Source organism: Sinohyriopsis cumingii, unplaced genomic scaffold (genome assembly GCF_028554795.1).
Source record: "Sinohyriopsis cumingii isolate HCF-2022 unplaced genomic scaffold, ASM2855479v2 utg002228l, whole genome shotgun sequence".
Lineage (NCBI taxonomy): Eukaryota > Metazoa > Mollusca > Bivalvia > Unionida > Unionidae > Sinohyriopsis > Sinohyriopsis cumingii.
This window is the reverse complement of record NW_028316164.1, coordinates 868,186-1,012,364: the sequence shown is the minus strand read 5'-3', so window position 1 is coordinate 1,012,364 and position 144,179 is coordinate 868,186. Positions and strand designations below refer to the sequence as shown.

The window sequence follows — 144,179 nt, the reverse complement described above, 5'->3', positions numbered from 1 at the left end:
AAAAACCTAAATCTTATTTGATAATGTCTGTCAAAATAAAATTTATGATCCATTTTAAAAATTACTGTGAATAATTGATTCCCAATAATGCCTAAAAATCATTAGGCAGTTCAATAGAAATCTGAAGTACATTTTTATGGTTTAGGCAGAAATTGCTTTAAAAAAGAAACGTCTGAAATCCGCCTTGACATTTTCATTATTGGATGGGGTTTTTGCAGGTAGTTCCATCTAATTACTCAGAAGTAAAGATTCCGCCTAGTAACAGTAATTTGCATATTTCGAGCTATATTCCACCCTGAATCTGCATAAAAGTGATAATAAGGGGAATCTAGGCTAAATAAGCGGAATAAACAGATTCCGCCTAGTAGACGGAATAAACAAATTCCACCTAGTAGGCGGAATAAACTAATTCCGCCTAGTAATAGACGGACTAATTTGCATATTTCGGGCTGTATTCCACCCTGAACCCACCTAAAATTTATAATAAGTGGAATCTAGGCTTTAAGTGAAATCCGCTTTAAAATTCCACCTGGAATCTGGTTAAAGTCAGGGCGGAAGTTTTCGTACAGGGAAAAATAGCTCCATACTTTATAGCACAGTAAAAAAGAGCGCAGTCTACAGCCAAGATGGTTAATGATCAAAAAGGCTAAGAGAGAGAGAGAGAGAGATACTGAAACAACATCCTATCACGAGCAGTGATTTGAGCAAGAAGCAACCAGGTGATGCTGACATACCCGGAATTCGAGTTTGATTCGTCACTAGGTTATATGATGAAATTTGTTATATCGATTTAACAGAACGGCTAACTGAATTTCGCATAAATTTTTAAACTCTATTTCTAAGGGAAAGACAATCATTCAAATGTCATCTTCGATTTAGTTTTGTTTATGTAATTGATTAAATTCTTTCTTCTTTTTACATAAGGGTGCTCGTTTTGTCCTATTCTATATTTATTCTCAGATCTCTGTTGTTCCATTCGTTAATTTCACATTTCATTTTATTGTTTATCGATCCGGATAATAACACCGGTACCGTGGTCAATCATCTCCTAGATAACGATAAGCAAACACCATTAGAAGTGAGAGATCGCACACCTGTCTTCCTACCTGATACCACGCAGAGACATGAATGTTAGGTGCTGAAAGAGTGCATTACGGTTGAACCAGAGCGTATGGAGATTTTGTGAAAGAGAATGTCATTGGATGCAATGAACATTCACTGATGCCTTCATTGTGGAGGTAGCATGCCAATTTTTATACGAACAGTGAAGATGATATGCCAATTAAATGTACCTAATATCAATTATATGCCTCATGAAGAAAAATACAGTCAGTGACCATGGCTGTAGGGAAGTTAATTGAGACTATGGTCATCAATCTGAGCAAAAACTACATGGAAGTGGAACCCACGCCAGACGTTTTTCACCAGGTGATTCTTCATTCCAGACGATGCTTGCCAACTCGTACTGTTCCCAGTTTCCAATACAAATTCATACGAGTCTATGCTCTTTAAATAAGTAACAGAAAAGAGTGAAAGGCAACATCCTTTGTAAAATTCAAAAAGTAATTTATTTCCCTAGAATACAAAGCAAAATGGAGAAAAAAGAACTTACGGTATTGCGAATTGAATCCCAAAATAATCCAATAATTACAAACACAAGTCCTAATAATTTAAAGTCCTGAATAAAATTCAGTAAAAGTCCAGAATACCAAAACTGATGACAATGATGTGACTTTGGTAGCTTGTAGAGTGTGGAAGTGCCAACAGTCTCCTGTGTAATCACAGTAAAATATTTTCAGGTTTGAATTAACGTTAAATTCCAGTTAATGTCTCTATCCAAGAATGTTATCAGAGCACTTTTGTATTTCCAGATAAAACAATCACTTGAATTCAATAATTTGAGGAAAATAGATTTCCAGTCCAAAAATGAAATACTGGAGACAACATAAAATAGATTCACTGATTGATAAATGTATGCACAAACATTTAAATACGTACCTAATGGGTAAATCCCTTCTACCAATTCTCAATCATTAGATTCGTTCTTTACAATAGACATTACCAGTTTGGGGTCATTAATAAAGTTATGCTAGATATAAGGCTGTCGTTGTTGTTGCTGTTGTTGTAGGACTTAACGCCATTTTTCAGCACAAGATAGGCTATACATGGCGGCCAGTATTAATGGTGGAGGAAGAACCCGGAAAAAAACACCGACCCACGAGAAGCTACTGGCAAGCTTTCTCACATAACCACATTAGCCGAATCCTAGACTCGAACCGACGCAGACAGATGTGAGATGGCAGTGATCCGTAACGGTGAACGCTTTAGACCACTCGGCCACTCGGGGGCCTTAGGCTGTCGTAAGTCTTTGTTATTATGCCTAAGTTATATTTTGATTCTTTATTCCTCTTAAATATTTGAATAATACGCAAGTTAAGAAATATCAAATAAACATCAAATAACATGTCATATTACACTGGTCAACAGTGAAATCATTACTGACTTGAAAAGGCCCTAATCTGTAGTATTTTGGTGTGCCGAACACGAATATAACCGTGAAAAATTTGTATTGGCTCTCGTTTTGAAGATATTCATATACCTCATTTTCTATGTTTCACTGTGTAAATTTCTCCAGTAGGACTGCAGCAACATCCGGAATAATGATGTAACATTGCATAATACCATCATGCTCACATCATCCACAGTTGATTGCATCATTTTCTGATGCAATGCAATACTAATGCCATGCGGCTGCTGAAGTAAGTTGACGTCAGCAGTGTACTATACATGTGTAGGCCTATTATACTAATGCCAGGCGGCTGCTGAAGCTGACGTAAGCAGTGTACTATATAAAGCCCAATCAGATAGGTTCAGCATTTAAAATATTTTAGACGTTGTGCGAGACAGTTCAAGCTACTGTTACATAAAACTTATTATTTTATCCATTTACGTACAATAAAGAACAGTAATGCCTCGAAAGTGTGTTAATACCGCGGACAATTTTTGCTATATTTGTGGGGAAGTGACATTTGCCAACCAGAAGAAAAGTATCAATTCTCAAGTGAAGAAGGCATATCATCTTTACTTCGGATGCAAGGTTGGTGACCAAGACAAGCCTTGGGCTCCGCATATATGCTGTGCTACATGTACAACACAGCTTTCACAGTGGTTGAATTGCAAAAGGTCATCAATGCTGTTTGCAGTCCCAATGGTGTGGAGAGAGCCAAGCAACCACCTAAATGACTGTTACTTCTGCTTGGTTCCTCCTCTTTCCGGCGGAATAACGAAGCGAAAGAAGTCGAGAATAGTCTACCCAAACATTCCGTCTGCATTGAGACCAGTTCCACATGGTGAGGGACTTCCTATTCCAGAACCTCCAGCAGAATATTCTCTTGATTCATCTGACGAAGACAAAGGTGAGTCGACCTGTTCTTCTCCTGGTCCATCAGCATGCAGTGATCCAGATTTTCACTGTGGTGCATCATCAACCCCACACAGAATAACACAGGAAGAACTAAATGACCTGATTCGTGATTTGGACTTATCAAAGAACAAGGCAGAATTGCTAGGATCAAGACTCCAACAATGGAATCTTCTAGAAGAAGATGTCACAATTACTGCATATCGAAAGCGCCACCAGCAATTGGAGCCTTTCTTCAGAAAGGAAAGTAATCTGATATTCTGTTCCGATATTGAGGGCCTCATGAATGCTTTAAAAATCACTCATGACCCACAAGAATGGAGACTATTTGTGGACTCTTCGAAACTGAGTCTCAAGGCTGTGCTTTTGCACAATGGAAACATTCTTCCATCTATTCCAGTAGCGTATGCTGTCCACATGAAAGAGACATACGATAACTTAAGGCAGCTACTGAATTCCATTGAGTATAACAAGTACAGCTGGCACCTCTGTGGTGATTTGAAGGTAGTTGCCCTTTTAATGGGACTGCAGCAAGGATATACAAAATACATGTGTTTCTTATGCGAGTGGGATAGCCGAGCAAGGGAAATGCACTACATGAGGAAGGAATGGACTCACAGGCAGAATGTAGCCATTGGAGAGAAGAATATCCAACACCCAGCTCTGGTTGAGGCTCAGAAAATCTTGCTACCACCCCTTCACATCAAACTAGGTTTGATGAAGAACTTCGTGAAAGCCATTGACCGGACTTTGCCAGCATTCCGATACCTGCATGAAAAATTCCCTCGACTCAGCGAAGCAAAGATTAAAGAGGGAGTTTTTGTGGGTCCTCAGATTCGAGAGCTTTTCAAAGATGACCGGTTCAACAACTTGCTGGAAGGTGACGCGAAACAAGCATGGAATGCTTTTCGCCTAGTTTCTACAAACTTCCTCGGAAATGTTAGGGCAGAAAACTATAAGGAACTAGTAGAAGACATGTTGATGAAGTATAAGAAACTTGGCTGCAATATGTCTCTAAAGATTCACTTCCTTCATTCCCATTTGGATTTCTTTCCTAGCAACTGTGGTATTGTTAGTGATGAACACGGCGAACGTTTTCATCAAGATATCGCAACAATGGAACAAAGATACCAGGGAAAATGGTCCACTACAATGCTGGCTGACTACTGCTGGACACTCCTCAGAGATGCTCCCGAACAGCTGTACAAGAGACAGGCGAAGAAATCTAAGATGTAGTCAATGACTTGATTTTTTATAGGTAGGCTATTACAGTTGACCTTTTACTATTGGAATGCATTTCGTTATGTAAACATTAATTTCTTGCAGATTACAAAAAAACTAGAGCCAATTTTGCAATTTGACTGTCATATTCGTGTTCAGCACATAAAAATTGATAAGAATTGACTAATTTTATTTCAGTAACATGACTTTTGTAAAAATTTGTTGTCCAGTGTTATCTAAGGCTTGTTATAAACAAAAATAAATGATACCCTGGGAAGACATCTTTTAAAACACGAATGCCAGGGTGCTCTGATTGCTCACAGATAATGATCACAAATGAAAAATTATATTTATGGGTGGCTATACATTGAAGGTGAACTACCATGAGTCTCAAGTACGTTTAACAGGTATGGCCATATCATGAACTTTATGCTTTGTGAAATCTTTTTAAAAATATTTATATGAATATTGAGAGTGGGAAATATGTGCACATGTCTGCATGGTGGCAGGAAATATACTGTTAAAACTACACTTGCAAACTAATACTGTGTTAAATGAGCATTAACAAACCATATGCTGACAATATCCAGCTCTTACTCAGTTCACTAAATAGTTGACATATTAGATAATACATTTGTCTGTGGTTATGTCCTTGGATGGGACAATGAGGTCAATAAATAAATGCACATTTTCAATATGACCTTACAGTGTTATGTTTCACCTTATACCACTCCAATTCTTGGATTATACACTTGAGAGGTGTCATTAGAAAAAAAAGAATTTGAATTTTTCTTGTTAATCTTTGGAAGCAATCAAATGTTTCGCTATTTAGAAAAAATAGTAAAATCACTATATAATTCTCTTTATTTTGGTGTCATTTCAACCATTGGACCATGTCGCTGGTTGGGACTTTGGATAATGGGGTTATGCTGTGTAGACTGTAACCTTGCTTGGTGCCATAGGTAATGAAGTTATGCCACCTTGACTATGAGAATGTCTGGGGCGATGGTTAATGGGATTATGTCACTTGGACTCTGTGACTGTCATTCTATAATTAGAAATATCCTTGTACTGTTGTGTATGGCTGTAAGGCCACATCAATTACATTATGACATGGACCTACATCCACCCTGTGTTCATCATGCACTGTCCTTATGATATTGTGTATGGTTGTAAGGTGTATTGTGTCTTAAGGCCAACCAAACTTACATTATGGCATGGACCTACATCCACAATGTATTCATCGTGCATTGTCCTTATGCTATTGTGTATGGTTGTAAGGTGTATTGTGTATTAAGGCCAACCAAAATTACATTATGGCATGGACCTACATCCACCATGTGTCAGCATGCATTGTCCTTATGCTGTTGTGTTTGGCTGTAAGATGCTGTTGTGTATGGCTGTAAGGTGTATTGTGTATTAAAGCCAAATAAAATTACATTATGGCATCGTCCGCCTACATCCTTCATGTGTTCATCATGTAGTGTCCTTGTGCTATTGTGTATGGCTGTAAGGTGTATTGTGTATTAAGGCCAAATAAAATTACAATATGGCATGGACATACATCCACCATATGTCTGCATGCATTGCCCTTGCTCTTTTGTGTATGGCTCTAATTGGCTCACGTACAATGTTTATTGTTCTGAATTAAGGCCCAGCTATACAGTGATGAGTTGGACTGAGGCATTTATCTTTACCTGCTAATGATGAGTTATGCATTTACCGTATATAAACATCTTCATCACTTATATATAACATAAACTTCGTTGCCTGTAGCCAACATTTGTAAGCAGCATAAAGTACACAATCACCAATCGCAGGTACAATCAATATTTGTTCGTATTTTATCTGATCATGATAAGGATGGTAGAAGCTACTGAGTTGTTGAATTCTGTGTTTTCTTATGTTTTACATCATCATTAAGTGCGTGAGCAGAAGTTAAAGCATGTCGAGAAAAGTATATTCAAGGTAGTTTATGTATTGAGTCACCAACCTCTGTTCTCTCTGTCTTTCTTTCGAGCAGTCAAGTGCCTTTGATCTGTTTTCGTTGTGTTCAGCAGATGTTCTCTGGAACTCCTTGACTTGTCCAATTCTCTCTTTATAAATACACGTGGGGACAAACAACTCTAACATATACTTGTTACTTGTAAATGCCGTTGCTCCTCCAATTAGAACTTCTTCTGTCCCGACTTAATGGTTTGTTTGCAGCACAAGTAAATCTATGTTCTGGCAAAATTTATAAACTTTTCTTTTATATGCTAAAGTAAAATTATTTATTGGGTCCTATTTTTAATTTCATGCAATTTACTAAACAATTGTTAACTTTGAGATAGCATGCAGGTGTTTATTTTACATAATAAATTCTATTCTTCTGATTCTTTTGAAGCGGTCCTTAAAGGATCATAGTATTTAGTCCTCATTTTCTTAAAAGTTATTGCAAAGAATATATTGTAACTTTTAATCAGCAGAACGCGAATTTTGATTGTTGAGCCAGTGGCTGCTATACGATGCATGTGATGAAGTTTCAGCTTCAACAATATCCAACAACCGTTTTAATTTATATCAAATTCATTTTCTTGTTTAATTATTGCAATATCGCCTTCATGATATTCTATGCCAATAGTTCTGTATGGGTACTCATGACATGGAGAAATGCACAAATAACAATACAAAATACATCCTGGAACAAGTGAATTTTTCTTCTCGGCTTTTTTTTTTTTTTTTTTTGTATTTACTCTTTCAATGTTCTTGCTATAAGAAACATCAAAATATTATTTCTACCTGTTTCAATGTTTAAATACTTTTAATGTGACTGTATTTGCTCTTCTTGGTTTTAATTACGTGGGAGCCACAACTTAATGCAAGTCTTTTTTCTTTTCTTAGGTTTTCAGTTGAAATTTATCTGTTGCAAACCCTTTATTTCACAAAATCACTTAAACTGTAGATGTGAATGTTTCTGGTCCAGATTATTCATAATTTCTAAATTCCAAAAACTGGTCATTACAAAGTCACTACAGTCTGATTGCATTCCTTAGCTTAAATCCTCACTGTGTGGGACAGTTACAACTGGTCACTCTAAAGTCACTACAGTATGATTGCATTCCTTCGCTTAAATCCTCACTGTGGGACAGTTACAACTGGTCACCATAAAGTCACTAGAGTATGATTGCATTCCTTAGCTTAAATCCTCACTGTGTGGGACAGTTACAACTGCTCACTCCAAAGTCACTACAGTATGATTGCATACCATTGCCTAAATCCTCACTGTGTGGGACAGTTACAACTAAATTGCTGCATGATTGACCTGGCTATCTCTATCAACATATTTATATGGCAAAGTTGTTTGAGTTTTCACCTTCCAGGAGTATTGATGATAAAATTTAAATCACTTACTTTCCTTTCAACTATGTAAGGACTATTGTACTCAGCCTGAGGAGGATTTTGTGGTATGAGCAAGAGAGCCAAAACTCTATCACCAGGCGGAAAACCCCTTTCCTTTGCAATTTTGTCATAGCCTAATTTCAATTTTTACTAAGTAGGGCAGATTAGTTCTTGTAACACCACAACCCATTGAAAACGTGCATTTAAAATTGGAAACATAATCAAAAAGATTAATTTCTGTATCTTCATTTCAGAGAAGTTTCTCTTTTAACACTTTCATTGGCCTACACACAGTATGTCCCAAAACTAGTTCAACTGAATCCTAAAGATTATTGAACTGGTTCCTTAACTGCAAGCAACAGTAAATGAACACATTCGTCCCAATATTTTTCCAGTATAAAACAAATATGACCGAAAATATTTTTCAAGGTTTAATTAAATCTTTCTAAAGCTCCATGGCTTTCATAATGATAGGCCAAAGACTTGAATTGTTGGATGCCTAATTCATGCATAATTGCTGGAAAATTCTATACATAAAATAAGACCCTTGGTCAGATTGGGCATATTTGGGAAGGCTAAACTGAGTGAAAAACTTTATCAAAGCTTTTACTATTGTTTTAGTTTTAATATTCCTCAAAGGAATTGCCTCTGGGAACGTTGTAGATGCACACGTTATGGTCAACAAGTTTTGGTTGCCTGACTTGGTCTTAGGTAAGGGGCCGACACAATCTACCATTATTCTGCTAAATGGTTTGTCAAAATGCAGGAATAGGCTGCATATGAGCCGTAGGTATAATCTGATTGGGTTTTCCTACCATTAACAAGCTTGAGACTATGCTAGGATATTGCATGTAATGTGGTCACCTCATCTTGTTTTTCTTGTTTACCATTTTCTTCCCTGACAACGAAAATGTTGGGTGTACCTATTTCATATGATTTTGTTCGTCAATACAACTTAAACTGTTGCAAATATTTTATTACTTAAGATGCTCGTGTACTAAAATCTTAAAGTTTCCAAGCTACCAAATACTGATAGCTTTTATAGCGTCATATATTTTAATGGAATGATATTTTATGCTTGGTATCCATCTGTTACACAGTTCATCTTATCCTTTCCATTACACTAGTACATAGGTTATACTATACATTCTTTTCTTCAAACTTCATATTTGTCATCTTGTTTGCGTCAGATATGCCCTTTTATAGGCTCTATCTTCAAGAGCACCCTTTTGTAAAGCAACCCCATCACCCGATATTACTTCCTTATTTTAAAATATTTACCTGGTAAAGGTAGGAATGTATCATATTCCAAATATTGTTTTATATTTCTTAAGTCAGACTGTTTCGACAAATCTTTTGATCGTTCTCTATCATTGCTTGCTTTAACCGGAAATTTGTCTACTGATTAGCTATGGTATTATCAGTTGAATTGGGTTAATTTGTGAGCAGAGGCCAAAGAGGATCAATGGTCAGCATGCTGTATTCATGAACAATATGTGTAGGATTACAACCTACCTCGGATTAGCCCGAGTCGGCCAGCATACTGCATTCAGGGGAAAAACACTTTGTTTCAATTGATTTCGCACTAAATAGTCTGCTTGTATTTTTTTTGTTCTGTAAAAAAACAACCCAAACCATTCGCTTTGAGTTAAATACTTTTATAATCAAGTCTTTAGCATTCTGTCAAACCTTTCCATGACGTGTGCATCTTTTGGTCAGAGTAAGTTGAATGATACTTAGATTTGTTCGATTTGCACTAAATCTTTAAATTGTATCATTTTTTTTTTTATTTTCCTCCTTCAAAGATTTATATATTGGTATCACATACGTTAACACATATTTTAGTGTACACTTTTTCAGTGCAAGCGAATGTTGAGAAGATATCTTTACCTGTCGAGGTGTAGTTGCATCAACTGTTATATAGTTGTTCGTATAACTGTATGTCTTGTAAACGATGTCTGGTTGCAGTCGAATATTCACAAGACTATTAGACGCCTGTGTGGATATCTTTATCTTATTTGTTTGTTTGATGTTTATGTAGACTCTTTATTTGACCATTCTTTCAATTATTTTATTGTGCTAAATTTGTTTCCACAAATGACTGATATTGAGTAAGAAATTTTACTCTTAAAATCATAGCTCATGATCATAATCAGGATCTGCTCATCATGAGTATGCTCTACTCATCAGGATTAGGATCTGTCCATCAGGATCAGGATCTACTCATCTGGATTAGGATCTACTCAATAGGCCTGGATTTACTCAGGATCAGAGTCTTCTATCAGAATTGGGATCTACTAATCATTATTTAGCTTCTCGAGGGTAGGTGGTTCTTTCTGGGGATTTCCCCGCTTCTTCCTCTATCATTAATACTGGCCACCATGTATAGCCTATCGTGTGCTGAAAAATGGCAGTAAACCCTATAACAACAACAACAACAACCAGTAATCATTATTGGGATCTACTCACAATGATCAGGATCTACTCAGCAGGATTAGGATCTGCTTATTTGGATTAGGAACTACTTGTCTGGTTTAGAATCTGCTTGTCAGGATTAGCATCTATTCACCAGGATCAGGATGTTCTAACCAGGATTATGATCAACTCATGAAGACCAGGATTTATTCATCAGGATTAAGTTCTATTCATTGGGATTAGGATCCATTCATCAGGATCAGTTCTACCAATCAGAATCAGGATCTACTCATCTTGATTAGGATCTACTCATTAGGATTTAAAACTTTAAAACTTTGACACACACACACACACACACACACACACACGATGATAAAATGAAATGATTTCTATTAATTACAATACTTTACACCCTGCACCAAATTTTTTAAAAGTAAGGCAGGTTTTGTTCTGAGGTTTTGTCAATATAAAGCTTTTTAAGAGTCAAGTCAGTTTAGAGTATATAATCCAGGCTTATCTGATAGTAAACCCTGTGTTAAAAGTCTTATATCTAACACGTTTGTGCAAACCAATTGTTTTCCTCATTCAGTCACAATGACCTTGACCTATGGCCTTTTGACCACTGAATCAATAGGTATCTACCTTACCCCAAGTGCAAGCCATCCCCAAAAACTAAATTTGGTATTTGGTGTAGAAGCCATTATTATGCTTTAGTCACAGTGACCTTGATTTTTGACCAACTGAAAAACTGAATAGTGAGTCTACATACTGGAAGTAGAATGAATGTGTGGAAACTCTTTCATTAACTTTAAAATCAACAGGATTCTTCCTTAACCCACGTGCCAGCCATCCAAAATATCTGCTAACCATAGATGATGGAGAAATTAAATTATTGTGTGGAAACCATTTTTCTATGCTCTGTCATAGTTACCATGACCGCTAACCTTTGTTTTCTTCAGTAATTGTCAGGCTTCATGAAAATCCCTAGTGCAAGCCATTTACAAAGTCTGGTCGTGAACTCGAGTTATTGTACAGAAACCATTTCTTTCAGTCACAATGACCTTTACCCTTGACTCCAAAATCAACAGGATCTTTCCATTCCTCAGAAACAAGCCATCTGTAAAATTTGGTAACTATGGATGGTATAAAGAACATGAATAATTCTATGTAAACAAATATTTTTTCAGTTGCTGTGACTCTCACCATTGAGAATTTGATCCAGAAATCAAGCTGGTTATTCCATGTGCAAGCCATCCAATAAATCCTGGAAACAGTAGATGGTGGACAACTCCATTTACTCTGGAGAAATGAAATTGGTAACAGAATGATAGAAATATCAGAACAGGGTATTCTTCGCTTTTGGGCAGGCATATAAAGAAACATTTAGGATTTCAATATTTACAAAATTTCAGAACAAATTGGCTATTAGATCATTTTTATAACATTTATGGAGATGAATAACAACTAAAAACAAAAAATGGTTATACAAATCATTCAGAACTATCATAAAGGTTAATAAGCTGACTCAAGTCCTGAGCTCAAGTATAAATTATCCGCAAATTTTGACAACTATAGATCAAAGAGAACGAATTTTAGTGCAGAAAATAGTGTTTCTTCTTTAAGGAAATGTGACCTTGATCTTTGACTCATTATTTATACATGTATATACAAGTGTATGTGATTTCTTTGGTAAGTGAATGACAAAAACCCTGATACACTAGGTCAATAATGTATTCACCAAGAATCAGCAAATATATCCAGTGTATTCAATTATTAAAACATAGTAAACAACAAATCTCATGAATGTTTTAGTGAATACCAAAAAAATATGACACACTAGGTCTATACTATTTATAATTCTTCATTATTAATACACAAATAAAAAGACAATACACATATAGTTTATTGTCATTATATATAACAAATATGCTCAGCTATTTAAGAAATAATTATGAAAACATGTAAATTCTCAAATGTTAATTTTGGTAAGACAGATCCCAACAAATTCCTTATTGCTAAGTAAAAATTACAAAGACTGAGTTTGCCAATCATACAAAACTAACCCAATAACATGGACAAAATTCACTAATTGTCTCAAAATCTTGTTGATCTTAACCCACATCAAGCATTTCATTATTCAGTGACAGAATCTACAGGATCTACAATGAAAAGCAAGTAATAGTCCACGAAAGACATTAAAAATTGCAGATTTCATTGGCAATCTTGCTTATATGAAATCCAATCAAAGTTTTCTCACAATAATTTCATCAATAAATTCTCTATAAAATGAATGTGCCAGTCAACCATGGCACAGGTTAATTTACTGATTTGTCTGCATTCTGGAGAACTGTTGTCACATCCTAATTTTTCCCTGATATTGTAATCTCCACAATATACAATAAGAAGTGCTTTAAGCCTCATTCTACACTATTACACTTCAAATCTGTCTATATGACATGCAAAGATATATGTCCTAGATACATAATCTGACAGGTTACTTTCTGAGTAGCCATGCAACATAACCTGGTAACATATTACTAAATGTCCATGTAACATCTAAACTGGTAACATGGTACTTACATAGTGGCCATGTAACATCTAACATGGTTACATGTTACTTAATGGCCAGACCACTCTGGTGGCCTAAGTAAGTAGAGAGCATCCACCTTAGATGCAGGTCACAGGTTCGAAACCCGCCGAATCATATCAAGACTTATAAAAATGGTATTAGCAGCTGCCTCACTTGGCACTCAACATTATGAGGTTAGTGTTAGGACTGATCGGCCTGGTGTCAGGATAATGTGACTGGGTGGGACATCATGTTATATGTCTGCAGCACGATGCCCCAGTGCTAGACATCACTATAAACTGCCACACTGCAGACACCATAGCAATATGACTAAAATTGTTAAATCTGACAAGTGGATAATTAACTAAATCCAATAAAACATAAATAGGTTATCATGATAAATGAATGTGAATCTATCTTAAAAATGGATCTATAACTAAATCCAATAATGAGTAGATTTAGTTGTGTGGAAATGAAACTGTGTGTCATCAATCAGGTTATGCAACTCTGCTGAATTATCTTATACAGTACTGACAATCAAACTCCACTGAATTATGATATACAGTACTGACAATCAAACTCCACTGAATTATGATATACAGTACTGACAATCAAACTCCACTGAATTATGATATACAGTTCTGACAAACTCCACTGAATTATGATATACAGTACTGACAATCAAACTCCACTGAATTATCTTATATAGTACATGTACTGACAATCAAACTCCACTGAATTATCTTATACAGTACTGACAATCAAACTCCACTGAATTATGATATACAGTACTGACAATCAAACTCCACTGAATTATGATATACAGTTCTGACAAACTCCACTGAATTATGATATACAGTACTGACAATCAAACTCCACTGAATTATCTTATATAGTACTGACAATCAAACTCCACTGAATTATGATATACAGTACTAACAATCAAACTCCACTGAATTATGATATACAGTTCTGACAAACTCCACTGAATTATGATATACAGTACTGACAATCAAACTCCACTGAATTATCTTATATAGTACTGACAATCAAACTCCACTGAATTATGATACACAGTACTGACAATCAAACTCCACTGAATTATGATATACAGTACTGACAATCAAACTCCACTGAATTATGATACACAGTACTGACAATCAAACTCCACTGAATTATGATACACAGTACTGACAATCAAACTCCACTGAATTATGATACACAGTACTGACAATCAAACTCCACTGAATTATGATACACAGTACTGACAATCAAACTCCACTGAATTATGATACACAGTACTGACAATCAAACTCCACTGAATTATGATATATAGTACTGACAATCAAACTCCACTGAATTTTGATGTACAGTACTGACAATCAAACTCCACTGAATTATGATATATAGTACTGACAATCAAACTCCACTGAATTATGATATACAGTACTGACAATCAAACTCCACTGAATTATGATACACAGTACTGACAATCAAACTCCACTGAATTATGATATACAGTACTGACAATCAAACTCCACTGAATTATCTTATACAGTACTGACAATCAAACTCCACTGAATTATGATATACAGTACTGACAATCAAACTCCACTGAAGTGTCATGTGTATACAGTGCTGACAATCAAACTTCACTGAAGTGTCATGTATATACATTACTGACAATCAAACTCCACTGAAGTGTCATGTATATACATTACTGACAATCAAACTCCACTGAAGTGTCATGTATATACATTACTGACAATCAAACTCCACTGAAGTGTCATGTATATACATTACTGACAATCAAACTCCACTGAATTATGATATACAGTACTGACAATCAAACTCCACTGAAGTGTCATGTATATACATTACTGACAATCAAACTCCACTGAAGTGTCATGTATATACATTACTGACAATCAAACTCCACTGAAGTGTCATGTATATACATTACTGACAATCAAACTCCACTGAAGTGTCATGTATATACGGTACCATTTGCTGGAAATGCCAAACATGATATAATATTTTGATAGTGCAACAAAGAAATGGCATTGAATTTTAAACAAAAAATTGCACAAGCATAAAATTCTGATACATTTTTCCAGGTGGCTTCCTTAGGCACATCAAAATAAAAATCATTTTAACTCTAGGTAAAAGAGAACCTAAGATATTAAAGGGCATAACAAACAAACAGGCAAAACACCATTCCACATTCATTTTCAATGCAATGATGGAGTTATTCTTGGAAACAGAATAAGCTGGGTCTGTCGATCATAGGATATAACGATGCTAAATAATGATGATGAGCAATACCGACAACTGAACTCATCCAAAATCTCATCAGTGTCAAGTACATAGGATATAACGATGCTAAATAATGATGATGAGCAATACCGACAACTGAACTCATCCAAAATCTCATCAGTGTCAAGTACATAGGATATAACGATGCTAAATAATGATGATGAGCAATACCGACAACTGAACTCATCCAAAATCTCATCAGTGTCAAGTACATAGGATATAACTATAATAAACAATGATGCAAAACAATGACAATCAAACTCATCTAAAATCTCACCAGAATCAAGCAGCATCCACACACAAAAAATGAAGAAGCTATCCAGAGCCTGTATATCGAGACTGCTACCATGATTTTGGTAAACTGACTCTGAAAACATCAAAGACATATCTATCACAACAAAATAACAAGACTCTGTTGCCAGGTGTACTTTAAGAACTGATAACATAAAACTTATGCTGCAAAACAGAATTTGTGATTACTATGCCTCACTATTCCAAAATTCACAGTATATAAGACAAATATAATTAGCTTATTATTTTAAATCAATCAACTAATTAACCATAACAGTATTAAAGTCCATTTCTGCAAATATACTCTCAATGTAAAAATCAGTAACAGGTAATAACTTCAAGCCAAACTAAACTAATTGCTACACTATGAAGAAGTAAATGAGTGGCAATAAAATAACAATAATTCCTACCCTATGTACAATTCAATGAGTGGGAATAAAATAACAATAATTCCTACCCTATGTACAATTCAATGAGTGGGAATAAAATAACAATAATTCCTACCCTATGTACAATTCAATGAGTGGGAATAAAATAACAATAATTCCTACCCTATGTACAATTCAATGAGTGGGAATAAAATAACAATAATTCCTACCCTATGTACAATTCAATGAGTGGGAATAAAATAACAATAATTCCTACCCTATGTACAATTCAATGAGTGGGAATAAAATAACAATAATTCCTACCCTATGTACAATTCAATAAGTGGGAATAAAATAACAATAATTCCTACCCTATGTACAATTCAATAAGTGGGAATAGAAAAATAATTCCTACGCTATGAACAAGTCAATGAGTGGCAATAAAATCACAATAATTCCTACACTATGTACAAGTCAATGAGTGGCAATAACTCTGATATATGATATATATGGTACATTATAGGCAATCAACAATAATTAAAACACTATATACAAGTCATTGACATAAAATAAAAACACCAATCATTTCCCACAGGTCAGGACAATAACTTGGACATGCTATAGGCAATCAACAATAATTTCTACACTATATGCAAGTTAGTAAAGGGAAATAAATCTGACATATTGTGTGAAAACAATAAATTTCTACACATGAAGGGCAATAATTCTGAATAAAAAATTCCTACAGTATGTACAAGTCATTGAAGGGCAGTACATCTGACAAATTATAAGAAAAGAAAAAAATAAGTTCCCACAAGTCAGGGTAATAACTCTGATATATTATAGGCAATCATAAAATAATTCCTACACTATGTACAACTCAAAAATGAGCAATACATCTGACAAATTATGGTAGGAAAGCAACAACAAATTCCTACACTATGTACAGGTCATCAAGGGGCAATAACTCTGATATATTATAGCCAAACAATAGAATAGTACCATGCACATATTACAATATTATTATCTACAGATTTTAAAAACTTTACAATACAAATGTAGGAGAGAAATTATGCACAAAATAAACAAATGAAAAATCTATTCTCATTCAACCATAGTTTACTGTGATTTTGATAGAGCAACACCATGTGAGAGTCTGATAAAGGTACCTACAATTATTACCAACAGGTTTTGTCAATTTCTTTATTTTTTTCATTATGTCTAAAAATTACACAGACTATACTGTAAAACCCATCAGCACTGTTGTGCATATGTAGTAAATGTAATAATAATTTTAATGTATTGGTGCAATAGTGGGTAATAGGTACCCACTTTCATACACTGAGTTAATGTACTGAATTAGTGTCACACATACCTTTCATATACAGTGACCTACTTTTGTAATGAGGATGTAGTACTCATCAAATCAGTAATCAGATTTCGTGCATAAGCCTTAGATGCATTCACAAAATAGTTAAAAAATAGTCCCAAGTGTCATCCATAGCTAGACTTATCAAAGTTATTGATGATAAAGATTATAGAGTAAAGTAAGAATCTGATTAGAAATGGAATATTTAGATAATGAGACGTGGCTCAAAAACTCATCCAAGTTCTTAGTGTATTAAGTTTGTGCAACATGTGAGCAGAAATTGTAATCAAAATACTGCATGTAGCTTGCAAATCAACACAGCTAAATGTTAAGTCAGACTGGCTAATTAACATGCATAGATATCATGTATACATGTCAGACTGGCTAATTAACATGCATACATATCATGTATACATGTCAGACTGGCTAATTAACATGCACAGATATCATGTATACATGTCAGACTGGCTAATTAACATGCACAGATATCATGTTTGCATGTCAGAATGGTTCATTAACATGCATATACTGTAGATCACTTATGCATGTCAGACTGGCTCATTAACATGCACATCTATTACATACATGTCAGACTGGTTCATTAGCATGCATATCTATTACATACATGTCAGACTGGTTCATTAGCATGCACATCTATTACATACATGTCAGACTGGTTCATTAACATGCACATCTATTACATACATGTCAGACTGGCTCATTAACATGCAAATCTGTTACATACATGTCAGACTGGTTCATTAACATGCACATTACATACATGTCAGACTGGCTCATTAACATGCACAGCTATTACATACATGTCAGACTGGTTCATTAACATGCAAATCTCTTACATACATGTCAGACTTGTTCATTAACATGCACATTACATACATGTCAGACTGGCTCATTAACATGCACAGCTATTACATACATGTCAGACTGGTTCATTAACATGCACATTACATACATGTCAGACTGGTTCATTGACATGCACATTACATACATGTCAGACTGGCTCATTAACATGCACATCTATTACATACATGTCAGACTGGTTCATTAACATGCACATTACATACATGTCAGACTGGTTCATTAACATGCACATTACATACATGTCAGACTGGCTCATTAACATGCACATCTATTACATACATGTCAGACTGGCTCATTAACATGCACATCTATTATATACATATCAGACTGGCTCATTAACATGCACAGATATAAGGCTTCTTATTGATACTTTTCCTAAGATGCTGAATAATTTGTTGATGCTATGTATATGTGCAGCAAGTATTTAATTTTTTCTTTCTCATTTCTGAATAAATTTCTGGGAACATATATTACAAATGGATATTTTTCTAAGTATAATACTTATAGGGTAAATCAGCAACTGCTAGCTGCATTTATGTTTGACAGGTCTATTTCTTATTTGTTATATTACAATAATAATCATTCAAAGAAAAGAATATTTTCTAACTTAAAATTTCAGATTGAAGATTTTGTCATCCCTGCTACTAGACTAAACTAAAAGTTTTCAGGTAAAAAAAATTGGTTATTATAGATGAGCAATAAAAAGCAATGGATACTTTTATCAATGAAACTTGGTTGATTCCCACTGTTTAGTATTTTACAACATCACTTGGTGGAGTTCATGCCCATTATTGTCAGACCCACCTAAATATTTGTTTCACATATTAACTCCCTAATTATTATTCAAAATTCAGAAGGCAGTTTAATATCAATGATGCCAAAGTTGACTGTCATTGTCAATTTTCAAGATCATATGTCTGTAGAGTTATAGCCTTGCATTTTTAGACCCATTGAGTTTCGTATCCACATAATCTTGCCATTAGTTCCACTCTGGGGTTATGGAGCAATGCCAGTTTCATGTCCACATAATAATGTCTTTAATTCCACTCTGGGGTTATGGAGCAATGCTAGTTTCATATCAACACAATAATGCCTTTAGTTCCACTCTGGGGTTAAGAAACAATTCTGAAAGATGGTGCAGATACAGGGAAAGCTTGTTTGCTATTCAACTGTCATTTTGTAGATAATATTAATATACAGTATTATTACATGTCTTTCACCTACTTGGATTGATATCAACATCATCATCAAAAACTAATCTCCTTGTAACATTCATAATACAGATATCAGATATATATTTCTTGCAACTTATCATAGCACATTTCCCACAACTATCAGCAGCCTTCTCTTTCATCATCTGGCCTATGTGTGCATAAGAGTAATCATAGCAAAGCTAAAGATGTTGCCACGATGACTTGGCTGTATTCACCAGGCGTTGTCACACAGGTTGTCCAACATGGGTATTGCTTACTCAGTTGTAAGTGTTTAAGTTTAGTACATTTGGACATGCTGTTACTCAGCATCATATATCCATCTTTACACATGGTCACATTAGTAACCTCAAAAACATAAAGTTCCTTCATCTTGTCCAAGATGAGTAGTGCATTCTCCAGATCCAGATTCTTTAGTGATAATGTCCTTAGTCCTTTACACAGAGACAGGCTGGTACAGAGTCTAACATTTCCATATTTACACATGGTCACACTATCAATGATGAGAAAATACAGTTCCTCCATGTTGTCCAACCTGAGTAGTCCATCACCCAGATCCAGATTCTTCAGTGATAATGTTGTTAGTCCTTTACACTGAGACAGACTGTTACACAACAACTCCATACTGTCTTTGCACATAGTTATATTATCAAGGGTGAGTTCTTCAAGCTGATTCAGGCTTTCAAGGTTGATTAATCCATCACCAAGATCAAGATTCTTCAGTGATAATTTCTCTAGTTGTGTACACCAGGACAGGCTGTTACACAACATATTCATGCTATATTTGTGCATAGTTACATTATCAAAGGTGAGTTCAACAAGCACATTCAGGCTTTTAAAGCTAAGTCGTCCATCACCCAGATCCAGATTCTTCAGTGATAATGTCCTTAGTCCTTTACACCAAGACAGTCTGTTACACAAAAGCTCCATACTGTCTGTGCTTATAATTATATTATCAAGGGTGACTACAACAAGCTGATTCATGATCAAGCTATTAAGGTTGATTAGTCCATCACCCAGATCCATATTCTTCATTGATAATTTCTGTAGCTGTGTACACTGGGACAGACTGTTACACATCAATACTTTACTGATCTTACACATTTCTACATTATCAAGGGTGATACAAGTCAGTCTGTCCATGTTGCGCAATTCAAGCCGTCCAATACCCAGATCCATATTCTTCATTGATAATTTCTGTAGTTGTGTACACTGGGACAGACTGTTACACATCAATACCTTATTGATCTTACACATTTCTACATTATCAAGGGTGATAAAAGTCAGTCTGTCCATATTGTGCAAATCAAGCCATCCCATATCCAGATCCATATTCTTTAATGATAATTTCTGTAGTTGTGTACACTGGGTCAGACTGTTACACATCAATACCTTATTGATCTTATACATTTCTACATTATCGTGGATGATACAAATCAGTCTGTCCATGCTATAAAGTTCATGCAGTTCATCAGTCTAATCCAATACAGTACATTAGTCAGAATAATAATCCAGAATAGGACAATTGAGATGAATATACTTTGACAGCAATGGCTTACATGTCATGGTTTCTTCTTCAAGACTTACCTCAGTCAGACTGGTACACTCTGACAAATCCAATGTAGCATCATCTAACTTACACCTAACCAGTTTTAGACAACTGAGCTGAGTACACTTTGATAGCAATAGTTTACCTTTCATGGTCACGTCTATAAGACTGAGATTAGTCAGACTGGTACACTCTGACAAATCCAATGTTGCATCATCAAAATTACTACCATTCAGATTCAGATGATGGAGCTGAGTACACTTTGATAACAATAATTTACCTTTCATGGTCACATCTCTAAGAATGAGCTCAGTCAGACTGGTACACTCTGACAAATCCAATGTTGCATCATCAAAGTTACCGTATTTTCTGGCATATAAGTCGATACTTTTTGACTTGAAAGTTTGGTCTTCGTCTTATACTCCGAATCGACTTATATATGGATTGTGTCATTGAAATTGCATCGACCTATATATGGATTACGGTATCCGGTATGCTATTGACATTGCTCTATAATCGGCATAATCGAAAACAGGTCACATAGAAGTACAAATTCATGTTAAATTACTATGTCAATAAATTGTCATAAACTAATATGACTGCGTTTATATTTGTAAGTTTTGTCATTATTTATTTTGCATTCTGCGTGTGTTTTTTCTTATTTCTCAAACATAAAATAAAAGAAAACAATTTACCGTACCGGTAAAAACTTCACCGGGCCGCATAGCACACTTGCGGTCTATACTCTATAGTGTACTGTACTAATTCAAAGCATATTGTTTGTTCCTAAACAAAAAGATATGAAATAACTGGTCCATTAATATTTGATTTTCCAGTATAATGTTGGACACACGTGAGCCTCACTGAGTTTATCTCATCTGTTGAATCTTGCACTCAAGACTGGTTTCAACTGGAAGGAATAATCATAGCATGCACAGCGACGTGGCTCTTGTTGCAATGGATATCATAATTAAAACAAACATGGTTTAAACTAAACTAAAATCAGATATATTGTGAGCGCGCACGTGCTTGTGTGTGTGCGCACGAGAGAGAGAGTGAGAGATGATAAAGATTGTCCGTGTACAATATCGTTCTTTTATTCAGGGCGGTTTTTATTTGTAGCTTTTGCAAAGAGAAAAAAGACGGTATTTTGAGTTACCTGATGATTGTGATAATCCTCATGTATTACGAGCCTACTATATTCTATTATCAATAAACACCTCTAAATCAACAATCCATTCTTGTTTTAATTACGATGTACATTGTCACAACAACCACATGACTATGCAGTGTTATTTACATGGTAATTAAACACGCTTAGCGCTTTGGCTATAATTGAAACCAGATTGAGGGCAAGAATCGACAGAATAGGTCAAATCAGCGAGGCTGCCAGTAGGGAAATGAGTTTTTTTTTAGGGAAATGAAAATCTGTCAACATTTTATTGAAGTCATTGTCCATACAAAATTTGTTATAAGGACAAGAGATCATACCCATTACTTTGTATTCGAACTAGCCGATAAATAGTGGGGTATATCACTGAATAGATTAGTAATAAAATGTTAATTATATCCAAGTCCAAACAGAACAAACACTTGAAAAATAGTATATATAAAAATGCAATTTCACGATTGCCGGTAATATGGAATATCATACAACGATACCATCAATATTCATGCAACCGGAAGTTACTAGTATAAAATACAAAGCCAAGTTATTGACCTGACCTGGTCTTATACTCCGAATCGACTTATATATGGACGAAGGATGGAAAATTTACAAAATTGGTCAATTCGACTTAAACTCCGCATCGACTTGTAGGCCAGAAAATACGGTACTACCATTCAGATTCAGATGATGGAGCTGAGTACACTTTGATAGCAATAGTTTACCTTTCATGGTCACATCTTCAAGACTGAGATTAGTCAGACTGGTACACTCTGACAAATCCAATGTAGTGAATTCAAATTCTGACTTTCTTAAATCCATTGTAATATAATCTAAGTAAGAAGGACACAAATTCACATATTTGAGCTGAGTACACTTTGATAACAATAATTTACCTTTCATGGTCATATCTCTAACAATGAGCTCAGTCAGACTGGTACACTCTGACAAATCCAATGTTGCATCATCAAAGTTACTACCATTCAGATTCAGATACTTGAGCTGAGTACACTTTGATAGCAATAGTTTACCTTTCATGGTCACATCTTCAAGACTGAGCTCAGTCAGACTGGTACACTCTGACAAATCCAGTGTTGCATCATCATCTAACTCACACCTAACCAGATACAGACACTTGAGCTGAGTACACTTTGAGAGCTATAGTTTACCTTTCATGGTCACATCTGGAAGACTGAGATCAGTCAGACTGGTACACTCCGACAAATCCAATGTTGCAACATCAAAGTTACTACCATCCAGATGCAGACACTTGAGCTGAGTACACTTTGATAGCAATAGTTTACCTTTCATGGTCACATCTCTAAGACTGAGATCAGTCAGACTGGTACACTCTGACAAATCCAATGTTGCATCATCAAAGTTACTACCATCCAGATTTAGACACTTGAGCTGAGTACACTTTGATAGCAATAGTTTACCTTTCATGGTCACATTACTAAGACTGAGATAAGTCAGACTGGTACACTCTGACAAATCCAGTGTTGCATCATCAAAGTTACTACCATCCAGATTCAGATACTCAAGCTGAGTACACTTTGATAGCAATAGTTTACCTTTCATGGTCACATCTCTAAGACTGAGATAAGTCAGACTGGTACACTCTGACAAATCCAGTGTTGCATCATCAAAGTTACTACCATCCAGATTCAGATACTCAAGCTGAGTACACTTTGATAGCAATAGTTTACCTTTCATGGTCACATCTTCAAGACTGAGATCAGTCAGACTGGTACACTCTGACAAATCCAGTGTTGCATCATCAAAGTTACTACTATCCAGATTCAGATACTTGAGCTGAGTACACTTTGATAGCAATAGTTTACCTTTCATGGTCACATCTTCAAGACTAAGATCAGTCAGACTGGTACACTCTGACAAATCCAATGTTGTATCATCAAAGTTACTACTATCCAGATTCAGATACTCAAGCTGAGTACACTTTGATAGCAATAGTTTACCTTTCATGGTCACATTACTAAGACTGAGCTCAGTCAGACTGGTACACTCTGACAAATCCAGTGTTGTATCATCAAAGTTACTACCATTCAGATTCAGACACTTGAGCTGAGTACACTTTGATAGCAATAGTTTACCTTTCATGGTCACATTACTAAGACTGAGATCAGTCAGACTGGTACACTCTGACAAATCCAGTGTTGCATCATCAAAGTTACTACCATCCAGATTCAGATACTCAAGCTGAGTACACTTTGATAGCAATAGTTTACCTTTCATGGTCACATCTTCAAGACTGAGATCAGTCAGACTGGTACACTCTGACAAATCCAGTGTTGCATCATCAAAGTTACTACTATCCAGATTCAGATACTCAAGCTGAGTACACTTTGATAGCAATAGTTTACCTTTCATGGTCACATATTCAAGACTGAGATTAGTCAGACTGGTACACTCTGACAAATCCAATGCAGGATCATCTAACTTACAGTTAACCAGATCCAGACACTTGAGCTGAGTACACTTTGATAGCAATAGTTTACCTTTCATGGTCACATATTCAAGACTGAGATTAGTCAGACTGGTAAACTCTGACAAATCCAATGCAGGATCATCTAACTTACAGTTAACCAGATCCAGACACTTGAGCTGAGTACACTTTGATAGCAACAGTTTAAGTTCCATGGTCACATTTCTAAGACTTTGCAAATCCAACATAATGTCACCTTGGTAAAAATAATCCTTAATCATATACTTGATGAAATCCTCTCCATTGTAATACAGATAGTACAATTTCAGACTAAGAGTCTCTTCACAGGCTTCCCTGACACAGTTGCTATAAAGTCTATATAGATTCCCGAAATGATATCTTCTGAAATAATTCAGATCCATATCTTCATCACATATTTCATATATCTTCTCATATATCTTTTGACAATGAATTGGGGAAATGCCTGCCACAAACATTATGATATTCTCATTTTCAAATACATCACCCAGTGTATTTAATGAATCTAGAAAAATGTTGCATCTGTTCTCTCTACAACATATGTTTATGGCTGCAAAAAACTCTTGTACCGTTTTGTGAAGAAAAGTCAGACATATTTTCTTCCTAAATATTCCAGGTGAGTCTGAATTTGAAAGAATACCCAAGTCTAGGGCTGTCTGAAACTTTGATAACCCATCGTTTCCAAGTAATTTCACAAAAGCCTGGTTTTCAAAAACCAAGGAAGTTTCTTCTGTATTTGTGGTCAAAAACTGACTCGCAACTTCACACAGAGCAGCCAGAAACTCCTCACCAAATTGCTGAACAAGTGACTGATTTCTTAGCTTATGAGTTAAACTGAAAGTTGTGCTTTCTAGTGGCCATGTTTTCAGCAAAACATTTTTCTTATCATCCTCTTTTTCCTTACTTTCTTGCTTCCTCCTCATAACCTCCATGTACCTTTTGACCATTACATTAAAAATGTCCAAGTACAGTTCATGAATTGTTTGTGGGAAGGATTTCTTCTCATACCAAACATGGACAATAAACAGCAAGATAAGTGGTACATGGATGAGACTTCTAATCAAATTATTTGACCTAATATCCACTTGAAACTGTTTTATGGCAGACTCATTACTGTAGTACTTATCAAAGATCCTCTTGGCAAACAACATACTGTTTTCATAGCTGAACCCCTGGAGATCCAGCAACAAGTCAATATCAGCAGATCTGATTAGATTTAACTGACCAATCTTCCATGGTCGAGTTGTGGCAAGAACTGTAAGGTGCGGATACAGGCTCCTTTGCATTATTTTTTGAATGAAGGATGATGAATATCCCATTTCATCGAGGCCATCCATAATAAGTAAAACCTTATTGTTCTCTGCTTGCCCAATTAATGCTTCAATATGAGATCTGTGTGACATACCTTGTGATTCATGAAGTGGGAATTGTGTGTGTACCACATCCATCAATGTTTTCTCATCTGAGATGTCTCTAAGACAGACATACAATAAAACATCAAACCTGAGCATCTCATCTTCATGTTTCAGACCATTTGTTTCAGATTTGTCAGAGACTGTAACATCATTGAGAAGATTTAATTTTTTCTTTTGGACAGAACACCAAGTATGCACAAATTTCCTACAAAAAGTAGATTTTCCTTGACCAGCAGGAGCTTTAACAATAATACGTGTTACATTCTTGCCATCTTTATAAAAAATCTGTCTAAAACTTGTGACCTTCTCCTTATTATCTTTTTTCTCATTCTTCCTCTGTTGAACAGACTCTTCTATTTCTTCTTCTATGACTATGTCTGTGTAGAAATCTTCAAGGTTTTTCAAGTTGACAGCACTTTCAAATACTGGGCTCATTGAAATCACCTGGACATGTTCATAGGCCTTAATTAGCAACCGTTGTATCTCTTGAACATCTAAAAAGAAAATTAAATTTGTGATCAATAGATTTATCAACACAAGTAACAACAGCTAAAGTGAAGAATTAATATTATCATCATCAAGATGAATAGCATCAGCAACAAGAACAACAATAATAATAATAATAATAACAATAATAATAATAATAACTGTGTTAATCAAAATCATCAAAGGAGTACAGAACTTTTATGATAACCCCAGGGCACTTGCCTTGCCAGTGTTATGAACAAGTGGGAGACAGGTTAATAATATAGCATGGTTCTCTTACTGGATAATAACTATAATAATAATAATAGCAGCAACTGCATCAGTCCAAGCCGTGATAAAGCACCCTCCCCAATATGAATTTCAGGGATTTTCAATTAAATGAAATAATTTTTAATAATGCATTGCTTGTTTGAAAAGACTGATCCATTTGGTAAAATGGAAGAGACTTTAATTAGGGTATTGCTCGAATACATTCACAATACTCATGATTTTACATTAATAGTTTCTTTTTTAATTCTACTTAATTTAAATTGATTCCTGAAATATATTTAGCACAATAGACAATGACTCATTCATAATTTCTTGAAGGAAATTATATCATGAATTAAATAGGATGTTCCTGCAACAAGTGCGACAACAGTTGCTAATATTGTAAACATGTTAGAGGAATGTTTTGTGGCAGTGATACAAATCTTAACACTTACAAAAAAGTAAATAGTCTGGAGAAATGTTTTCCTGTGCAAGTAAGTCCAATTAGTTATATATTAATTGTTAAATTTATTAAAGTTCCAATATTATGAATGTTTCAATATATCTCAATTTGTTTAAAAATTACTATTAATATGTTTATATACAGTTTATTTTCCTCAATAGCATTTATTTTATTTTTGATAATTAAAATGAAATGAAAGCTGTTCAGTTTGAAAACTAAAAAAGTAATCTAAAGTAGCCATTGACAGTAATGCATAAAAATATTATTAATGTTTCTACTTACAAAAATTGAAGTGGAAGTCTAAATTGGAGGAAGTATTTACCAAACTAACTAATTGCATCTCTTGGGAAGAGGCAAAAATGATATACCCAGAGCATGCTGAAAAAGTGGATAATTTTTTTAGGCAACTCAAATTTTATTAACTTGCACAGGATTGTATTTTTAAAAATTGGAGGTGACATCAAGTGAAAAAAAGTTTATTTTGTGATCTTACCTACCCTTCTAAAATCCCAGTTACATGTATTCAGTTTGTAATCTGTAGTAATTATCAAAAAATGTATTAAGAGAAATAGTTAGAAACGAAACCAATCACTTTTTATAGCCTGTTACTGGAAGGATTATTATTTCAATATTAATCCAGGCCACTCTGGGTTTATTGCCACTATATGTCATTGGGAAAGTTACTTGAAATTATATAGCCATTAATCGGTTTAATGTAAACTTAAGAAGAATCCAATGCAATTCTGATTGGTCCAAATTAGCCCAGGAAATTATTGTGCCATATTATCCTTACTGATTGGCTACAATCATGGGAAAAGTTTTGTAACCCCGCCTCTTGTTGTTTCTTGTTTTGATTAACATTCTGGTGGCCATTTTATTTTTTTTACTCACGAAAACAAAATGGCAAAAAATGGTCTCATCTGTTTCAATATAACCAATTTACCACCACAAGAGTATGTTATTTAATGTATAACATAAAAAATGGTAAAACCCCAAGACAATGACAATAATAACAAGTAAAACTATGCCCTGGTATTGCTTAGTTGATAACAGGTGTGTGTCATGGTGGGTTGGGGAGGGGGCGATACATCTGTAGCATGGAATCAACACTATAGATAAAGATGATTTAAATATCCACTAACAGAAGTAAATAAACTCACCTCTGTTCACAGAAGAATGATTACATAAAATAGTCTTCAAACTGACACAAGTTGATGCAATCACTGCATATTTAGGTGGTAAATATGTGTGGTAAATATGTGTAGTAAATCTGTCTGGTAAATCTGTGTGGTAAATCTGAGTGGTAAATCTGTTTGGTAAATCTGAGTGGTAAATATGTGTGGCAAATCTGAGTGGTAAATCTGTCTGGTAAATATGTGTGGTAAATCTGAGTGGTAAATATGTGTGGTAAATCTGAGTCAAAATTAAATTAGTTTGCATATTCTGCAGTCTACTGTTCCAAAATCAATCACTGCAAATATGAAGTCACAAATACATTACAGTATATATGGGAATTGCTGAATCCAGTGAACCTTCTTTCACATGAATATAGCAATAATATAATGTGACACTTTACATTGCATACACATGGCTCGTCAACTGTACTCAAAAGGATAGTGCATACAACAATGTGGCATAACATGCATTGAAAAAATGATTGTCTTTAAAATGTTTTGTTTATTCAGAAGAACACCTGTTCTTTGATTTATAGTTTGTAAGAAAAGTAGATTCTACTTTTAAATCTTAATACTATTTAAACTTTGGTTGGGACTATATTTTACGCATAACAATAGGTTTGTATTTATAAAAGTTAATAAACTGATTTGACAGAACCAAAAGAAAAAAATTCCTTTTAACTTTTCTGATGATTAGTATTTATTTCTTTGACTAGGTTAGAAAAAACTTGGAAAACCAAATCTGCCAAGAAGAGCATTGGGAATATATTGTACAGGACTTTCACCATGGCTCATTGAAAATGATTTTAAAACTATAGGTAAATTGATATAAGGATTGGATTCACAATACTATAATACTATAATGTAAGAGGCCTTCCTTGATAGTTACGATGTGGGGGTTAAAAATCCAGCTACTCCTCCAATGTAACTGTCATGGTGAACGTCTTGCACTGTTTGACTATTGGACACTGAACCATTATTTTTGGAATGATATAATTTTGTTTGTAAAAAAATTAGCCCCTGTAGATAGCCTAAAATGTTAATGAATACGATAAGAGATTTATAGAAATTACAATTGTTTAATCATCTGTCTGGACAATAATGATTCGGCCAAGTCACAATGAACTCACGAGAGCATCAAATCCAAGAGTCATTTATATGTCAAACAAAGTTACACATACTTTGCTTTGAATGTTGAATGTTTACTCAGATCACATTAGTCAATTTACATAAAAGATTAAGACCATGCTGTGGAATGTTACAAGCTTTAAATCGCTCATCACTGCTAGATTATTTTTTATGTTACGATACTATGTTGACATAGCTATTACTGTACTGATGGATAATCCCCTGTTCTATAAATAGCTATAATGCAGCCGATGCACTCCACTTGAATTCATCAGCTAAAATAAGGTTCTAAAACACAGTATATATATTTTAAACAAAATAACAATGAAAATTTAAAAAACTATAAATAATAGCATTTATGACAAATTAGTTACTTCTCTCTGAGTTTATATTGCATTATTTGCTCTGAAGGGGTGCAGGGAAATAGTATGTTACCCACTGAGTTAAGGGAATGCTGGGAAAAGTATATTATCTACTGAATCAATGGAGTACAAAGAGGAATGTTATCTACAGAATTAAGGGAGTGAATGAAAAAAGTATGTTATCTACTTAATTAAGAGAGTGCAGGGAAAAAAAGAAGATATTAATAATTAATATACTTGTTCTTCAGTACTCACTAAACAATGAAAGTATTTCAGTAAATACCAGTTTAATTCTCTTGAATATTTTAGATTAGGCCTTGTGATCTATGTTGCCACAGTTTTTAATTTTCACAGCATCAAACAACACTAAATTAATGCCTTAAAATCCTCTATTGATGCTACAATATTGTACCTGTCTACTTATTTCCCTAATCCCTTCAGGGATTTTAACTCTAGTGTTTTTTTTATTAGATCTTTATTGTTTATCATTGTCAAAATCTATGTGCATGTTCTAAACAAAGGGTTCTAAGGAGACATTTGTTATCTGGACTCAGATAACATTTGAATTAATTTTAATGTTAATCTGTTAAATCTAAATCAGAAAATGTAAATTTATTGCTCGGTGATACATTTGTCTCAAAAGTTGTTTCAATTTTCAAAGTTGTTTCTACTTGCATTTTCAATGTCAATCATTTTGGTCCCATTCACTGCATATAGCTGCTCTAATAAGGCATTCATGTTTCAAAGATCAGTGTCATTTCTTGAAGAAACTGTACAAATGTTTACCTTGAAAGTTGGGTTTTCCATGCAGATGCTTGTTTAGAATGTGGTAAATACTGTCTTAATTTTGTTCAGTATCAATGTTGTTGTTAACATCATTCCTCTAAGACTGATGATAATGTTGTCTAATTGAGAAATGTCTGTTTCACTGTTCCTAATAAATATAGAAAAGTTCCCACCACAGAAAATGATTTGACTTTGACCCATGGTCTTTCATTGACATATTTAATGACTGAGTCACCAATCAGTAGTATTTTGTAATGGAAATTCCCTCAGGTGGGTAGATTGTTATGAGAAGAATCCCTGGTATTGAAAGAACCACGAGTTCTGCTGCCAATATCAGTATAGTGATGCTCACCATTCAAAACATTTTTTGTGAGCTGAGCTTATCTCACCATTCATAACAATTTTGTGACCAGATTTTATCTCACCATTCATAACATATTTGTGACCTAGCTTATCTCACCATTTTTACAATACTTTTTGTGACTAGAGCTTATCTCAGCAGAAACAGTCATATGCTCTTCTTTCCCAGAATATTTTGGAAGTTAAGACAAGTTCTGATTTCTGGTGCTAGAGTTAATATCTTTCAGTGTACTTTTATTTCTGACAACTTTGTTTATATTATGATCGATCTTATGAGTTTCTGCTATTATTTATTTACACAGGTCAAAAAAAGCTATGCATTTTAATTGCTTTTCGTTGCATTGGTGATAATATTTCTTCACTTTTCACATTTCTTTTTTCATGACACTTTCAGTTTTTTAGTTTCTAATGTCTTCAATAATGATCAAAAACAGAATTTCATTACCAATGTCCACTGTTTGATGATTATATAATTTTAACGAAGATACTGTTACGCTTATGATCAATGCCTTGTCCATATCTAAAGTTTAGTTTGATATTCCATTCAGATATGCATTTTACATTAGAAACAGTTACAGAGTCAGCATTCCAAAGCAAAATGTTCTCCACCAGCATTTGTACATTTTTTTTAATGAGAGTAGCTGAGTAGCATAGGTAGTGTCTATATCACTTCTTTTAAACTATGTAAAACTGCTGCCTCAACTGCTTTGTCATGAATTAAGTAAAAAAGGTTCATAGAATCTTCCATATTAAAGCATGATGAGGGAAACAGTTTTCCTAAGATTTAAACAGTAGTCAAGAATCCAACTGACTAAATAGATTTAGTTAAGTTCCAGATTAACATGGTTTGAATTTATAATCTGGCCTGATTTGCATATGAATGATGGGTAGAAGACTGATTATTAGATTCCACTGTAACTAAAATCCACAATAAACTTTGAGTGTTGGCACTCTTATTGCATCCAGGGAGAACAGATGCAAATGCAGTGTTAAAAGTGTTGAAAAGAAACATAAGCTTGAGTGTTGGCACTGTTATTACATCCAGGGGGCAATGATGTCAAGTTGTGTTCAAAGTGTGGAAAGGAAAGAAAAGCTTGAGTGTTGGCACTGTTATTACACCCTGGGAGCGTTGATGCACAGCAGAGCTAAAAATGTGGAAAGGAAAGAAAAGTTTGAGTGTTGGCACTGTTATTACATCCTGGGAGCGTTGATGCACAGCAGAGCTAAAAATGTGGAAAGGAAAGAAAAGTTTGAGTGTTGGCACTGTTATTACACCCAGGGAACACTGATGCAAAGTAGTGTTAAAACTGAAAGGAAAGAAAAGCTTGAGTGTTGGCACTAATTCTGTAATTACATCCAGGGATCATTAATACAAAGTTGTGTTCAAAGTGTGGATAGGAAAGAAAAGCTTGAGTGTTGGCACTGTTATTACATCCTGGGAGCATTGATACACAGCAGTGATAAAAGTGTGGAAAGGAAAGAAAAGCTTGAGCATTGGCACTGTTATTACATCCTGGGAGCATTGATACACAGCAGTGATAAAAGTGTGGAAAGGAAAGAAAAGTTTGAATGTTGGCACTGTTTAATCATCCATGGAACACTGATACAAAGTAATGTTAAAACTTGAGAGGAAAGAAAAGTTTGAGTGTTGGCACTGTAATTCTGTAATTAAATCCAGGGAACACTGATGCAAAGTCATGGTCAAAGTGTGGAGAGCAACGAAAAGCTTGAGTGTTTTCACTGTTATTACATCCAGGGAGGATTGATACATAGCAATGATAAAACTGAAGGAAGGAAAGAAAAGCTTGGATCATATGCAGTCAGCATCGATTCCTATGTCTATCCCTACTCCCTGAAGAAATAAATTGAAAGCCACTATGATTGCTACACAAAGGAGCTTAGGTGGCTCAGTGGCTAAGACATGGCATTTCTGACCAGAATATTGTTTAATAATGTGATGTTACCAACTGTCAAGTCCTAGTTATACAGTGCTACGTTAGCTATACCCTAGCTATACAGTGCCACAATTTAATACAACCCTAGTTATACAGTGCCACATTAACACAATCCTACCTATACAGTACCACATAACACAATTCTAGCTATACAGTACCACATTAGCATAATCCTAGCCATCAGTGCCACATTAATACAAGTCTAGCTATAAAATGCCACATTAGCACAATCCAACAAAACAGTGCTGCATTAAGATAGTCCTAGCTATGTGGAACCACACTGGCTCAATCCTAGTGATACAGTGCTACATTAACACCATGAAACTGTACAGTGCCACATAAACACAACCCTAGCTATACAGTGCCACATCTGCATAATCCTAGCTATACATTGCCACATTAAACAAGTCCTGGGTACCTGGTATCCAGTGCCAAAGTTGTTGCTGTTTCTTGGTGCAAGATAGGCTATATATGGTGGCCAGTATAAATGGTTGAAGAAGAACCCAAGAAAACCCCAGTAAGAACCACCAACCCTGGGAAGCTACTTGCAGCTTTCTCACATAAACACACTGGCTAAGCCTGAGACTTGAACACATGCAGACAGAAGTTGAAATGGCAGTGGTCACTTAAAATGGCGAGTGATTTTGACCACTTGGCCACCTAAAGCCCCTCAATGCCACAGTAAAACAATCCTAGCTATGCAGTGCCATGTAAATTTAGGTATTTCCTAAAGAGAAACATAAAACAAATTAAAAATGCCAAATTAATAATACAGAATGTCATATTTTTTATATAAACTGTTCAATAAAAGCAACTGATGAAACACCAGTCTATATACTTACTTGGCCTTCTGGTCAGATGAGATAAAATATATGATACTGCACATGAAGGATTTTACACTGGTCCCTGTGATCACTGCCATTTTAAGAATTGAATAGAACAATTATGTACCACATGCTGAACGTCTCCCAATGACAGTGAACCTTTGGTGCCAAACGGACCAATCAGATATCACATCACCAGTATATCTAGGTTTCCAGAGTAGCATACAGTATACGGGGGCACTCACCAGTTATTATGTACTTTTGAGAGATTGACTTATGTAAGGTGAAGTTGTTTGCATTTAAAACAAGCAAAGTATAGAGAATGTTGACATACCTCTATCCTACATTAATGTAATGTGGATGATATTTCTCTGGATATTATACTTCTGGAAATTGTACATGATCTAAGCACACAGCTAACTAAAATGACTCTAGTCTAAAGTACACTATCCACAACAGCTATTAAAATAGGGAAAATGAATTTTGCCAGACTAGACAATATCAGCTTCTGAAAGTGCAATGAATGAATTACTAAATATATAAAATGTAAAAAAATGTATCAGCTCTTTTTTATACAATTTACCTCTGAATTTCAGGAAGTGAAAATGACAAAGTGGAGCTTGCACTTTTGTTTTGAAAGGTGCACATCTGGAGTAAGGCCAAGCTGTATACTCTATAAAACATATTACACCCATCAATCATACACCAAAATAAAGAGAATAAAAGATTCTTTGAATTATACCAAAGATATCCAAGGTCTTTTTTAAATAGCCAGTATAACCAGTGAGGAAAGCCAGGGAAATTCTTTTTCTTTAAAATTCTAATGTAAAATACGAAACTGTAAAGTACCACCTACGTAGTTGGTACAGTCTAAAGTACATCTTAAAAGGTACAGCAATTGATCCTTGACCATAAAATGCTGAGGCACAGATAAAAATCCAAAATATGAAAAAGACCAAGAGACTTAAACAATTCAAATTTGCAATTTTCTGCAATGACATTTAATTCTTCATCATTGAAGGCATATACATCAGGCCCATAGTTTTACAATGTAAGACACTGACCCTGATATATATGATTTTGGGTGGTGGGGTGGGAGATCATAGATCTTACTGCCATAACATTAAGTGCCATGTAGCTCTGCTCCATATTAAGACCGTTGTACAGCTTTTAGTGTAATTACATACTATGACTTTTTCCATACTGAAGTACATCCAGGCACAAGCAAGTGGATGCATTTTTCAAATTCTATTGACTGCCATTCAAGTTGGTGGTAACTGAGGAATGCTGAGGTTGACTGAGGGATGCATTTTCTTTAATGAAACAAAATGTCTAATCACATTCACCAGAATGGATTAAATCATGCCATCTATACTTTGGCTATTACTTGCACAGAATAAACACTGCTAGTAGGATGTAATTTTGAGGAGGTTGGGAAAGTGCATTCTGATTATGACTGGCTAAGTATTACTGAAGAAATATATTTTACTCTAAAACTTGGCCTATTCTTCAAATAAATCATAATAACTTAGTAGAATAGGTAAGTAGTGGAGGGAGTCAATCCTCTTACCCATGAGAAGGCCCAACACCAGTCTCCTAAGGTATGTGAGACAGCTTCAAATCTTGAGATATATACAAGCTGAAGTAGTGATGCCATATGCCATAAATTCCCAAGGCTGTGTCTCTGAGAAGACATTAAATCATACGGAAAGGCAGCCTGTTGAAATGCTGTTAAATTTCTCTCCTGGTCAAAATCACACCTTGTGATAAACAATCAGATCTCAGAGGTAAGCTACCACATGTTGACTGTTGTTTCATTTCATCTTGAGTTAGTTGCCTGATTAGAGAATAAATGAGATCTCACTTTTTCACCACCTTGTAATGGTAATGTGAACATTAATTAATTTATGTTTATGGGTTTGGACTTCTACAATGAATATGCATCTTTCATTCATATTTGTGCATTAGTTATCCATATAAGAGATTTTCACTTAAGAATTTAAGTATTCCCATCAATAATCATCAGTCTTGGATGAATTTTATTTAATTGTGTTTAACGGAGAGAACTTGTTTATTTAATTCAATCATTCATTGGAATTAAAAAGTGTTTGGTTTACTTAGAAATTTAGCTGTCTGGAATTATTGTGAATTCATATAAAGACATGTTTGGATTATATCATCATGATTAATTAGCACTATTGATAGATATATCAGAATACTTGATATTTCTGGACTTCATAGAACATTTAGAACTGTTTAGGATTTCATTCACCTTATTGTAAGTTATTTGCCAAAGTCAAACCCAAGGAAACCACAACTTGCTGGCTTCCCAAAATAATAGCAGGAGGTGGGCACCCCAACCTGCTATGCTGGCATCCATATGAATTGTGGTTCCTGGAGGCTTGACCCATAAAGGAACATCTACTGTAAGCTAAGTGAGGATGTCCAATTTACTGAGTTGTGACCAAATATCAGTTTCTAAGACTGTTTGGTCCCATGTGTAATGCTTCCATAACCATTGGGACAAAATAATCATTTACAATGGTCTCAGTAACAGGTGACCAAGAACTATGAAATCCATTGCAACAATAGTGAAAGAAGTTTTGAGATGAGATGTGATTCTTTGAGCAAATAGAAGACACCACTGAGATTATCTTCAAACCACGGTCCTGAGGAACACAGGCCCTGGACCCTGTTCATGTGCATTTTGAACTCTGCCCCAAAATGGATGAGATGATGGGATGGGATTATACCAGATTTGTACTTTTTGACAAGGAATCCAAGGCAGGCTAGAAGTTAAACAATTGAATTCATGTCTGAACTTATAATATAACTCAACTGGTGCTTTTAGAGTATGTCAACATTTGCCCTTGAGCACTTCATTTTCAAATGTGTATAGGGCCTGTAAATCAGGTCTTTGTCTTCTGTGCCCTATAGCTGTCCTGCTTCTCTCCTCCCTGCTCTGAAAAGATTACTGAGGTCTGTGAAACTGGGACTGTGTGAGATTTACCTGCTTTTGAACTTCCACCACATACCCATGAAATAGTAGCTTCCATGACAATGGATGTAATCTGAGTGTGGCCTTATGATGCTCTTTGAGGAAGACAGAAGTGGAGATACAGGCGTCTCTTCCAACTAACTGATGATTCCCAACCATTCTTATAGCAAGTGTCCATTGTGGCTATGCACAACACATGTTCCATTGGAAAAACTGACTTATAAGCTTGCTCAGAGGACATAATGACATATGAAGCTTGGCTGCTTGCTGGATGACAGACATGGATACCAGGTCAAGCAAAGAGCATATATTGCAAGGACATTCAAGACTAATTGTGGCATGGCATTGAAATGTGCATGCTTCATCCATACTGAAGAAGGTTATGATATTTACAGGCCTAATACATCAGTCAAAGGATGGGACTACTGTACAAAATATGTGTCTTTTATAGTACACTTTATTAAATTTGGATGGAGAGTTCTGTCAACATGTGAGTCTTGTATCTGCCACTCTGAAGAGTGTACAAAGTCTGCCAACTCATAAAACTTCATCAGTTGCTTAAAAGTAGGCTGGTGTTTCTTTGCCAAGTGGAACAGGAGGAGGTGCACAAAATTCAGACAGAAGCAAACAAATGATTTCATTAGCTGTCATTCTGAGGACAAGTAAAGACACTGAAACTTGCGAGCAAGCAAAGAATGGGGTGATGAAAATGCCTCCTGCAATATTTGTTATGGTTTTGTTGAAGGTTAACAATGTCAGCTGTGAACCATACTGGGAATCTGTCCAATTTTTGATATATGATAACTTGAAGATGATCATTGTCTATTGCCTGTGGTCCAGGCAATCGTTTGGGGCATCTGGGTCTGACACATCACTTTAGCCAGTACCATAGTAGTAAGTTGTTACAGGCCATCCTGTACTTATTTAACACTGGTTGGTAATGGCATTAAGCTGAGTTGTATTCATAAATGTACCAGGCCTAATTGGATCTATAATATTTATAGAATGTGTTATGGTAATATACTGTCCTAGGTCCATAATAGAAACTGGGTACAATGGCACTAAATGTGCCAATATGTACCCAGGTACTCTGGTAGATGTTATATGACTAAAAATGTTCAAGAAGAGGGATTCTGTTAAACTGTAGAATGTGTTGCATCAGGAAAAGGACATATCAAAAGCGATTTACAAAGTTTGAAAGAATAATTCTACATTGATGTAATACAGGATTCAGAATTTGAGGACTTTCTGGCCTTTCAGCAAAAGTTAAACATATGCGATATTGACTAGATCAAGTGAATATTGTGCATAAATAATTATAGGTTACTGCATTTGTATGGGAAAATAGGAACGAGTTTTTCAGAATGAATACTGCACGAACTTGTGAGTGCAGTATATCCTTCTGACAAAACAAGTTCATATTTTCCCACACAAATGCAGTAACCTTTTTATTATATGCTCATTTTTTTATTCAACCTAAGGTTTAATTATATAAACAAAATACAATTCAAGAAACAACGTAAATGAATGAATGCCGTATTCCAAACTAAATAAACAAGCGCAGATTTCACATTACAAAATGACATCATTATTAATGCACACATAACTCCACCCAGATAAATTTGAACTTAGTCGCGCGGTCGACATAACTTTCGAAAGAAAATGATGTGTCTAGTTAAAATTGAAATTTGCAGTCATATTGTGAATGACTGGGCATTGCAACAACTTTTCCATTTGATCTGGAGTGAATATATTTTGGTGTTTTGTTTCGATTCGATGAAAGTTTGTGATTTTGGACTGGATTCATCTGTGCAAATTTTACATGAAATACATCGGATTGAAGTGGCGTGGGAGAAGCGTGTTTACATCTGCAAATGTGTTTTGGTTTCTGTCACTGAATGTTTGAAATCATAACGTGTGGAAAATATGAAGTCTTTCAATTGCAATTTTCAAAAAGACGCTGTGGAATTTAATGTGTATTTCATTTTGAGTGCAGTAAGGAGGATGCAATTGCACTTATCATTAAAATTACAGCACACTTTCGAAATGTGTAATCCAGATTGAAAACCTATGACATGACTCATGTAATTCAGATTTGGAGAATTAAGAAAAAACATTTTGAGGAAATTCAGGATGTAAAACTAAGTATATTTTATTTTGCCATTCTTATCCCCAGCTAAAGAAAACAGTATATGCCTTGTTATTGTAAGGACCTAATACATGATTTATACAAGGTAGCTAGCATAAATATGTAACATTGTATCAAAGCAAAATGTCAAGACAGCTGGGGTTTTTTCAGTCCACGAAACATGTTTTAGTTCATTCAGAAACAAGTAAACAACCACAACGTAAAGAGCCTCTTATGTGAGTGTACATGATTTGTTTACAAATCAAAAGTGCTGGCGTCTGAGTCCATTGTTTATTTACAAAAGAAAGCAGTTCCTTTATTCACGTGAATGCTATAGGTGTATTGTCGCGTGCGTTCAGTATCGGGGAATATTGAACGATTCTGTCAATGTAAAGTTATCGGGGAAAAAAATGAGCATATAATAATGTATCATTTTGTTTTTTTTCTTTATCCTCATACTATTCCACATGGATTATTAGGATTTGTGACAAGAACTTTAACAAACTGCAGATCCAGATAAGTAGCAAAAATAAATGTACATTTTCATATGGTTTTCTGTATTATGGCATGTAACATATAAATTACTCTGTTTCTGTTCAGATTTTTTCTGACTCATATTAGTAATAATGATGCTTATACCCCTCGGAAGGTTGACATGCATGAATTTGCAACAAAACAGTTCAGGTTTGCATTCAATAACTTCCCTTTGATCCGGTAACTGGGTAACTGATCATTAGGATCGACAAGTACACCGCTGACTCTTCATAAACATTTGAAATCTCTAAATGGCACCAAAATGGCCATGGTACTATAATGGGTGGGCTTCTGGTTTCTTTGGTTGTTCCTGGTATGCTTCCAGGAAGGGATATGTGATATTGGATCATTGTAAGTACTGACTAAAGAAAATGTATCAGGATGATCATTACATATATGGGGTTATAGTCAATGATACTACATAAAATGTAGCTGTATATGTGTGTTTGGGTATACAATTAATCTTAATGATGTAATACTTACCTGTTGTTATTGTGTTGCCAGAAATGTGCCGATAGCATTAAAATACTGGTACAGAAACATATACCCACCCTCATTGTAGGACTATCCAATAATGTAAGCTGGCATTTGTCTGGAGCACTTTTTGTGCTGCAACTATGAGCCCTAATGAAAATAGGCCTTCACTATGGTGTGCCAAAGGATGAATGTAGAAGGAAAATGAAGTATGTTTGTGACTTTTGTAGGATTCTCCATGACAAGTTAGATGGTCCCATGAGGTAGTAAGGGCCCATGAACGAAGGATCCCTCTCTCGATCATCAGGACAATCCGCTGCCTACCATTTCGGCTTCCTTGAGAAAAGGCCACATAGAACTGTAATGCCCTAACTAAGTATAAGAGTGAATCCTGATCATCCCTGCTATATCCCAAGAATGGCTTCTTTGGGCATCTGTGGGAAGGAGACTGACAATCCTACCTCTTTGTTAGACAACAGATGATTTAGGCTGCAACCAACAACATTGACCCTACTATAAGACCAAAGCCCTGATATCCACGGTGACATAAACAGGAAGAACAGTTTGCCACTTCCATGAAATGAATGTCACCGATCCCATAGGGATTAAGAGGAATTATAAGAAAACGGTGGCTACCAATCTGATCTTTATCTTGTGTGGCATTTATAAATGTATGCATCTGTAATAACCTTGTCTTAAACCAATCTTGTCCCAATAACAAAGGAGCTCTGATGAGCATTGGTTGATATTCACACATCAGTGACCACTGCCCAGTGACCTATGAATGCTGACTTTTGACTGGTGTTCAATCACTTTTCACTGACCATTATCTAGCCAATAACTATGTCACATGACTCAGATGTGTATGAAGACCTCTCAGATTTTACAGATCAAGATCTTGGCTCTCCCCACAAGAGTGGGTTGACCTACCTTTCTCCATTTCAAGGCTATGGAATCTAAGAGTGTGCTGCTCTTCACAAATGGGCAACTTGTCCCCATCATCACAGTACTGTGGACTTTGAGAGGATTTTTATCTCTTCCCTCATAGGGGTGTGACTCATCCTCTAACTTAAACATTTCTCCCTTGGTCCTAACCACAACAGGCACTGACTTATGGGTCCATGGGTCTTGTATGTCTGCAAAGAGACAGACTCCACATTCTCCTGAGATTGAGGAGTGCCCTTCATCAATGAAGAGCTAATCTTTTCATGAGGCCTGAGGGACTCAGATAAGGATCCAGTATGTTCTGGAGATGTTCTTTCCTTCTTAGTGTATATATGTGTCTACTTTTTGTAATGTCTCTGACCTCTTCTGACAATAAACAGCAGAAAGGACTCACATCTGTCCAATGGCAATTAGTACTTGCAAGGCAGGTGGAATGTGTATCACAATGGAATTTTTTAAGTCCACATTTTCCCCATCCCTGCCTTTACATAGATGCAAACTAGAAAATCTGAAAACAATTGACAATAATATCAAAAACTGATGATAATGTAAATGGATGGCAGGCCACCTGAAGTCAGATGCAATGAATGGTTCAAAACCAAAGAAACACATAATAATTATAAAGAGTATGATCACTAGAACATGATAAAGATGATTATGCTGGTATATGACCTGCTAAAATGAGACTAAAATGAACATATAGCAATAGTCAATGAATCATCATTCATCATATTAAATACACACTAATAGTTGTCAGAAATTACAAATCTGAGAAAAACAACTGTAACTGAAGTAGGATAGAAAAGGTACAATTATAGACTATGGTCCTGATCACTGCTAGGGATATTATTACAAAGGGCACTGCAGACAACTGGAACACATTTGTCTTAAAAGCTTAATAGAAAGCACCTAATACAATCATATATGCAATGGAATTGAGGGAATAATACTTTAACAATATGGAAAGCGGTATTTCAATGCCAAATATGACTTATACAATGCAAGCAAAGGCAAAAATTCTGTATAGCATGAAATTTACGACCAAGTCATAATGTCATCCTTGAAAATGGGGATGACTACAGTGACTGGATCTATGACATGGGGAGCAGAGTGGTAGGGTTTTTTTTCTTCCAGTTCTAAGCTTTCTACAACTTTCCATCTAATGGGAGAATGTAATTTTCATAATTGGATTTGCGTAATTTACATTATGGAAAGGTTAGCAGCGACAGTGACAGGTAAAATATTACTGATATTAAAATACCCTATGCTGTTGGTAAGGTGCAATTAGACCTGGAGCTGTATGTGATACCTTGGGTGGGATGGTTCGGCCATGTTTCTTTCATACCAGACAGTTCTCTGCCATAAGAAAATTGCTTATTGAGGCATTTGTCAAGTGCTGTTTAAAGTTACTATGCAGCTGATGCTAGTGCACAATAAGAATGACCACAGAAATTACATGCAATACCTTCTGGTCTGTAATTAGTCAGTGACTGAAAAGTGTCACATAAGCTTAAAAAAAAGTGGACACCAAATAAATGTCTATACAACTGATATCCATGTTTATCTTGTTTATATTCGTACAGTAATCAGTCAGTGATCATGAACATTCAATAGGTCAAGTGCATATTACTGAATGTACTAGTGACCAGGACAGGTATAAAAAGATGGCATCAACATGCATCTCTTATCACAAAGTTTTAAGTTTAAAAGAGCTACAAAACTTCATCTTGGATAGAAAAGAGCAAGCAATAGTGAAACATGTAGATTAGATGCCTTCCTTAAATGAGAAATTCCAACTGGATTAGTTTGAAAATGCCACCTGACGCAGTATGTAGTCTATCATGACAGACCATTTGCAAATTTTTATCCTTCCATGTCAGACATAGTGAATCACTATCAAGGTTTGTCCTTTTCTGCCATGTTGAGATAAGTATGTTTTAGTTTTACCAGTATTTACCACCATGCCATTGCATGTGCACCAGCTGTCCAGTTTGTTCAGGGCATTCTGTTAAGAAATTTCAAGTTCATGCTTTGTGTTTTGGATGTCTGACCATGTTGTGTCATCTGCATAGAGATCTGTAGATGATATTGAGTCTCTTAGTAAAAGTGTAGGTCATTAGTAAATAAAATAAATGGTAATGGACCTAGAATTGAGACTTGTGGTACTCCATATTGAATTGTTCCAGGTTCAGACTGAACATTATTTATACAAATATGATGTGTTCCTCACTAAGTAAGAAGTAAACCATTTAACTGTGCTTTCATCACATTGGTAGATTTTGAGTTTTTCCAAAAGGACTTCATGATCGACCATGTCAAAAGCTTTCCTGAAATCTACAAATACAGATCCTATTATTCACATGCTTGAAGCCATTTATCAGTTAGGGAGATCAAGGCAGTCTCACAGTAATATTTTTGTCTAAAGCCTGATTGATTAGGGTGTAACAGCAAGTGTGTGGTTAAATATGACATGAATGAGTAATGGACATGTTTTTCAGTCAATTTTTACAAGTTTGGTAGTATTAAGATTGGCTGGTAGATATCAGCATCATCTTTAGAACCAGATTTGTGAATAGGACTTACTTTTGCAGTTTTCCATATTTTGGGCACAGATGAGGTTACAATACTTAAATTGATTATGAATGTTATGCTAGCTATCTACAATAATAGAGGCAGAAGATTTAATGAGTCAAGGACCAATCTGATCAAGTCCTGTAGCTTTCTTGGTATCAAGTTCACTGAGACAAATTTTAACAAAGAATTTTGATACTGGTGGGATAAAGAAACATACCTCCTTTGAGATTTTTCTGCTGCAGAACTTTTTCAGTTCAATAAAGTTGTTTTCTGTCACTGGTTCTTTTAACTTTGTGGTAAAGTTGGTGAAAAAATCATTGAAAACATTCGCAATGTAAGTGTCATCAGTGACTATGGTATCATTTACCAGAAGTGAGTGAATTTTATTTGATCTTTGTGTGTTCCTCCAATGAGTTCATTGAAGACTTTCCAAATGGAGTTTGTGTTGCTCCTTTTCTTTTCAAGCAATGATTGATAATACGTTTTTTTAATAGCTTTTTGAATCTTACTTGTTATTTTATTTCTCCATACTTTATATTGTACATGGCTTCCCATAGCCTTGAATTGGTCTTGTGTTTTCATAGCATCAAGGATTTCAATAGTAAGCCAATTAGGTTGAATTTCATTCTTTATGCAATGTACTTATGTACTTATGCTCCTTATCTGAGTATTGAGAAGGTCCTTATTTATATCTCTGAGTATACATGTTTCTTTCTCCTATGCAAGAACATTTTCCATTTGTTTCAAAAAGTTATCATTCCAAATTGCTCTGGAGGAAGGTGTCCTATAAATGAAACCAATTAGATAATGCAGCAACAAAACCTTTTTTCCCATTCTATAGTTTCATTATATGCATGAATTAGCTCCACAAGTTTACAGTTGTAAGTTGCTCATGTGAGCAATATTAGGCCCACGTGACTCTCTTGCTTAGAAAAAGTTATGAAATGTATCTAACATGTTATTGTGTGTATCTGACAAGAAGCTGAAAACATGAATTGTTAACAAATGATGGGCAACAGATTAAACACTATACTACAAGCTTACTTGGCCTTACGGCTAAATGAGATAAAATGCAAGATATTGTGTGTAAAGGATTTTACAGACCACTGTGACCATTGCCATTTTAAAACAATAAATTGAACAGTAATGTACATGTCCCGAATGTCTTCCAATGATAGTGAATCTTGGTTTCCAGACTAGCAAATAGCACATGTTGTAGGTATAGTCAAAAAGTGCATTCTAAATGTTATAGCAATAATTCATGAACAGGAGATGCTTTCAAAGTTGTAGTTTACAGCGAAAACATATTGCACATAACAGAACATTTATCATGTTGAAAATACTATCTACTAAAATTTAGAAAGTTTAAGGTATACACATGAGGACCATATTATTACAATGCAAGATGCTGACCATGTTATTCAGGATTTTGGATGGTGGTGTGGGGTATCGAGGTCTTACAGTCATAACCCTTAGAGCCATGTAGCTCTATTCTGAACGTCAACTTCATAGCTGGAAGCCACATTTTGAAGAATATCTCCCACAGCTAGCACCCATATTAAGGCTATTGTACAGCTTGGAGTGTAATTACATACTATACTTGCCCTAATAACTTTGTCCATACTGAAGTAAATCCAGGCACAATCAAGTTGATATAATTTTCAAATTCTATTGACTTAGCTGTTTTAGTTGGTGCAAGAGAGTTGGAAGCTGTGGAATGCTCAGCTTGGCTGAAAGAATTGGTGTTTTTCTTAAATGAAATTAATGTATCTAATCTAAGTCATCTGAATGGAGTAAATGATGTCATCTATACTTTGTGTTACTACTTGAACAGAAAAAACATTGCCTGTAGGATTTAGCTGTGTGGCGGTTGGGAGGGTGCATCACTATTATGATTGGGTTAGTATTGTTGAAGAAATATATTTTACTCTAAAACTTGTTTTCTTCAACAAATACATTACCCAGTCATAAACGCTAACACAATAGGCAAGCATTGGAGGTAGTTACATCCTGTTAGTCATGAGATGACCCAACTCCAGTCACCTGAAGTACATGAACTATCTCCAAATTCTTCATATATATATATATATATATATATATATATATATATATATATATATATATATATATATATATATATATATATATATATATAGGCTTCTCCAAGGTAAGCAACCACAAGTTATTTCATTTGATCATGGTTTATTTGAATGAATACAGAACAAATAAACATCTTATGACCGGATATGAGGTAATGGCCATTCCCATTCCTTGTCAGTATCTCAAGTTTAGATTGACATTCCATTCAATACATTTTACAATTGCAACAAAGTCAACATTCAAAAGCAAAATGATCTCCAACAGGATTTTTAGCTTTTATTTTACGGGAGCAGCCTGAGACACGGTCTATATCACTTCTTTTAAACCATGAAAAACTGATGCCGTCATGTGAATTACCATGAATTAGGTGAAAAAGACTCACTGAATCTTACATATTAAAGTATGAAGAGAGAAATGGTTTTCCCAAGTAAGACTTAAACATAAGCAAAGTAACCAACTCAGACTAGATAGATTTAGTAAAGTTATGGATTAGCATAGTTTAAATATATAATCCAGCTTGATTAATCGATATGATTGATGGGTAGGAGACTGACTTTTAGATTCCACTGTAACTACAATCAATAATAGATTGTGAGCATTGGCACAGTTATTACATCCAGGTAGAACTGATACAAATGCAGTGTTTAAACTGCAGCTAGGAAAGGAAAGCTTGAATGTTGGCAGTGTTATTACATACGGGGATCATTGATACATAGCAGTGTTAAAACTCTGGAGGGGAAACAAATCATAAAGTTTAAGCATAGGTACTGTATTTACATCCAGGAAGCACTGATGCACATCAGTGTTATGAGTGTAATGATAGATTGTGGGTGTTGGCACTGTTATTACATCCAGGGAGCACTGATGCATAGCAGTGATGAAAGTGTAGAGAGGAAAGAAAAGCTGGGATTACACAGAGTTTCCACACCATTAGATGTTGGTCTAATGTATCTTCTCTCACACACAATATTTACATAAACCCTAAGAACAACCAGCATTGTCCCATGGACCTCTCTGCTGCCACTTGGGAACAGGACATAGATTTACAACAGAGACATAATTCATAGCCCTACCCATAAAGTATACCTACCTAGTATTACAAATTTTATGTGTTACTATTTTCAGTCAGCATGGATTCCTAGGTCTATCCTTACTATATGAAGCAATAAATTGAAAACCACTGTGATTACCAGGCTGGTTAAAACATAGAATTCCTGACAAGAATCTTATGAGTTCAATTCCCATGATCATATCAGCCTAGTTCATCTACTGGATTTGATCTGAGTTCTTTACAGTGATCAGTTTCTTAGCTCTTTTTATCAATGCCTGAACTTCATTCAGAAGAAAAGCATATTCATTGGCTTTGATTGTTTATTTAATTAAAAGATTTAAATATAAAATGTACATCTGAAATTATTTGTGTGTAATGGTTTTGAATGTATCAAATAACTTATGGCAATGAAAGTTACATGTGAGAACATATAAACAATGCTTGTGTCAGGCAGTGTAATAAGACATTGTTAGCGATTATCTACTTCAGTCACACAGTCTGTTTTATATATAAACACAAGGCCAAATGTTACAGTCAATTTATTGTGGCAATTTCAGTAACTAACTCAGTCACAGTGTGTTTTATGTATAAACACAATGCCAAAGGTCACAGTCAATTTAATAAAACAATTCTTGCCTTATTGGGAGGATGCTTCATTATTATGATTGGGTAAGTATTATTGAAGAAATATACTGTACACTAAAAATTGGTTTCTTCTTGAAATAAATTAGCCAATCATAATACCTTAGCAGAATAGGTAAGCAGTGGAGGGAGTTACACCATTTTACTTATGAGAAGGCCCAAGTCCTATCCCCTTAGGTATGTGAGCCATCTTCAAAGTCTTGAGAGATATATCCAGGCTGGAGTACAGATGTCATTAATTCATTAGACTGTGTCTCTTAAAAGCCATTAAATGATCTGGAAATGCAGCTTGTTGCAATGCTGCTAAATTTCTCTCCAGATAAAACTGAGCTCTTGTGATAAATGATCTGATCTTTGAGGTAGGCTAACACAAGTTGACTGTTATTTCATTTGATCTTGGGTCAGTAACATGGATACATAACACATAAACATCTAATGTGGGGTAACCTGATCTGACCTTTCCCTCTTTCAAAATTGTAGATGAACGAGATTTCCCTCTGTGCACCAGCTTGTTTTGTTTTATGTACTGCTACAAAGCATTCACTAGATCTAAAGATAATAGAGGTATCATCACAAATGACTGACTACTGGAGCTGGGTACAATGCTGTATACCATGGTATATATGAACACATCTCAATATGTTCTGTTACGTATGTCCATATTATGTGTATCATTTTACAACACCCAACAATTTGCAAGGGTTCTTTAGTTAATTAATACTAATATTTTTATGTAGTAGATTTGCACTTTAACAAAGAGGTCATTTTTGTAATCATACTGTGTACATTCATTCATAAGTTTCTAGGCTGAGTTGAACTCTCATCCAAGTAAACATCACCTGATTTGACTTAAGGAATATGTACTTGAAAGGCCAAGCTGACATAATTTCTGATTGTTGATTATAAAGCAACTGGTCTTGTTTACAAGTTCAGACTTTTTAAACAAATATGCATCCATATTATGTATTGTGTATTAGTTATCTATAAAAGATATGTTCATTTAAGAATACGTATTCCTAACAACAATCATCAGTCTCAAAGGAGTTATGTTTAGTAGTGTTTAACTGAGATGATTCATTTATTTAATTCAATCATTCATTGGAATTACAAAGTGCCCATATTACTTGGAATTGTAGCTGTTTGGAATTACTGTAAATTCATTTAAATATATAATTAGATTATGTCATTGTAATTCATCAGTACTATTAATACATCAGTACAATAGGGAACATCGTTTGGAATACCACTGGAACTCATCTGGATTACTTGATACTTTTGGACCTGATAGAACATTTAGGACTATTTAGGAGTTAATTCACCTTACCGTAAGTTATTTTTAATTTTTCAATTTGTAATTCAGGGAAATAAATTATGTTTTCAATTTTACAATATTTATTTGTTTTCACTATTTTTCGTTACCTAATTTAAGACAATATAGTTGAAACAGTACCATGATATACCACAATTATATTAGCAACAAATAATTTAATGTTCCTGGGTCAGGGACCTGTAAAATGTTCATCTGTCAAATGCTGGAAACATATCTTAATCTGTTTTATGGCAAAATAACACCATACCATATCCACTATATTATCTAAAAACAAATTAATTATATGGAGTTTACAGAAAAAGAAAATTCATCTCAAAACAAAATCATAGCCCCCACCCCATGAAAATTAAATGGCCAGTATCTTATAGTAGATGAATTTGTTATATGTATGTTAATGTAATCTCCAGTACAGTTAATCTATGATGTGCTCCACAGGGGTCTGTTCTTGGACCTGTTCTCTTCATTCTATACACTCAGCCACTCTCAAGTGTCATAGATCATCATCCAGTGTCTCACCAATTGTGTGCCGATGACACCCAACTATACAAATCTAGCCCCCCAACTGAAGTTGATGCAAACATCCAATCTGTAGAGAGGTACATTTCTGATGTGAAATCATGGATGACATGTAACAAGCTGCAGATGAATGATGATAAAACTGAAGCCATTCTGATTACAACACAAAGACTTTCTCATTCTGGGGCCCCGAGTGGCTGAGTAGTCTAAAGCACTCTCTGTTACAGATCACTGCCATCTCACCTCTGCCTGCGTGGGTTCAAGTCTCGGATTCAGCAAATGTCGGTATGTGAGAAAGTTTGCCAGTAGCTTCTTGTGGGTTGGTGGTTCTTTCTGGGGTTTTTCCGGGTTCTTCCTCCACCATTAATACTGGCCGCTATGTATAGCCTATCGTGTGCTAAAAAATGGTGTTAAACACTACAACAACAACAACTTTCTCATTCACATAATTTGCCTCAAACAATAAATATCAGCAACACTAACATTCAATTCACATTCAGTACGAAGCCTAGGTGTTACTCTGGACAGCACTCTCTCATTACCCCAACATGTCATGAACATATGCAAGGCTGTATATCTTGATCTGAGATGCATCAGCTCCATTTGCAAATATATTTCAGTTGATGCCACTAAAACACTTGTGTTTTCATTAGTACTTTCAAGACTGGACTATTGGAACTCAATTCTGTCTGGTTCATCTCAAGATCTACTCCAGAAACTTCAAAAAGTTCAAAACACAGCTGCTCAGATCATCCTAAGAGTACCACGATCAGAGCACACCTCCCCACTGCTCTGTACTGTATACTGTCTATCCATTCGATCCAGAATCAAACACATTTGTTTTCTGTGTTATATTTCACTAACGGGCTCCAGTCCAACATACCTATCCGACCTCACTCATGTGTACACACCAGCAAGATACTTACGCTCATCTTCTGACAATTGTATACTCATTATTCCCACTATGAAAATGAAGTCATATGGACAGCGTTCTTTTCCATACCAGGGCCCAGCATCATGGAGCGAATTGCCCACTGAACTTAGACACAAAGACACAGTGATCTCATTCAAGAGTGCTCTTAAAACTCACCTATTTCGACTGCAAGAACAAACCTAAAGACCTAATAATGTTTCCTACCTTAAATATTTTAAGCATGTTTTATGTTTTCTAATTTCATTGTGTTTTTTTTGTTGTAATCATATCATTACACCTCTCCCTCGATAGCTCGCGCACAATGGGGTCCACAAACATAGACCACACTATAAGCGAGGGTGCGAGTTACCAAGGGACCTCCAAAAATTGAGAGAAAAAATCCGCTTAGGCATAGAGAAAATCTGGGGGCTGTTTAATGACTGAATCCTCGTTTTACAATCATGTCAATAATAATTTCAATAACATGCTTTTCCTAATGAAATTGTTATCCTGTATAAATAACATTTATTTTCAAAATGTCCAACACATGTAAGATCGTTTAAACTTTTCTCAACAAAACATCACGTGTACGTGAAAATATACGTGTAATAAGTCACTGCATTTCATTTGTTGATTAGCTTGGTTCCCGGATTGGTATTTAGGTGGTACTCTACAGTTTCATATTCTGCATTAGAATTTTAAAGAAAAAGAATTTCCCCAGCATTCCTGGCTGGTTATACTGGCTATTTGAAAAAGACTGTATATCTTCAGTATAGTTCAAAGAACCTTTAATTCCCTTTATTTTGGTGTATGATTGATGGGTGTAATATGGGTTAGAGAGTATACAGCTTGGCCTTAATCTAGATGTGCACCTTTCAAAAATGTGCTAGCTTCACTTGGCCATTTTCACTTATGAACTTCAGAGGTAAGTTGTTTAAAAAAAGAGCTGATAATGTTTTTAATATCTTATATATTTGGTAATTCATTCATTGCACATTCAGAAGCTGGTATGGTCTAGTCTGGCAAAATTCATTTTCCTCATTTTAGTTAGCAGTGTGCTCAGATCATGTACAATTTCCAAAAGTACAATACCCAAAGAAATGTCAGTTACATCAAAGCAGCATAGAGGTATGCCAACATTCTCTCCACTGTGCAAACAACTTCACCTTACATACATCACTCTCTCAAAAGTGCATAACAACTGGTGAGCACCCCCTTAATAGTATACTGCCAAGTTGGGAGTCAATGTAGCAGGGAACTAGGCTAACTTTTTATACACCACCAGACAAGGATGCTTTTAAAAAATAAAAAACACACAAAAAACTAGAGACATTTATTTCATGAGACAATCGTCTAAGTACAATATTGATGTCGTGACTTCACTGGAAGTAAAAGTAAACTTCTTATTATCCTTGAGGATATCTCTAAGTGCCAGTTCAGGAAGTCTCTAAAATTCGTTTACCCACAATGGTCCGTATATTTGAAACCAAGCTCTTTATTTTATGAAGTATTAGTTTTGCCTGGTTGCCTTGCTATCTTTGATCAGTTATGAATAAGTCTGTTAATTTAAGGTAGTTTATGTTACATACACTAAGATTTATAACAGTGTTTGACTGATCAACTGAAGCGAGTTCACCCGACATACGACTGGGGCCACTAGATTTTAAGTATGTAGGATTTGCATGCCTTTTACCTTTTCTTTTATTCAAAAGACATCATTAACATGATAATATAAAGGAGGCCAGCTTTTAATTCAGTGCAACAATATAAGAAATACTTCTACAAGTCAGTTATCAAAACACGGTCGACACTTAACTAGGTTTTCAGAGAAATGCTTGTGGACATAGCTGTTATGGTTAATTGCCACATTTTACATTTAAATACACATTGCATGTATGATGATTACACTTAAGAGGAATGAAAAGATAGAATTAAAACACAATTTCACTTAATAAAATTATTTACTGCCTATAACTATACATTAGTGACATTATCATTAATCGAAATTTCCTTGAATTTCTTTAATTACAATGCACTAAGACTGTTGTTTGGTAAACAAAATGTAACCAATAATATGACTTCTTATTAAAAGCTGATAATTTCAAAATGTTGATTAAAATTTCCAGGTTCTATTGGTATATACCGTTTTCAACCATAAAATGAGAGATATATCAATGTTTCAGTTACCAGTTTTGATTGCAATCTTCTTCAAGTTCCATAACTAGGGATCAATTTTTGGGGTATTTTCTGGTTTAAAAAATGGGATTCACGCCTGACCCTGCATTATAAGCAGGATTGTGAGTTATCAGGGTGTGAATTGTCCAGGAAGTGGTGTATATATGTTTTTTTATGTTCTAGAAGTTGTCTAATTTTGTAAAGCACTTGGAGCTTCTAAAGATTAGGTGCTATACAAAGTCCTCATTATTATTATAATCTAAACACTGTAACTAAAGTTGGATGATTAAGCTTACACTATAGCTGAGGCTTGACAACTTGTTGATAAAAACAGGAAGTGTTGGCATGGAAGCTTAGAATTTCCTGGCTATACTATTGATGTAATAATAGGCAGGGAAGCTTTGAGTGGGATGCCAACACCTGGTCAAGATAGTAGTTATCAGAGAGAACCAATAAATATGAAGCACACAGACTCAGCAATGACAAAATATGTAGTGGACATGAGATATGATGTAAAATTCATACAGAAAACAACAGTCACCCCAATCTGCTGTGCTTAGATCCATATGAATTACAATTCCTGGACTCTTGACCTAATAGTGAACATCTTTTGTAAGCCAAGTTAGGACGTACATTCTGCTGATATGTGACCGACTATAATATGAGATTACAATTGTTTTGTCCAAAGTGAAATGTTGTGGTTAACATTAAGACAAAGAATCAGTTACTATGGTCTCAAGAACAGGTAATCCAGAACTATGAGATCCATTGCAACAATGAAGTGGTCTAGTAGGGGAAAAAATTATTGGGATGTGATGTGATTTTTTAAGTAAATAGAAGACACCATCGATATTATATTCAAAGCATGTTACCGAGGAAGGCAGACCCTGGGTATTGATAGCAGTTCCAACAAGGCTTTATTCAACCATGTCAGAACCCCCCAGATATAATGTCATTTATCCATGATTTTTCCCACTTGAAGTGTGCAGTCAGGATAAAATGCCACTCAGATTCCTTTGCCTTTAGCAGAAACTCTGGAATCAGAGGTATTGGGGTATAAGAATTTGAATCCATGTCATTCCAGTCAATGAAATGAGCATCAAGAGTCCAGGTTTTCAGACATGGAAGTGGAGTGACATAGGTTGGGAGCTTTGCATTCCACTTTGTCCGAAATAGATCTATGAGTGGCCAGTCTTAGAGGATACAGATTTTACTTTAACACCATGGGGTAAATGTACCATTTTGTTTGCATTGGCTGATTCTGATGGGATTTGTCAACCAATAAAATGAGACTGGCCAGGATGTGGTTGACATAAATGTGGATTTTTAATTGATGACACCACCAAAGAAAATCCCAAACCAGGAAGTACAGGTTTGGGGATTTGTCCCCCTGACAAAAAAAACCAAAAGACCTACTGCCTTATGAGATCATTTAGCACAGTACACTTGTGGGATCTGATGAGTATTATATTTAAAGCTAACACGTCCCACCACCAATGACATGCAGATGCAGATATGGTCCTGAAGTGAGTGTTCTTGAAAATTAGCTGCAGCAATTTCCTGGAGAACTTGTGTATTGCAGCATGGAGGTAAACATCTTTCAGATCTGTAATGATTGCAGTCTTCCTTTGGAAATGCATTTAAAACCAGTTTTGATGCCTCCATTCTGAACCATGGCATCCATATCAAATAGACAGGAAAGTTCAAATGTATGACAAAGTGTTCCATTGGCTTTTGGCAGAAACAATCCTGAATAAAAACCTGGTGACTCTTAGCTTCAAGCAATCTCAATTTAAATTTCTCTCCAGATAAAACTGAGCCCTTGTGACAAACAATCATTTCTCAGAGGTAAGCTATGACTTTTGACTCTGTTATTTCTTTTAATCATGGATTAGCTGCCTGAATTTTTAAGGTAGAAAGCATGAACCTAATTATCACAAGCCTAGCATTTATAAATTCATGCATAAGCTACATCTGTAATGTGGTTGAGATTTACTTGAGTTAGGCTTGGAAATGGACTGGCTTGTTGGTGACTGCCTGTCACAGTTAGATGAGCATTGGAGATCAAATGGGCAACTTGGGCTGCAAATGAGCATCCGACTTGGCTTATGTATTTACATGTGTCTGCTACAGAGGTAAATATCTAAAAATCTAGATGGTTGAGGGGTGATGAAAAGTATGCTGATTTGTTATAGTACTAGTGAACTTGATTCATGCATAAGGCACATACTGATTCTTTTAGCTGCCTTGTCACAGGAAAATATTCAATATAGCTCTTTCCTGTCAAAAATGAATGTAAAAAAGAGGGGGTAGGTGGCAGTGTTGGTTCAGTATAAAAGCCATCAGTTGCATTAGGAATTAACCTGATTGCCGCAGTCAAAATCTCACATGTATGCTTTCTATAAAAATAATTAGTTTGTTTTTATTTTGTATCTTCAGTGTAAAATTATTCTCATTTTTCTGCAATAGGTCATTGTCGGATGAAAATTCACCAGATAAACTGTCCAGTGAGACCTTAAGGCATCTGACTAATTTCACTAATTCTAAAATAAAACCGGGATCCAAATCAAACACGGATAAGAAAAAAAATTCCGGATTTTTAGGCAATGATCATTTTTCTGTAGTTTTTGCTTTCATACCATAAGTCTGTTAATTTTTGTAAGACTTAGGCAAAATCATTAGGGTTGGCAGGTCTGTCACTGAAGGGATAACCCACTTGTCTGATTCTGAGACCTCACTGATGCTATCAAATTCATTGACCAAACATGGCTGTACCATATCGACATACACAGCATCGATAGTGATATGCATCAGCAACAAGTCATTGTTGGTGTACAGCATCTTGACCTGATCCTCATAAAATAGTTTGATCTTGTCATAGTAAAACTCGTACATGAGCAACTTCAACAAGACTATTTCATAAGATCCAAGGAAGATTGGTGTTGTCAGTATTAGTTTCAATTTTTACTGTGAAGGGCAATAAGTCCACCATCAAAGATTTTTCTGGATTCAAAGACTGAGTCAGGGATGAACCTTCTAAATTTGCCTTGTTCACTAACACCATCAAAATGTAAATGAATTCATTTGTGCAGATTCTCCATGGTTTTGCCAAACACAGCATTGTTCATGAGCTTGAAAAAGTCCTTCTCAAAGTCATTGGTGGCCTTTGTTCTCAGAATAATATTCATCTGGATATACAGGGCATGCTGGCAAATTGAAGCACTCATTGGATCTTGGTTACATGCATGCCCAATCACAGATACAGCTGAGGCTTTGTACACGCAGTACATAATTGTATTTGGTTCTGAGATTTTGTATTAGTTTGGTGCATTTAGTGTTTTTACATCCAGATTCATCAATGATTGCAATCTGATATGGAGACAATCAGGTACCGGGCTAGAAAAGCGCTTATGACGACAGCCGATAATCCTTGTCTAAATCATGTAAATGTTAGGAGTATTCTAGATTAACTTCAAAAAAGTATCTTAGTCTTTGTTATGTTTTTATTGTTTATGTGTTTTTGCAGGTCAATGTATCTAGGATCAATCCATCAAAACCCACCAACTGGCAACAGCTGCATCACTGTCCACTAATGGAGGCTATTGTCATCTAGATACATAATGTAACTATTAGGGGCAGCAGGGTCATACTCATCCATGTTTGGGTTGCTGGCACAAGCATGTCTGTGACTTGCCAGAAAAATCCCGCCACAAAGTGATCACTCAACAAAATATATGCCGGTCAATGTCAGTGAGCAATTCCAACTCAATTTTGGTTTTGGACAACAATCCATCCCATGTCATACCTTGTCACAAGAAGTAATGTGCAGGATCGACCTTGTACATGTGCATGGCAGTGTCACGACATTCCTCAAACACATCAGCAAGCTTTGTTGTTGTATGTTTGTTGTATGGTTTAACGCCATTTTTCAGCACAAGATAGGCTATACATGGCGGCCAGTATAATTGGTGGAGGAAGAACCCTGGAAAACCCCGGGAAGAACCACCGACCCACAAGAAGCTACTGGCAGGCTTTCTCACGTACCCACGTTAGCCGAGCCTGAGACTCGAACTCACGGAGACAGAGGTGAGATGGCAGTGATCCATAACGATGAGCGCTGTAGACCACTTGGCCACTCGGGTCCCCACAGCAGCAAGCAACAACAAATCAGTGCGCAAATACTGACCATGATAGTTGCCAAGGTTCCTGCATTCAAATGCAGTCCAAACCTTGAACTTTCCAATGAATAATTTTTAAGAAATAGAATACCAGTACAATCTCTCCTGAAGACACAAGAATAAAGAGGCAACTCTCAATTATAATTAAAGTCTCAGACATCACTCCAGACAGAAATACCAAGTCAAACGATGGTCTATATTTTGTAGCCAAAAATCCATGGAAACTATGACCTATACAGGTTAATAACTTTATCATTTATCTTTATGCAAACAATTCGTAAATATGATCTACCTCATTTCTGTCAAGTGATTTATGTCCCCAAACAAATGTTGACTCCCATTTAATAACAGTTATGGCTGGTAACAACAGTGATAAAGCAAACAATTTTCTAAGACAGACTACATGAGAAAAGTAATGAATAATAATTACCTAACATAAACAGAAATAAACATCTGAAAATATCTGCAACTCACACAAACACAAATTTTCCTGAGAAAATTACCATTATATCTAACAGAACATCCGTACTCAAAAATTTCATTTTCATGGAAATATAAACTCCAGCTATCCAACATGCTGCTGCAAAAATGATAGTTTCCTAACATAAATATCCAGTTTTATCACACAGTTTACAAAGTAATTACACTTAACTTACCATGCCATTATGTGGAGTAAATTTTCCAAGACAAATTACATGCTGACTGCTTGACAAAAACAACTAGTACTATTTAAAATTTGCATTCCATGCTGACTGCTTGACACAAACAACTAGTGCTACTTAAAATTTGCATTACATGCTAACTGCTTGACAAATAAATTAATGCTATTAAAAATTGGCATTACATGCTATCAACAATGACATTAGATATTGTCTAGACTGATTTAAGAATGGTAAAAAATAAAGAATTTCTCATGGAAATTGTGTGTAAATATTATAATTTAACTAAACTTATTCAGCAAATGGTTTCATAGTAGTTACCTATGATGTCAGAAGGTAGGCTCACCCTATGCTCATAATAATGAAATTTATGGAATTGCATGATTCATTCTGTGCGAGCCATATTTAAACACAACAGAGACTATAGATATTATTCACATCTATTACATTATAATTATTTGTAATAAATCTTGATTTTAGTCTGCGTCAGAACACAACCAGGTACTGCAAGGCTGAAAGTTACTACAAAATGAACATGCACCATTTTCATGTAGGCACAAATGCACTGTGTTTTGGGGACAACCATGCAAATCAATCTGCATGACCACCACCCTTTTTCTAGTTTGAATGTAATGGAGGTAAAAGTATTTTCGAAAAGGCTGCTTTGATATCTATATTGTCTGTTGGTGTAAAAGATCAGTAATTTAGGTAAGCATTTCCAAACCTTAGAATGAATTTTAACGTGTTTCAAGTCCACTTCCCAAAGGCTTGCAAATATGAGCAAAAAAGCTGCCAACTAGTTGTCTGAGCTCACCCACCCCACCACTCACTGTCGATTGTCCAAACCCTCAGGGCGCCTTAGCAGTGTACCAGTCCACCCCAGAAAGGGCTGGTCTAAAACCTCCCCTTCCTGCAGGCCTGGGTCTCTAAAGCATTTTTACTATGAAAGCCATGGAGAAAATGTTTGTTGCAAAGAACACGTGTCTGGTTAACAAGTGAAAAAACAGATCTGTCACATGTCAGTACTTTTGTCACAGCTGTGACCTACTCCTGAAGTTCTGCACAACATACTGAATAAGGGCAATGGATTGTGAGACAACTGGTGTTCTCTCAGATCTACTCAGGGTAAATTAAAATGTAAAGAAAATGCTTGTACAACTTTTTGGTGTGTCATTCCGGCAATGATTTTGCTTGTGGGTCCTGATGCAAACAGTCATGATGTACCACAATGATATGATCCAAAATATCTTTAAATGAATGCAGTCATTTCAAGACAGTGATTTAGTCCTAAAGTCTAAGAGCACTTTGTAATTACAATGAATAATTTAAATAATAAATCTTCTCATATGATAATTAAACACAACAAAATACTGACTCCATTACAGGTGTTTAAGACTGGAATAACAATTTTTTTTTAATCAAATCCCCATATTAAAAAAATAAGACACAATCACAGAACTAGGATGAAGATTAATATTTCACTTCCATAACATTCTAACTTGTAAACAAGGCTAGGTTCCTTGGCAGGCAACCAATCAGAAACCAGGCATACCAGAATTTCCAAGGGTAAAACCAATAACCTGAACTCAAATCCCATTAAATTAATCCACACGATTATCTTCTAGAACCTTCCAAAGGTGAAAGCATACATAAGCATATTTACCAAACTTCAAGTACAACCTTTAATCATGGAGCTACATAAATTTATTTACAAAAATGACCCATACAATCTACAATCACGAACAAAAATGAAACACACAATCTAGATATGCATAATAATGTAATAAGTCTTCTTGTGAAAAGCTAATGGCGATATGACATTCCATCTAGGATGAGGAGCAATAAGATTTTCAACATGGACACTGTATCAGCCATATCGGATATAAAATCCGAACAAGTAAACACCATAAGAAGTCTTTTGGTTAAAACAAGATTCTGCTGATTTTCCATTCAGCAATAGCAATACCAAGATGGCCATATGGGAGGTCAGATCGGCACAAGTTACATTTGGGACTAATTAGACATCACAATAAGCCTCTAAGTGCAAACCAGATGTTGATATGGCCATCCATTCAGGTGGAGTAGTGTTAACAAGATTTTCAGGATGACCTGTGATGGTGGTGGCCATCTTGGCCATATCAGAATGAATAGCAGTGACATTTTCATTTAGGACTAACTATACTTAGGGATTAATGTGTGTAAATAGCTTCATTGCAATCTTATCAGTAGTTTGGGGGAAGTAAGAAACACATGCTAACAGATAGGCAGATGCCCAACAACAGGCTAAGCCATAAGCTCTGCTGGACTATGACCACAGGAGCTACAAATGCTGAAAACTTGTCCGAACAAAAGACATCATGAAATGAAATTCCCCACCCCCACCCCTTGCCCTCTGCTTATCTTAGACTCCTATTGAAAATACCCAATGGCTGAGCACTCTGAATTTTTAAAACAACTTATACTAGCATCATTTAGTGTAGATTCTCAATTTATATACTACTTTATGCCACACTTTATTACCATGGCAATAAAAAAAATATATTGAATGATAAGTCCCCTGTATGCTTGGTCAGTAAATATATAAAATTTGTTTGAAATTCCTTGAATAGTCTGAGAATTATGCTCTTTAAAGGAAAATATTTTTAGGCAGATAGACATGTAAATAGTGACAAATCATTCCAATGAGACGAAACTTGTTAACAAGAGGCCAAAGTATATCTGATTTCGCTTACGTGGGCAACTGAAATATGTTAGCTTGTGAATACAAATTCAAAGCTGTACTGAAACTGGAAGGCAAAGACAAGTTTGAACTATTTAGTTGCTATGTTGACTATTAATGTTCATTTGAATATCTTCTTTTTCACACCATAGAATAACAGTAGATAAATAACTGAAATATCCAGCTCAAACCTTGTTGATGTAACTGGGTTCGTTTGGATCTTGGTCCATCTTGGCCAACAGTTGATCTCCTCTTTTTTCCTTTTGTGCCTACAATGTCACATGAAATAGTGAAAAGCAACATAAAATCGTAACACACATAACAAGCAACAGTTTTAAGCCTTGAGAGCAATTATGGTCTGGACTGTAAGGATCTGCTATATCCAACTAGATCCAATCTTCAGCTTACAGGAGACAATGAGAGAGAGAAAGAGAGACAGAGACAGACACAGACAGACAGATAGACAGACATACATGTTACACAATAACATTAGATTTCTGTAAGATGATGATCAATAATGGATAATAACATATTTATCTGATGATACCTTTATGCATAAGACAAGCCAACCATTTGCTCTTAGATACATTCAATCCAAGCAGTATTTACAAAATGTTTGAAGATGGCTAAGAATTAACTTTGTCTGATATGAGACTATATTGATTTCTTGAGTTTAATCTGGAACATCAAACAATTCCATAACTAAGCTCAACGGTGTAATGACAATGAACACAAGTGTTATAAAACCCAGATCTGAAAACAATTTTAAAACCCATTTTAAGGAAACAAATTACAGGTAGTTTCAAAATATTATAATCTTTATGGATTTTAATTATACCAATGGACTTTTCCCCCACCTAAACTTCATGTGCATGACAAAAACATAAGGATTAAAATAAGAAACCTAACATACCAATCAAAGACCATGAACAGATTTCTAAGCCCCAACATATCTAAGACCTTCTTTCTTAAACACTTATCAGATTCAGGTAACAACTGATGAGGAACGATGTAAAATGAAAATCAGAATTGTTCATTATGTCTACATTGACTCTTTTTGTTATAAACAAAAAAAAATGGCAAATTAGTTTTTTATATACAATTAAATTAACTGTGGAAACAATTTACATGCAGGCTTGATAGAACTTTCAGATTGGAGGCTAACATTAACAACCAGGAATTAATAATACTGAAGAATATACATGAATCACAAATTATGGGTTTTAGACATAGACATCAATGTCCTACTGTGTCATTTGTTATGGCATTGAACCTTTATCATTTTTACAAACTTGGGCATTACTCTCAAACTTAAAACAAAAGTGATCTTTTTTTTACTTTAAGTTTTGCCACTACTTAAATATATGAGATAATGGGCTTTCATAGTATAACAAATTTCCAAACAATGTCCACATTATTATTATTATTAAGTTTTGTAATCAAAATCAACAGTAAACATGAATCTTACTTTTTAACTGTATATCCAGCCCTGAGCTAATACAGAAATTCATTACCATATTTCCATATCAATCCCACATCAATTAGATTAATTAATAGTTGGCACAATTTGTAAGTTTTGTAAATTTTAAGTCTTACTTTAGTTTTCCAAATGTATAAGCAAGACAGCATAGTGAGGAGGTAAATCTGTCGTAAGAAGTTATAATCAGAACTTAGAAAAATCAATACAATTAAACCTGATTTTCTCACTAAGCAGTTTCATCAAAACTTGATGCATACAGATTATTCAGAACTGAAGTTTCAAGTTTCCAAATCCCTACACATTTTGTGACCATAAAACAATAACAGACAAAACTTTTATTTTCATTGTTAATTTTGCAATCAGGTTACATTTCATTTCTATCACAAGTTAATATTTCTCCCAATAATTGCACCTTCTGTTTATTTTGTTTGGAATGAAACCCATTCTCTGCACAAGACAGGCTATACATGGTAGACAGTATAACTGGTTAAGAAAGAACCTGGGAAAACCCCAGCAAGAACCACAAACCCACATGAAACTAATGATCAGCTTTCTCACATACCCACATTAGCCACAGGCAAAAGTTAATCCCAAGTGGACAAAGGTGAGATGGCAGTGATCAGTAGAGGTAAGCACTAGGGACCACTCTGCCACCCATGAGAACTTTGCACCTGCTGTACATAGACTATAAAGCATAATTCAATAATAGCTACACTTGCATGTTCTTATCTAAACATAGTTCAAATTTACAGCATGTTATATCAAACACAAAATTGATTTAAGCCATTATAGAGAGTATATAGCAAAAGCTACTGTGTTTTTGAGTAATATTGTCATAGTCTGTTCTCAAAGGAATATAATCAGATCATGCAATGTGGTACACATTTAGTTAATAGCTGGGGGAAATGAATTTAAATCTTATTCTGACCAACAATGTTTTATAGCATGAAACTGGAAAAACAGACAAGGCAGTTATTACAGTTCATCTACTTTTGTTGTTTGTTGTAGTGGAATTTTTGTAGCTGCAAATAACAAGACCTTCATATTCCTTATTAGTCTGTAGCTAATTACATGTGCTAGCTGTTGCCATGCGTTGAGACTATATTAAGGTTAGTTCTTTGTAATGTCCCACATCAAGAGATTGTTTAACTATTAATTATCATTAATTTCTTAGTCATTTTTATGGAATTGTTTTGATTTTATAACAGTGTATCATTTACTGAAATTTTACATACACTGAAAAAGAGTTGAAAATGCTTTGCGTGTGTAGATAAAACACTTATAAAAATTCTCTTGCCCACACTATGCTCCATAGGATACATATATATATATATACATATATATATATATATATATATATATATATATATATATATATATATATATATATATATATATATATATATATATGAAATGGAAATATTGATATTGTCAAAAAGGAGCCCTAAAGAAATTGAACAATGTGTCATTGAATAATGTTTAAGAAAGCTGAGAAAGTACTTAAATCAACACATACACACACATATATACATATATTGTACCATATTTACTAATATTTAATGAATGTTGTGGAACATTACTCCTTGCCTACGTCTTACCTTCTATATCAGTATTGGGTATGGCAGCAATGCTACTCCACATCTGCAGGATTATTCTAGAGGAAATAATAGCTGGGTGAGTTAAAATATTAAATACACCATTATGGGGCAAAACAACATCTTTCCAGCGTTAATTAATTTGTAGAAGAATAATAGACTCCATTACCTGATTGAAACTTGACACCATCCTGAAAATTAATATATATAAAATTTAATATGTGTAAACTTAACAGCAAGGAATGTTCATTCTCTCTTCATAAAGATCACCAGTACATCATTCGAAAATGTGCCCCCCTCCACTCAATGCAACACAAATCATGTTCACAGAACCAGGCTTTAGGTCTTTTGCTCCACTAGGGAATATGCACACTGTTATCTGTGTGTGAGTGTGTTTGCAGATTCTAATGATAATTTGACTGAACTTTTACTAAAATATTAAACATGACTGTAGTGGATGATATGGCATTTAACACCGTGTTTCGGCACAAGATATGCTACACATGGTGGAAAACCCCCCCATAAAACCACCAACCCAAGGGAAGCTACCAGCATGCTTTCTAATGTACCAAAATTGGCCAAACCCCAAGACTTGAATCCACACAGACAAAGGTGAGATGGCAGTGATCCGTAACAGTAAGCACTTTAGGGCCCTTGAAACATGAAAAAGAGCATAATAAATTTAATTTTGGCAACAGAACTCATCATTATTTTGGGACATAATATACATGGCAACATACAAATGATAATTTACTATACAGTGCTTATCCTATTATTCTGCAATACATGTCTTCAATATAAAAGAAAAGGACTGAAATTACAACTGGAACAAAGATCACATTACAAAATCCTGCCCCCCCCCCCATTTTATCAATGTTATAGTTTACATAAATTTGCTCTCTTTAACATATGTTGGTGCTTTGCTGGTTGACCTGAGATATGTTATATGTGGACGTGCTGACCTATAAACACATAGCAAAGAAAATAAAAGCTTTTGCTAAGATTTTGGAGGATTTATTTCTTTCATATATCAATGAACATTAGCAGTAACAAGAACTAATTACAAATGCAAATTTTCCTGAGTAACTCTGGATAAATGTGATCATTATTATGTATGACTATATGGTGTTTAATTTTTGTCCACGAGAGTAGATTGTAATGGTCATTTAAAAAAAATTTGCAAGGCTATTTTTTTGTCAAAGATAGAAAAGTATATTTTAAGACATTTATCACATGTAGGTAAACATTTTTACTTTGAGAATGTTCTGGAAATGAACATTTTACTCTCACCCTGGCCCTCTTATTTTGTCTTATGTTATTTCATAAAGATTGTTTAGAACTACCCATTCCTACTTTAACATGTATCTAGTGGAATCAGTTGTTTAGTTGTGTGTCCATTTGTGGAGAAGATTTATTTAAAGTATTCATTGGAATGACAAAGTGCTCACTGCCTTTCAAACTTAATCACTAATTTGGAATTAATGTGAATTCATTCAAAGACATTCTGGATTATATCACTGTGATGTATCAAGAATGTTGGCACATTAACACATTTAAACTTACAGGCACATCAGCATTATCAAGTTTGGAAGTCATTCTTAACACTACTTTTGGACTTTTTGATTTAACTTTTAGGACTATTTGGGATTGAATTTACAACACTATAAGTTCCATTTAAGCTAAATTATTTGTTGAACTTTTACAAAATTTGTTGGGTTTCTCTTTTTCTGTTGCTTAGTTTAAGACCTTAGAGTCATAAACTTATTATCCTCACAAATGTAAGTGTAAATAATTTTCATACTGATCATCAGTACATCAAATATATTTTGCATGTTTTTAATTTGAATTACACTTGCTATGCACAAGACTTAAATGCTTATCAGTTTATTGATTGTTCAACTTGCTAGTTTTCACTTCTTTCAACAAATGTTTGTGAAATTGAAGTCAATCTTACCTTCTTTTTTGAATAGCATTTTAGCAGTGTTTTTAGGTTATAACTCTTTGTAAAGAGTATGTATTTGTTTACATTATCCGTTATAAAAAATTACAGTATAAGAAACAGATAAGTTGATAATGGTATTTTATAAATTTTACAACAGAACTCTCTTCTCTGAAATCAATGTCAGGGTAATAATTAGATGGTCTAATTTAGTGTTTTCTTGCTGGGATAGCAAAAAGCAAACAACAGAGAAGAAACATATGTTATCCTTGTTTAAAGTCTCTTTGCCCATTTCAGGTAACTCTGTGAATGGTCCTCACTCACTGGCTGTGTTTATATCAACCTGTGCCTTTTAATATTCTATTCTACCAAAATACCAATTTGTATCTTGACCAAATGTTATGTGTAGAACTCTAAACACCGTATCAATTTCCTTCTGAATTTCCCACTTCCTTCAAAATGATTAAAGTCTTTTTTCTGTTATTCCATTTCCTAACATGATCACTCACTTGGCTAAATCTACCAAACAGACAAAAGAAAACAGTTTTTGATAAGAAATCTGAGTCAGCCAGATATCCTTGCTAGAAATTTATTCCATTGCTGATGATTACATAGATGAAAACCATTTTTTTCTAGTACAATAAGTTTCTTCAATAATACTTACCCAATCATAATACCCTAGGAGTATAACTTTTACTTCAAAAATCCAGTTCTTTCTGGTTAAAACTTTTTATCTAAAAAGTTAAAAGTTATCTGCCCACCTAGATGGCAGTCTGAGTGATCTCAGAGCAATACCAGGATTGGCACCAAATCCCATGAAATAGCCAGTTACCACTGGAGTGGAAGGCACACTCTCTCTATGGATGTAACTGCAGGGTGCTGGAAGGGTGTATGTGCAATAATGATTGGGTAAGTATTATCTAAGAAAGATTTAACTAGAAAAAATTGGTCTCTTGTTCAAAATATGTTATCCAATCATAATACTTTTGGAGAATAGGTACGTGGTTGAGTGAGGTATATCTCCTTACTCCGGAGAGACCATCTCTGGGGCCCTAAGGTATGTGAGACAGCTTATAGATAACCCGACTGAAAATAGACTCCATATAACAGGGAGCAGCTGTCAAAGGGAAAATCTTCCTTCTCACAAATCCAGCTGAACTCATGAAAGTGCATCTTTATGAAACTGCTGAACAACCAAGAGAGGTAACCTTTTGCACCACTGGCAAAGGTTCCTGCCATTTAAACTGGGCCTTTTAGCATGACAGATCTTCGATATGACTTGAGAAGTGTGCTCAGATCTCCATCTGGATAATTACAGCTAGAGAACCATTTCACTCATATGCAGTGTTTGTGGCAACTGTCCTACGTTTGTGAGTCGATATGTAAAGAATATTCATTAATGTGGGTTTAGTCTGTTATGAGGAAGAGACGTCAAACTTGATTCAACATGAAAGTGTCCATGTTGATACACTGTCCTTTCAATCTCTTGAAGGCAAAATAAGTCATAATCTTTGATCAACTTCTCAGTCTTCCTAAATACCACTTCAGAGCTCGCACTGGGTCCTGCAGATGCCTTTGAGATGAAGTGTCTTGAACAGACAGGAATTATTACCAATATCTGACCCCTCATGAACAGTAAGCCTGTTCTTGACAATGAAAGTAGTGAAAAGGCAGGACTTATTTGAAAGGTGAAATAAATAAGCCCTAGAGAACAGTTCAAATGGTTTCTTGTTCAGTCAGGTAAGTACCCATGATAAATTCCACATGTAGACATTGTCAATGGACAGGTGAAATCTGGAATGAACATACAATGGTTTAGTTTGTCTGATATCCTCTCCTCCATGATAACACAGTGTGCCTGTGATCATGGAATGGTAGGTTTAATTATGATTGGTGCTAAATGTTTCTCATTGAAGAGCCATAGGAAGCAAGCTATTGATGTATGGATCCCTACATTAGTAAAAAGTACTCTTGCGCACACCACTGAAATTATATTCAACTGCCTTCGTACACCTCAATGGATTGATGGCCATCTCACTTGAGGGATTCTCCACCACCTGTTGTGAGAACTGTTTGTTCTTAAGGGCGTATTTAATAAGATCAAGATGAGCAAGTTCAGTAACTCTGGGTTGAGATGAAAGGACTGCCATTGTGGTTGCTCAAGGAGGGAATATCTTGATTCCTGGTGATTCTGTTGCGAGATTCAAAAGGTTGGTCTAAGATTTCCATCTGAATGGAGTAATCAGGATGAGACAGTTTAGCTTCCTGTATCACCTTCAGAAAATGAGGTGTTGGTGAATTGTATACATTTGGTCATTCTCATCTATAAAAAGAGTACTGACTATCAGGGCCTTTTGGATCCAGGACTGAAAAAATAAGGTTAGGATTTTGGCAATCTACCTTGTTGCAAATAGGTCCATCATAGGTCAATCCTATCAAGTATATATAGAGTGAAAACTGAGGGATGAAGAGACCATTCTGTGTGTATTAGTTCCTTCTTACAGGACACTGAGTTCACCAATATATTAGCCACCCTAAGACATGTTGAACTTAAATGCAGATTTGTCGTTTAGGACACCACTTCCCAAACAAGAATACAAAGGTCTGGGTACTTGGTTTCACTTTCCTGTTTGAGATAAATCACCCCAGCGGAGTTATCGGGCAAAATGAGAACTCCATTCCCATGTAGGTTTTCAGCCACCAATGAAAAGCTTTCAAAATGATATTCATCTCAAGGATGTTGATATGTAAATAATGATCCTGAACAGGCTACACTCCAATGTCATCCCAAAATGTTAGGAGACTTGCTCTCCCAGTCATCTGTTTTCGTATCCATAGCGATCATGATTGCTGGTTACTGTACTTACAGAGGTATCTCAGAAACAAATCCAGGGTGGTTTCCCTACCTTTGAATTGCAACCTTATATTATGTAGATCATGAAAGTTGGTCCAATGGGCAAAGGTTCTGACTCCATTTGGACCACATTATCACTGTTATGGAAGCCCAAGGAGCAACCATGGACTAAGGTGTCAGCTGCTGCATTGAGCAGGTGAAGGAATTCTCAAACAGACGGATTGTCCCATGTAGACAAGGAATCTACCCTTGCATGAACTCAGTTTGCATTCCTGGGTAAAACATTTCTTCTACTTGAATAATGATTTCAGACCTAGTCGAACAAGTAGCTGAAAGAGTATGAGGTCGTAGATGTCCTGTTTACAAGGAGATTGAAAATAAAATGGGAGGTTAAATCATATCTTGCTCTAAAATATAACTAGCCTGCTGCTTTATATCTTGTTGTAGGTGAATCATATGACTTCTTGAAACCATGTTGTTGCATTCCACTGTGATCTCAAGATCATAACTGAGCTGACTGAATGCACATTTGATAACAAGTGATAAGTGCATCTTCATAACTAAACGTAATCTTGTTAAAGGATTAAGAAGTGTGCAGAATGTGATACCGAGTCCCCAGGAAACCCCATATGTCTGGTCCACATTTGTCATAGTACATCCTCCCCATTCAGCACTGAAAGATTTGGAGTCTTTTCATTACTATCATCTGTGATAATGGGGTCATGGATATATGTTATATATGCAAGGGAGGGTTTCATGGAACATTTCTGGTAGGAACAATCGACCTTCCTTTGATTCTTCCAATTAGTTTTGGTTTGAAACAGTTGTAAAGTCAGTAACATGTGCTCTTGGGATAATTGACCTTCCTTTGATTCTGGTAGGAACAATTGACCTTTCTTTGATTCTTCCAATTAGTTCAGGAAGACTGGTTTCAAACAGTGTAAAGTCAGTAGCATGTACTCTAGGGTCATTCCTGTAATCTTTTTGTTGGTTGATTAGCTAAGAGTGTGAGAGATGGAAAGAAGGCAACCTAATCATCAAAGAAGAGATTAGATGATTTAGGTTGTGAGCATAACTTGGCCTAAGAAGGTCTTTAAGAAAGGCTGAGGTAAAGAGCATTGCATCCAATTCCAACTGTTTTAAGTTCATAGCTCCTGTAACAGCAATAGCCATAGTGTGCTGGGGCACTATGTTACAAAGTGGACCATCTTATAGATATGCTCCCATGTATTCCATTGCGATTCATGGTGGGAGAAGGTAAGGTGTTCCGCCTCTTGAAGATCACATTAGATATCAGATGTAACATTGATCCAAGGTCATGATCTTATGAATTAACTCATGGGTATCCAAATAGAAAACAGTGAAGACATTTGCAAAAAAGGTGTCTGTAGGCACTTGGAACATGTAACTGATGATGTAAGCATGCCCAAAATGTTAGTAACTTGTCAGACTGTGGAAGCAATTAAAGTAGTTCTTTCCACAGACAATGACTGATGTCGGAACTGTAAACCTGGCAGATGATGTAGAGGAATGAGCATGACAGAACTCAGTTAGGAGTGGGCGGAAAACTTCTTCATTCCTCATAGTAAGATCAATGTAAGATCTAATTATGATAAGGGAACCATATTTCTTCAGTTTAGGATTAAGGTAGTGAAGAAGATGTCTCCTGTGCTACCTGTGAAGTAGGTGGAGAAAAAGATCAAGGATGGTGGCTCACTACACTTGCAGTATGTTATGAATTAAATCCCCTTACTTCTAAGGTGTCACTAAGTAAAGGCTTGAGGGCAAGTAAAGAGACATCTCTTAGAAACTGATGCAACAAGATGACCAAGATGAACCAGAACTGATTAGAGGTACTATGCATGATAGATTGATCCATACGAGTGCCAGTACACACTGGACGATGTTCACATGAAGTGTCTGACAGCACTATGCCAAACAGAGTGATCTATGAGAGTGCTTGTATAAACTGTGTGTCATTCTGCTGCATAATTAGTTTCACAAACTGGGTTCTTTGGTCTTGTGGAACTAAACTGGGCATCAAACACAGCAGCAATAAGGCAGTTGTGGAAATGAACAAGTTCCTTCTCTGGTGGCTGATACTGTATGGTCATTTGTGATCAAAGCCCATTGTAATCAAAGTTATATAGCTGAGTCTGATCATGAAGGAACATGGCCTTCTTGGCTGGCAAGAGGCTGTCCAGTTCTTGAGACTGAGATGGGTTATGGAACATTGATCCACATAGCCTGTCCATAATTCTAATATGCAAGACCATACTTGAAGCTCCTGTTGCTCTCCAATAAATGATATGCAAGCCTGACATGTATCCAAGGAATGAAAGAGAAAACAACACATGTTGAGAGGTTGTCAGACTGGCCTCACTTATGTTCTAAATCTGTAAGACAAAATGAAGACAAATACATTATACATAGCGCAGTGTCCTGCTTTATGAACTTATGTGTGTCCTTGCACAGTTACCTACGATGATAAATACCTGTAATGGGTATATGTGCCCTGTACAGGTAGAGAATTAGAGCATCACTATTAATATTTGTAAAGTGGATGCTAATAATAAATTCTAGTAACAAGTAACCTGTGGGAAGGTCAATTTTGACTCCCTATACAGGTAAAATTACTGAAATATCATATAAAGCAACTACATATATTAAGTGGAAGAAGAATAATCAATTTTAGTAAGAACTTACCCACTAAGGAAGGCCAATGTCTGAATGCCAATAACGGCAAAATCACTTAAGCATTGCTTATAGTAATTACATGTATGAGCTGGATCACTCTAACTGCCATCTATATGGGTAAATAACCTTTATCTTTCAGTTAAAAAGTTAAAACATTTTTCTTTTGTCTTGCAAAATTATGTTGCAATCCTGATAATAGTCTGCATATTGTTCCACTGGAATAATTTTCACCTTTTAAAATATCACAATATGTGTCCTTGAATATATGATTATGTGATTTTGTTTTAGGCAGAATTTTAATTCTGAAGTGACAAATTTTATGTCTTCCATTAATGTTATTGTTACAATATTTTCAACTGGCTCTCAGTTCTCATACAAATTATCATACCCCTTCCATATTGCCACTGAAAAATTCCTAGTTGTCTTCAAAGTATTTTCAGCCTTATGCAAGTCATCATGTTTGTCATAGTGACACTCATCTTTGTAAAGCAAATCTCAATATTCTTTCCCTTTAAGCCTTCTAGTTTGTGGACAACTGATTTTTAAAATCTTCTCTGTAGAATTAAAAGATATTTCAAAATCCTAGCTGGGTAACATATCAAATACAGCTCTCCCCTATTAAAACAGTTGTCAGAGTCCATAAGTACTGACTGCATTATGTACTGAACAGCAGTATAGCAAAAATGATACAAAATGTTGAGTCTATTTGTGTGTGTGTGTGTGAACAAATCTCTGGCAAATGCATAGTAATACCAAGCTTTCTTTCTTTCAACCCATATTGTCATATATATGACAGATCAGATTGTGAGTAACATAAAAAACAATGATATAAACATTTCATTTTAATGATTAAATTTACGCTGCTCTTGAGGCCAATGCAACCTGATGTTAACAGCTTCATTCTTTTTTAATTAGGAGCCCTCAATCACATATTTACTACTTCTATACCAATCCTGCTATTAAATAAATGAACATCTCTCTTAAATGAGTGCACTGAGTAATGTCAAGTCAGTTCTAATCAATAAAATATCTCGTTTCCAGTTCAAAATATAAGTTACATGGTTAGAGACTAAGTGATGACATTATGTGCAGCATGCTTTGATCAATTCCAGAACATGGAATAACTGAAAAACTAACATGAATGTAATAAATTCAATCCAGTTATGTCCCAAACACATTTATTCACAAAAATGTTGAAAAAAGGAGTACATGATAACAATATATGGTTTGTTTCTTTCTTTTTATTTTCCAATATGCCTTTTGTTTATCTATTTTATTGCAGCGTGCAGCTGGGGGGGGGGGGGGCACAAATGCAATACAAATTTCTTAAGTCTTGGGACATTCAATCTACGTGAAGAAGTTTCACCATAAGTTCTGGGACAGGAAAAAAATCATTTTATCATGTTACAATATATATGGCGAATATGGTATGGCTAATTAGAGATTCGGGTGTTCAATAGCCTGCTAGGAACACACTATCTTACACTGCCTGAACAGTGGCTAATTAGAGATAAATTGTACCCGTAGAAACATGTTCTGTCCAACCAAGGAAAATAGTTTTCGATGTAAAGGTTTTCAGCTGATAGATATCAAAAGAAATTTAAATTTGTTTTTAATTATAATATTTTAAATTTCTATTTTGGCGTCCATAGCACTACAGTGTTATGTCTGGAATCGTGTTACAGTAAAGCATATTATAACAATGGAGAGCTGTAATTTAGTTTTCCAGAGGAAATCAGTTGTTAGGAAACCAAATAAATTAATCCTGACCTCCCATTCTTGCTCTGACTGGGTTTTCGACTATTGGTCTATGATAATTGTTAATTATATCCTTCGATAAGACAATAGATCTACCCAATCTTGTTCTATGAAAGCATCATCACATTCTAGTCTTTAGAATCTTCTTAAACCTATCAACAACACATGCTTGCTTTTGAGAGTACATGAATTTGGACATTCTTATGAATGTACACATGATAACAAATCCATCATATTCTTGTTATGCTAAAGAAATTTCAAGAAAATACTGAGCACATTCTTCATCAAAATGGTATAAGCAATTTACCAAGCAGACAAACATAGAACCATATATTAACAAAATAAAAGCAATCCATACGAAAAGGTCAATTGTATCCATAACCTAGTATAACAAAAAAAATGTCCCTTATTCCTAATGTTTATATTCTACTTTCCGGTGCTGAATCTTTAATCAACTATGCAACAACAATTTCAAGAGCATGATGTAAATTGTTCTACATGATTGATTCAAAGTAAATTTACAGTCACCAAATTTTACTTGCCAGGACATATGTCTACTATGACAGTTTCTATTTATTTGTCATACAATGATAGTAAGATTAAGATTGAATGATGATTATGACAGAAGACTTCTAATTTAGTAACAATATGAATAAATAGCATTCTAATCACTGAAGTGGTTTACAGAGGTTAACATTTGGTTTTGATACTCCTTATGAAATTTCACAACATTCAAATACATGTATTACAAATAATATCATTTCAGTTTAAAAGTTAACACACAATGCAAACCCGAGGGGAAAAAAGGAACCCATAATCTACCAAAATGTTCATTAAAATTATAACCCATTTCAGGGGTCTTTAAATATTGTCTCCAAAGTACACCTGCCTGAATACATACCTTCTGTGGGCTAAGATTTATGCTGTTGTGGCTGTTATCACCAGTTGCAATGTTGCTCTTCATTACAGTACCAATATTGAAATTATTGATGATATTTGTTGGGATACCTGCAAGAAAAAACAGTTGCATACTTACAATGACAGGGATGTATATATGGTAAACAATGCCAAAATAGGTTATCCATCATATGTATGTATTTGCTAGAGGATATTCCTTTTGTATATTTTGAGAACAATCCACTGGCTTGTTCTCTCTCCATACTGTCACTCTATGTAAAACATGTACATTTACAAGATACTGTTTTTTGGTTAACATCGTACAAATAAGATATGTTTCTGAGATTGGCTTTATCACACAAATTTAATGTGTATTGATACAAGAGGCAAATACTGTGACAGGTTCTTAAAAATTCATGATGTTCTAGAGTGATTGCAACCAAGCACCTTCCTATGACACATGCTAGGATTAAAATGCGCAGTTAGGATTTTATTAAAGTTTTGACCACAAAAGCAGAATATCATACCTATTAAGACTTAAGGATGTATAAATAAAAGAAAGCATCCATTATGAACACATTTTCGAGTTTACATGGAATTCTTTAGGTAAACAGAATCTTGTAGGCTCTACCTACAAGTCTTAAGATATTTGAGTCAATGTGTGTGTGATTTAGATTTTTAACATAGCTTTAACAATTTTTCAGTCATATCGCTACGATGTCTGCAATGTGGCAGTTTAAAGTGATGTCCAGCACTGGAGCATCATGCCGCAGACGTAGCATCATGTCCCACCCAGTCACATTATCCTGACACCAGGACAACCAGTCCTAACACTAACCTCTTAATGATGAGTACCTAGCGAGGCAGCTGTTAGTACCATTTTTTGAAGTCTTTGGTATGACTAGACTGGGGATCTAACCCATGACCTCCCGCATCCAGGGCATATAATCTAACCACTAGGCCACCAGATTGGTCCGTTTTGAGTCGATATATAATCTATGACCTATACTTTGTCATTTTTTTTGTATCTGGACCCTGGACCAATATCATTTTTGACTCTGGACTCTGGACTAAAAAGATACCATTCTGTTTATAACCCATGTTGTTTATCTTAAAATCTAACTAGGAATGTTGAGTAAAATAATTAATCATGTACATATGTTACAATTCTATGGTCTTAACTCATTAACCCCTGGTGCCTTGTTTACGCCTCAAAGGCAGACAAATGTACCTCTACAATGATGCCAAATAATCAGGACTTTCTAGTTGCACTACAAAATACAGAGGGAAAAACGTAATTTTTTGGACCTGATTTTTTTCCACCTAAAATTCGCCCATGGTCAGCATCCGATTGTGTGTTCAGATTTTAGACTTTTTGGCCTCATATCTAAGGCAGACCAATCTGAACTGCACACAGACAGGTGAACCTTTGCAAAAAGTAGGATAAGAATAAAAAATGGTCTGGATATGAAAATGATGGATCCGTTAAGCAAAAAAGAAAAAAGAATTCCAACTTTTACCCTTCTGCTCATTCGCGAGCTAAATAGCTAATAAAAAATTATGTTTCTAATACGACTAGGCATTAGGTTAACCAGAAATCACTAGGGAGTCAATGTATTAGGATGTATTCAGAAATAGCCCCCAAAATGTGTTTCCTACTCGCATTTTAGGCGAAAATGACAAAAACCTCCAGGGGTTAAGGAGTTAAACTAAGTAACAGGAAAGAGTGAAAAACAGGAAGTTTAGTACAATTAAACACATAATTTAATTCCCTAGAATGTAAAGAGAAAACTTAAAATAATTAACGGTATGGTGAATGAAATCCTAAATAATCGTAAAAGTTCTATCACAAGTCCAAAAGTATAGAGAATATCATGAGTTACACTGGAGTTCCGATTGAAGTCCGATCTATTGTTCTGATGTGCCAATAGTCTGGAATAGTTTGATATGCTATCCCATTGCTATAAACTGAAATGTCTTTAAACGAATTTGCGGTAATTCCAAAATAGTTACTTTGTCCGGAAGTTTATGAGCACCTTGTTATTTCAATGAATAATCAAAATGAATAAATGAAATCCTCTCAACTGAACACAACTATATGACTCCATTAAGACCGGTTAACATCCCTCATATGAGACACTAAGATGCAGTTTCAGAATCAGAATGAGGGTCAAATTATCATTTCTAGATCAGTTGAACTTGTCAACAAGGTCAGGTCTTTTAGCAGCTAACCAATCAGAAATTAGGTCACCTGGTTTTCCAAGGGAGAAATGCACGTCATTGACCAGTACCGTACTTAAATCCGATCAAATTCATCAACAATATTTCTTCTACGCCTTCCTAGGTCAAAAGGACACAAAAACATGTTTACCAATCAAAATGACCTTATCTTACAGTACAAACTCACTACCTTGAAGCTTTGTAATGTCTTTAAAATTACCCTTACAATCTACAATCATAAAAATAAAAATTAACACACATAATACAGATATACTTAACACATATATATGGGTATGGAAACTCCATAGTCATGGGCAGAAACTTGGAAAGCATTGCTCATTCCCACAATTATAAACCCTTTTATGCAATTTACCCAAAAAATTGTACATTCTTGTAAGGTTTTCATGAGATGAGGTGGACAAAGGATATCAAGGGTACTAGAGATTTTAGTTGGTGTGGGACGAAAAAATGAGGACAGCTCCCATAGATTCTGGTGTTAAACAATGGTATACTTGGAATAGTCAATTTAGTGCCCCCTGACTGGCCATAACATTCAGCTTTTGAATAAAATGTTCTTATTTTTTAAGGTATTATTTTAATTTTTGTGTGCCTCATATAGCATTAAATCAAAGTCAAGCACTTTGGGGGAATTAGCACACCGTGCTGCTCAGCAAATTTAACAGCATAAAAAAGCAAGATGTGATTAGCTGCTACACAAGGTTTACCTGTTACAACATCCATGGAACTGTTGTTCTGGCAATTGCCATTCCACCAATGCCCTTACACCTCTCCCTCAATAAGTCTCACACAATGAGGTCTAAAAATATAGACCGCACTATATTCAAGGGCATGCATTGCTGAGGGACCTCAGAAAAAACAAGAAGTGATGCCATCCTCGCTGGACATTAAGGCAACTGTCAGGGCTTAGGGGGAAGTAACTAGGCTGTTTAATGGCTAAATACTCATTTTATAATTGCTCTAAGAATAATATTCAAAGAAGCGCTTTTGTAAAGAAACTGTTCATTAATTTTCTAAAAATTACATTTGTTTTCAAGATATCCAACAACTGAAAGATTATTAACATTATTCCAACTGGTTTCAACAACCTTTACGTGTATGTGATAACATTTTGTTATGTCACTACTTTTCGTTGCTATTGACAAGTCTTATGCTTTAAGAAGTGTGAAGCAGTGATCTATGAAGAAGGAACCAGACAAACTGTTGATACACCACCTGACAAGATTTCTTTTTATTAAAAACTTAGAGCTACATTTCAAGAAACAAATGTTTACATCAAAACTCAATTTTTGCATTGTTCATTTAGTAAAATACTGATGCTGTTATTTCATAGCAAGTAATAGTGAAGCTTCTAGTCATACCTGAGGACATCTTTTATGTGCAAATTCAAGAATGCTCTGAAATGAAACTCGCTTCTCCACAATAATCAGTATCTGTGAAACAAAGCTATTTATTTCATGAAGTATTCATTTCGCTTTGTTGCCATGCTATCTTTGATCACATTTATCGTTAGGGTAATTTACGGTGGTCTAATTAGATTACGTACACAATAATATTATAATAGTGTTTGGTCAATTGAAATGAGTTCACCTGACATATGACCAGGGCTGCTACATCTTACACCTGTAGGATTTGCATGTCTTTTAATTTCACTTTCATTCTGCCTCCTTTATTTGATACAAAAGGTGCAATTAATGTGATAATATAAAAGAAGTCAGCTTTTAATTCAGAGCAAAGTAATGAATTTTCAGTCGTATTTCCTAATAAAGGCACACAAATACATTTTTCCCTCATGAGGTGTTGTGATGGATAGCAGAAATCACTATGGAAGCTTGCCATGCTTCAGGTACGTTTTGAACAGACCGAACATGTCATTGTGCTATATAGTTACCTTGAAGCATAATTGATGCAGACTGCATGATTTCATTTTTTTTTTCTTTTCTTTCACCTTGCCCTAGGATTTTGAGTTTCATGAATACTGAATTACCCTACACTGGGTTGTAATATATGATTTATACGGTTTTCAGCATCAAAGAATCCAAATTTTACATTAGAATGGGTCTCCGAGTTAACCTGGTTGATTTACAAAAAAAAAAAAAAAAAAAACATTTTTTGGATACACCACAAACTTTAAAAATTCAAAAACACATCAAGATGATGAGAACAAAGAATTTTTTTTGACACGTTGGAATGAAGACCAAATCCCCCCAGTTTCAGATTTTTAGGAGGTCATCTATGGGGTTCCATTATCTCTTGAATAGGGGAAATTTACTCGTTTTTGCTCTGGAAACCATCTTTAAGGCAAAAAATCGGAAAAATCTAATGAAGGTACTGGTCTTTTTACAGATTAATTACAGAGTATCATCCATTGCCTCACTACATGCCCAATATTTAATCGCTAACTATTTGCATGTGGAAACTGGACTGCAGCAAAATCCTGAAAAAAATTTAGTACATTGCTTGGGATAGGGGTTTTGTGGCCATATAATATGCCAACCATGTTCAGATCCATGATCTACACAAAAAGTTCTGTAGGATTTTGTGATTTTGAGCTGTCTAGGCCAATTAGAAATGTGGAAAAAAGCTATGTGAAAATCCACCCCAGCTACATGCTTTTGCGAGTTATTTGTCACACTCAATTTTTAAAAAGCTGTATCTCAGTCAATTTTTGAGCTCTGAGCCTAATATTCTGCAAGTCTTCATCCCTCAACAAATAATATTCTGGGAGGGCTGGATTTGTGAGGTAATAGTAGCTCTCCTAAGGTATTCTGTTTGGGTAAGTCTACAAGGAAATACTGGTTTTTTTTATTTTGTTCATATTGTCCAGTATTTCCTTCTGAATACTGAATATGATGACTTTCAAATTTTCTTTGTAAAGCTTAGGCATACAGTGATTAAGGATTCTTCAATGTGTGACTATGTCCAAAATATAAATGAAATATTTTCATAATGGCTACATTAGGCGCTAGACAAGATTAACACTTATTGGAATATTCCATGAAATATTCATAGATGTAAAATAAAGAAACCAATTTTTTCTAGTAAAATGTGTTTCTTCAAGAATACTTACCCAATCCTTAGAAGAACTACTGTAACCTCACAAATCCAGCCCTCCCAGATAATACTTTTAGCTAAAGGGTGTTAAAAGTTGTCTGCCGATCTATGTGGCAGTCAAGACGAGTTATCTCCCCTTAGGCATAAGACTTGGCGGCAAAATCTAAGAACTTCTCAGTTACTACTAGAGTAGAAAGCATGCTCTCTATGGATGTAACTGCAGGGAGGGTTAGAGGTTGTACGTGTATTATGATTGGGTAAGTAGCCTCGATGAAACATTTTACTAGGAAAAATTGGTTTCTTCTTTCAATACGTTATCCAATTATAATACCTTTAGAGAATATGTAAGAGGTGGAGGGAGATACATCCCCTTATCCCTGAGATATCATCTTTGGTCCCCTGAAGTTTTGATATAGCTTCTAGGTAACCCAACTAGAGAGGACTCCATCTGTCAAGGCGAGGCTTCAAAACAGAAAAATTGCCCCCCACACACACAAATCCAGTGAAATTGTAATTCTTAGCTATGTATTTATGAAGCAGTCAAATAGTCTGAAAGGGTGACCTGTTGAGATGCAGATATAGGTCCTACCAGATCGACCTGACTCCTCTGGGATGTCAGAAATAAAAGCTGGAGAATGTGGTCTCCGATCTCCATCCGACAGCTTGAGTGATGTCGATTCGCGAACAGTTCCAGTCTGATGCTAGGTTGGTGGCAACAGCTGAAACCTCGTAAGCCAAAGTGCATAATAAGTTCATTTAGCTGGGATTATTTCCCTATATGCTGAGCTAATAACCCCCTTACTCAAGAAGTTAGACAAGATTAACACTTGCCTGTTCTGATAGATCATCCTGTCCTTTTATGAGAAGTAGAAAGAGGCGTGATTGCCCTCCCTGCAATGGCTCTGTTCGTATTAAAGTATCATTGAAAACTCAGAAAAGGTCTCATAGGTGGCCTTTGGTTCATGTGTCCAGATGAGACAGAGGGTTCATGCCAAATGTTAGTTACCCATGGAAGGGAGAGGGTATTCTGACAAGGATGCTATCAGGAATAAGACTGACCTGTCTTGTCAGAACTTTCATGTAATTCAGGTCTGCTGACAGGGCATGTATTTCGCGAATCCTTCCTACAGCTGCTAGCGCCATAAGGAAGCAGGTCTTGTAGGAAAAGGAGCACCAGAGATGCCCTTGAAATCGGTTCGAAAAGGTGTCTAATTCAGCCAGTTTAGTAACCAAGATAGGTTCTGCTTTGGGCATGGGATTAACATTTTTGACCAAAGTTGTTGAGGTCTGATAAGTCATGGGTTTGTATGATATCCTCTGTATCATGATGATGAAAGGTGTCGGCAATTGTGGGAGCATTAACCTTTGATCGTACTCAGCGTTAACTGAGTCTCTTCGAAACGCCAGAGGGTGAATTTAGCTTTATGCAGTATTGATGTCTGGAGAGGCAAGATATACTCACAGATGGGTGAAACTGTACCATTTGACTTCATATGCTTTTAGAGTGGAGGTTAAAAATGCCTGAGTGATTCTCTACAAAACTGGTTGCGAAATTTATTTAAGTCTGAGACGATCTAGACATGCAGATTTGGAGCTCCAGCCAAGGATGAAACAACTGCCATCATTTGTATGAGCAGATGAGGGAAAACCTGAATTTCCACTGGGTATCCGACACAACATTGGTTCCTGACACAAGACTGGAACAGTCGTTGATCCCCAGCTCCTCCCATCATTGTGGTGCGATGAGGATGAGGCACCATGCTGATTCCCTTGCTTTCTGTATCTTTTGAAATCAGAGATGCTCGAGGGTAGGTGTATGCATTCAGGTTGTTCCAATCCAATGATAAGGCAGTACGGGACAGACAAAAGGACCAGAGTTTGGCATTCGATCTTGTTGCAAACAGGCCCACCAATGGATGGTTTCATAGGGTAGAGATCTAGTGAGAACTGAGGGATAGAGAGATCATTACTTCTGTACCAGTTGATTGTTCTGCAACAAAGAGTCCACCAATATGCTGAGGTGTCCCAGAATAAGGCAAACATATCTGTGGCTTCATTGAAGACAATACCACTTCAAAAAGTCCTGCACCATGGAGCAAAGGTCTGCGGATTGGGGTCCTCTGTGTTGCTGGAGATTAAACACCACTGTATGATTTGGTTCCTCCTTGTCATTTGAGATAAGTCTCCACTGTAGAGTTGTCGGACAGAATGAGAACTCCCATGCCAAGCAAATATTCCTGCCTTCAGTGAAGGAATTTTGCAATGGCCATCCTCTCTAGAATTATTGATATAAAAATATCATTCCTGGCAAGAGTATGCACTGCCAGCATCCCAAAAGGATGGTAGTAGGCAGGCTTCTCAGCCTTCCGTACTTGATCTCAAGCGGGTGGACGTGTAGACATACTCCTGCTGTGAGCCAAGTTAGGTTGGTTCCTTTTCCACTGAGGAAACCGTAGCAATGCAGTAGAAGGCAACCTAGGACCATGAGGTTCACTGCTGCATTGAGTAAACCTAGTATGCAAAGTGATTCCCGTGCAAATAAAATTTCCTCAAAAGTACGGTGCTACCATGGGTCATTTCAATGCCCAATCAATGCTATATCGCTGATGTTGCTGCAGGATGTCATTCAGGTAACTTGTTGATGCCATAGAAATGGTCCAGACATTTGCCATTACTCAATTAATCACACAAGTGAAGACCCAGGGACTGACATTGAGCCCCATTTGGAATGCCCTGAAATGGTATACAATGTTGTAGGCTAATTGAGGAATGTCCTGTGAATAGAGACATTAAGGTATGTGCCATCTAAGTCCACAGTTATGGCAAAGTCTCCCTCATAAATAGCATTCAATATGCGCTGTAGTGTTTCCAGTGGGGACCAGAAAGCATACATGAATGGATTTAGTTCGCTTAGGCTGAGGACCAGATGCAGAGAGTTGTTTGACATTGGGACCAAGAAAAGGTGAGGAATGAATGATAGAACCCTATCGGTGCTATATCCTCATGGTATACAGAAATGGGTGGAGCTGTAGGACAGATTTCAGATGTTTGTGCCCTATGGCTGGCTCTTGTGTCCATTTATTGCTTTCCAGAACTGGCCATATATCAATGTTCTTGTTGTGGGAGGGAGGGAAATATAACTCCTTGATGGACTGTTTGCGGACATCATCCATCAGGATGTGAAACAGAAGGTTAGAGGATAAAGGCTCTTAGCTTGTCCATAGAGGTCCTTCAGGTAAGCGCAGGCAGAGGGCACTGTGCTGAAATTCCACCAACTGGACTGGAAGCTGCAGTTTATGGCATTGGTCAAAGTGTGTTGAGCGGCTCTGCTTATTACTCAACAATTCTTGAGACTGGTTCCCATGCATGCTCTAATGTATTCAGAGTGTGAGAAGATGGGCTTTGTTCCATCGAATGGAAGATAGCCGGAGAGAAACGAAAGTCCAAAAATGAAGTCACAGCAATGATATTGCTCACTAACTGCCCAGTGTCAACAAAGGCCATCCGGTGCATACATATGGAGTGTGGCAGTGTCTTCCCTTAAAGCAATGATATCACTGTCAGCTGCTGGAGTTCCAAATGAAGGACTGGTGGTGAGGAGGGAGAGGTAGAACCACCAATGAACTGATGATGAAGGCAGGTCAGAACATCTGTAACTCTCCCAGAGAGCGAAAGTAACTGAAGTCAGAATTGTCCATTCCGTCACATGATCAACAGATGTCGGAGCTCTGGTCCATGTTGTTGATGGAGTGGGAGGAGGGGGACAAACATCCCGGGGATGGGAAACAACCTTAGTGGAGATTCGGAACACTTAATCTTCCCATGCCATCAGATAGTGTAGAAGAGATGACAGTAATGAAGCAACATTGTGTTGGTTGTGTGAGATGAAGCTAAGGTTCCCTATAACATCTGAGACTTAACTGGTGAAGAGTGATAGTGATTGCGCTGGGCTTCACCAATGTCACAAATTGCAACTTTTTTCTGCTTATTGGCAACAAAAAAAAACATCTACCGATTCTTTGGGTTTAACACTTCTAGCTGTTAACTGTATATACAGTCTTGGGCTTGGAGTGGAGAGATTCAAAGGCACCATGAGAGGAAGCCACAAACTTCGATATACAATGCTCTGGAACTTATTGTTACATAAACATGTCCCTTGTTCATATTGACAAACCACGCTAACAGTGCATTGTTATATCACAATCTGCTTATGTAAATGTCTGGCATTAGTATTGTATGCTGTAATATAATCCAAATAACCATGCGACCTGTTTAACTAAAATTGACCACCTCTGAAGGCAAGATGGGGAACGACTACAATCAACCAGGCGGCATGTACCAGAATAAATATATTTTCTGAAACTTCAAAGAAAACTGATTACCTCTGAAACACTGATGGTTATGTGTATATACTAAGCAGATGAAAAAATAATTGTCTCAATGTTCCACAATTATTTGATGTTGCTGCAGCAATAACAAATAGGCATTTGTTTGGCCTTCAAAGAGGGCCCTTAGAGGTGCTTTCAATAACACATGCACCTTCATCAATGCAAGCCGGCAACCTTTGATCAAAGGAAGTCATCAACAAACTTAAATAAAAGCATTGTTTTATTTTTCATAGTGATTGGAACATATTTATTGTGCCATGAAAGTTTCCTCTTTGCAGACAAAATGTTCATGCTTATGATCACTACGCATAAAATCCACATTAAATTTCCAATATTTGGAAAAAATAGATATCCGGCCGTCAAGTTAATTGAAGGTGGGACATCTCGCAAGAATGTTTGCTAAACTTTTAATTGGTTCATGTTTTCATTTCCCCATGATAAACCTCATCCCCTTGGTAGCCTTGGGAGGTTGGTAGTTGTCTCTGGCTGACCAAAAACTAGGCCAATTTAAGTATAAGTACATTATCACATACTCAACTATATGGCCATATGCTATTAGAATAATGAATATCCATGTGAATTGTTTTTTTTAAAATGTGTTTGTTGGCAACAGGGTATAGATCAAATGAGGACTAAATTTTTTTTAATAAATAATTGTTTCTTCAAACATGTTTGTTGACAATGTGATAGAAATCAAACGACGAAAAGTGCTTTCCCTGGATTCTATAGAAGAATGCTTGATAATAGAAGGTAGAATTAATATTTAATACTAATAACACTATTATACAGGTTAGAGAATTTTTAATTCATACTTTACAGAGATTCGAACCCAAGTCCGCGGGTAAACGGCACCAATCACCTTGCCCCTGCACACGAGCCGATATTCCCTAATCACTAAGCACACATCACCATATATATATATATATATATATATATATATATATATATATATATATAACTGTGTGTTAGATGGTTTTTCTAACCAGATATGACTGATACATGGCATGAATTTTCTAACATATAATCTCTGTGTGTGTGTGTGGGATTTCAATTTTTAACGTAGCTATAATAATTTTTTAGTCATATGGCTATGATGTCTACAGTGTTACAGTTTATAGTGATGTCTAGCACTGGGGCATCATGCTGCAGTCATGTAGTATGACTCGGCCAAGGATCGAACCCACGACCTCCCGCATCCGAGGCACATGCTCTAACCATTAGGCCACCGGAGTGGTAACATAAAATCTAATACTTGAATTCATGTATTTTTCATATACATGTGCATTATCTGACACATTGTGGAGTGTACAACACAAATTTAAGTTGTCAGCATACAATTGTATTTCTGACTAGTTGTCTTCATTTAGTCAAAATTTCCATTGCTTACATTTCTTTTTTTTCTCTCTGTAAATCCTAGTTAGTGACGACAGGTCACCTCTTAAAACTTTCACTTGTATGCGAAATTTAAATTTATTTTCAGACCCACCACATTACCTACCTAAACATTCATTTATGTTCACAATATTACTGTGATCCCAAGAAGGCTGATATAAACAGATAGTACTGTATTACGAAAATGGCAACATTTTTGGAAAACTGGCCACAAAATATTGAGTTTGGTGGTTTTGGGCAACAAAGTTTTAAAACCAGCACCAACCCTGAGAGATGAGGTTTGACACTCACAAAACTCATAGAATTCCCTGAATTAGAAACCGTGACTTCAAGACAGTCGCTGGGTAAAGTGACGAAGTTTGTCGCTCACTAATCTCGTAGAACAACTTGAATTAGAAACCATGACTTCAAGACATTCATTGGGTAAAGAGTCTCTTCTCTTGTCAGAGTGCAGAGACAGTGCAAAGCAACATCTATTCGTGGTATCATGCCAAATGATTGTCTCGAGGTGGTATGAGGGTAAGAAACACGTGTCTGCAAAAGTTGGGTTTGACTTACTGAAGCTTATGTGCTCGATAAACATGATTTAAAGTTAATGTGGATAAACATGACTCAGGTGTCACCTATAGAAACATGAATGTACAGGTGACAGAATAAACCATGTACAGAGCGTGGACCTGTACTTGTCCAACTGAAGTGGAAGAAATACAAAAATGCACACGAATGTCTACATTACACAAAAGAAACCTCATAAAAGGGAACTGAGGCACCTTTAGAGAAATATACACAGTAGGTATGACAATATCCATTATGATGCAATTCTTTAAGGGAAAAAGTCCCAGAGATCATCAGTACAAGTAAATAACATTACAGGTAGCACATGGACAATATGAGTGCCTTGACTAGAAATGCGCCGATGTGTACCCATTCGTAATGGAAATACACACACTATATAGGAGTTATATGTGCACTAAATAAGTGTGTGCATGTGTGTGTGTGTGTGTGTGTGTGTGTGATTTGGATTTTTAATGTAGCTTTAATAATTTTTCAGTTACATCACTATGATGTCTGCAGTGTGACAGTTTATAGTGATGTCTAGCGCTGGGGTATCATGTTGCAAACATGTAGCATGATGTCCCACCTAGCCACATTATCCTGACACCAGGCCGACTAGTCCTAACACTAACCTCGTAATGCTGAGCGCCAAGCGAGGCAGCTGTTAGTACCATTTTTCTAAGTCTCTGGTATGACTCAACCAGGAATCGAACCCATGACCTCCTGCATCCGAGGTGGACGCTCTAACCACTAGGCCACCGGAGCGGTCATAAGTATAGCCTGAACTGAATGTAAAGTCACATAGTCTCAACATGCAAGTACCAAATGTGTGATGACAACAAAGTGAAGCAACTTGTAAATGCAGAGAAAGAAAAAAGGTTGGAAATATTGATGGTGTATATTTTCTTTAGAAGTGAAAAACTCCTCCAACTTTTAGTGGTGATATCTTCCATGTAGCTTCTGGCTTTTGTGAGGTCTCTCATGTCAAGAGCATGCTTCTTGGCACAAGTAAAAGGAGAAACTGAGGTATTTTTAAACTTAACCACCAAGTCTTATACCTAAGGGGAGATCACTCTGCCTGACCACCACATAGGCCGGCAGACAAATATTAGCTCCCTTTAGCTAAAAGTAGTATCTGGGATGGCTGGATTTGCAAGGTAGTAGTAGTTATCCTAAAGCATTATGACTGGGTAACATATTTGAAGAAGAAAAGACAGATTTAGGCATCAAGTGGCCATAAAAGCCACTGATGTCTACCTTAGCAATTGATTTCTACCTAAGCCACAACTTTCACCAAAGAGATGATGATGGTACTCCAAATGTGAGGTCTGTTAGAAATAAACATAATACTCAACCAAGACCAAAGAAGGAATTATAGAAAACTACTTTAAATATACTGGTCCACTATTATGGAATATTATTCTCAGTGACATAAGTCAGGCTCTTGGCATTTCTTCTTTTCATAGTACATGTCTTAAATGGATGAAATTTTGAGACAAGTGACGAGTCCAACTAACATACCTCCTGCTCCTCTCTGCTTATACATGTCTTTCATAGATAATTTTTAAATACAATATATTTATATATTTTTATGTGCTCACCAATGCATGTGTTACCGGCTTGAAACTGTGCTTGATTTTCAGAATAACATAACTCTTTAATGTTCACCAATAATTTTGTCACACTGAACTGTATATATGGTACATAATAGAAGATATCAAGGTAAATCATTAATAATTCAATTGCTTTCTCTAAATAAGTCCTCAATATTATTATGTCTCCCCTTTCATATATATGTACATATTAAACAACTTCCCTGATCCAACTAATTACTTACTCAATGCTATTTGTATGTTTTAAAATCTAACCAGGAATTCTGAATACAAATAATGCACCATTGACATGGCTGTGGTATGGAAACTCTGCCCTTGCAATAAAATGTTATGGGCAGAAACGTGGAAAGGTCATTTCATTCCCACAATCATAAACCCCTGGATCCAATTTCCACACAAAATTGTACACGTTACATTCTTTTAAATTCTCATGAGATGGGACAGACAAAGAATATCAAGGGTCCCAGAGATTTTAGTTGCAGTGGGAGGAAAAAGATTTTAGTCACTATTGTAAAAGCAATGAGCAATATCAACTGTACTGTAAAGATCATTAGGAAAACGAGGCCTATGCTCTGGTTATTTAAGTTTGTATCCTCGAAGTTGTCCATTTAGCATTCATATTTCTACAAAGTTTTCTTTCCTGATGATTGGTGAACCAACCTGTAATGTTATGGTATTTGACAAGCTTGTGAATAATCTTCCTGAATTTCTTTAAGGTATAGTTTAAAAACTTTTACTTAATACTGTACTATTTATAAGTGTATAAAATTTCTCACTGCTAAATTATTATAATTTACACTATTAGACATACTAGGTGCTTGCAAAGACTGTTCCTGGAATTGTGTAGTATTGTTGCTCATGTTCTGATTCTGCTGATCTGGGATTAAAGGCTGACCAGTCTGATATCTTAGCAACTGGTTCTGTTGCTGCCACAGCCCTGGGAAGTCTGCTGTTGTTATGCATAAAAAGAAGCAGATAAAAGCCAAGTATATAAATAAATAATCGCAACTACAGCAAATGGATGCCCTTGTGTTCCACACTGTAAAATATGATTATACACATATAGGAATCCAAGAAAAATACTCTGACACTTGTTCATGAACAAGCTCCAAATTCTAATTCCTTACATCACCCTAAATAATCTTCAACAATTTTTACTGAATCGCCATGAATATATTGCTGCCAATACATAAACACTCTCACACAGGCAACATAGATAATACTATACAAAAGCTATTCCATAAACATTTAAAATGAGGTAGGAGTTGTGGGATATTTAACTACATGCAATTTTCAATTTATAAATGTGTTAAATTTGTCACTGCAAAATTATTGTAATTTACACTATTAAACATACTAGGTGCTTGCAAAGACTGTGCCTGGAATTGCATAGTATTGTTACTCGTGTTCTCATTCTGCTGATCTGAGACTAAAGGTTGACCTGTCTGGGTTTTGAGCAACTGGTTCTGTTGCTGCCGCAACCCTTGGGGAGTCAGCTGGCCCTGCTGTTGTTGAAACAGGCTTGTCTGAACTCCATGATACTGAGGGATGATGGTTGGTCCTGAAAGAAGCAAATTTTTAACATAGGCATATTTCATGCATAATAAGAAGCAGATGAAAGCCATGTTTCAATTCAGACACTTTTTCATAATGTAAAGTCACCTTTGTTTGCAGTGTACTAGTTATGGTAGATTTCGTGAATATCAATTGCTACAAACCAAACAAATAAAATACCCAACACACACTATCCAAAAATGACATTCCTTCAGAATCTATATGCATTTATAAAACCAGCAAAAATATTATAGAAACATGAATGTACAGATGACAGAATAAACCATGTACAGAGCGTGGACCTGTACTTGTCCAACCGAAGTGGAAGAAATACAGAAATGCACACGAATGTCTACATTACACAAAAGAAACCTCATAAAAGGGAACTGAGGCACCTTTATAGAAATGTACACAGTAGGTACGACAATATCCATTATGAGGCAATTCTTTAAGGGAAAAAGTCCCAGAGATCATCAGTACAAGTAAATAACATTACAGGTAGCACATGGACGATATGAGCGCCTTGACTAGAAACGTGCCGATGTGTACCCATTCGTAATGGAAATACACACAACTATATAGGAGTTATATATGCACTAAATAAGTGTGTGTGTGTGTGTTTGTGTGATTTGGATTTTTAATGTAGCTTTAAAAAATTTTCAGTCACATCACTACGATATCTGCAGTGTGACAGTTTATAGTGATGTCTAGCACTGGGACATCATGCCGCAGACATGTAGCATGATGTCCCACCCAGTCACATTATCCTGACACCAGGCCGACCAGTCCTAACACTAACCTCGTAATGCTGAGCGCCAAGCGAGGCAGCTGTTAGTACCATTTTTCTAAGTCTCTGGTATGACTCGATCAGGGATCGAACCCATGACCTCCCGCATCCGAAGCGAACGCTCTAACCACTAGGCCACCGGAGCGGTCATAAAATAAGCATAGCCTGAACTGAATGTAAAGTCACATAGTCTCAACATGCAAGCATCTAAATGTGCTACTATGACAAAGTGTAGCAACTTGTAAATGCAGAGAAAGAAAAAAAGTTGGAAATATTGATGGTGTATATTTTCATTAGAAGTGAAAAACTCCTCCAACTTTTAGTGGTGATATCTTCCATTTAGCTTCTGGCTTTTGTGAGGTCTCTCATGTCAATAGCGTGCTTCTTGGCACAGATAAAAGGAGAAACTGAAGTATTTTTAAACTTAACCACCAAGTCTTATACCTAAGGGGAGATCACTCTGCCTGACCACCACATAGGCCGGCAGACAAATATTAGCTCCCTTTAGCTAAAAGTAGTATCTGGGATGGCTGGATTTGCAAGGTAGTAGTAGTTATCCTAAAGTATTATGACTGGGTAACATATTTGAAGAAGAAAGGACAGATTTAGGCATCAAGTGGCCATAAAAGCCAATAATGTCTACCTTAGCAATTGATTTCTACCTAAGCCACAACTTTCACCAAAGAGATGATGATGGTGCTCCAAATGTGAGGTAAGTTAGAAGTAAAAATTATACTCAACCAAGACCAAAGAAGGAATTATTTAAAACTACTTTAAATATACTGGTCCACTATTATGGAATATTATTCTTAGTGACATAAGTCAGGCTCTTGGCATTTCTTCTTTTCATAGTACATGTCTTAAATGGATTAAATTTTGAGACAAGTGAACAGTCCAACTAACATACCTCCTGCTCTTCTCTGCTTATACATGTCTTTCATAGATAATTTTTAAATATATTTATATATTTTTATGTGCTCACCAATGCATGTGTTACCGGCTTGAAACTGTGCTTGATTTTCAGAATAACATAACTCTTTAATGTTCACCAATAATTTTGTCACACTGAACTGTATATATGGTACATAATAGAAGATATCAAGATAAATCATTAATAATTCAATTGCTTTCTCTAAATAAGTCCTCATTATTATTATGTCTCCCCTTTCATATATATGTACATATTAAACAACTTCCCTGATCCAACTAATTACTTACTCAATGCTATTTGTATGTTTTAAAATCTAACCAGGAATTCTGAATACAAATAATGTACCATTGACATGGCTGTGGTATGGAAACTCTACCCTTGCAATAAAATGTTATGGGCAGAAACGTGGAAAGATCATTTCATTCCCACAATCATAAACCCCTGGATCCAATTTCCACACAAAATTGTACACGTTACATTCTTTTAAATTCTCATGAGATGGGACAGACAAAGAATATCAAGGGTCCCAGAGATTTTAGTTGCGGTGGGAGGAAAAAGATTTTAGTCACTATTGTAAAAGCAATGAGCAATATCAACTACACTGTAAAGATCATTAGGAAAACGAGGCCTATGCTCTGGTTATTTAAGTTTGTATCCTCGAAGTTGTCCATTTAGCATTCATATTTCTACAAAGTTTTCTTTCCTGATGATTGGTGAACCAACCTGTAATGTTATGGTATTTGACAAGCTTGTGAATAATCTTCCTGAATTTCTTTAAGGTATAGTTTAAAAACTTTTACTTAATACTGTACTATTTATAAGTGTATAAAATTTGTCACTGCTAAATTATTATAATTTACACTATTAGACATACTAGGTGCTTGCAAAGACTGTTCCTGGAATTGTGTAGTATTGTTGCCCATGTTCTGATTCTGCTGATCTGGGATTAAAGGCTGACCAGTCTGATATCTTAGCAACTGGTTCTGTTGCTGCCACAGCCCTGGGAAGTCTGCTGTTGTTATGCATAAAAAGAAGCAGATAAAAGCCAAGTATATAAATAAATAATCGCAACTACAGCAAATGGATGCCCTTGTGTTCCACACTGTAAAATATGATTATACACATATAGGAATCCAAGAAAAATACTCTGACACTTGTTCATGAACAAGCTCCAAATTCTAATTCCTTACATCACCCTAAATAATCTTCAACAATTTTTACTGAATCGCCATGAATATATTGCTGCCAATACATAAACACTCTCACACAGGCAACATAGATAATACTATACAAAAGCTATTCCATAAACATTTAAAATGAGGTAGGAGTTGTGGGATATTTAACTACATGCAATTTTCAATTTATAAATGTGTTAAATTTGTCACTGCAAAATTATTGTAATTTACACTATTAAACATACTAGGTGCTTGCAAAGACTGTGCCTGGAATTGCATAGTATTGTTACTCGTGTTCTCATTCTGCTGATCTGAGACTAAAGGTTGACCTGTCTGGGTTTTGAGCAACTGGTTCTGTTGCTGCCGCAACCCTTGGGGAGTCAACTGGCCCTGCTGTTGTTGAAACAGGCTTGTCTGAACTCCATGATACTGAGGGATGATGGTTGGTCCTGAAAGAAGCAAATTTTTAACATAGGCATATTTCATGCATAATAAGAAGCAGATGAAAGCCATGTTTCAATTCAGACACTTTTTCATAATGTAAAGTCACCTTTGTTTGCAGTGTACTAGTTATGGTAGATTTCGTGAATATCAATTGCTACAAACCAAACAAATAAAATACCCAACACACACTATCCAAAAATGACATTCCTTCAGAATCTATATGCATTTATAAAACCAGCAAAAATATTATAGAAACATGAATGTACAGATGACAGAATAAACCATGTACAGAGCGTGGACCTGTACTTGTCCAACCGAAGTGGAAGAAATACAGAAATGCACACGAATGTCTACATTACACAAAAGAAACCTCATAAAAGGGAACTGAGGCACCTTTATAGAAATGTACACAGTAGGTACGACAATATCCATTATGAGGCAATTCTTTAAGGGAAAAAGTCCCAGAGATCATCAGTACAAGTAAATAACATTACAGGTAGCACATGGACGATATGAGCGCCTTGACTAGAAACGTGCCGATGTGTACCCATTCGTAATGGAAATACACACAACTATATAGGAGTTATATATGCACTAAATAAGTGTGTGTGTGTGTGTTTGTGTGATTTGGATTTTTAATGTAGCTTTAAAAAATTTTCAGTCACATCACTACGATATCTGCAGTGTGACAGTTTATAGTGATGTCTAGCACTGGGACATCATGCCGCAGACATGTAGCATGATGTCCCACCCAGTCACATTATCCTGACACCAGGCCGACCAGTCCTAACACTAACCTCGTAATGCTGAGCGCCAAGCGAGGCAGCTGTTAGTACCATTTTTCTAAGTCTCTGGTATGACTCGATCAGGGATCGAACCCATGACCTCCCGCATCCGAAGCGAACGCTCTAACCACTAGGCCACCGGAGCGGTCATAAAATAAGCATAGCCTGAACTGAATGTAAAGTCACATAGTCTCAACATGCAAGCATCTAAATGTGCTACTATGACAAAGTGTAGCAACTTGTAAATGCAGAGAAAGAAAAAAAGTTGGAAATATTGATGGTGTATATTTTCATTAGAAGTGAAAAACTCCTCCAACTTTTAGTGGTGATATCTTCCATTTAGCTTCTGGCTTTTGTGAGGTCTCTCATGTCAATAGCGTGCTTCTTGGCACAGATAAAAGGAGAAACTGAAGTATTTTTAAACTTAACCACCAAGTCTTATACCTAAGGGGAGATCACTCTGCCTGACCACCACATAGGCGGGCAGACAAATATTAGCTCCCTTTAGCTAAAAGTAGTATCTGGGATGGCTGGATTTGCAAGGTAGTAGTAGTTATCCTAAAGTATTATGACTGGGTAACATATTTGAAGAAGAAAGGACAGATTTAGGCATCAAGTGGCCATAAAAGCCAATAATGTCTACCTTAGCAATTGATTTCTACCTAAGCCACAACTTTCACCAAAGAGATGATGATGGTGCTCCAAATGTGAGGTAAGTTAGAAGTAAAAATTATACTCAACCAAGACCAAAGAAGGAATTATTTAAAACTACTTTAAATATACTAGTCCACTATTATGGAATATTATTCTTAGTGACATAAGTCAGGCTCTTGGCATTTCTTCTTTTCATAGTACATGTCTTAAATGGATTAAATTTTGAGACAAGTGAACAGTCCAACTAACATACCTCCTGCTCTTCTCTGCTTATACATGTCTTTCGTAGATAATTTTTAAATATATTTATATATTTTTATGTGCTCACCAATGCATGTGTTACAGGCTTGAAACTGTGCTTGATTTTCAGAATAACATAACTCTTTAATGTTCACCAATAATTTTGTCACACTGAACTGTATATATGGTACATAATAGAAGATATCAAGATAAATCATTAATAATTCAATTGCTTTCTCTAAATAAGTCCTCATTATTATTATGTCTCCCCTTTCATATATATGTACATATTAAACAACTTCCCTGATCCAACTAATTACTTACTCAATGCTATTTGTATGTTTTAAAATCTAACCAGGAATTCTGAATACAAATAATGTACCATTGACATGGCTGTGGTATGGAAACTCTACCCTTGCAATAAAATGTTATGGGCAGAAACGTGGAAAGATCATTTCATTCCCACAATCATAAACCCCTGGATCCAATTTCCACACAAAATTGTACACGTTACATTCTTTTAAATTCTCATGAGATGGGACAGACAAAGAATATCAAGGGTCCCAGAGATTTTAGTTGCGGTGGGAGGAAAAAGATTTTAGTCACTATTGTAAAAGCAATGAGCAATATCAACTACACTGTAAAGATCATTAGGAAAACGAGGCCTATGCTCTGGTTATTTAAGTATGCATCCTCGCAGCTGTCCATTTAGCATTCATATTTCTACAAAGTTTTCTTTCCTGATGATTGGTGAACTAACCTGTAGTGTTATGGTATTTGACAAGCTTGTGAATAATCTTCCTGAATTTCTTTAAGGTATAGTTTAAAAACTTTTACCTAATACTGTACTATTGATAAGTGTGTAAAATTTGTCACTGCTAAATTATTATAATTTACACTATTAGACATACTAGGTGCTTGCAAAGACTGTGCCTGGAATTACGTAGTATTGTTGCTCATGTTCTGATTCTGCTGATCTGGGATTAAAGGCTGACCAGTCTGATATTTTAGCAACTGGTTATGTTGCTGCCACAACCCTGGGAAGTCTGCTGTTGTTATGCATAAAAAGAAGCAGATAAAAGCCAAGTATATAAATAAATAATCGCAACTACAGCAAATGGATGCCCTTGTGTTCCACACTGTAAAATATGATTATACACATATAGGAATCCAAGAAAAATACTCTGACACTTGTTCATGAACAAGCTCCAAATTCTAATTCCTTACATCACCCTAAATAATCTTCAACAATTTTTACTGAATCGCCATGAATATATTGCTGCCAATACATAAACACTCTCACACAGGCAACATAGATAATACTATACAAAAGCTATTCCATAAACATTTAAAATGAGGTAGGAGTTGTGGGATATTTAACTACATGCAATTTTCAATTTATAAATGTGTTAAATTTGTCACTGCAAAATTATTGTAATTTACACTATTAAACATACTAGGTGCTTGCAAAGACTGTGCCTGGAATTGCATAGTATTGTTACTCGTGTTCTCATTCTGCTGATCTGAGACTAAAGGTTGACCTGTCTGGGTTTTGAGCAACTGGTTCTGTTGCTGCCGCAACCCTTGGGGAGTCAACTGGCCCTGCTGTTGTTGAAACAGGCTTGTCTGAACTCCATGATACTGAGGGATGATGGTTGGTCCTGAAAGAAGCAAATTTTTAACATAGGCATATTTCATGCATAATAAGAAGCAGATGAAAGCCATGTTTCAATTCAGACACTTTTTCATAATGTAAAGTCACCTTTGTTTGCAGTGTACTAGTTATGGTAGATTTCGTGAATATCAATTGCTACAAACCAAACAAATAAAATACCCAACACACACTATCCAAAAATGACATTCCTTCAGAATCTATATGCATTTATAAAACCAGCAAAAATATTATAGAAACATGAATGTACAGATGACAGAATAAACCATGTACAGAGCGTGGACCTGTACTTGTCCAACCGAAGTGGAAGAAATACAGAAATGCACACGAATGTCTACATTACACAAAAGAAACCTCATAAAAGGGAACTGAGGCACCTTTATAGAAATGTACACAGTAGGTACGACAATATCCATTATGAGGCAATTCTTTAAGGGAAAAAGTCCCAGAGATCATCAGTACAAGTAAATAACATTACAGGTAGCACATGGACGATATGAGCGCCTTGACTAGAAACGTGCCGATGTGTACCTATTCGTAATGGAAATACACACAACTATATAGGAGTTATATATGCACTAAATAAGTGTGTGTGTGTGTTTGTGTGATTTGGATTTTTAATGTAGCTTTAAAAAATTTTCAGTCACATCACTACGATATCTGCAGTGTGACAGTTTATAGTGATGTCTAGCACTGGGACATCATGCCGCAGACATGTAGCATGATGTCCCACCCAGTCACATTATCCTGACACCAGGCCGACCAGTCCTAACACTAACCTCGTAATGCTGAGCGCCAAGCGAGGCAGCTGTTAGTACCATTTTTCTAAGTCTCTGGTATGACTCGACCAGGGATCGAACCCATGACCTCCCGCATCCGAAGCGAACGCTCTAACCACTAGGCCACCGGAGCGGTCATAAAATAAGCATAGCCTGAACTGAATGTAAAGTCACATAGTCTCAACATGCAAGCATCTAAATGTGCTACTATGACAAAGTGTAGCAACTTGTAAATGCAGAGAAAGAAAAAAAGTTGGAAATATTGATGGTGTATATTTTCATTAGAAGTGAAAAACTCCTCCAACTTTTAGTGGTGATATCTTCCATTTAGCTTCTGGCTTTTGTGAGGTCTCTCATGTCAATAGCGTGCTTCTTGGCACAAATAAAAGGAGAAACTGAGGTATTTTTAAACTTAACCACCAAGTCTTATACCTAAGGGGAGATCACTCTGCCTGACCACCACATAGGCGGGCAGACAAATATTAGCTCCCTTTAGCTAAAAGTAGTATCTGGGATGGCTGGATTTGCAAGGTAGTAGTAGTTATCCTAAAGTATTATGACTGGGTAACATATTTGAAGAAGAAAGGACAGATTTAGGCATCAAGTGGCCATAAAAGCCAATAATGTCTACCTTAGCAATTGATTTCTACCTAAGCCACAACTTTCACCAAAGAGATGATGATGGTGCTCCAAATGTGAGGCAAGTTAGAAGTAAAAATTATACTCAACCAAGACCAAAGAAGGAATTATTTAAAACTACTTTAAATATACTGGTCCACTATTATGGAATATTATTCTCAGTGACATAAGTCAGGCTCTTGGCATTTCTTCTTTTCATAGTACATGTCTTAAATGGATTAAATTTTGAGACAAGTGAACAGTCCAACTAACATACCTCCTGCTCTTCTCTGCTTATACATGTCTTTCATAGATAATTTTTAAATATATTTATATATTTTTATGTGCTCACCAATGCATGTGTTACAGGCTTGAAACTGTGCTTGATTTTCAGAATAACATAACTCTTTAATGTTCACCAATAATTTTGTCACACTGAACTGTATATATGGTACATAATAGAAGATATCAAGATAAATCATTAATAATTCAATTGCTTTCTCTAAATAAGTCCTCATTATTATTATGTCTCCCCTTTCATATATATGTACATATTAAACAACTTCCCTGATCCAACTAATTACTTACTCAATGCTATTTGTATGTTTTAAAATCTAACCAGGAATTCTGAATACAAATAATGTACCATTGACATGGCTGTGGTATGGAAACTCTACCCTTGCAATAAAATGTTATGGGCAGAAACGTGGAAAGATCATTTCATTCCCAAAATCATAAACCCCTGGATCCAATTTCCACACAAAATTGTACACGTTACATTCTTTTAAATTCTCATGAGATGGGACAAAGAATATCAAGGGTCCCAGAGATTTTAGTTGCAGTGGGAGGAAAACGATTTTAGTCACTATTGTAAAAGCAATGAGCAATATCAACTACACTGTAAAGATCATTAGGAAAACGAGGCCTATGCTCTGGTTATTTAAGTATGCATCCTCGCAGTTGTCCATTTAGCATTCATATTTCTACAAAGTTTTCTTTCCAGATGATTGGTGAACTAACCTGTAGTGTTATGGTATTTGACAAGCTTGTGAATAATCTTCCTGAATTTCTTTAAGGTATAGTTTAAAAACTTTTACCTAATACTGTACTATTTATAAGTGTGTAAAATTTGTCACTGCTAAATTATTATAATTTACACTATTAGACATACTAGGTGCTTGCAAAGACTGTGCCTGGAATTACGTAGTATTGTTGCTCATGTTCTGATTCTGCTGCTCTGGGATTAAAGGCTGACCAGTCTGATATTTTAGCAACTGGTTATGTTGCTGCCACAACCCTGGGAAGTCTGCTGTTGTTATGCATAAAAAGAAGCAGATAAAAGCCAAGTATATAAATAAATAATCGCAACTACAGCAAATGGATGCCCTTGTGTTCCACACTGTAAAATATGATTATACACATATAGGAATCCAAGAAAAATACTCTGACACTTGTTCATGAACAAGCTCCAAATTCTAATTCCTTACATCACCCTAAATAATCTTCAACAATTTTTACTGAATCGCCATGAATATATTGCTGCCAATACATAAACACTCTCACACAGGCAACATAGATAATACTATACAAAAGCTATTCCATAAACATTTAAAATGAGGTAGGAGTTGTGGGATATTTAACTACATGCAATTTTCAATTTATAAATGTGTTAAATTTGTCACTGCAAAATTATTGTAATTTACACTATTAAACATACTAGGTGCTTGCAAAGACTGTGTCTGGAATTGCATAGTATTGTTACTCGTGTTCTCATTCTGCTGATCTGAGACTAAAGGTTGACCTGTCTGGGTTTTGAGCAACTGGTTCTGTTGCTGCCGCAACCCTTGGGGAGTCAACTGGCCCTGCTGTTGTTGAAACAGGCTTGTCTGAACTCCATGATACTGAGGGATGATGGTTGGTCCTGAAAGAAGCAAATTTTTAACATGCATAATAAGAAGCAGATGAAAGCCATGTTCCAATTCAGACACTTTTTCATAATGTAAAGTCACCTTTGTTTGCAGTGTACTAGTTATGGTAGATTTCGTGAATATCAATTGCTGCAAACCAAACAAATAAAATACCCAACATACAATATCCAAAAATGACGTTCCTTCAGAATCTATATGCACTTATAAAACCAGCAAAAATATTAAAGACTCTGCAAAACATTGAAAATGATGCCAACAAAACTAAATGACTTCACAGTACATATATACCTCTAGAGCACTCCTCCAGTCTATGCAACTGAAATTCCAACCATTCTAATTAGAATATCCACATGGTTGATACAATTTCTTTTCCTGCTCTATATTTTCTTATGAAAACTATATTTTGTCCATGTCATTTTATACATCACTACATAAAAAAGTATAATAGTATACAAATAAATAAATGCAACTAATTAACAAGCCAATACAGCAAAGGGATGCAACTCCATCTGGTAGCTGCCCATGATGTATGTCACCCATATATATATATATATATATATATATATATATATATATATATATATATATATATATATATATATATAAATAAAAGTTTCAACTATGTGTATTTCCTCTGTATTATGTTTTATACTGATATGCATTCTTCATTGAAAATCACTGAAAGTGGCCTACAATGACATCTTTGATATCTATTACTAATTCTTCATTGCTTTCTATGTTATTTGACTTCCTACAAGTATAAGCTTATATCTGTCTGAGCGTTTACATCCTGATATCCTCTACCTCCTATTTCATTCATTAATTCAGTTTCTGTCTCATGGGTTTTACTGCCCTTCCCACTATACACACATATACCTACCTATAAAAACACATTCTGCAGTGTCTACTGTAGTTTAGCCTAAGTTGCATTAAGTGGATGACCACTATTACATTATCATATTACTGTGACTTTCCAGTGGCAAATATAATTTAATATGTCCACTACATGCAATGACATCAACAATAATGACCACCACAATTCTGAGGTCCAATATGGACACAACAAGTTAAATAAGCACTTAAGAGGCATTGCTGTTCCAATATCCACAATGTATACATAATCTGTAGGTTGGGTTTACTAATTACTGTATAGAGTTTACTCTGTTTATTCACTGCAATAAGTGAAATAAAATAGTTAAAACATCCTCTCTCCTTCCTCGTTACAAAATGAAGTCAATGTCATGGGTAACATTACATTGCTATGTGCACTTTTCATTGCTGTAATCTTCAGGGTTGGAGCAATTACTGAAATAACTTTTCCAGATACAAATATAAAAAAATATATAAAAATTTACAATACCTTCCACTTCAATTGATGACACAGTTGCAACATCTGAAATAAAAAATTATATCTGTGTTGTTTTGGTTATTTATGTATGTTTTCTTAGTACATGTTGGCTGGTTGGAAACTGAGTTATTATGAAATACACATATTTTAAGACTAACTGATGTTTATAGTATTCCCTATATAGAGGACAACACTGCAGGCACCTGTAATGGTGATCAGTAGATATTTTAGAGTCCCAAGCTGTAATATGTCCATATGCTTTTTGAATTTTGCTCCACACTGTACATGCAAACCATGAAAAAACAAATATAGTACAATATCTTCTTCTTGTATATAATTTATTCAATATAAATTTCTTTCAGCTTATTACAATGTACTTTTCTTAGTGATTTTTTTCTTGTTTAATGCCAAACTCACATCCATGAATTTTCTGTATGTCGGTTATTCTTCTTGTTTAATTCCAAGCTCACGCCCATGAATTCTCTGCACATATGTCTGCTTTTCTTTCTCAATATATAAATACTAGGTTGTTGGATGCAATATGTTCTTACATGTATGAAAGATAGAAAGATGGAGAAATTGAGAGAATTACCACTATTTAATGAACCACCATCCATGGGACCATCACTGTAACTGCGTTTTCTGATTTGTCTTGATATGCATTTTTCCTCATTTTTTAAGTGGTCCAGGATGTTGATATACCGACTTGCTTTCAGTGCCTCCTCCAGGTACTTGTATTCCCCTACTTTCAACACTCCTCTCTCCTCCATTAGAACAAACACATCTGTCGGATTTTGCTGTACTCTCAACAACCTTCCCAAAGGAAGAACATCAGACACCAAGCAACGGATGAAATTTTTGTATGTTGGATTGTTGGGATCCATCATATCACTCAAGTCTGTCAGAAGACATTTGTGTAGTCTTTCAACCTCCTTTGAGACCGATGTCATTTTTTACAAAAGGTGATACAACTTTTGTTTAAAGTAGTAAGTAAGTTTCAAGGTACATAAAAAACATGTAGCGAGACAAGATAGCAACTTAAATCTCCAACACACATAAACAATTTCCTTTCCATTCAGAAATGTTTCTGTCCTGTTGACTGGAATTCTGATAACTGACTGAATCTTCCAATATAATATCTTTGGAAGGTCCTTATATGTTATTTTTTTATTCCCTGATTAGACCATTCTTCATAGGTGGGTATGGTGAACCGCTCTGGACACTCTGGATTGTTCATATATGATGCATTTCTCAAGTACTGCAAATGAAGAATAAATGTAGTGACAGTTACGTTCCTTAAAAGGAAGTATATTACATTGATGAGTTAATTATAAATTCACATTTTAGTGGGATATACAGATTTGTGCATTTTGTGGCAATATAAACCAGGAATTTAATTCCAATTAGCAACAATCCTTCTGTCAGGATAGAACGACTCACAGTCAGTGTGATTTTCTTTTAAAACCCAACTAGTACTGAACCTTGTATCATGATAGAAGAATCCATCCATTAGAGTGGTACCCAAATTTCCCATTTAACACCCAACAAGGGTCCAATAAGCATTGATAATTCTGTTGTGGAAAGTATGATCCAAGAAGTGTGGTATTCACTGATTTCCCATTAAATCTCAACATGCACTGATCCTTCTGTTGTGATATAAGCACCCAACTTCAGTGAGATACCCAGATTTCGCATTAAAATCCAAAGAGCACTACCTTTCAAAATGTCATATTGTCTTCCTTGAATACAACCAGCATGAAATGAAATGAATCCACTATATTAATGCAAGACTTCAGCTGCATTTTCATAAAAAGGTCCACAATTATAACTTATACTGGTAGTTTGAAAGTGTTTTTCATAACACTTTTGCCATTCAGATTTATCCCAAGTGTCAGAGTAAGCTGTTTAATTTCTGCAAACATGAAACTCCATATTTTGCTTATTATCATATTTTTAAATAGCAATTTACAGATAAATAATTGTTCTTGAATATGGCAGAACCTTCCTAGCATAATATAGTCATGGTTGTTGCTATCTTCATATAATGTGCATTTTTATACTCTCCTTACGAGGGCCTCAAGCATTATTATTATTATTATTATTATTCAATGAATATACCACATATTGTTAATATTTGCATTACTGTACCTTTGCATACAGCAAGTGCAAGATAGTATAGTATAGTATGTACGCCGTATCAATGACATACCACGAGATGTATAAATTTTTCATTGAAAGGAAACGAGTGGTATATTATTGATATAGTGTACATACTATACATATATTTTATTTATACCACATCAAAGTTTTCATTTTATATGGGAGATAAAACTGACAGCCACAAACAGTGCACTTTAGGGGAGTGAACTCTTCACAACCCCTTACATATATGTACGCTCAAAAAAGAAGTTCTGTAGTGATTCATTATTTCCTGTACACTTCATTCATATTAATTCCTATATGTTTCCTTTAGCAATAATAAATGAAATGAAAACACAAGGCTGATAGTTAACATTCAAAATATTTTTAATAATGTGCATGCAAACATTGAATTTGCAGCGTTCGTTGTCATGAACAGTACCAGGATGGCCATTTGCATCTATAGCAACAGTACGGTTCGAGCCAGAAACATAAAAATAATGAAGGAACAATAGGTAATTAAGCAATTTAACCTTAACCACATTTCATTGATATCGTCTATGTCCATATTATGCTATTCCTATTGACTGTCAGTGTCACTTTCAATAATTCTCCTACGTTTCTGCTGTGTGGGCCCTGTTTGCCTGTTGAAAGAAGTTGACCCAGTTAGGGATCTCGATCACGTTTTCTGTTAGGTTGACAACAAACATATTTTGTATGGTGATGTTTGATCCGTAGAATGGGTTGCAGATAATCTGATTCTGCTGAATATTACACATTTGGGAATTTGATATACTACAGTCTGTTTCTGTGCAGTTGGAAATTTCTTTGTTGTGGGGTGGGGGTTGACAGCATCATTACTTGGGTGGCCGGTGTTGCTCATTGTAAACAGGGGACATAATTCAAAAAAGTTTCATTAATTAACGAATGTCGTATAAAGTTTTGGAATTTAGACATTTTGGATAAACATTATTAAGAATACAAATGGTTTCCTTTAGCAGATGTTCCATCTCAGAATCAGCGACAAAAATAGGTTGAAAGGAGAAATCTTGCAAAGTATGGGAACCCTTGCTAAAATGTGTGGCATCATGAGATTTGATGTTGCACAATTAGTATCACTAACACTATATAATATGAATAAAGTGATACTAATTGTGCAACATCAAATGTTATTTATTTGATCACATGCAAAAACTGTGGCATCAAATATACTGGAAAACCAGTCAACAAATACCTAAATATGTAAACCTACATAGATCAGACATAAAAATTATATTGATCAATCATTTTCATCTCATGGTGTTAATGGGAAATTCCAAAACTATACGATATTCATTAATGAAACATTTTTTTTATTTATGTCCCCTGTTTACAATTAGTTAGGAATATTTTTTATTATTCTAATTTACAGAATAACTTAATTGGTAAAATTATAAATTACTATAAAAAAAAGTTTACTAATTCTTTAAAAATGAAAGGGTATTTTAAAATTAATTCTCAATATATTATGGCTAATTATTTATAAAATGCTTATTTATTATGATTATCAGTATTATGCAGACCATACACTTTTATTATATAATTTGAGTTCTGATGAAATATTGTACATTCGTCAATAAAATTTCAAGGTATAATATATATTATATAGTTATCAAAAGAGATAAATGTATCTTTCAGATCCACTTTTATGTATTAAAATATCATTTATCTGTACTCTGCATGCATATTTCCATGTCAATTATTCGTTACAAAATAAAAGAATTAGGTTAAAAATGTAAGCTACGACATCATCTTGTTTACATCATACTGTTTATTTCATTGATCACTTAGAAACAGAATATATTTAATGACATAAACAATGATATTGAATTCAGTTTAAATTCAGTCTGATTAAGCAATAAAGCAAAACCAGTCACACATTCTACTGTTGATGTTTATTTTATATAAAATCAATAATTGTTAAAGTAACTGTTCTTCTAAAAATGAAGCCTACTTCAATGGAATGAGAACATGTTATAATCAAGTTCACTTAATGTACTTAATTCATTGTACATAGTAGTGTTGTTCCTATTAATGATTATAATCAATCATCAGTTGGTTGAGCAAACCAATAAAATTCTCAGTTGTGAAACTCCATAATCAATTATGTGAAAAGGGAGACAACTTCTTTTAAGTGGTATGCAAAACACAAAGGTTAGTAAAACTCCTGTGTGACTGGTAAGCTAAGTGAGGCTTCCAATCCACTAAAGTTGATATGAATTATTTATTCCCTTCACAACTTAGAAAAGTAAAACCATATACCATATTCGTTCAGTGCAAACTTTCATGTGTGCGCGTGTGTGTGTGTGTGTGTGTGCGTGCGTGTGTGATTTGAGGTTTTTAATGTACCTTTAATAATTTTTCAGTCTTATTGCTATGATGTCTGCAGTGTGGCAGTTTATAGTGATGTGTAGCACTGGGGCATCATGCTGCGGACATATAGCATGATGTCCCACCCAGTGACATTATCCTGATACCAGGCCGACCAGTCCTAACACTAATCTCTTAATGCTGAGCACCAAGCAAGGCAGCTACTAATATCATTTTTATACTGTACATCTTTGGTATGACTCTGCCGGGGTTCAAACCTGCAACCTCCTGCATCCAAGGCAGACACTCGACCACTTAGGCCACAAAAGCAGTCTGCAAACTTTCAAAATTAATAATATATAGTCATGATTACATGATGTTGAGTTAATAAATTTAAACACATTTTGATGATTTGTTTTAGTTTAAACGTAAAATCCTTTGTAGTATTTTTGTAAATAACAACAAACAAGAAAACAATGTCCTCCTATACTTTAAATTACTGACACATCACATATGAATGAAAGGGATTTGGAGGACTGCAACTTACAGTATTTCAGCTACATAAGACTGATCAGCCATAAAAAGTTGCTTTCATTTAACAAAGTTTAAAAACAAAAATAACACAACACAATAAAAAAAAATGTAATATATTTATCAGGTTAAAGTATACATGTCATAAAAAGAGACTACTCGGTTACAATTAACATTTTGATTTCTTGAGCAAAAATATAACTGTAAAACAAATAAAAATTAAATTTGCTCCTGGTAACCATTTATAACCCATTATCAGTTGGTTAAGTGGAACTGATTATCAGTTGTAAAATTCTAACCAATTCCCATGACTTGAACATAGTAAATTTCACCTCCATAATAATTACTGAAGCTTGTCAGAAAATGAAAACAAACTATTGACAAATTATTTCCAGTAATAACACTGATCCTTGCAGCTGGTGATTTTCAATTTCTATCCTGGTAAATGTCAGCTGTTATTCACACAGTCTGTTATTGTCACATGGACATTAATATTTTTAGCTTCACTACTCTTCCATATCTGGTGATGTACACATTTGGAATATCATTTTGTTTACTTGCTAATTAGCCAGATAGTTTACATGAGTACAATCCTGGCCTTCAATCAATATTTGAATCTCAGAATCTTGGCTTTGAATAGGTTTGTTTGTTTTCAATAAATGATTCAATTACATATATATTTATTACCATCTGGCGTTTGTACTGAATAAGACCTATCACTATGTTTATCTGTGACAACAGCTTCTATCCATCTTTTCTTTGGCTGTTGTACTCTAGCTGAATCACCTATATTTAGAGGCTCTTGGTGCTTTGCCTGTCTACCATAATACTATTATTGCCTTTGTTTGTTAAGCCAAACTTTTCCTTAGGTTGAAGGAAGAAGGTTTTCCTTTGTTGTTATCAGTACTGTATATAATAGCCTACCAATAAATAATTGTGCTGGTGAGTATCCAATGTTCAAAGGGGTTGTCCTATTCTCCATAAAAACCTATCAAGGGATCACTTCTGTCAACTTTGGCCTTAGTGATAATTCTTTAAGACACCTGAACATACTTTTTTGCAAGGCTGTTTGACTGGTGCTAATGAGGACTGAATGTCACAGGGAACAAAATCCCAATCCTTTGCAATGCATACTCTTGAGGGATGTAACAAAGAACACTGTCTGAAATTTTCTTCTCACAAAATCCTCTTTGTGCAATTTACAACTTTAGTATTCTTGAGATCCAAGAGATCTTTGTAATTATTCTACTACAAAAAGGTAATTTTGTAATCCCAATTTAACAAGTCAGTAGCTTTAACTAGCCAAGAATAATCAGGGAATTCATGGGAACCAATGGTTTCTTTTAATTTGAGTTAATGTGTTTCAGACAAATGGGGCAATTTAGCACCTTGTTCATTATGTCTGCAGAGATTCCTGACAAGAACATAACATCACACGCTCTCTTCAGGCATTTTTCAATAGCTATGTGACCTGCATGTACTATTTCCAGCAACCCTGGCCTTTAGGCTAGGGGTATTGCAATCTTATGACCTTTCATTATGATGCCACCCACAACAAGTAACTTAACGTTCGAGTTCCAAAGGGATTATTTGGCTTTCATTCATTTTTCAACTTGGGCCAACCTTGAAGTATTATCTTCTTAAGTGTGCTCAATAGTTTATCTTGATCAGAGAAATTATTTCCTGCATTTTTGTGTCACTTACAGGCAAATCTGACATTACAATATGGACCTGTAAGTCTATTCCATTCAACAATTCTGCATATGTGTCATTTAAAAACTTTCTACTTAATATATCAACAAAAGGTACTTCCTGTCATGGCATTGCTAAATTTCAAGGTCATATCTTTTGTAGTCTTAACATTATGCACCGTAGATGTGCATAGGCTGCACAGAGAGGTATCTTAAAAACTGGCACAAGTGGCAGGTGATCAGTTTGCACATGTGCTTTGTGGCTATATAAAAATTTATTTCCAAGTGACCATGTCAGATATTTGGATGTGAATGATATGGGTTTATCATTCTGCATAATGGATGCACCTAATCCAAGTTTGCTCGTGCTGCAACTTGGACAGTCAATGGCTTCCTGGGATCCAAGTATGCCCATATTTGACCTGGCTGTGTAAAAATCTCCTGGACGTTCATGCATTCATCATATTAGGGCTTTTCCCAGTAAATTCAACATTTTTCTAAAGCAACTGTCTCATGGGACATATTACCTTTGCCAGACTGGAGCAAACCTAGATAAACATGTTATCATGCTGAATATGGTCTGTAACTCTGCTTTGTTTACAGGGCATGGTATATCCTTGACAGCTGTGACCTTGTCTTTGTCAGCTTTGAGACCTATGGCAGTCAGCAGGTGTTCAAAGTATACACTGTATATATATATCTTGACTATTACTTCCAATTTCTCATTGTTGAACTGAATGACCTTTGGAAGTGACCTCTGTAAGACAGCCATTAGCTTTCTATTATGTTCTACCCTTGCTTTCCCCAAAAAAGGAATGTCATGGACTATGGTAACTACCACACTAAGGCCTTCATATCATTCATCTAATTTGCATATGAACTCATCTCTGTTTAGGAGGAGAAGCAACAAGATAAATCTTAAGATGGCTACCATGGTGGCCATATTAGCACCAATGAACTAGACCTCATTAAATTTGTTTTCTAGTGAAAACCCAATGCTGATATCACTTTCCATCAAAGAGGTATATCAATAAAACTTACAAGATATCAGCTGAGATAGCCATACAGAACATCAGACAAAATGTTTAAGAACATCTAGACACCATAAGAAGTCTTCCTGAGGCAAACAAATGCTCACAGCTTTCCATTCTGGAGGAGAAGCCAAAAGATTTTTGAGATGGCTGTTAAGGTGACCTTAATAGATATCAGATCAACACCATTTTCATTTAGGACCAACTAGATTATAATAAAACGTATTTCAGTAAAAACACCATGATTACATGTTCAACTATTCAGGTGATGTAGCAATAACAAGATCTTCAAGATGGCCACTGTGGCAGTTAGACATCATAAAAAGTTTTTAGTGAAACTCAATGATTATATGAGCATACACTTACAAGGAGCAGCAATCCAATGAATTTCAAGATAGCTACTGTTGTGGCCATATTGGACCAGTGGATATTAAAAAGGAATGGTGATCGAAGCAACATTTTTGTTTATGGCAAACTAGGAACACTGTATAATGTAATAATAGGCAATCACATCACACAGGAAGTATTCTCCACTCACTGCATGAAATAATGCTGCAAATATACTATTATTATTTAATCTCCATGTTTCACAGCAGCTTAAGTAATATTGACAGCTGTTCTATCTTTATTTTACTGATACAATATTTTCTATCAGTCTCACCAAGTACACACAAAATCTTCTCATTAATTATTCATGTCAAAACAAGATTAGCCATAGGAATATCTATCAGATAATATGCCAGGTATAGATAAACATAAATAAAGAAATAAAACAAAAAATAAAATTGCTTTCCCAAATAAGCCTGAATGATTGTGCTTCCAACTTTTGTGAATTTCAAGCTGGGGAAATTGATCTTTTTATGTTGTCATTTTTGTCCCATAGATGTAAATTCCTCAAACAACAATTGAGAAATGGTATGGTTCACAGTTGCAATTTAATGTTATTTTTTTTTAAAATGGCTTATGCCCAAAATAGTTAGAGTCTGATACTTGTTTCTTAATGTGGCAGAAAGAAAAATTTAAATCATCTTTGGGTCACTGAACATCAGTGAGATACAAACTTCTAAGCCAAACTCCTTGCCATAAACCCTTTTGATCTTAATCTCACGTAAGGATTTGCATCTGACACTAACTGCCTTTAATCCTCAATTAGACAAGTGAATCAAGTTTGAGAAACAACTAAAACAACCAATTAAAGCAATGAAGCATCTTGAAAATGACGTAACATTTACAAAGTTGCTGATTTTACAGACCACTCCAGTGGCCACGTGGTTACAGCGTCCGCCTCAGATGCGGGATGTCGTGGGTTTGATCCCCAGCCGAGTCATACCAAAGACTTTCAAAAATGGAACTAACAGCTGATTCGCTTGGTGCTCAGCATTAAGAGGTTAGTGTTAGGACTGGTCAGCCTGGTGTCAGGATAATGTGACTGGGTGAGACATCATGCTACATGTCTGCAGCATGATGTCCCAGTGCTAGACATCACTATAAACTGTCACACTGCAGACATTGTAGCGATATGACTAAAAAATTGTTAAAGCTACGTTAAAAATCCATATCACACACACACACGCTGATTTTACAATTCAAGAATGTGGAGGGACACAGTGAAAGGAGCAGAGGTGTGCAGTGGGGGCAGACCAGTTTAGGGGCAGGATGGGTTGCTTTCTAATTTAGTTCATCAAGAATCGAGGTTGAAAAAATATCATTTTTTTTAAATTTGTAAAACTCAGATCTTTTCATTTAAATAAAATGTTTAAAATTTAAATCAGATTTTTTTTATTTTAATGAAACTTATCAGGCCACAGTATATGATCATATAGTGAATATAAGAACAGATTTTAGGTTTTCAATTTATTTACAAAATATATGGATAGTTATGATGTTGTATTTTAAATAAATTAAACTGACTGAAAAGCCTCATGTTTTCCTGATAATACAGAAGTAACATAAATCGCTGGTTTCTCAGTGCTCAAAGTTACGCACATCTGATTGTACTTAATACTGCAGTGCTCAAAGTTACACACATCTGATTGTACTTAATACTGCAGTGCTCAAAGTTACACACATCTGAGTGTACTTAATACTGCAGTGCTCAAAGTTACACATCTGACAATTTCGATGAGTTGAGCAGATCCTGACATGTGTTTATTTAAAATTAGACTTAATATAATATCCAAACATAATTACTATTAGTTCAGCAGATTCAATGTGTGTTTTTTCATTTACATTGTGTATGCATGACATTTTAATGATATTTACAAGTGATTTAGGTCACAAAATCTGTCCAATTTATCAGTATATGTATATATATAAAAAAATTAAAACTATTCTGATGATCTTTTTAAAATAATTTCTTTTGGACTGATTTAAATCATCTGATGTGAATCAAACAACCCTGTCTAGAAGACATATATACATATGTATATATATACTGCAACTTTTATCAACAGAATAAAACTGGTATTGGTATAATACAGCCATCAAAATGTCAAATCATTCCATATTTTGGATTCCATCCCCAAACCCACCCAAAATGATTAAATGATTTTATAGTTTTTTTTAAACTTGGTCTAATAGTATACCTAAAATAGTGTATAGACATATGACCTTTTTGGGCTTTTGACCCAATCTACTATTAATATATCAACTTGTAACAAAGTCCAATCATACCAGGTATAATGTGTATACAATTATTAGCTAATAGCTTTTAAAATAATTGAATAAATTAATTTATATATAAAAAATCCCAAACATGTAATGTATACAATTATTAGCTAATAGCTTTTAAGATAACTGATATAAATTAATTTATATTAAAAAAATCACAAACATGTAATGTATACAATTATTAGCTAATAGGATTTAAGATAATTGAATAAATTAATTTATATAAATAAATCACAAACTTGTAATGTATACAATTATTAGCTAATAGCTTTTAAGATAATTGAATAAATTAATTTATATAAAAAAATCCCAAACATATAATGTATACAATTATTAGCTAATAGCTTTTAAGATAATTGAATAAATTAATTTATATAAAAAATCCCAAACATATAAGATATACAATTATTAGCTTATAGCTTTTAAGATAATTGATATAAATTAATTTATATTAAAAAAAATCCCAAACATATAATGTGTACAATTATTAGCTTATAGCTTTTAAGATAATTGATATAAATTAATTTATATAAAAAATCCCAAACATATAATGTGTACAATTATTAGCTTATAGCTTTTAAGATAATTGATATAAATTAATTTATATAAAAAAATCCCAAACATATAATGTATACAATTATTAGTTTACTGAGTTTCTAAAACAATCTAATATTAATAAATTCTAACATAACAAAGTCCAATACCTAATATATAGTGTATACAATTATTACTGTATTGGACTTTTTAACCAATCTAATATTAATAAATTCATACATAACAAAGTCTAATAGCTAATATATAATGTATACAATTATTAGTTTATTGGACTTTTAACCAATCTAATAACAATAAATTCATACATAACAAAGTCTAATACTTAATATATAGTGTATACAATTATTACTTTACTGGACTTTTTAACCAATCTAATATTAATAATTTCATACATAACAAAGTCTAATACCTAATATGTAGTGTATACAATTATCATTTTATTGGACTTTTTTACCAATCTAATAGTAATAAATTCATACATAACAAAGTCCAATACCTAATATATAGTGTATACAATTATTACTTTATTGGACTTTTTAACCGAAATTATATTAATAAATTAATACATAACAAAGTCCAATACCTAATATATAGTGTATACAATTATTATTTTATTGGACTTTTTAACCAATCTAATATTAATAAATTCATACATAACAAAGTCTAATACCTAATATATAGTGTATACAATTATTACTTTATTGGACTTTTAACCAATCTAATATTAATAAGTCAACTCATAACAGCCCAATACTAAACATTAATAGTACTCTATAAGGTATGCAGCACAATCTAATAGCAATAAATAAATCTATAACAATCTACATGTATTATGTAAAATATGGTGTACAGAATTAATATCTGATAAGACTTCTGACATAATCTAATATTATTAATTCATTTTATAATAAAGTCCAATAACAAAATAGTGGTACAGAATTACTACCTTAAAAGGCTTTTAATACAATCTAAAATTAACAACTCTGATTATAACAAAGTCCAATACCAAAATACAGAATCCTACCTTAATGAGATTTTGGCATAATATTAATAAATCTAATTACACCAAAGTCCAAAACTAAATATAGAATCCTACCTAAACGAGATTTTGGCATAATCTAACATTAATAGACCTGATTATAACAAGGTCCAATACCAAAATATAAAATTACTACCTTCATGGGTTTTTGACATAATCTAATCTTACCCAGTAATAGATCGGTTTATAACAAAGTCCAGTAATAAAATATAGGTATAGGATTACCATCTTAAATGACTTTTGACACAATCTAACATCAATAAATAAACTGAAAATAAAGTCTAATACCTAAAACATATCATAGATAATTACTACCTCATTATCACTAAGGAATGTGAAGACTTCAAGGTTCCATCTTGATGAATTACATACACGACCTAAACTGGCTTTTGCCCAACATGCTTTCTGTTACTTCTACGTACCTAAAATAAACAGAACTAAATATAGTGTTATTTTTCTCATTTTCTTCCAAATTTTTCCATAATTAGACTTGTATATGACTTTAAATCATACTGTACATGTATATGCACACAATTTTTAACTTGTATTGCACATGAAAAGATGCAAATGACCAACTCATGTTGGAAATGTATATGCATATCACTTTAACACCTATTGTACATGTACATGCATATGACTTTAAATCATATGGTACATGTATATGCATATGACTAACTTACACTGTATATGTGCATATGACTTTAACTTCACATTTTACACGTATATGCATATGACTGTAACTCACATTGTACATGTATATGCAAATGACTTTAACTCACATTGTACATGCATATGCATATGACTTTAACTCACATTGTACATGTATATACATCTTACTTTAACTCACACTGTACGCATATGTGCATATCACTTTAACTCATATGGTACATGTATATGCATATTATTTTAACTCACATTGTACATGTAAATGCATGACTTTAACTCACATTTTACATATATTCAGCAACCTAATAGCAAACAAGTCAAATTTTAAAGTTCGATCAGAAGAAAATCTGAAAGGCTACTGTATATAAAATGGCCTGTTTCCATGAGGAGTGTGTGTGTGATGTGGACTTTTAACATGGCTTTAACAATTTTTCATATCGCTACAATGTCTGCATCATGCCGCAGACATGTAGCATGATGTCCCACCCAGTCACATTATCCTGACACCAGGCTGACCAGTCCTAACACTAACCTCATAATGCTGAGCACCAAGCGAGGCAGCTGTTAGTATGATTTTTGTAAGTCTTTGGTATGACTCAGCCGGGGATCAAATCCATGACCTCCTACATCCGAGGTGGATGCTCTAACCACTAGGTTACAGGAGCGGTGTTTCCATGACTATATAATATGTGTGTTCCAAACTTTTGAACCTTAATTACATAAATGATGGTCTGGTTCACATTCTAGTGAATGATTAAGTTACAAGCTATCATCATCATCATCATCATCATCATCAGTCTCATGACCTAGCGTGGTCGTTGAGGCACTGTGCTGCTGAACATCTGACCAGTTCCCTCCACTTGTCTCGATCATGTGCCAATGTCTGTGTCTCCGCAAAACTTTTCCTGGTCCATTCTGTGATGTTGTCAGACCAATTTTTTCTCTGTCTACCTCTCCTTCTGCCACCCTGGACACTGCCCTGCAGGACTGTTGTAGATAGACTGTTGGCTCTAGTGACATGGCCATACCATTTCAGCTTTCTCTTTTTGACGGTGGTGAGGAGATCCTCATACTGGCCTACTTCGCGCCTGATGGTGTTACGCACTTCTTCATTTGTGATGTGGTCCATGTAAGAAATGTCAAGGATGGTTCTGTAGCATCTCATTTCAAGTGACTGGATTCTTCGTTGTAATTCTGCTGTCAGGGTCCAGGCCTCACGTGAGTACAAAAAGACTGAGATGACTAGAGCTCGCAATAGTCTGATTTTAGTTTTCAGACAGATATTCTTGTCTCTCCAGATGGGTCTTAGCTTTGACATAGCTGTCATTGTTTGTGCTGCTCTTGACAAAATTTCTGCTCTTGATCCCTCTTCAGTGATTATGGAACCAAGATATTTGAACTGACCCACTGTTTCCAGTTCATGTCCTCTGACTTTAATCTTCGTTACAAGCTATGGACAAATTTAAATCTCAAATTTGCCATGTTTAAGTTACCTCCCTTCACATGATAGCAATAATATAGCATGGTCAGCTGACATGATATACTCTCAAACAAGCATGATCATGAGTTAGATTGGCATTTAAGCATACACAAAATTAGAAAAATAGAATCTGAAATGACTAATGATTTAATATTGAATTTATGGAACCAGTTGAATAATGTCCAACTTTTGTGAGCCTTGGCAAGCACAAACTAGATGCAATGAGTTTCTTAAATTTAATATTAAAAAATCATTACCCATTTGTGATTCTGTTTATCATATAGATTTATTGCCCATGCCTGCTTTCAGTTGACTAATATCCATTGTCTTACTTACTGTTGCTGCTTATGTTTGGGGTATAACACCCTAAATTAACAATACATGGCACGACAGGCCTCTGTGGGGAAAATTGGCCATATTCTGACAGACATGACCTTTTCTCCCAATTCTGTTTGGGCAATCAATTTGACAAATGGCTGCCAAAATATTTATAGTAATAGAGAAAACAAAACGTCCCAGAAGGCAGGGTAAGGAAAATTTTCACACAACTGCAGCCAATCATTGAAGAGAATACTGCACAAGAATTTCATAGGTTTATTTGGACCAATCGGAACAATGCTTGAAGTTGTGAGTAAATTACACAAACTTTTCACCAAAAGTTCTAATTAGTAGAGTTTGCATAATAGTGGCAGATAAAAAAAAGGAAATTAATAAAAGAAATAAGGCTCAAGCTCACTGATATCAATCATTGGGGCTCATATCATTGCCTATCAGTCATATCATTGCTTACTAATTACCTATCAGTCATGTCAATGCTTACTATTTACCTATCAGTCATGTCAATGCTTACTATTTACCTATCAGTCATGTCAATGCTTACTATTTACCTATCAGTCATGTCAATGCTTGCTATTTACCTATCAGTCATGTCAATGCTTACTATTTACCTATCAGTCATATCCTTGCTTACTACTTACCTATCAGTCATGTCAATGCTCACTATTTACCTATCAGTCACGTCAATGTTTACTATTTACCTATCAGTCATGTCAATGCTTACTATTTACCTATCAGTCATGTCAATGCTTACTATTCACCTATCAGTCATGTCATTGCTTACTATTTACCTATCAGTCATGTCATTGCTTACTATTTACCTATCAGTCATGTCAATGCTTACTATTTACCTATCAGTCATGTCAATGCTTACTATTTACCTATCAGTCATATCCTTGCTTACTATTTACCTCAGTCATATCATTGCTTACTATTTACCTATCAGTCATGTCATTGCTTACTATTTACCTATCAGTCATATCATTGCTTACAATTTACCTATCAGTCATGTCAATGCTTACTATTTACCTATCAGTCATGTCAATGCTTACTATTTACCTATCAGTCATGTCAATGCTTACTATTTACCTATCAGTCATGTCAATGCTTACTATTTACCTATCAGTCATGTCAATGCTTACTATTTACCTATCAGTCATATCCTTGCTTACTATTTACCTATCAGTCATGTCAATGCTCACTATTTACCTATCAGTCACGTCAATGTTTACTATTTACCTATCAGTCATGTCAATGCTTACTATTTACCTATCAGTCATGTCAATGCTTACTATTCACCTATCAGTCATGTCATTGCTTACTATTTACCTATCAGTCATGTCATTGCTTACTATTTACCTATCAGTCATGTCATTGCTTACTATTTACCTATCAGTCATGTCAATGCTTACTATTTACCTATCAGTCATATCCTTGCTTACTATTTACCTATCAGTCATATCATTGCTTACTATTTACCTATCAGTCATGTCATTGCTTACTATTTACCTATCAGTCATATCATTGCTTACAATTTACCTATCAGTCATGTCAATGCTTACTATTTACCTATCAGTCATGTCAATGCTTACTATTTACCTATCAGTCATGTCAATGCTTACTATTTACCTATCAGTCATGTCAATGCTTACTATTTACCTATCAGTCATATCATTGCTTACTATTTACCTATCAGTCATATCATTGCTTACTATTTACCTACATGTACAATAAAATAATAAAGGAGAACACTTCTCATTTGACAATTTAAGAATCAACTTTAATATTTCATGCTACAATTCACCTAACACTAAAATATGTTGAATTATTTTATATCAGTAACAGCAGTGGTTAGGATACATCATTAAAATGCTTGTAAAGTCTCACACATTGAATTTTGTTTTTGTCAACCAGTTTTTCATAATAGGAAACCAAACGTTAGCAAATGGCTACTTTATTTTTAAATACAATACAGTAGATCTATTTGGAGCCCTGCAGAATCACATAGTGCTATGCTGACATGTTGTCATATAGACTGCTCGGGTAACCTAGTGGTTAGAACATCTGCCTTGGATGCAGGAGGTCACGGGTTCAAACCCCAGCCAAGTCATAACAAAGCCTTATAAAACTGGTACTAGCAGCTGCCTCACTAGGTACTCAGCATTAAGAAGTTAGTGTTAGGACTGGTTGAGCTGGTGTCAGGATAATTTAACTGGGTGGGACATCATGGTACATGTATGTGGCATTATTCCTCAGTGCAGAACAATACTACAAACTGCCAAACTGCACACATCAAAATATAACAATATGACTGAAAAAATTTTAAAGTTACCTTAAAAATCCAAATCACACACACACACATGCATCATATTAAAAATTATTAAACTGTTAATATGTAATGTGTACAGACTCTGTGTTAATGGTATCTCTGCTGCATTGCACACACATAAACACACACACACTGTGACTATATATGCATTGAACCCACTATCATACATTGACAAATCTCAAACTTTTTGTGTAATTTCAGAGATTGAAACTTTGTTCATTGTGGAAGTGGCCCAAATGTGCCTGACATTACTGAAGTGGGTAGCTGATATTGAATATAAATTAATGCAGGTAAAGAAAATGTAGAAGGGAAGAAAAGATTGGATCATGCGTTTCTTACACTGCAAAATGTTGCTGGTTTTTAAAAACTTGGAAAAACACAATATTACTTGGCAGTATAAGGAGAGTTAATCTGTGCAGTCAGCCTGGATTCCAGGGTCTGTCCATATTTCATGGGTTTCCACCCCTGGTGTCATGACTCTGTAACCAGAGATCCACACCAAAGAGAGCTGCAATGTCTCAGCTGATGTTATCTGATAACTTGATATACAAGCTTACTTGGCAAATGTGATCAAATTCTGTTCCGAAATATGGCCTGTACAGTGCTCACAAGTTTAGTCAGTTAGATCCAGGCCAACCTTGCCAACAATCAGCTTGTCAGCAATTGTTTTGATGCATGTCATAAATTTGATGGCAAATACTTATTCATTTTTACTAATATGACATATAGGATTTCTACGACAGGTGTGTTTGGAAATAAAAAAGTTGTTTTTTAGTGTTCAAAGTGTGACTGATGTGCTGAAAAGTTTGTACAGAACATGCTGTATGTATGATCTAATGTTTATTTGTTAATTATACAACACTGATATACACTGTGAGGCAAACTTTGGAATGGATATAAATAAGTGTTCTCAATCTTAAAACATTGCCTGTCATATATTTTGATACATGTCACTGATTTCAATGTGACTAGATGATAACTGTTAAGTAAATGGATAAAAAAGACCATTCATTTGTTAGTATATATCAACCATTACAAACAGTCTAGCTTTCATTATTGTTAATATAGTTGATGAGACGAGTCTGCTATCTTATCTGCACAAAATATTCAATTTCCTAACAATATCCCACATTTGTTCTTATATTTTTTTACTCATGCTGGGATATTATGTTTTAGGCAAACTCAAGTTTCTCAAGGGCAAGTTCAATGTTCAATTCAGTTTGATCTTTATAGCTAGGTTGTCTTGTTAAGTACATTTAATTTGTATTGTTTGTTGGCTTTTCTCTCCATGTTTATATGTCACTTATATTTGTATTTTGTAATTGACCATAGTCCCTAATCATGATCATGGACTACCTGAATAGTGACATTTATTTTGTAAACAACATAATACATAGGTAATATTTCTTTATGAGTATAGATTAAATATTGGGATTATTATTAATGAAGGTAAATATGTCTATTTGAATCTGAGTCTAGAACACTGTTTCTTCACTTGGAAATTCCTAAATTTGTTTACAACTTTGATTGTTTAAGAAAGTTGGCTGATCTACATCCAGGCTCTTAATTTTTACATCAATTTTGTTTACTTGAAAAGCTACTTATCCCTATCATAAAACACAGAGTGGAATCTGGATTATTGCTGTGTTCAGTTTTCAGTTTGGATGGATTTAATTATTTACCTTATTCAGAAGAACTACAAACGCTCATTAACAATTATTGGACTGAATCATTAATTTGGAACTATAGTGAATCCAGTCAACAACATTTTGGATTATGTTGTTGTGATATATCACCACATTCCATGCCATTGGCACATTAGCATATCCATATATATCATATTACATTTTATGCTCTAGAAATCTGTTATGGGACTAACACTTTAACAGATATTCTTAAAGAGGATAGACTATTGCAGAAAAGCATACATGTACACAGACAAGACTTGTCTAGAAGATATCAGGCAATCTGCTGCACTAAACCTAGTTCAGTTTTCCTGACATTTCCCACCCCATTTTTAGATATGTGCACGTTGAAACTGGGGTGTAACATTAATGTCAAAATATGTTAATTTGAGTGGGATGGGTCTGAGGAAACTCCAACCCCAAAACATCATGCTAAATTTGGCTTTTACTTTCTAATTGCAAAAATAAAAAAACATGAAAGTTACTAGGTGACTGATATATTAAAAACACTTTAGTTTTCTTTTTTTTGTCTGCAGTTCCCTTCTATTTCTAATAGAGGCCAAGTTTCAAACATTTTTTTGCAGTTGTGGGGGTGGTTAAACTATTTTATTTTCTTACAACTCAAGATGTTTTTTTCCCAATTTATGTAGCGGATCCTAAGTTTCTGTATTTTTCAAACTGGACTAATAATATTTTTCAAGCTGTTTGCATGATACGCAAAGAAATTAACAACAAATGGCCCTCCTCTCCATACATTATAAATGGCCAGCCCCTTGTATGCTGACCTTAACATTGAAAAGAAACATGTGAGTTACCTGAAATCTACCGAATTTCAAAACGTTTGTGGAGTTAGAACAGTTACAGTATGCAGCATATAATTATAAATTTACAAAGTCTAAAATTATGTAGCCAGTATTACACTGGACATAAATGTTATCTATGTTGTATGTATTGTCTGCCTATATATGTTTATAGTGTCCAGCCTGCCAGACTGTGCATTACTGTGTGCAATAGAATATGTTTTCACAGATGTCTAAAAACACCCTGTAGCATGTATATGTAAGTAGGTAGATCAGTGGAGTTAGTGAAAGAATAAAAGTTCACCATAATAGCATGTGCATTGCATTTTGGTGCACATTACTAACCCGGCTCTATTCTCCTTTCTCTCTGCACAGTCTATCAGAAGCCCTCATTGATTTGATAGCAGTAGTGAAGATTGTTTTAGTATGTGATAGTTTTTGTAGAATATACATCTTTATCTGCATAGATATTTCTTTTACAAGAAATATAAACAAGTTATTTCACTGAAGTATTACTTCTTGTAAAGACTGCAGATAATATATAACTAGGGATGATATTTAAATGGGATTTGCTTCGCGTATGAAATTTGTATTGTCTCTATTGTAATTCTTGTTTGTATTTATACTTGGATGTTTCTTTTATATGTTGTATTTTAATTTGCTATGTACCATGCATCAGCGAATAAATTTATATTGATTATATGATTCCTTATTATTCAATCACCGTGGTCTTTTTTATTATTTTACCTCAAGATGATCTTTTCCCCAAATAATAAAATGGATACTTATTTCTTCAAATCTGATTAACACTTATAGGTTACAGCATTTGTATGGGAAAATATGAAAAAGTTTTTTGGATGGAAATACTGCACGACCTTTGGAGTGCAGTATAATATATTCCATCCAGCAAAATGCACAAGGGTTCATTACAAAGAAAATTTGGAGTATCCATCCATTAATCCAGGGACGGGGGTTCTAACCTGTAACAATAAAACCACAATCCTTTAATTCATGGACAGATACTCCAAATTTTCTTTGTAACAATCCCCTGTGACAAAATGAGTTCATACTTTCCCATATAAATTCAGTAACCCTTTTATTATATGCTCATTTTCTTATTCTACCTAAGGCTTACTTATATAAACAAATATACATTACAAGAAACAATGTAACTGAATGTATGCCGTATTCCAACTAAATACATAACCGCAGATTCATCATTACACAACAACATTATTAACGTACACATAACTCCGCCCAGATAAATTTGAACTTAGTCGCGTGCTAGACATAACTTTCAAAAGAAAATGGCATGTCTAGTTAAAATTTAACTTTGGAGTCATATTTTGAATGAATGTGCATTGAATTTGCAACAACTTTCCCATTTGATCTGGAATGAATTTGGTATTTTTTTTGTTTGGATTCTATGAAATGTTGTGATTATGGATGGATGTACATGCATGTGACAATTCCACATGAAATACACTGGATTGAAGAAGCGAGGGAAAAGCGTGTTGACATCTGCATGTGTTTCTGTTTCTATCATTGAATGTTTGAAATCATAATGTGGGAAAAATATGAAGTCTTTCAACTGCAATTCTCAAAAATATGCTATGGAATTTAATGCTTATTTTAATTTGAGTGCAGTAAGGAGGCTGTAACTGCACTTGGAATATTACAGTACAATTTCGAAATGTGTAATCAAGATTGAGAACCTATGACATGGCTCATGTAATTCGGATTATGACATGGCTCATATAATTCTGATTTGCAGAACTAAAAAAGTACATTAAGAGGAAATACATGATGTAAAACTAAGTATATTTTTGGCCATTATTATTACCAGCTAAAGAAAACAAGTTTATGCTTTAATGTTAGTCCTACATGTAAGACCTTTACGCTGATATTTATGTTTTGGGCGTCAAGCACTAATACCTACATGTGCAACGTTTTACATTGTAGGACTAGCATGTTATTTGTAAGGCCCCTGTCTGTCTGGCGTTGCCTAAATCCGAACCATTGTATCAAAAATGTTAATATGGAATGTGCCAAAGCAGCTGGTATGTGGCAGTCCACGAAACATCTGCTTTAGTTCATTCAGAAACAAATTTCACCAACCAAAACGTAAGGCGCCTCTTACGCGAGTGTATATGATCTGTTTACAAATCAAAAGTGCTGGCGCCTGTGTCCATTTATTGTTTACAATATGAAATATGAACTGTCGCGAGTTCAATATCGTAAAATATTGCACAATTCTGACACTGTAAAGTTAACTGAAAAAACAAAATTAGGATGTAATAATATTTTTTCTTACCTATTTGCGGGATGAAAATACAAACCAAAAAAATATATATATAAAAAAAATAGCCCCACTTCCCATACATTGTAAATGGCCGGTCCCTTGTATGCCGACCTTAAAATTGAAAAGAAACATGTTATTTGCCTTAAATCTACCACAATTTGGAGTATTTGTACAATCAGAACTGTATGATGCATATAATTCTAAATGCATACATAGTCTAATATTACAGATTTAGAGAGATATGAGAACCTTAACTTAAATTATTCAAGCAAATGTGTCTATGTCTAATAAAAGTAACGGTGGGAACCCCAGAAATCTTTAAATAGTCGCGTAACAATAACACTTGATATGATAACCCTTTACCTCATAGAGCATAGTGACAAAGTGCAGCTCGCTATACATAGAATACAGGTTACCTAGTCGACCGCATACGCATAGCTTGCCTGTGAACTATTAAGCAATGTAGTGATATGTTACGTTTAACAGCAATTTTAACCATTTTACATTTTTGGTACACATCTATTACATGTGGAACATTTTAACAGTAAAGACCGATTGTTATAGCTGTGTAATTATTTATCACGGAAGAATTTGTTATGTGCTTTAAAATCTGGAGAGAATTCGTTCACCGTCATGTCAGTGAGGCCGTGTGACCAACCGTAGAGCTGCCATTTCTCATACTCGAAATTTAGAAGTTTTTCATCTGTGTCTACATCACTAAGTCATCTAAATTTGATAATTTATAAAAACTAATTGCAGCCTATATCAATATCAGAGCCTTTACCTAGGTTATTGAATCTTTCATAGTTGTGATTCTAATCATGAAAACTTCGTAAGTACTGAATGAAATCCGCGACCGCCATTTTGGAGAGTGGAGATTACGACCCAGTTACTTTAAATGGACATAGTACACAATTAATTTTACTATATGTTATCTACATTTATTTCTCAGTACTGACCTTTCCGCTGTGTGACAATCAATGCAAATCATATGTTAGTCTAAAATACCTTCAAAGATGACTTCACGGTGAAGTTCTTGTCAAAGGTTGACCTGCTCTTTTTTTAGATGATTGACTGTCAACATAACAGCATGTAAAGAGAACACATATTTCACTTCCGGATCATCACCAAGGCCTTATTACTCACTGTGCACTGTCGCCAAAATGCATACAGACAACAACACCCTGAGCTCATATTATCAAGAATAAACAGTTACCTTTAAATCCCTACCAAAAATGCATAAATAAAACTCTTCTATCACCACAAAATGAGAGAGGAAAAAATGTTCTAAAAATAGACTAGAACTACATTCGTGGGGTACTGAACTGGAAGTATTAATTGTGATGTAATTCCAAATAGCAGATATCGACCAGAACATAAACAGTGACCACGTGATCTGACGTAATTGTCATTCACAGAAATGAATGTAGTATCTAATAAGGGGTTTTCCCCGAAGGTGGCGCTACGAAAACCGGCTTAAAATGGCTGATGTTTACAGCAGACCGCAAAAGGCGCTTCTATGGGACTTTTGTAGAAGCGTCAAAAGTAGCTTCGATGCGACTTTTGTAGAGGCGTCCAAAGACGGTTGTATGAGGTAAAGGGATAATTGATATTGCCTTACAAACTGACCATCCGCTTGTTGGAAAACTCAACTGATGATCTGGTAATTTAGTCAGCCGTTATTAATTAAATTCGAGCAACAATTTATATGTACCCAGGCTACTTAATATCAAGAACTATTTTGTTATAAACGTATGTTAAAATAGAACACTTGACAGTATCAGTATTGGTATATTTCCCAGCAACACCTCATAATCACGCATCTCACAATATTATTCTAAACGCGGTATTCAGATACACTAATGTTCTAACAAGGATATTGTTTTCTCTTTGCACAGAATAGTACAAAACGCTACAGACATAAGCTTTATTTTTTTTTTTTAAATAGTGTCCTTTAATGATGTTGATAGTCTGGTCCCATGCCTCTTATGCTCCTGCTTTGCATTCTGCTATACGAAGTCAGGTGAACACCGATGCAATATTGTAACGTGATCAAAACAAATACCTACATATGGTATGGAGAGATCTAACCGCGGCATTTGTATTCCTTTAATATTATGTTTGTTGGTGACATAACGTGAACTTTACTAACACTTTCGATTTGAACTATAGCAATCGTTATATTGTGTTCAAACTTAATTGACTCATATAATAGTTTTACAAATATTTTAACTAATAGGCGAAAATGAAGGAAAAGGGTACACACAACGATATTTTGCTAATATTGCACATTTTAAACCACGTCATTTCATAAATATCTTCTCCAATCGATTCCATGATACATATTACGTCGAAATTGATATGAGGTGATGTATGATAGCTTAAACATAGCCAGATATTAAGACGAAATTATCAACCCTCTTTTACGAGGGGGTGAGGGTACCGATTGTTTTGCAAATATAGCACACTTCACACTATGTCATCTAAAATACTCAAATTGGAATAAAGTCCTTGATCAATTTTACATCGATATTGATATCTCGTTGTACATGACAACTCATACATTGCCACACATAAGGATCGAAATAGCAACCCTATTCCTCGAGGGGGGTGAACGTGACGATATTTAGTACAAAATTGTACATTCCGACTCCATCATGTTTGTAAAAAAAAAAAAAAAAAAAAACATTTGTAATTAATTCCTTGATACCTTTCACGTCAGATAAACGTATATAAGTTAGTACACGGTTGGTGGCACTATACAGAGAAAATACCGAAAATTTCCAATACCATTATATCTTAGGAAGCTAATTCCATGAGAGAGAGAGAGAATACACTGAACTTGTTTGCATGAATCTAATGCTATACAGAAACTTCACAGATTGTATGACCTGATAAATAATCGTACAACTCATAACTGTACGACTGAGGATGAGTAATAGATGTTTCTTATCCGAAACATTTAATAGGGCATGCATGGAGAAACAACATTTCTTATTTAAATATTTCCCCAATCGCATTATGTTAGGAATATTAGCCTGCTGCCTTGCAAATCCAGCCTTTCTAAAAAAGACCAAACTAGTCTTCTCTGTCTATTTCAGTAGATAAAGAGCTAATACTCTTGCCCATTACCTATCCCCTGGCACCGCCAGATGTCGCTAGATTTATAGCTTCATTGCTGTACTGAATAATAACGTCCAGTATATCCCCCGACAATTTAAACCATTTTTTAATAAATGACTTATCCAACGCTACTTTTGGATTTATTGTGTTGATTATTAATTCTGTTGCAGGTTGTATGGATTCTGTTTACAAGTTCTGCCAAATGTGAGTGCTTGATCACCTTTAGGGACTTTGTTTTTTTAAGACCACGTCACAACCGTATCGTTACCGGCCGACCAGCCGTCACCAGTCGTCACCGACCGTTCTATACGGAAGATCTTTTGAGAAGACGGCCCAGCCAACTCCGACTCACTGGAGGCATGAAATATTATTGACTTCAGCCAATATTTTAGGGTGGCACAAAATGTACTAGAATTTCTATGTAAGTAAGTTAAGTTTTGTTGATGTACAAAAGAAAAAAAGTACATGCATACTATCTACATATTACTATATGTAAAATAATTATAATAAATATGGTAATAACTTGCATATTCAGAGTTAATTTACTAATTGATTTCATTTTTTTCTTTACAATCCCAACATTAAATCCCTCTTCTCCATTTTATTCATCTTTGTTTTGTTTCAAGTTGTACCCCTGAACTTACCTATACAGCAGCAACTGAGATATCAATGTTTCTATTTAGTACCTTAATTCCCCCAAAACTATATTTTTCATGTTACTGACTTATGGTTAATGTATGGTCTTTTCATAAATATTTCTACTATTACTACTACTACTACTATTACTGCTATTATTATTACTACTACTACTACTACTAATAATAATATTAATAATAATAATAATATTTTGTATAACTAAAAAAATACCTTTTAAGTTTATGGTTGACTTGTGCTTACCACAATGCAGTAAATGATGCGTTATTTAAAACACGCGCGCGCGTGCATATATATATATATATATATATATATATATATATATATATATATATATATATATATATATATATATATATATATATATATATATATATATATATATATATATTTCCTGTTAGTATTAGGGATATGAACGATTTCAAATGGAATTTGTTTATCATATGGTGACATCCAGTACATCATTGATCAGACAGACAAGTGGACATTTTTAAGATAAAGTAATAGATTAATTTAAAAAGAACTAAACCTTAGACTTGTTGGCGACAATCTTAATTTTAGTGTTAATGAATGAATGTCATCTAAGAAAATTCAGTGACAGTATAATGAATATGCAGCACTGGTTTGCATCAGCTGCCGTCATTATAGAAATTAACTTTGATTTTCTTACTGCCGTTTCAACTCAGCAAGGCATCATCAACATGGCATTTGAGGAATTCATTCCAGTCCGTCACTTTTGCCCGTCACCCATGCCGGGGTATAGGCGGCCCACAAAAGATCGCCAGAGGCTTCTGTCCTGTGCCATCCCCTTGAACTGATTATAGGTGTGACCCATCTTAGTGATGTCCGCCTCATGGTCTCGTCGCCAGGTGTTTCTTGGTTCGCCCCTCTCTGCTTGCCTTGAGGGTTCCACCTCAATGCCTGTCTGGTAATGTTGGTTGGCGGCTTACACAGAGCGTGTCCTATCCAACCCCACCTTTTCTTCTTGATCTCGTCATCTGCCGTAAGCTGGGAGGTTCTCTGCCACATGTTGGTGTTGCTGATGGTGTCTGGATAGCGGATCTGGATAATTCTTCTTAGGCAGCTGTTGATGAAGGTCTGAACTCTCTTTACGGTCGACTTGGTGGTTCTCCAGGTCTCTGCTCCATAGAGTAAGACTGACTTTACGCTGGAGTTGAACAGTTGATCTTGGCAGTCAAGGAAATTTCTTTGGAGCTCCAGATGTTCCTGAGTTGTATAAAAGCTGCTCTCACCCAGGAATTCATTCCCCATGATAATTATTCTTTTCTAAAGAAGGACTATGAAGTATTCATGATAAGAATCCTGGTATAAAATATAAAAGAATTTGAAAATCTGAAGCCTTTGGTACCTAACATAAGTATGGGCCAACAGAATAACCGACTAGTATCTAAAGACAATGTGGTGATTCTTTTATCATTCTTTCGCAAGAATGAGCAAAATCTGTTAATCTTGTGTACATATTAGATTACTATCAATAGTGGTCCAAGATGTGCACATCACAGCAGGAACGAATCTGGATGCCAGAGCAAATGTGCACATGGGAGGTGGTCAGCTCACCTGCTAAAGCTTTTCTGGTGCCAATAGATTGAGAGGATTAGGTAATGGTTCTGCAAACAAATTTACATTTGAGTTGTTCCATTTACACATGACCTTAGCAATGCTTTCGAACCTTTTGTATAATTAGAAAAGAATAGTGTAATGATGCAATTTCTTGGGGGATAATTTAGCACTACATTCTGGCATGGTCAGTGTGACACGTAAACATTAAGGTTGATATATAGGTTTGTCTTACAGTTAATTTGGTAGGTATCGATGGTTAACCTCTCTTGTTTGGAACCATGAGTGGATTTTAATTAAGACACACTCGGTTAATGGTTAGAGATAAAAATTAGAAGTTAACGTAAGGTCAAGTAGCGATAGATGACATGGTTGAGAGAGAGCAAACGTTCGGGAAACCTTGATATATTTGACAAGGTGTTATACAATAATATTTTCCAGAATAATTATTAATGAAGGAGGAGAAGAAAGAATAATTCTGAATTCGATAGGAGTGTTAAAGTTTGTTAGTGGTTAGAGAAAGTAATCCTGATTTGGTACACTAAACGGGTTGAGTTTCCCAGACGAAATGCAAGGTTTTAAAGTAATCTCACTCGCGATATTAGTCAGTCCAAGTGATTCTGTCGAAATGGATGTGTGAGGGGCTCCAAGATCAAGAGAGCACTTTTCTTGTTAAATAAATCGTCCAAGGGACAATGGTCTGAAAAGTTAAGAGTCCTGAAACCAGAGAAAAGAGAGCGGTAATTATCTGATGATAAGCGATGCACAGATGTATTGTCTCATTTGCAATATGTTCATTGATGTAAGTCTAATTATTTGTTGAATTTATTCCGCTTGAACCATGCATGTTTTCCTTGAATGCAGACTTTGATTGTTACATGCATTCCATCTCCTACGTTATATTATTCATGTATTGTATGAATATCATACAATATTTCATTGATATGCATGTTTTCAGATTCAGTGATTATGTATGGAATATAAATCGCGTATCGCAGTAATTCAATTCATTTCTTCTGGTGCGAATAGTCATAAGTGAATTATCCTTCTTAGATGATCATGTATGCAGAGAATTAATGTTTGTGAGTCTGGAAATGAATGTCAATGAATCTCATATTAGCAACGTAATGTAGTTAGGATAAGGAATGGAATCCATTAATTATTTTGTGTAATTAAGTTGTGAATTCTTTTCAATCGAGAATCGATGGTGTTAGCATTAGCGACGTATGTCCAGCGACGTCATCAGCTAGTGACTGCCAGCCAACAGGGGCGCAGTAATAGTTATAAAGAGGTCTAATCACGTCAAGTTCGAGAGGAATGCAAGAATCAGTTAGAAAAGACATTTATGGTAAGAGGATTTTGAGTGTTTTTTAAATTGTGAACTAAAGATAGATTAGTTCTGTTGAATTACGACAGACGATATCTGACGTAGATGAGAGTGAGATTATTGTTTGATCCCAGGAGAAGAAAATCCTGACACATATTTAGGTTGGGTATCATATATTTCTTTGAAGGGACCCGTACGAAATAATTAGGCGGATTCCACCTGGAACTTAAGCAGACTCCAGGCGGAATCTGCCTAAAATATTAAAAATCTGGTTAATACAAAGGCGGACATGGAAAATTTGAGAAGTCAAAGATGAATCCATCTAGAGTCCGTCTAACTCTAAGATGGACTTTAGTCAAATTCCTGCTAGAAATACATCTTTAGGCATAATTTTGGACTTGGTTGATTTTCCACTCACCATCTAGGTGGAATTAGGAACTTAGTCGCTGACATCTATTATATGAAAGGAGGAATCTGGACTTAGTTTATTTTTTAACCAACATCTAGGCGGAATGAAGAACTTAGTCATTTACATCAGTTAAATAAGGCATAATTAGGACTTGGCTTTTGTGTGTCTGTAAAGTTGACTGAAAATATAGTGATATTTTGTGATTGTAATATCACTGACAGTTCAATAAAAATATCAATAAGATATAATAACATTTATTGTTTCTTGTACAATTTGAATGATTTTCAGCAGCATTTATATTTCCTGTTTCTGATAGCTGTAATTTTATTGTTTATTTTGGGCACAATTTATAACTTCTTTCCACAGCTTTCCTTGTTAAATTTCTTTTTCAAATTTGTTGTTGTTGTATTTTTGTTTAACTTCAATTGGATTTAACTGCCCTCGAACAAGTTTTCATCTTGTTTTCCGTTTTAAAACATAATTTCGCTTTTCTCCTGACCTGAATTTCCTGATATGGACCCATTTTTTAATATCGTCTCCGAAACTTTTTTAAAACTAATGCTCTATCCGGTCCCATTCCGCAACGAGCTTTCAAATAAGAATTTGTTCCGTTTATTGTTTAACAGACGATCGTTGTATAAAGCTTTCTGATTGGTCAACATTTTGGAATTGCCCAATGAATCTTCGTGTAACAGAAACTGACGGGAAAGAGTATGTTTGCTAAACATGACGATTCGAGTTTTCGAGCGGGACGAGAGATTGAATAACAATTTGAAAAATGTGCGGCAGTGAGAATACCCCGAACACAAATTTGATGGGAACATAATTGGTCAGTCTGTATGAAAATTGAACGCCAGGACAAGCATTTTGCTCTTTTTGTTGTGCCATAAAGAGCTTTACAGTAGCGGTTAACGTGCTAAATAGGACAAGGAATTGAATCAGGATGATTTCGAAGTTATACAACTCCAAACTGATTAACTTAAGAATTTAAGGAGGGACAACGTGTAGATCACTGGTGGGAATTGTTGCCAGATATCCATGTCTATCAAAGATAGTCATATCTTTGCGGAATTTTCTTGGCTGAAAAGTAGAATATACTTTCAATCTCGTGAGGCATTATTGTGTATATTATCAAAATATTCTTGGTGTGTTGGAATTCAGTGTAAAATAAGAGTAATTATATCATGATAAACGTTTGTCATGGCTGCTTATGGAACAAGGACTAATTCGAGAGACCACAACAGCATCAAAGTTTGTACACTCAAAAATCCAGTCCACAGTACAAGTGACTTAAGGCAGGCTTATAGCTTTTCTTCCTCGTAATCAAATTGTTTCAAATGGATGCTTTTCTGTAATTTTGCATTATTTTCACGGAAGAATTTTTCAATGCAGATAAATATTTTATATTTTATATATGTTTATGTGTTCACAGATGCCTGTGCTTATGTTCCAGGCTTGATACTTTGATTTTTAAAACCACTTAATTATTTAGTGTCAGATACTTCATATCATGTTGTATATACTGTATCTGTTGTTCATCATAGATGGAGGACCTCAGGGTTGATTAGTTCTGTAACGAATTGAATTACCTTCTCAAAATAAAGTCATTATTATTATTAACTGCCATTTCTCTTGCCTTGGATGTCATATAATTACAACATCAGTATAATTATTTTCATGAACGCTTAAATATCACCTTGGTTCTGTTTAATTCATATCCATTATTTCTTTGAAACCTGCTGAAATGTCTGAAACACTAAAAAAAACTTAAGTAAAATACTATTTAATGATCAAAATTTTAAATTTTAGTGAAATCTTACAAAGGTTTTAGTCAATTTTTTTGTGAAACCTCACAAATATTTCAAAGAAATTTGAGTGAGACCTCAACATAATTTCAGTGAAAGTTTTGGTCAAAATATGTGTGAAATCTCACCAAACTTTAAAGTGAAATGAAAAATACTTAAGTGATGCCATGTTGGATTAGATTTTGTATGCAAAAATGAAAATGGTGTTGCCCCTTAGGACAAGAAAAACCTAAATCTTATTTGATAATGTCTGTCAAAATAAAATTTATGATCCATTTTAAAAATTACTGTGAATCATTGATTCCCAATAATGCCTAAAAATCATTAGGCAGTTCAATAGAAATCTGAAGTACATTTTTATGGTTTAGGCAGAAATTGCTTTAAAAAAAAAAAAACGTCTGAAATCCGCCTTGACATTTTCATTATTGGATGGGGTTTCTGCAGGTAGTTCCATCTAATTAGGCATAAGTAAAGATTCCGCCTAGTAACAGTAATTTGCATATTTCGAGCTATATTCCACCCTGAATCTGCATGAAAGTGATAATAAGGGGAATCTAGGCTAAATAAGCGGAATAAACAGATTCCGCCTAGTAGACGGAATAAACAAATTCCACCTAGTAGGCGGAATAAACTAATTCCGCCTAGTAATAGACGGACTAATTTGCATATTTAGGGCTGTATTCCACCCTGAACCCACCTAAAATTTATAATAAGTGGAATCTAGGCTTTAAGTGAAATCCGCTTTAAAATTCCACCTGGAATCTGGTTAAAGTCAGGGCGGAAGTTTTCGTACAGGGAAAAATAGCTCCATACTTTATGGCACAGTGAAAAAGAGCGCAGTCTACAGCCAAGATGGTTAATGATCAAAAAGGGTAAGAGAGAGAGAGAGAGATACTGAAACAACATCCTATCACGAGCAGTGATTTGAGCAAGAAGCAACCAGGTGATGCTGACATACCCGGAATTCGAGTTTGATTCGTCACTAGGTTATATGATGAAATTTGTTATATCGGTTTAACAGAACGGCTAACTGAATTTCGCATAAATTTTTAAACTCTATTTCTAAGGGAAAGACAATCATTCAAATGTCATCTTCGATTTAGTTTTGTTTATGTAATTGATTAAATTCTTTCTTCTTTTTACATAAGGGTGCTCGTTTTGTCCTATTCTATATTTATTCTCAGATCTCTGTTGTTCCATTCGTTAATTTCACATTTCATTTTATTGTTTATCGATCCGGATAATAACACAGGTACCGTGGTCAATCATCTCCTAGATAACGATAAGCAAACACCATTAGAAGTGAGAGATCACACACCTGTCTTCCTACCTGATGCCACGCAGAGATATGAATGTTAGGTGCTGAAAGAGTGCATTACGGTTGAACCAGAGCGTATGGAGATTTTGTGAAAGAGAATGTCATTGGATGCAATGAACATTCACTGATGCCTTCATTGTGGAGGTAGCATGCCAATTTTTATACGAACAGTGAAGATGATATGCCAACTAAGTGTACCTAATTTGAATTCTGTGTCTCATGAAGAAAAATACAGTCAGTGACCATGGCTGTAGGGAAGTTAATTGAGACTATGGTCATCAATCTGAGCAAAAACTACATGGAAGTGGAACCCACGCCAGACGTTTTTCACCAGGTGATTCTTCATTCCAGACGATGCTTGCCAACTCGTACTGTTCCCAGTTTCCAATACAAATTCATACGAGTCTATGCACTTTAAATAAGTAACAGAAAAGAGTGAAAGGCAACATCCTTTGTAAAATTCAAAAAGTAATTTATTTCCCTAGAATACAAAGCAAAATGGAGAAAAAAGAACTTACGGTATTGCGAATTGAATCCCAAAATAATCCAATAATTACAGACACAAGTCCTAATAATTTAAAGTCCTGAGTAAAATTCAGTGAAAGTCCAGAATACCAAAACTGATGACAATGATGTGACTTTGGTAGCTTGTAGAGTGTGGAAGTGCCAACAGTCTCCTGTGTAATCACAGTAAAATATTTTCAGGTTTGAATTAACGTTAAATTCCAGTTAATGTCTCTATCCAAGAATGTTATCAGAGCACTTTTGTATTTCCAGATAAAACAATCACTTGAATTCAATAATTTGAGGAAAAGAGATTTCCAGTCCAAAAATGAAATACTGGAGACAACATAAAATAGATTCACTGATTGATAAATGTATGCACAAACATTTAAATACGCACCTAATGGGTAAATCCCCTCTACCAATTCTCAATCATTAGATTCGTTCTTTACAATAGACATTACCAGTTTGGGGTCATTAATAAAGTTATGCTAGATATAAGGCTGTCGTTGTTGTTGCTGTTGTTGTAGGACTTAACGCCATTTTTCAGCACAAGATAGGCTATACATGGCGGCCAGTATTAATGGTGGAGGAAGAACCCGGAAAAAAACACCGACCCACGAGAAGCTACTGGCAAGCTTTCTCACATAACCACATTAGCCGAATCCTAGACTCGAACCGACGCAGACAGATGTGAGATGGCAGTGATCCGTAACGGTGAACGCTTTAGACCACTCGGCCACTCGGGGGCCTTAGGCTGTCGTAAGTCTTTGTTATTATGCCTAAGTTATATTTTGATTCTTTATTCCTCTTAAATATTTGAATAATACGCAAGTTAAGAAATATCAAATAAACATCAAATAACATGTCATATTATCTAAGGCTTGTTATAAACAAAAATAAATGATACCCTGGGAAGACATCTTTTAAAACACGAATGCCAGGGTGCTCTGATTGCTCACAGATAATGATCACAAATGAAAAATTATATTTATGGGTGGCTATACATTGAAGGTGAACTACCATGAGTCTCAAGTACGTTTAACAGGTATGGCCATATCATGAACTTTATGCTTTGTGAAATCTTTTTAAAAATATTTATATGAATATTGAGAGTGGGAAATATGTGCACATATCTGCATGGTGGCAGGAAATATACTGTTAAAACTACACTTGCAAACTAATACTGTGTTAAATGAGCATTAACAAACCATATGCTGACAATATCCAGCTCTTACTCAGTTCACTAAATAGTTGACATATTAGATAATACATTTGTCTGTGGTTATGTCCTTGGATGGGACAATGAGGTCAATAAATAAATGCACATTTTCAATATGACCTTACAGTGTTATGTTTCACCTTATACCACTCCAATTCTTGGATTATATACACTTGAGAGGTGTCATTAGAAAAAAAAAGAATTTGAATTTTTCTTGTTAATCTTTGGAAGCAATCAAATGTTTCGCTATTTAGAAAAAATAGTAAAATCACTATATAATTCTCTTTATTTTGGTGTCATTTCAACCATTGGACCATGTCGCTGGTTGGGACTTTGGATAATGGGGTTATGCTGTGTAGACTGTAACCTTGCTTGGTGCCATAGGTAATGAAGTTATGCCACCTTGACTATGAGAATGTCTGGGGCGATGGTTAATGGGATTATGTCACTTGGACTCTGTGACTGTCATTCTATAATTAGAAATATCCTTGTACTGTTGTGTATGGCTGTAAGGCCACATCAATTACATTATGACATGGACCTACATCCACCCTGTGTTCATCATGCACTGTCCTTATGATATTGTGTATGGTTGTAAGGTGTATTGTGTCTTAAGGCCAACCAAACTTACATTATGGCATGGACCTACATCCACAATGTATTCATCGTGCATTGTCCTTATGCTATTGTGTATGGTTATAAGGTGTATTGTGTATTAAGGCCAACCAAAATTACATTATGGCATGGACCTACATCCACCATGTGTCAGCATGCATTGTCCTTATGCTGTTGTGTTTGGCTGTAAGATGCTGTTGTGTATGGCTGTAAGGTGTATTGTGTATTAAAGCCAAATAAAATTACATTATGGCATCGTCCGCCTACATCCTTCATGTGTTCATCATGTAGTGTCCTTCTGCTATTGTGTATGGCTGTAAGGTGTATTGTGTATTAAGGCCAAATAAAATTACAATATGGCATGGACATACATCCACCATATGTCTGCATGCATTGCCCTTGCTCTTTTGTGTATGGCTCTAATTGGCTCACGTACAATGTTTATTGTTCTGAATTAAGGCCCAGCTATACAGTGATGAGTTGGACTGAGGCATTTATCTTTACCTGCTAATGATGAGTTATGCATTTACCGTATATAAACATCTTCATCACTTATATATAACATAAACTTCGTTGCCTGTAGCCAACATTTGTAAGCAGCATAAAGTACACAATCACCAATCGCAGGTACAATCAATATTTGTTCGTATTTTATCTGATCATGATAAGGATGGTAGAAGCTACTGAGTTGTTGAATTCTGTGTTTTCTTATGTTTTACATCATCATTAAGTGCGTGAGCAGAAGTTAAAGCATGTCGAGAAAAGTATATTCAAGGTAGTTTATGTATTGAGTCACCAACCTCTGTTCTCTCTGTCTTTCTTTCGAGCAGTCAAGTGCCTTTGATCTGTTTTCGTTGTGTTCAGCAGATGTTCTCTGGAACTCCTTGACTTGTCCAATTCTCTCTTTATAAATACACGTGGGGACAAACAACTCTAACATATACTTGTTACTTGTAAATGCCGTTGCTCCTCCAATTAGAACTTCTTCTGTCCCGACTTAATGGTTTGTTTGCAGCACAAGTAAATCTATGTTCTGGCAAAATTTATAAACTTTTCTTTTATATGCTAAAGTAAAATTATTTATTGGGTCCTATTTTTAATTTCATGCAATTTACTAAACAATTGTTAACTTTGAGATAGCATGCAGGTGTTTATTTTACATAATAAATTCTATTCTTCTGATTCTTTTGAAGCGGTCCTTAAAGGATCATAGTATTTAGTCCTCATTTTCTTAAAAGTTATTGCAAAGAATATATTGTAACTTTTAATCAGCAGAACGCGAATTTTGATTGTTGAGCCAGTGGCTGCTATACGATGCATGTGATGAAGTTTCAGCTTCAACAATATCCAACAACCGTTTTAATTTATATCAAATTCATTTTCTTGTTTAATTATTGCAATATCGCCTTCATGATATTCTATGCCAATAGTTCTGTATGGGTACTCATGACATGGAGAAATGCACAAATAACAATACAAAATACATCCTGGAACAAGTGAATTTTTCTTCTCGGCTTTTTTTTTTTTTTTTTTTTTGTATTTACTCTTTCAATGTTCTTGCTATAAGAAACATCAAAATATTATTTCTACCTGTTTCAATGTTTAAATACTTTTAATGTGACTGTATTTGCTCTTCTTGGTTTTAATTACGTGGGAGCCACAACTTAATGCAAGTCTTTTTTCTTTTCTTAGGTTTTCAGTTGAAATTTATCTGTTGCAAACCCTTTATTTCACAAAATCACTTAAACTGTAGATGTGAATGTTTCTGGTCCAGATTATTCATAATTTCTAAATTCCAAAAACTGGTCATTACAAAGTCACTACAGTCTGATTGCATTCCTTAGCTTAAATCCTCACTGTGTGGGACAGTTACAACTGGTCACTCTAAAGTCACTACAGTATGATTGCATTCCTTCGCTTAAATCCTCACTGTATGGGACAGTTACAACTGGTCACTCTAAAGTCACTACAGTATGATTGCATTCCTTAGCTTAAATCCTCACTGTGAGACAGTTACAACTGGTCACCATAAAGTCACTAGAGTATGATTGCATTCCTTAGCTTAAATCCTCACTGTGTGGGACAGTTACAACTGCTCACTCCAAAGTCACTACAGTATGATTGCATACCATTGCCTAAATCCTCACTGTGTGGGACAGTTACAACTAAATTGCTGCATGATTGACCTGGCTATCTCTATCAATATATTTATATGGCAAAGTTGTTTGAGTTTTCACCTTCCAGGAGTATTGATGATAAAATTTAAATCACTTACTTTCCTTTCAACTATGTAAGGACTATTGTACTCAGCCTGAGGAGGATTTTGTGGTATGAGCAAGAGAGCCAAAACTCTATCACCAGGCGGAAAACCCCTTTCCTTTGCAATTTTGTCATAGCCTAATTTCAATTTTTACTAAGTAGGGCAGATTAGTTCTTGTAACACCACAACCCATTGAAAACGTGCATTTAAAATTGGAAACATAATCAAAAAGATTAATTTCTGTATCTTCATTTCAGAGAAGTTTCTCTTTTAACAATTTCATTGGCCTACACACAGTATGTCCCAAAACTAGTTCAACTGAATCCTAAAGATTATTGAACTGGTTCCTTAACTGCAAGCAACAGTAAATGAACACATTCGTCCCAATATTTTTCCAGTATAAAACAAATATGACCGAAAATATTTTTCAAGGTTTAATTAAATCTTTCTAAAGCTCCATGGCTTTCATAATGATAGGCCAAAGACTTGAATTGTTGGATGCCTAATTCATGCATAATTGCTGGAAAATTCTATACATAAAATAAGACCCTTGATCAGATTGGGCATATTTGGGAAGGCTAAACTGAGTGAAAAACTTTATCAAAGCTTTTACTATTGTTTTAGTTTTAATATTCCTCAAAGGAATTGCCTCTGGGAACGTTGTAGATGCACACATTATGGTCAACAAGTTTTGGTTGCCTGACTTGGTCTTAGGTAAGGGGCCGACACAATCTACCATTATTCTGCTAAATGGTTTGTCAAAATGCAGGAACAGGCTGCATATGAGCCGTAGGTATAATCTGATTGGGTTTTCCTACCATTAACAAGCGTGAGACTATGCTAGGATATTGCATGTAATGTGGTCACCCCATCTTGTTTTTCTTGTTTACCATTTTCTTCCCTGACAACGAAAATGTTGGGTGTACCTATTTCATATGATTTTGTTCGTCAATACAACTTAAACTGTCGCAAATATTTTATTACTTAAGATGCTCGTGTACTAAAATCTTAAAGTTTCCAAGCTACCAAATACTGATAGCTTTTATAGCGTCATATATTTTAATGGAATGATATTTTATGCTTGGTACCCATCTGTTAAACAGTTCATCTTATCCTTTCCTAGTGTGGGTACGTGGGAAAGCCTGCCAGTAGCTTCTCGTGGGTCGGTGGTTCTTTCCTGGGTTTTCCAGGGTTCTTCCTCCACCGGTTATACTGGCCGCCATATATGGCCTATCTTGTGCTGAAAAATGGCGTTAAACCCTAGAACAACAACAACATTATCCTTTCCATTACACTAGTACATAGGTTATACTATACATTCTTTTCTTCAAACTTCATATTTGTCATCTTGTTTGCGTCAGATATGCCCTTTATAGACTCTATCTTCAAGGGCACCCTTTTGTAAAGCAACCTCATCACCCGATATTACTTCCTTATTTTAAAATATTTACCTGGTAAAGGTAGGAATGTATCATATTCCAAATATTGTTTTATATTTCTTAAGTCAGACTGTTTCGACAAATATTTTGATCGTTCTCTATCATTGCTTGCTTTAACCGGAAATTTGTCTACTGATTAGCTATGGTATTATCAATTGAATTGGGTTAATTTGTGAGCAGAGGCCAAAGAGGATCAGTGGTCAGCATGCTGGATTCATGAACAATATGTGTAGGATTACAACCTACCTCGGATTAGCCCGAGTCGGCCAGCATACTGCATTCAGGGGAAAAACACTTTGTTTCAATTGATTTAGCACTAAATAGTCTGCTTGCATTTTTTTTGTTCTGTAAAAAAAACAACCCAAACCATTCACTTTGAGTTAAATACTTTTATAATCAAGTCTTTAGCATTCTGTTAAACCTTTCCATGACGTGTGCATCTTTTGGTCAGAGTAAGTTGAATGATACTTAGATTTGTTCGATTTGCACTAAATCTTTAAATTGTATCATTTTTTTTTTATTTTCCTCCTTCAAAGATTTATATATTGGTATCACATACGTTAACACATATTTTAGTGTACACTTTTTCAGTGCAAGCGAATGTTGAGAAGATATCTTTACCTGTCGAGGTGTAGTTGCATCAACTGTTATATAGTTGTTCGTATAACTGTATGTCTTGTAAACGATGTCTGGTTGCAGTGGAATATTCACAAGACTATTAGACACCTGTGTGGATATCTTTATCTTATTTGTTTGTTTGATGTTTATGTAGACTCTTTATTTGACCATTCTTTCAATTATTTTATTGTGCTAAATTTGTTTCCACAAATGACTGATATTGAGTAAGAAACTTTACTCTTAAAACCATAGCTCATGATCACAATCAGGATCTGCTCATCGTGAGTATGCTCTACTCATCAGGATTAGGATCTGTCCATCAGGATCAGGATCTACTCATCTGGATTAGGATCTACTCAATAGGCCTGGATTTACTCAGGATCAGAGTCTTCTATCAGAATTGGGATCTACCAATCATTATTTAGCTTCTCGAGGGTAGGTGGTTCTTTCCGGGGATTTCCCTGGTTCTTCCTCTATCATTAATACTAGCCACCATGTATAGCCTATTGTGTGCTGAAAAATTGCATTAAACCCTACAACAACAACAACTAATCATTATTAGGATCTACTCACAATGATCAGGATCTACTCATCAGGATCTAGTCAGCAGGATTAGGATCTGTTCATTTTGATTAGGAACTACTTGTCTGGTTTAGAATCCACTTGTCAGCATCAGCATCTATTCACCAGGATCAAGATGTTCTAATCAAGATTATGATCAACTCACGAAGACCATGCTTTATTCAGCAGGATTAATTTCTATTCATTGGGATTAGGATCCATTCATCAGGATAAGTTCTACCAATCAGAATCAGGATCTACTCATCTTGATTAGGTTCTACTCATTAGGATTCAGATCTAGACATCAGCATTCAGATCTAATCAGCAGTATTATGATCTGAGTGTCAGAATCAGGATCTACTCATCAGGATCAGGATCTGCTCATTAGGATTAGGACATACTCATCAGGCCCTATTCATCAGGATTTGGATCTACCCATTAGGATCAGGATCAGCTCATCAGGATCAGGTTTTACTCATCAGGATCAGGATCATCATGAATAGGATTTACTCATCAGGATAAGATTATACTCATCAGGATGTACTACTCAGTTTAGGATCTACTCGATATGATCACAGTCTACTCATCACAATCAGGATCTTAACTCATCAGGATTAAGATATACTCTCTGTATAAGGATCTTCTCAACCAGATCAGGATGATATCCTCAGGATCAGGATCTACCATTGCATCATGGTCATCAATGTTACAGATAAATAAATGACTTCAGGTTTATGTAAAATCTGCCATTCCTACGGTTGGTTCAGAAACAACTACTTCATGTTATGAGTCACTATGCATTGCTTAAAAGAGTAAGTGACACTATCTTCAATAAGTGACACTATCTTCTACCAACCATAGTGTGATGCTGTATTTTGTAACAACCATGATGCAACAATGTATTCTGTGTCAGTAATACTGTGACTCTGTATTCTGTATCAACTATATTGTTAAACGGTATCCTTAAAATGTTTTGAGCATGAACTTCAAGGTCAAACTCTAATCACATCCAGAACAGATGTGATAATTGCAGTATGCCCATATAGTTGAAATTCAACAGATTGGTTGAGGGATCAAAGAAGATCCTTAAAGTTTTATCATTGTATCTTCCTTTCATGTAAAGCTACAGTAATCAGATTTACAGACTTTCTGCATAAGCTCTGGATGCTTGCCCAAAATAGTTTTAAAATATAAAGTCAGGTGTCATTTATAGCGAGAGTTGTCTAACTTATTGACAATAGTGACTACAGAGTAAACTAAAAATCTGTTCAGAAATGAAATATTTAATGAGATGTGGTTCAGAAATGCATTCAAGATCTTAATGTAATATAAAACATTTTTTGCAGAAATTGTGATCAAAATATTACATGTAGCTTGGAAATCATAACAGCTAAATAGATTTATTAACATTCACATATATCACTTATGCATCTCAGATTGGCTCATAATGCACAGATACTGCTTATATATATCAGGTTGGCTCACTAACATTTATGTATATCACATGCAGGTCAGACCGGCTCATTAACATGCAGATATATCACTCATACATGTCAGAATTGCTCATTAGCATGCACAGATATCACTTATACATGTCACAATGGCTCATTAGCATGCACATATATTGCCTATAGATGTCACAATGGCTCATTAACATATACAGATATTGCTTATGGATGTCACATTGGCTCATTAACATATACAGATATTGCTTATGGATGTCACATTGGCTCATTAACTCGTACAGATATTGCTTATGGATGTCACAATGGCTCATTAACATACACAGATATTGCTTATGGATGTCACACTGGCTCATTAGCATACACAGATATTGCTTATGGATGTCACAATGGCTCATTAACATGTACAGATATTGCTTATGGATGTCACATTGGCTCATTAACATACACAGATATTGCTTATGGATGTCACATTGGCTCATTAACATATACAGATATTGCTTATGGATGTCACAATGGCTCATTAACATGTACAGATATTGCTTATGGATGTCACATGGGCTCATTAACATGTACAGATATTGCTTATAGATGTCACAATGGCTCATTAACATACACAGATATCACTTATGGATGTCACAATGGCTCATTAACATACACAGATATTGCTTATAGATGTCACAATGGCTCATTAACATACACAGATATTGCTTATGGATGTCACAATGGCTCATTAACATGTACAAATATACATGAAATACATCGGATTGAAGTGGCGCGGGAGAAGCGTGTTTACGTCTGCAAATGTGTTTCTGTTTCTGTCACTGAATGTTTGAAATCATAACGTGGGGAAAATATGAAGTCTTTCAATTGCAATTTTCAAAAAGATGCAAAGGAATTTAATGTGTATTTCATTTTGAGTGCAGTAATGAGGATGCAACTGCATTTATCATCGAAATTACAGCACACTTTCGAAATGTGTAATCCAGATTGAAAACCTATGACATGGCTCATGTAATTCGGATTTGCAGAATTAAGAAAAAACATTTTGAGGAAATTCAGGATGTAAAACTGTAAGTATATTTTATTTTGCCATTCTTATCACCAGCTAAAGAAAACAGTATATGCCTTGTTATTTGTAAGGACCTTATCCGTCATTTATACAAGGTAGCTAGCCTAAATCCGTAACATTGTATCAATGCAAAATGTAAGACAGCTGGGTTTTTTTTTGCAGTCCATGAAACATGTTTAAGTTCATTCAGAAACAAATAAACAACCACAACATAAAGAGCCTCTTTCGCGAGTGTACATGATTTGTTTACAAATCAAAAGTGCTGGCGTCTGAGTCCATTGTTTATTTACAAAAGAAAGTAGTTCTTTTATTCATGTGAATGCTATATGTGTATTGTCGCACGCATTCAGTATCGGGGAATATTGAACGATTCTGTCAATGTAAAATTAACGGGGAAAAAAATAAGCATATAATAATGCTCATTATTGAATCATTTGAAATTATGATGACATAATCTTAGAGATTAAATTTCAGTAAAATCGATTTACAAAAAAGGGGCTTTAAGACACTACCAATTGACCGTCTGCTAAAGGCATCTGATATAGATCATGGATGCAAGGATATAACACAACCTCATTTTCATGTCTTAAGCTTATGCACTGACTTTAGACAAATATTACTAGATTTGATATTTCCTTAATCATACCCAGCATACACCTAACACTGATGAATGTTTCATATTAGGCGAGTCCTAAAACAGACCATAATTGAAAAAGCTGTCTTGACTCTATTTTGACTCCTCTTTTACAAATTATCAATCATGATTTTTTAATTACTCAGAAAATTGTTTCCATTTGATGTTACTATCACCGAATGCAAATTTTAATAAAAACATTATCAGACATTTTTATATGAAAAATTTATAAAACGAATTATATTTTTTAAATAAACTGATCTAAAATTATTCAGTTAATGGGTTCATGTCATTCTGTACCAATTTAAAACTTTGACACACACACACACACACGATGATAAAATGAAATGATTTCTATTAATTACAATACTTTACACCCTGTACCAAATTTTTTTAAAGTAAGGCAGGTTTTGTTCTGAGGTTTTGTCAATATAAAGGCTTTTAAGAGTCAAGTCAGTTTAGAGTATATAATTCAGGCTTATCTGATAGTAAACCCTGTGTTAAAAGTCTTATATCTAAAACTTTTGTGCAAACCAAGTGTTTTCCTCATTCAGTCACAATGACCTTGACCTCTGGCCTTTTGACTACTGAATCAATAGGTATCTACCTTACCCCAAGTGCAAGCCATCCCCAAAAACTAAATTTGGTATTTGGTGTAGAAGCCATTATTATGCTTTAGTCACAGTGACCTTGATTTTTGACCAACTGAAAAACTGAATAGTGAGTCTACATACTGGAAGTAGAATGAATGTGTGGCAACTCTTTCATTAACTTTAAAATCAACAGGATTCTTCCTTAACCCACATGCCATCCATCCAAAATATCTGCTAACCAGAGATGATGGAGAAATTAAATTATTGTGTGGAAACCATTTTTCTATGCTCTGTCATAGTTACCATGACCGCTGACCTTTGTTTTCTTCAGTAATTGTCAGGCTTCATGAAAATCCCTAGTGCAAGCCATTTACAAAGTCTGGTTGTGAACTCGAGTTATTGTACAGAAACCATTTTTTCAGTCACAATGACCTTTACCCTTGACTCCAAAATCAACAGGATCTTTCCTTTCCTCAGAAACAAGCCATCTGTAAAATTTGGTAACTATGGATGGTATAAAGAACATGAATAATTCTATGTAAACAATTTTTTTTTCAGTTGCTGTGACTCTCACCATTGAGAATTTGATCCAGAAATCAAGCTGGTTATTCCATGTGCAAGCCATCCAATAAATTCTGGAAACAGTAGATGGTGGACAACTCCATTTACTCTGGAGAAATGAAATTGGTTACAGAGTGATAGAAATATCAGAACAGGGTATTCTTCGCTTTTGGGCAGGCATATAAAGAAACATATAGGATTTCAATATTTACAAAATTTCAGAACAAATTGGCTATTAGATCATTTTTATAACATATATGGAGATGAATAATACAAATAACAACTAAAAACAAAAAATGGTTATACAAATCATTCAGAACTATCATAAAGGTTAATAAGCTGACTCAAGTCCTAAGCTCAAGTATAAATCATCCACAAATTTTGACAACTATAGATCAAAGAGAACTTGAATTTTAGTGCAGAAAATAGTGTTTCTTCTTTAAGGAAATGTGACCTTGATCTTTGACTCATTATTTATACATGTATATACAAGTGTATGTGATTTGTTTGGTAAGTGAATGACAGAAACTCTGATACACTAGGTCAATAATGTATTCACCAAGAATCAGCAAATATATCCAGTGTATTCAATTATTAAAACATAGTAAACAACAAATCTCATGAATGTTTTAGTGAATACCAAAAAAATATGACACACTAGGTCTATACTATTTATAATTCTTCATTATTTATACACAAATAAAAAGACAATACACATATAGTTTATTGTCATTATATATAACAAATATGCTCAGCTATTTAAGAAATAATTATGAAAACATGTAAATTCTCAAATGTTAATTTTGGTAAGACAGATCCCAACAAATTCCTTATTGCTAAGTAAAAATTACAAAGACTGAGTTTGCCAATCATACAAAACTAACTCAATAACATGGACAAAATTCACTAATTGTCTCAAAATCTTGTTGATCTTAACCCACATCAAGCATTTCATTATTCAGTGACAGAATCTACAGGATCTACAATGAAAAGCAAGTAATAGTCCACGAAAGACATTAAAAATTGCAGATTTCATTGGCAATCTTGCTTATATGAAATCCAATCAAAGTTTTCTCACAATAATTTCATCAATAAATTCTCTATAAAATGAATGTGCCAGTCAACCATGGCACAGGTTAATTTACTGATTTGTCTGCATTCTGGAGAACTGTTGTCACATCCTAATTTTTCCCTGATATTGTAATCTCCACAATATACAATAAGAAGTGCTTTAAGCCTCATTCTACACTATTACACTTCAAATCTGTCTATATGACATGCAAAGATATATGTCCTAGATACATAATCTGACAGGTTACTTTCTGAGTAGCCATGCAACATAACCTGGTAACATATTACTAAATGTCCATGTAACATCTAAACTGGTAACATGGTACTTACATAGTGGCCATGTAACATCTAACATGGTTACATGTTACTTAATGGCCAGACCACTCTGGTGGCCTAAGTAAGTAGAGAGCATCCACCTTAGATGCAGGTCACAGGTTCGAAACCCGCCGAATCATATCAAGACTTATAAAAATGGTATTAGCAGCTGCCTCACTTGGCACTCAACATTATGAGGTTAGTGTTAGGACTGGTCGGCCTGGTGTCAGGATAATGTGACTGGGTGGGACATCATGTTATATGTCTGCAGCACGAT

At 35.1% G+C, this 144,179-nt stretch overlaps 1 protein-coding gene across 1 annotated transcript; it reads right to left on the bottom strand.

The window, feature by feature from the left end:
- Positions 1–22,779: 22,779 nt before the first annotated feature.
- Positions 22,780–122,419, bottom strand: LOC149770907 (uncharacterized). Its single transcript, XM_089949005.1, has 13 exons — positions 121,769–122,419; positions 111,478–111,584; positions 99,750–100,415; positions 99,170–99,202; positions 97,644–97,802; positions 94,315–94,473; positions 90,980–91,138; positions 87,645–87,803; positions 73,007–73,113; positions 63,027–63,048; positions 59,974–60,051; positions 23,328–26,552; positions 22,780–22,991 (listed from the first exon to the last, which is right to left on the bottom strand). Exons 3-13 carry the CDS (start codon positions 100,105–100,107, stop codon positions 22,780–22,782), a joined length of 4,671 nt encoding a protein of 1,556 aa, XP_089805131.1. The 5' UTR covers positions 100,108–100,415; positions 111,478–111,584; positions 121,769–122,419.
- Positions 122,420–144,179: the final 21,760 nt, after the last annotated feature.

What these genes read in the sequence shown, in the direction of transcription:
- LOC149770907 (XM_089949005.1), bottom strand. Translation starts at nt 100,107, where the DNA reads ATGACATCGGTCTCAAAGGAGGTTGAAAGACTACACAAATGTCTTCTG. An exon ending in TCAGCAGAATGAGAACACGA is followed by an intron (nt 94,474 to 97,643) that starts GTAACAATACTA and finishes TGCTTCTTTCAG; the next exon opens with GACCAACCATCATCCCTCAG. An exon ending in TCAGCAGAATGAGAACACGA is followed by an intron (nt 87,804 to 90,979) that starts GTAACAATACTA and finishes TGCTTCTTTCAG; the next exon opens with GACCAACCATCATCCCTCAG.